Source organism: Xenopus laevis, chromosome 2L, assembly GCF_017654675.1.
Source record: "Xenopus laevis strain J_2021 chromosome 2L, Xenopus_laevis_v10.1, whole genome shotgun sequence".
Classification (NCBI taxonomy): domain Eukaryota; kingdom Metazoa; phylum Chordata; class Amphibia; order Anura; family Pipidae; genus Xenopus; species Xenopus laevis.
The window spans coordinates 164,385,838-164,487,083 of record NC_054373.1 but is presented as its reverse complement, the minus strand read 5'-3'; the positions used below and the strand labels follow the sequence as shown (position 1 = coordinate 164,487,083).

At 41.2% G+C, this 101,246-nt stretch overlaps 1 protein-coding gene across 3 annotated transcripts; it reads left to right on the top strand.

The window, feature by feature from the left end:
* The first annotated feature begins 7,451 nt into the window (after nucleotides 1-7,451).
* Nucleotides 7,452-66,390, top strand: pan3.L (poly(A) specific ribonuclease subunit PAN3 L homeolog). 3 transcript variants are annotated; one of them, XM_018247705.2, is made up of 18 exons: nucleotides 7,452-8,185; nucleotides 21,725-21,846; nucleotides 23,901-23,967; nucleotides 24,791-24,861; nucleotides 26,485-26,635; nucleotides 31,136-31,383; nucleotides 32,370-32,474; nucleotides 42,996-43,053; nucleotides 43,186-43,344; nucleotides 44,869-44,985; nucleotides 46,113-46,214; nucleotides 49,785-49,950; nucleotides 50,814-50,901; nucleotides 53,023-53,162; nucleotides 55,961-56,090; nucleotides 62,622-62,686; nucleotides 63,390-63,528; nucleotides 64,362-66,390. In XM_018247705.2, the coding sequence occupies exons 1-18, from the start codon at nucleotides 7,891-7,893 to the stop codon at nucleotides 64,500-64,502; spliced, it is 2,364 nt and encodes a 787-aa protein (XP_018103194.1). In that variant the 5' UTR covers nucleotides 7,452-7,890; the 3' UTR covers nucleotides 64,503-66,390. The 3 variants fall into 3 exon arrangements, with proteins under 3 accessions (XP_018103194.1, XP_018103193.1, XP_041438593.1); XM_018247704.2 differs by having other exon boundaries at nucleotides 23,898-23,967; XM_041582659.1 differs by lacking the exon at nucleotides 7,452-8,185 and adding an exon at nucleotides 16,755-16,923 and having other exon boundaries at nucleotides 23,898-23,967.
* The last annotated feature ends 34,856 nt before the right edge of the window (nucleotides 66,391-101,246 follow it).

Sequence of the window (101,246 nt, the reverse complement as noted above, 5' to 3'; positions counted from 1 at the left end):
CTCATTTAAAAATCTCAGCTGTCAATCAAATATTGTCTGCCCCTCCTCTATGCCTTAGGCATAGAGGCGGGGCAAACAATTACTTTCACTTTCCATTCAGCACTTCGTAGATATCACTGCTCTACCCACATTCCCCCGTTCTCTTCACCGTTTAATTATGTAGCCAGGGCACGGGGATGGACATCGGGTCCCTCATTCTGGTGCACAAACAAGATTCTGAGATGATACAAGGCTTGCCTTAATAACAGTGTCCACAAAATGGCTCCTGCCTGCTTGTTATAATTATGAATTCCAAGACTGAAGGAAACAAGATTCAAATAATATACAGTATATATTGTAATTAACTTTCATTTTGCTTGACTTATGAGATAAAATAGGATTTTGAATATTTTTTTTTGGATGATGGGTCCCCTTTAAGCATCCTTGGGTGAATTATGAAGAGTGCTTTCGGTCATTGTCCTGCTAGAAGACAGAGACCCAGCTTTCTGACATTAGGATCCATAATAAACTCCAAAGTCCCTTGGCAATCTTCTGATACCATACTAATACTCTTTGTAACCTTCATTTCTTTCACAACAAAGAAACGTGCTGTGACAAATATTTTTTGGCGGTTCTGTCAGCACAATTCACACAATCCTTACCAACCAGTGATCAATAGTTGTCTTGCATCCATTTCAAGGAAGACTTGGCTTCAGACTTCTTGTCAAAATTGTGTACTGTAAGAATACTTACCGAGCCAGTCCCTCTGCCTGCCTTTGTGCGGCGATTCTGACGTCATGGCGTTCCCATCTTGACGCAGGTTGTCCAACGCTGGAGAATTGGTGCCAAAGCTAAAGGTATTTAAACTCATTTCTATATTCAATCTGTGCCTGGTTATCATGTTTTTTTTCCTTGAAGCCTAGCCTATTCAACTACTGCTGATTGATGTGTATGCCCTCTGCTTGTTTAAGACTTCTGAATCTTCCCCACCTGTCCAGACTTTTGCCTGCCTTCCATTCCTGCTGGTTTTATGCTTGCCCTTGAAATTGGACTTGGTTTGACTACTCCTCTCGCTACTCCCTGCTACCTTGCTTCGGTTGAGCCTCACTGGCTTCTCTCTAGTCACGACTCCCTCTGTATCATCCTTGGGTGGGTTCTGTGTAGTGTGAGCCGCTTGTGGGTCCTTTTTCATCCAGAAAAGATCCATCGCCTGAACAAACATTAAGGTCTCTGAAGATGGACTTGTAGCCTTGATACTGGCCATGCTTTCTTACAATGTTCTGCCTCCTCTCATCGGAGTTATCAGCTTTTCTTTATTTTCTCCATGTTTAGTGTGGTGCCCACAGATATTTCTGCAGTTGAATGCATGCTTCTTTTACTACAGGCACTTGCAACTCACCAAAGTGAGCTTACTTACAATTTAAAGTAGAATCACTTGTTTAAAGGGGTTGTTCACCTTTTAGTATAAATGAATAGAAAGATGAGTAATAAAAAGTATCAATAACAATCGGTATCCTTACAGAACATTTGTTTTTAGTTGGGGTCAGTGACCCCCATTCGAAAGCTGGAAAGAGCCAGAAGAAGGAGGCTAATAATTATAAAAACCTATACAAAATAAATTACGAAATTCAATTGAAAAGTGGATTAGAATTAGTCATTCTATAACATACTAAAAGTTAACTTAAATCTGAACCACCCCGTTAAGGTAAATTCCACTGACCGATTTATTGGCACCTATCGATGGAACTATTTATATGAACTACATATAGCGTAACATCAGATTGGTTTACTGAATTATAGGGGTGTCTCCTACATGAACATCAGTGGGATGGCAAGTTATTAAAAAAACATATAGAAATAAATAATGACGACCAATTGAAAAGTGGGTTAGAATTAGCCATTCTATAATGTACTAAAGTTAACTTAAAGGCGAACCACCCCATTAATATCCAAATATTTCTTTGAAAAGTACAAACATACAACAAAGTGGAATGATCCATGCACATTCCCTGGTCCCCCCGTTTCATTAGTAATTTAGTATCTAAGTGTAAAGACTTAGGTAGCTGGGATCAGCTTTCTGGGGGTAAAGCAGCCCACGGCACAATCAGAATTCATAAGGGGGCTGTTTCTTTCTGGCAGTTTATTTTCACTTGCAGCAAAACAACATAAACAATTAAAAATAAAATCATTGCCACTTAATGAGCTTCTAACTAATACAGGTCAGTTTTCCTCAATACCAGGAGAAGGCCTACCGCCTGTCTCCCCAAAACAAAGAACATACAGGAATATACAAAATCCCAAACCTTTTGGTGATTTCAATCCCTCTCACACAGGCAGCTTTCCTGTGTATTTTTTCAGGCAGGAACTCTCCACAGCCTCTCAAGAGGCTTGAGCTGCCTCTTTAATTAACCACCTGAAATACCTCAGTACAACTCAAAACACCCGGGCTGGACTAGCAGTCCCGGAACCACTCTGTTAGGAACCTGGGGCATAAATAAGCTCCATCCTGGACTTTCCCAGGTATCCTAGTAGTGACCTCACCACATAAAGCAAGCACATTATTTTCAAAAACAGGGTTTTTTATAGTAACACAGCCACCACACCAAATCAAGGTCCTTCAAAATGAATTCATTGAATTCTGTACAGTTTTAGATTTCTCTGTGGAATGAGGTAGGATTTTGCACTTTTTGTGTAGTGTTCCATTGCAACCAAAAAAAAAATATACCATAGCATCGTTATGTCAACAGTTTGCTGGCAGAATTATTTGAAAAAAGTGCCAATATTTTGGTCACCACTGTGTGACCAGTGAGAAAAAAAAATATTATAATTGTAAATATCAGTTTTGTTTTTATTCAGCTTTACAATAATTTTCAGGTGGGAGTGTGATCTTTGGTAGGAAGTGTCCCGATTATACCAGAAATTGTCAAACCTATACTTTGTGGAATGAATCAATAATAAACACTTTGTTAACCGAGTTATCATTTCCAGTATTGAGCTTTTACAGTCAACCACAGCACAAAAAGAGTCTTCTGCATCTGCTCTAGGATATTGTTTACAAAATGTTTTAGTCTGGGCCCTTGCTTGAGCCTCATGGAATGTAATAACGTATGAGATAACAGCTCCTACTCACCAGCCTGCCAGTCATCTGAGCAGACAGAGATATACATTGCATATATCAGTGTACTATATAAAGATAGGTAATAGAAAGCAATGACGTTTAGAGGTATAGAGGAAAGGCTTACCACTTTCCATATGGGGTCGGGTGCTCAAGCTCCAAGCCGTCAGCAGGGGGAGAAAATATATACAAAACCTAAAAAAAGAGAGCTGGCACATTCCGTCACCCCAAAAAAAAATAACTAAATTAAGTGAAGTCCAGGAGTCCCAAAGTCGTTGTGAAGTAGTAGTATTTTTTTGGGGTGACGGAATGTGCCAGCTCTGTTTTTTTAGGTTTTGCATATATCAGTGTGCCACATACTTCCACTACATTTCTCACTAAATATTTCCAATGTTCTTTAAATCACTGCCTAAATTAACAGTAACTGTACCCCACAAACACGATCTGATTTTGCATAAATCCGTGCCTCTGTATGGACATCTTAAAGGGATTCTGTCGTGATTTTTATGGTGTAGTTTTTATTTCTAAATACATTGCACATACTCTACAACATAAAATGTAATTCCTGAATAATCAATTATGTTTAGTTAGCTGTATATTGGTGTGTGGGCAGCCATCTCAGGTCATTGTGCCTGATCCTGTGCTTTCAGAAATAACCAGCACTTCATCATGGAACTGCATTCAGTTAAGCTATTGTTTCTCCTACTCAATGTAACTGAATGAGTTGCAGTGGGACTTGGATTTTTACTACTGAATGCAATTCTCATTTGTACCAAGGAGCTCTTGGTGGGTTTGGAAAGGTGATATCACTCACACTTGCAGTACAGCAATAAAGAGTGACTGAAATTTATCAGCGCAAAAGTTACATTCATTTCCAAATGGATGGGTAACTCAGTTATGCTGAAAGACTCCATGCTTCATTGGAATGCAAGGGCCATAGGCATTGGGGCTGCTACAACAGATTGGTGAAATTTAAGGACAAGGAAAGCCATCTAAACATGATATATTTCCTGCAACCACTCCTCTGCAATACTGATTCCTCATACCTAACAGGAAAAGTAATGCAGCAGGTTTGTCAGTCATATTGGGCCACTAGCCTTGCTTTCATTCTCACCTTCCTGGAGCATGCACAGTTGATATCAGGACCAGATCGTCTTGCATCGTGCATTTTTTTGGCTACCAAAGAGCTCAGGAAAAGACCAACATGGCAGCCAACAACCCCACTGTGTTTATAAGGGATGATATATTGCAAATCTAAGCATACTAAACTTAAACCTTAGCAACTCTAGATTTAAAAAAGTGATTTCCTGATTATTTCATAGGGCTAGGAATTACTGCAGCATCAACTAACAAAGATAAAGTATTGGGGGTTGAGTAGTGTTGCCACCTGGGCGGTATTTTACCGGCCTGGCAGGTAAAAATGATGGCTGATCCCAATGTTATTAATAGGGAAAAAAGATAAATATATAGGAAGGCCGGTATTTTTTTCAAGAAAAGGTGGCAAACCTTGGGTTGAGAGGGCATAAGTGAAACACAAGGGGGCTCATATACCAACACTGGGCAAATTTGCCCATGGGCAGTAACCCATGGCAACCAATCAGAATGCTGCATTCATTGTTCTACTTGCATCTGGTTTCAAAAAGCTAATCACGGATTGGTTGCTATAGGTAACTGCCCATGGGCAAATTTGCCCAGTGTTGATAAATGAGCCTCACTGTGCCTTGTGGCCAAAAAAAACATGCACTTTTACTCAATTTAGCAAATGAACCCACTTTTTTTCCTGTATAATTCAGCACAATTATAGTTACCACTTGCTGAATTACTGTAAATGCAGCTGTACAGCAAATAAAATGGATTTCATACAATATATATTTGCCGTGCCATCAGAGTAGCTATGTCCGCATACAACTTCTTCCAGGAGAATGGCGACACACGGCGTATGTGGCAGGGCATCCAGGCTATCGCAAACTACAGGTCAACACCATCTGCCTGTGACAGTGACGCCTCCGTTGGAGTTGCGCTGAATGACTTTTATGCACAGTTTGAAGCACAGAACAACACAGGAATGAGGAACACCATCACTCTGCCTAGTGACCAGGCACTGCATCTGACGGTGGCTGACGTAAGGATAAGGGATGGGCGATTTTTTTCGCCTTTTTTTCGCTGCAGAAATTACATAGACTTTATTAGGCATCGGCGACATTCCGCCGGCGGAAACGGGTCAAATTAGCCCATCCCTAGTAAGGATGACTCTGGAAAGAGGAAGGCTGCAGGACCAGACAATATCCCTGGCAGAGTGCTAAGAGAATGTGCAGATCAGCTGGCAGATGTTTTCACTGACATCTTTAACATCTCCCTGATCACCTCCACTGTCCCAGAGTGCTTCATATACACCACTATTGTCCCTGTGCGAAGAAGTCGGCAGTGTCCTGCCTCAACGACTACCATCCGGTGGCTGTCACCCCCATCATCATGAAGTGTTTTGAGAAGCTTGTCAAGTAACACATCATAACCCTGCTGCCACCAGCACTCGACCCCCTACAGTTCTCATACCGTCAAAATCACTCAACAGACGATGCAATAGCTACCACCCTCCATCTGACCCTCTCTCATCTGGACAAAAAAAGACACCTACGTTTGAATGCTGTTCATAGACTTCAGTTCAATATTCAACACTATCATTCCTCATCTGACCAAATTCCTTGGTGCCCACTTGGCGGAGAACCTCACCTGGTCCCACAACACCAGCTACTTAGCCAGGAAAGCCCAACAGCGCCTCTACTTCCTGCACAAGCTGAGGAAATCCCATGTCCCACCATCCATGCTCAAAACCTTCTACAGAGGGACTATCGAGAGCATCCTGAGCAGCTGTATCACTGTCTGGGCTGGGAACTGCACTGTCATGGAGCACAAGACCCTATAGAGGATAGTGAAGACAGCAGAGAAGATCATAGGTGTATTTCTTCCTTCCATCACGAACATTTACACCACTCGCTGCATCTATAAAGCCACCAGCATTGTGGCTGATCCAACGCAACCCTCACACTCACTGTTCACACTCCTGCCATCTGGAAAAAGGTACCAAAGCATTAGGGCCCTCACTACCAGACTGTGTAACCGTTTCTTCCCCAAGCCATAAGGCCCCTGAATACTCAGGGACCCAACAGATCTCTCTCACACACACACATTCCCTCTGACCATTGGATACAATGGTTCTATATGAGCACATCTGTACTTTATCATGTTCTTACTACTATCATATCACAATCATACACCCATCATGTCTGATGTTAAGCATTATTTACTTAACATATTACATCTGCTGAGTGTGCACTTGTCCTGTCCCTGCACTATGCTGGCCTGTCTTGCAGGACTTGCATATTTTTGCACTTGCAATTTTTGCCTGTTGTCCGGTACTTCTATGTTGTGTGTAGCACCATGGTCCTAGAGGAACGTTGTTTTGTTTCACTGTGTACTGTACAAACGTGTATGGATGAAATCACAATAAACTCACTCTTGACCTGTTATCCCACAGTCACACTCCCTTCCCAGAGACTATTATCCACTGTTACTATAGGCACCATCTCTCCCTACTATACCTGATATCCCACAGTCACACTCCCTTCCCAGAGACTATTATCCACTGTTACTATAGACACCATCTCTCCCTACTATACCTGCTATCCCACAGTCACACTCCCTTCCCAGAGACTATTATCCCACTGTTACTATAGGCACCATCTCTCCCTACTATACCTGCTATCCCACAGTCACACTCCCTTCCCAGAGACTATTATCCCACTGTTACTATAGGCACAATCTCTCCCTACTATACCTGCTATCCCACAGTCACACTCCTTTCCCAGAGACTATTATCCTACTGTTACTATAGGCACCATCTCTCCCTACTATACCTGCTATCCCACAGTCACACTCCCTTCCCAGAGACTATTATCCCACTGTTACTATAGACACAATCTCTCCCTACTATACCTGCTATCCCACAGTCACACTCCTTTCCCAGAGACTATTATCCTACTGTTACTATAGGCACCATCTCTCCCTACTATACCTGCTATCCCACAGTCACTCTCCCTTCCCAGAGACTATTATCCCACTGTTACTATAGACACCATCTCTCCCTACTATACCTGCTATCCCACAGTCACACTCCCTTCCCAGAGACTATTATCCACTGTTACTATAGGCACCATCTCTCCCTACTATAGCTGCTATCCCACAGTCACACTCCCTTCCCACTATCATCACACTCTCACAATGCTATGTAATTGAGATTAGTTTGCCTTATTCGCTGCACAAGTATAAGTAGAGTGTTACTAGGTCTATGTGGGTGTGAGGCCTAGAGCAGCAGCCTGTGTACAGCTGGGCATCCTGACTTCGCTCTCACTTCCTTGCAATGGTTCGCCGTCAGTGAGTCGTACAGCGAACTCCCATGATGCCTCAGGTTGCGCATGTGCAGAAAGGTGGCAGCTCAGGAAGAGGAAAATAGAAAAAGAGCAGAGGGAGAGAGAGGAAAATAAGAAAGGGAAAGCGCTCGGGAGAGAGGTGGTGGGCTCGGCGCTTGTATAGATACAGGAGCGGCCGGTTAATGAGGGAGAGGGAGTAGCGGTGGGGCTGCTTGTTGTTACTTTATTACTAGGCCCAAGCGCTCCGCATAGGCCCAAGCTCGGGGGTTTCCTCTCCCTGACACCCAGGAACCCACTGTGAGTCCTATCAGCTCCCTCTCACCCCTCCATGGTGGCGCCGGGTAGCGGGGGTGGAGCAGTAGGGCGGCCATGAACAGCGGACTCACCCAGTCCCCATCCCCGGCAGTGGCGGCAGCAGCAGGTCCCGCGGGGATTCCCGGGGCCAAACTCAAGTTCTGCCGCTACTTCGCCAAGGACAGGACGTGCTTCTACGGGGACGAGTGTCAGTTCCTACACGATGAACAACTCGGGGGGATCCACGGTAACGGCAACTCCCCGCTAAGCCTTCCCGCCGGGGGCCCAGTCGCTGTCTACCCGCAGCCCGTCACCCCTGTGGGGAATAAGAAGATGGATCTGGCGGGACTGGAAGCTCAGCGCTTGGCCAGTAAGTATGGACACTGGGAGTTGTAGTTCTGTAGCAGCGCCTGCTTTAAATATCTGTATCTTTTCTACTTGCTGAACTTCAACAGACAACATTCTACTGAAGAGCTTTGCCTGAGAACATTGAAAGGAGTGTGAGAAGCGCGTTCCATGGCCTCCCTGTCCATTAGGAGGAGGTGGAAAGTTGTAGTTCAGCTACAGCAGCTGCAACAAGTGTTCTGGGAATAGAGTGTGTTGTTTTAGGAAACTAAGTATCCAACTTCACTCTGAAACTCACACAGACAATCCCACTACTGCAGGACGTCCCAAACATGTGGGATACACCACCCCCCCCCGCAACAAAAGGTAACTAGAACTAGGGGGAGATTTGGAAGCAATTTATATTTACTCTGCTAAATCAGGGGTCCCCAACAGCTGGGCCGTGGACACTCCCGCACTGGGGCGCCGATCCCAGTGACCAAAAACGAGGCGCGCCAAATTGGACGCCGGAGCATCCAAATTTTCTGCTGACCTCCGCCGACCCCACCCCCCAGTCATCCCCCCCAAAAAAAAACATTTTTGGCCCCGGTCCAAAAAAGTTTGGGGACCCCTGTGGTAGATGCAGTAAATTGGGCAGCCCTGTCACTCAAAGCACCATAAAATTGCAGCCTTGGGCAGGGCCACACTAAAGAAACGTTGGGGACCCATGCAAGTTATTTATTTGCCCCCCGAATGGTGTAAACAGATGTTACTGGGCCCCACAGCAAATTCAATTTGGGGCCCAAAACATTGGTAATTTGACCTATTATACCAAGGTGTATGAAAGTTGCTAATTAATTTTGGCTTTGCTGGGCCCCTTGGACTTATGGGCCCCTTGGACTCGTGGGCCCACCTGCTTCCTCTGTAGTAATGCCCCCCCATGAACACGTGTGCAGTGCTAACATTCAATGGCCTTGCCCCTTGTATGATACACAAATGATCAACTAGCAGGTAGGCTGGCTTTGCTGGGACAAAAGGGGTTGAACTTGTTGGATGGTTTTTTTCCATCCATAGTTGTTATGATACAAACCGACCAATCATTTTCCTGAAAAGCAGGGGTGTAGCTAGAGAGGAAAAATATCCTGCAAGTGCTGGGGGGCCCAGGAGGGAATGATAAGCAGCTGCAGTATACGTTCATGGGAATCTGTTGTGTAACTACAGAGGAAGCAGACCCTGCGGCTGCAGAGGGCCCAGGAGGTATAGGGGCCCCATGAGGCCCTAATTAATGATCATTTTAATATATATTGGTAAAACAGGACAACCTCTCAAATTATTTTGCTGTAGGGCCCAGTAACATCTAATTATGCCACTGATGGGAAATATATAGTTCCCAGAGTTTCCGGGGGGCCCAATGATCTTGTTGTGGTGCCCACTAACTAGCCATCCCACTGTTGTAGGAGACACTCCAATCATTCAGTAAATAGTTCCCAATATAAACAGCTGATGTTTCTCTATAATATGTAGTAGGGATGCACCGAATCCAGGATTCGGCCTTTTTCAGCGGGATTCGGCCGAATCCTTCTGCCTGGCCGAACCAAATCCGAATACTAATTTGCATATGCAAATTAGGAATGGAAGTCACGTGACTTTTTGTCCCAAAACAAGGAAGTAAATGTTTCCCCTTCCCGCCCATAATTTGCATATGCAAATTCTGTTCGGTATTCAGCCGAATCTTTCTCAAAGGATTCAGGGGTTCGGTCGAATCCAAAATAGTGGATTCGGTGCATCCATAAATAGATATAAATAGTTCCGTTTATTAATGTGCCAGTAAGTCGGTCAATGGAACTTAACCTTAAAGGGGAAATTTTTTTTCCCCATGGCAGTATCCCTTTAATGGGGTGGTTCACATTTAAGTTAACTTTTAGTATTTTATAGACTGGCCAATTGTAGCCCACTTTAAATCGGTGTTCATTATTTGTTATATAGGTTATTTCATAATTAGACTCCTTCTTTTGATGCTTTTCAGCTTTTGAATGGGGGTCACTGACCCCATCTATAAAACAAATGCTCTGTAAGGCTACAAACGTACTGTTATTGCTACTTTTTAATTACTCCTCCTTCTATACAGGCCCTCTCCTATTCATATTCCATTCTCATGTTCAAATACGTACATGGTTACTAGGATAACTTGGATCCTAGCAACCAGATCGCTGAAATTGCAAACTGGAGAGCTGCTGAATAAAACGCTAAATAACTCAAAAACCACAAATAATAAAAAAAGAAAAACAATTGTGAATTGTCTTAGAAAATCAATTTCTACATCATACTAAAAGTTAATCCAGAAGGTGAACAGCACCTATAAGTTCTTTAAACAGTTGTTGGTCAGTGGAGTTTGCCCCTATTCTTTGCATTGCTATTGCTTGACACACAAATTACGCAAGTTTCTAGGCAAGTCACAGAAGTTTTTGCAGACCTTACATACATTTTAACATAACTTTATAGGTATCTTTTACTATACAATTGATCCCCCCCCCTTTTGGATCAATATTTCACTGGTCCCAGGACAACAGTCCCACCCCCCTCATAGTAGCCCAGGCCTGGGGTGCTTTTGCAAAAATAAAAACTTATATGAGCTTTATCTTAAGGAAATCTGAAACCTTCTTAATGCAGGTATGGGACCTGTTATCCAGAATGCTCAACACCTGGGGTTTTCTGGATAATGGATCTTTCTGTAATTTGGATCTTCCTACCTTAAAGGAGAGACAACCCCTTGATTAAAAAAAACCCCTAACCTACATTGGAGACATGCAATAGATCAACGGCACACCTGTAAATTCACTCTCACTGCACTGGTGGTGCTGGCCTTCTGTAGACCGGGCAAGGTTCCTTAGCAACAGCAAACATGGTTTAATGGAACTGCACGCACATGATTATTTGCAGTTTCCCAACTGCAAATAATCGTGTGTGTGGTTCCGTTAAACCATCATTGTTGTCTATTCCGTAGTTTGGAGCTTTCTGGATAACGGGTTTCCGAATAATGGGTCCCATATACCTGTAATATAAAATTGATAGTGCAGGTATGGGATTCATTATCCAGAAACCCTATATCTAGAAAGTTTAGAATTACAGGAAAGGCTGCCTCCCATAGACCTCATTTAATCCAAATTTTAAAAAATATTTCCTTTTTCCTGTAATAATAAAACAGGTCCTTGTACTTGATCCAAACTAAGATTTAATTAATCCTTATTGGAAGCAAAACCAGCCTATTGGTTTTATTTAATTTTTACATGATTTTCTAGTAGACTTAAAGGGGACCCGTCACCCAAAAAAATTATTTCAAATCCTATTTTATCATGTTAGTCAAGCAAAATGAACTTTAATTACACTGAATAAATTATTTGAATCTTGTTTCCTTCCGTCTGGGAATTCATAATTATAACAAGCAGGCAGGAGCCATTTTGTGGACACTGTTATTAAGACAAGCCTTGTATCATCTCAGAATCTTGTTTGTGCACCAGAATGGGGGACCTGATGTCCATCCCCATGCCCTGGCTACACAATTAAATGGTTAAGAGAATTGGGGAATATGGGGAGAGCAGTGACATCTAGGAAGTGCTGAATGGAAAGTGAAAGTAATTGCTGGGCCGCCTCTATACTCTAAGGAATAGAGGAGGGACAGGCAATATTTGATTGACAGCTGAGATTTTTAAATCCATTTACAACAGCTATGAATGCTTTAATAAAAAAAAGAATTTGGATTTCATGTTTAATTTGAAAAGGACTTTTAGTATTTAAGGTATGAAGATCCAAAGTATGGATAGATCTGTTATCCAGAAAACCCCAGGTCCCGAGCATTCTGGAAAATAGGTCCCATACCTTTAATATAGTGAGGATGCAAGTTATACAGTATCCATCAGATGAAACTGTTCCTGTGGTTACACTTACTTATAAATATTGTTTGCATTTGTAATGGATTTGTAGTGTTACTTTGTAGGGTTATGTCTCAACATTCACAAATTCTCCTTGCTTTTTTGTTTCAGTAGTGTTCATGCAGAGAACAGACACCTGTAATAATGATATCCCCTGCGTTGCTTTAGCCTGCTATGGTGTTAGGTTGCAGTATTAAAGGACACACCTGTTGGAACTGGTGCAGAACAATGGGCGAGTATAGTAATGGTGGGATGTTGCCGTAATGGTTTTGCACCCTGTTCCAAAATTAGGATGTGACTGCAAATTTATGAGTGGACCTTATGAAGGATGGGGCTTTATGTAGGGAAAATAAAAATCTGGGGGAAGGTGTAGTGAAGTAAATTGGCCACATTCAGAATGAAGGGGACGTCTGTCAGGAACTGCTCAACTTCACTAATATTACTGCTCTTATTCAGGGGTTGTTCAAATTATCTTTTATTGTGATGTAGAGTGATATTCTGAGACCATTAGCAATTGGTTTTTATTTGTGGTTTTTGAGTTATTTGCCTTTTAATTCAGCGGCTCTCCAGTTTGCAATTTCAACAGTGTGGTTGCTAGTCTCCAGATTCCCTAGCAACCGTGCACTGAATTGAATGAGACTGGAATAGGTGAGGGACTGAATAGAAAGAGGAGTAATAAAAAGTAGCAATAAAAAAAAAATCAGTAGCTTTCCAGAGTTTTTTTTTTTTTGTTTTTTTTTAAGCTGGGGTCAGTGACCTCCCATTTAGAAGCTGGAAATAGTCTGAAGGAGGCAAATCATTTATATAACAAATAATGAATACCAAGTGAAAAGTTGCTTATACTGTGATTGGCAATTCTATGACATACTAAAAGTTAACTTAAAGGTGAGCCAGCTCTTTAAAGGGAACATATCACCCTTTTCCCTGGTTACAGGAATGAGTTCCCCACCCTCTCTCAGTATAATGTAAACTCAAACTCATCTTCCTTTGGGATGCGATGGGTTCTCTCCGCTTTTGAAATCAAGCCTCAATTTTACATCCCCCGATTTAAAATTTTCCCTCATTTTGCAAAGTTGTTTTTGTGGTCCCACCTACCGGTATATATTATCCATAACACATTTCCCTGATATTAAATTTTCCTATATTTTACACCATTCTTTTCTGAACCTCTGAAAAATGTAAAATGGGGGTTCTACTGTAATGTGTCCACCATTCACTATGGAAAGCAGAGTTAATTCAGTATTTATGCACCTTTTCTACACAATCCCAACTGAATGAGCTCATGTCAAAAAGGGGAATTGAGTTCTGTTTAAAGGAGACATTTTATTTAAAAAATGAGAATGAACCAGTGCATTATAATCTTTTTAGATGTATAAGAATAGTGCTTAAAAAAAACTAGTGTTCAGGCTGATTTATTGAATATTTCTGCAAAAACCCCTAATAATCCCTCTCTTCACTTCCACTTCTGCTCCCTGAATTCCCAGGCTGTGCAGGGGAGTCAGCAGCTCTCAGCTCACTGTACTGTAGGACAGGAACCAATCAGCAGCTAGCAGGACCTGATAGGGAACTGAAGTCTGCCTGTGCTTGTGTGCCTGCAGGGCTGTGATTGGCTGTCTACCTCCTACTGTGCTTCTGGCAGGGACCATTAGGACACACCCACCCCTCATTTGAAACACAGGCAGAACATCTATAGGGAGCTCCAATAAAGATACTGGTCTTTAAAGATAATATTCATTTTTAGCACCATGTAAAAGCAACACCATAAATTACTACTGCCTACAAAATTATGTTTTTTTCATTTATCTTTAGGGATGCACCGAATCCAGGATTCGGTTCGGAAGTCGACCTTTCTCAGCAGGATTCGGCCGAATCCTTCTGCCTGGCTGAACCAAATCCGAATCTTAATTTGCATATACAAATTGGGGGCGGAGAGGGAAATCGCGTGACTTTTTGTCACAAAACAAGGAAAAAATGTTTTCCTCTTTCCTCTCAGCCATGCCCCCACCCCCCCTCCGTACATGATTTTCCGCCTGGATATCAGCGGTGCGCAAGCTGCTCGGTGGCCCTGAGGGGGTGTGGGCCCTGGCCCAATCGCACCCCCTGCTCCCCTGGTAATTCTGCCACTGGCTCTTTCAAAGAATGGATTTCAGTGCAGAAGAAGTAGCACTATTAACTGATACGTTTTGAAAATAACATGTTTTCCCATGGCAGTGTGCCTTTAAGAGCTACCAGAGTTCGCTTTTGTTGTTACATTAGTTAATTTGCTTCCCTGCTTTAGAGATCTACAGCTGGCAACTCCTTTAATTGGGGTTTTGTCGCAGTGTTCACCCACATGATCAGCCTCTAGTTCTGGGAAACTGTAGGGAATACAGGAGGGTTGATTGGAGTCCGCATTGTTGTCTGTGAATCTTGTGTACATTTTGGAATCCCTATTAAATGTGACCTGATTTGTAGCCGTATAGATTGCCTGGTTGAGCTGGTTATAAAAACTATGATGATGCCTTTAACCTATTTAAAGCTGTAACAAGAGCGTATATAAGATAAAGTCTAATTGTTGTTGTATGTAATTACATTTGCTCCGTGTGTGTGTATATAATTAAGCATGTGAATTGGCACAGATACCAGTTCATTTCTCTTGGATTACTTGGCATGGATATGGAAGGGAAATATTATAAAGCTTATACTTGGCTAGCCAGTCTCATTTGCAGATAACGTATGGCAATGGTTATTGTACTTTTTGTCCAGCGATTTATAAAAACATTGGTCCTCAAATGTTCCAGCAAATACATTTTTACCATTTTTACCACTAAATCTCACTTTAACCTTACAAGCTGAACTTGCAAAAGTCTTCTCCAAATCTTTCCATGCTGGCCTTCAGACCCTCTAAGTTACTTGCTGTGCCCATCTAGGAGGCGGAAGGTTTGATAAATCGGACTAATTCAATGGTTTGCAAATGTAGAGCTAAAACCCCCTCTGAGTCTGCACTGGGCCCCTGTATAGTACAGTAGAACCCCCATTTTACGTTTTTCAGAGGATCAGAAAAAATTGTGTAAAATCTAGGAAATGTAATATGCATAATTTATAGGTGGCACCACAAAACAACAATGTAAAATGAGGGGAAACTTGAAATCGGGATGTAAAATTGAGGTTCCACTGTATTATAAAGGTGCACAGTGCATTCAAGTGTCCGTTGGTGAAGGCACTTTTTTTTAGGGATGCACCGAATCCAGGATTCGGTTCTGCATTCGGCCAGGATCCTGCCTTTTTTTACCAGTATTTGGATTCGGGCGAATCCTTCTGCCTGGCTGAACCGAATCTTAATTTGCATATGTAAATTAGGGGCGTGACTTTGCCACAAAACCTTAATCATTGCAGTGTTAATGTTACACTATGGGGGGGGGCGAGTGCAAGACTCTCTGTCAGTCACATACACAACCTGAAGCAATAAGTGATTGGTGCAGGACTGTATAAGGGGCAGACTAATTGGAATTGACCATTTACAGGCAGAATCATTGCAAAATATACATCTGGTTAGTATTTTAAACCTCTTTATTTCACAAATAATAACATTCATGGGGGGGGAGCAGTTTTTGGGAACATCAGAACAAAATCTTGATGTGAAATCCGGGAAAACATTACTTAAAGGAGAAGGAAATTCCCTGGGCGCAAAAACCCTCCCCCTCCCCTGTGTTGCCCCCCCTCCCTCCTGGCCTACCTGTCCCACCGGGCAAATGCCCCTAACTTGTTACTCACCCCTCTGCACAGGTCCTGTCCATGGAGCTCACAGGCGCCATCTTCTCCCAAGCGGTCTTGTTCCTGGATTAATCTGCATTTTCTGGCGCATGCGCAGTAGGAGCATTTACCGGTACGGATCTACTGCGCATGCGCCGAAGTGTCACGAAGTGAAATCGGAAAACTTAGTGACTTTTGGCGCATGCGCAGTAAATCCATACCGGTTAATGCTCCTACTGCGCATGCGCCAAAAACGCCGATCAAAGCAGGAAGAAGACCGCTTGGGAGAAGATGACGCCTGTGAGCTCCATGGACAGGACCTGTGCAGAGGGGTGAGTAACAAGTTAGGGGCATTTGCCCGGTGGGACAGGTAGGCCAGGAGGGAGGGGGGGGCAACACAGGGGAGGGGGGAGGGTTTTTGCGCCCAGGGAATTTCCTTCTCCTTTAAGTAATGTTTTCCCGGATTTCACATCAAGATTTTGTTCTGATGTTCCCAAAAACTGCTCCCCCCCCATGAATGTTATTATTTGTGAAATAAAGAGGTTTAAAATACTAACCAGATGTATATTTTGCAATGATTCTGCCTGTAAATGGTCAATTCCAATTAGTCTGCCCCTTATACAGTCCTGCACCAATCACTTATTGCTTCAGGTTGTGTATGTGACTGACAGAGAGTCTTGCACTCGCCCCCCCCCCATAGTGTAACATTAACACTGCAATGATTAACCCTTGTTATTAACACAGTAAATATTGTATCTCAAAGTAAAACGGACTCCTGTGCTTCTATCCTTTCAGTACTTGAAGAAAAAATCACTTTAAAACATTTCCCTCATTTTCACATTTTCTCGGATTTTACATATTTTTTTCCTGGTCCCCTGAAAAAACGTAAAATGGGGGTTCTACTGTATAACCAAGGCTCATGGCCATGTCTTATAGGCAGAAGATACAGAACAAAAGCACGAAAAGGGGAAGCTTTATACCAGCACTGGATAATCCCAGAATTATGACCTGGACTTGTGTGAAATATCAATGTAGGAGTCCAGCCAGATGAGCTTTAGCAATGGTAACTCATGAAGAACATGAGACAGTATAGCGGGAGTTTTGCCTGCGTGAGTGAGATATGGTAAGTAGGACAGGGGTGTAAGCACTGTGCAGAGCACGTGACTGATTAGGAAGGTGAATAGAAAAAAGGAGCGCTCTTTCTTGCAGTGCAACATGTAATGTGATCATTTGCACATTTTCATACGTTTTTGGAAATTGGGTAGCAAGAGATTTAAATCCAAAGCTTTTCTTTAAAATTCTCTGGGCCCTGGGAGCAGCCATATGGTTTTCCAGCTCTCCCCGTGGTGTCTATCTAGTTAACATGAGCTGATAAGTAGCTGAAGTTTGCAAAAAAGAGTTTCTACAAGGTTAGGAATTGCTGGCATGCCAATGGAAAACTTATGTTTTGTTACTTTGCTGTTATCATTATGTTTTTCTCAATGTTTGTCCCACATTATCAGTTTTTTTTATTTAAGCGAAATAATTTTTTTAGTGTAGTGTTTTTTTATGTTGATTTTCCTGTCCAATGCATGTTTGCTTTTACTGTGTGAGACTTGATGACTCCTTTTGAGCATAGTTGCCTGTAGAGGTTTGTTTGGCACTTGTACAACCCGACAGACTAGTTTTGTAGGCCGCATAAAGGCAGATTCCAGTCTGCAGCTCTCCGAAAGAGGCCTGAGTAAATTCAGGTATTGTGTGGGCTCCCTGGCATAAAAATCCAGGTGACCTGTGATGCTCAGTCAATGGTTCACTCAATCCGTATAGGAGGGTTACTTATCAAAGGTCAAGTTTTTTTTAAGGTCGCCTGCCGACTAACATCCAAGGGGTGGGAGAGCAACATGTTGCTCACGAGCTACTGATTAGGGATCACTGCGGTTAGGTAACCAGAGGTTATCTGTGCATTGAAATCTCCAACCAAAAACCTAAAGGGGAAGGAAACCTAGTCGGCGCAAACCCCCCACCCCCCCTCCCGTTTGTTGCCCACCCTCCTTCCTCCCCCTTTGGCCTACCCGTCCCGCTGGGCAAATGCCCCTAACTTGTTACTTACCCTTCTGCGCAGGTCCAGTCCAGGGAGTTCACCGACGACATCTTCTTCCACACGATCTTCTTCCTGCTGTGAACGGCATTTTGGCGCATGCGCAGTAGGAACATTTCACCGGTACGGATCTACTGCGCATGCGCCAAAAGTCACGCGCATGCGCAGTAGATCGTACCGGCGAAATGATCCTACTGCGCATGCGCCGTTCAAAGCAGGAAGAAGATCGGGTAGGCCAGGGGGGAGAAGGGAGGGTGGGCAACAAACGGGAGGGGGGGTGGGGGGTTTGCGCCGACTAGGTTTCCTTCCCCTTTAAATCAAACAAGTGCAAGGCTGTTTCTCAAAAGGTTAGTTAGAACGCACTTGACTCTTGGGGAACATGGTGAGTACAAAAGTCTCCTCTTGGGCACATGGTTGCATTTGGCCAAAGCTCACTTCCAATAAGTCTTCATGAACCTGAATGGCTCAGCCTTATTACTCAATGTTTGGCCAGTTTAGGTTTATTTGTTTATATATGTGTGGGGGATAATCTTCATTTTGCAGATCAATAGAACTTTGCTTATCTTCTGTTTAGTATTTTGATGTGTAAGTGCATAGAATTCAGAAGAGCGGAGCACTCAAAGATGGTATCACTAATGACTTGTCAATTCCTCTTTAATATATTTGCTAAGGCTGTTTGTTTAGAGAGCATGCATTTCTCATTGAAGCGGCTTTATACTAATAAGCTTGGCAATAAGACTGGGAAACTATGAAACTTATTTAGACGCTTATGGTGGTCAAGCACAAGCTACATGGCCAGATATTGCCCTTAAACATGATTGACAAGACATTAGAAGACTGGGGGGGGGGATTATTTATAAAAGGTCAAGTTGTTTTTCCACAAAAAAAGTTTTCAAGAGTATTTTTTTGAGTCAAAAATCTATTTTTTCGGGTTAAAAACTCGAATTTTAGAAAAAGCACAAAACATAATCTACAACATTTTTAACCTGCTAAATCGGCAGTTTATTGGCCCGTGTGTGGTCATCCGACGTGCGCCCCTGATCTATACCTGGTCAAAAGTCGGCCAGATGTTGATCGGGCAGGGTAAAAAATCCTGCGATCCGTCCGCCCTCCATTCTGATCCAATCGTTGGGCCCTAGGGCCCACGATCGGTTCAGCCCTATATCGCCCACCTCAATCCAACATCGCCAAACCTTTAGGCATAGACCACTCCAGTCCTGAGTAATCAATGCCACACCTGCATTGTATTCCAAAAGTAGAGAATTGTTTGTCCATGGGATGATGTGGCGAAGTAGGTGAATTTCACCAACTTGGAATCTAGTAAAAGGTGTGACTGCCTCTTCCAGTTGTTCTGCATATGGACCTTGTTTCTTAAAGGGGTGGTTCAACTTTAAGTAACCTTTCAGTATATTTCTGTTATAGAATAGCTAAATCTAATAAATTGTTCAATTGGTCTTCATTTTTTATACTTTTTATAAATTATTTGCCTTCTTCAGCTGGCTCTTTCCAGCTTTCAAATATGGATCTCAAACCCAAATGCTCATATTCCAGTCTCTTATTCAAATCAGTGCATGGTTGCTAGGGTAATTTGAATCCTAGCAACGCGGATGCAGAAATTGCAAACTGAAGAGTTGCTGAATAAAAAGCTAAATCGCTCAAAAACCACAAATGACAGAAAATGAAATCAATTGCAAATTGTCGGATTATCACTCTCTACATCAGTGATCCCCAACCAGTAGCTTGTGAACAACTTGTTGCTAACCAACCCCTTGGGTGTTGCTCTGTGTCCTCAAATCTGGTGCTTATTTTTGAATTCCAAGCTTGGAATCAAGTTTTAATTGCATAAAAACTAAGTATAGTGCTAAGTAGAGCCTCCTGTAGGCCAGGGGTCCCCAAACTTTTTTTTGGTAGCCCCTATGTGGACTGGTAGCCTACAGGAGGCTATGCTTGGCATTATACTTTGAAGCAAGTTTTAATTGCATAAAAACTATGCCTGGAATTAAAACCTAAGACTCTGGTTTGAGGGCCTTGAAAGCAACATCCAAGGGGTTAGAGAGCAACATGTTGCTCACAAGCTACTGGTTGGGGATCACTGCTGTAGGCTATCGGTCCACATAGGGACTACCAAATAGCCAATCACAGCCCTTATTTGGCACACCAAGGGACTTTTTCATGCTTGTGTTGCTCCCCAACTCTTTTTACATTTGAATGTGGCTCACAGTTAAAAAAAAACTGTGCCCCTGCTCTACATCTTATTAAAAGTTAATTTAAAGGTGAACAACCCCTTTAATGTATAGCCAGTTAAGTTTAATAAGTTCAGAAATGTGCAGCTTATAGTATTCATTTTGCATAGAAACTCTGCTTTATCTTCTGTTCACATATTGATCTATAAATGCATGGAATGCAAAAGAGCAGCGTACTCCAGAGATGGTATCACTAGTGACTTGTCACTTCCTCTTTAGTATTCGGCTTGTTTACTAAGTCTGTGTTTCTCCTTTAAGCTGCTTTACACTAATAGGCTTGGTAATAAGCAGTGGGAAACAAACTATTTTATCTGAAATTATAATTAAGTCTCTTAAATTGCCCAATCTTGATTGCCTGTTTGACCATTAGCACGAAAGGGCAGACTGCACAAGTTGAGAGAGTTGACCATTATGGAAGGGAGGTTGGTACAAACCCTTGCCAGTGCTTCACAACCAGATGGAGGAGATGTCGGTAGAGGTTTTGCGCTCAAACAGGTCATGAGGCAACGGTCTTCTTCCTAGGGGCCCTGTATGCCCCGATGGTAGAGCAGAAAGTCCAACATTGTCCAAACGTTGTTTAAGGAATCCTATTCATTATCTTTTGTCTGCTAGTTGCAGAGGATTAATAAACAGGGAGCAGCTATTGGGCCAAAAGCATTACAGAACCAAGTCCTAGGAAATCCCACTGGCTTTTTTGTTCCACTGAAGCAAATTGCGTGGATCCTTAAATGGGTGGTTCACCTTAACATTCAGGGCACACGCTCAGATTCGGGGAGTCATCCGGTGACAAATCTCCTCTTCTTCTGGGCAACTATTTTTCCCGAACTGCCTCCTGCCGGCTAGAATGTAATTCGCCGGTGGGACGGTACTCTGAGCACTTCGTTTTTTGAAGTTGCCCGAAGTTTCCTCGTGAGGTTACGTCTCACGACTTCGGAAACTAAGCGTTCAAAGTTGCATTCCGCCTTCAATTTGCATTCTAGCCGACAGGAGGCAGTTCGAGGAGATTTATCACCGGGCGACTAATCTCCTGAATCTGAGCGTGTGCCCTGACCCTTTAGTTAACTTTTTTCAATTGGTATTCAATGTTTATTTTTTTTAATTATTTGCTTTCTTCTTCAAATGGAGTCACTGACCCCTACCTAAAAACAAATGTTCTGTAAGGCTATACATTTATTGTTATTGCTACTTTTTATTTCTCATTTCTATTCAGGCCTCTTCTATTAACATTCCTGTTTATTTAAATCAATGCATAGTGTCTAGGCTAATTTCGACCGTAGCAACACGATTGAATTGCAAACTGGAGAGTTGCTGAATATAATGCTAAATAACTCAAAAACCACAGATAATAAAAAATGAAAACCAATTGCAAATTGTCTCAGAATACTAAATGTTAACTCAAGGTGAACAACCCCTTTAATAAGTATCAACTTACCCTCCATTAAACACAAATGTTGTCTGATAATCTCGATTTTAGAGTTAATTTTTAAAATTCATTTTTTGTAAAACATTTTCGCTGCACTGTACTTTCAAGTCACCAGTTTTATTCAATTCCCATGCTAATAAATTGGTTTTGATTTACTGACTTTTTTTTCTGCCTTTTTCAGTTCCTGGTTTAGATGGCGGTGCTATTCCAGACACCAGTCTAACAGATTCCTACTTCAGCACCAGCTTTATTGGTCTTAATGGATTCGGAAGTCCTGGTGAAGCTAACTACCCAAGAATGCAGGTAAAGTAGTGGCTTATGTAAATGTCCCCACTCCTACGTTTATACATATTCTAGCTATTTAACCATTTGGGTTTCATGAAATATACAGAGGGGTAAGTATAAAGTTTGTGACATTTCTCCAGGGGGCAGCTAGGCTGGGGGGGTAGGGGAGTCTACGTGGGGTGAGGGTTAGGGGATTTTTTAGTAAACGGTTCAATTCTCCTTTAAACGACATACAAACCCCCTCCACAAAAATGTAATCTGTGAACAGCCTCTTTGAAACCTATGGATAACTGGCACTCTGGTTGTTAAAAGGTTAACAGTAAGGCTGCAGCATCCCCTTAATCACTTAGAAATCCATCTCCTCCTCTAACCCACTCGGCCCCTCCATCAGGAATTTGCTTTGACTGTTGGCTCATGAGCATGCTCAGTTCTTCTCCAGTAAACACACCCTCCAGTCTAACAGCCAATGAAGAGATGGCATTGCTGGTTCCCATAGAACTCTAGCTGTCTGATCCTATTTTTCTCCTAACCACCTCTCCTGAGCTCAGCTTAACCATTACAGTGCTCAACCCCAGCAGAATTCTTTTTATAAATCTATGTTGTGCCTGTGTTAACCTGCATTCTACATTGCATGAACTTTACAGCATACATGTCTCAATGTTACTGACGATTTGTCAGAGGGAAAATGGCCTAAAAAGTACTACCTAAAAGTAAACACTAATTCACTGAGGAGAAAGAGGAGCCATTGGCATTGGTTAGTTGGAGGCCAGATCAACTTCCAATATCTGTAGACGTGTGGATACTTTTAAAAGAAAGGCCTTGGCGATCAAGGCTTTGCTGTGTTGGGACAGATATAGGATCTGTTTTCTGGAAACCAATTACTCAGAAATCTCCGAATTATGGAAAGACCATCTCCCTTAGATTTCCATTTTATCCAAATTATCCAACTTTTTCTCTGTAATAATAAAACAGTGCCTTATAATTGATCCAAACTAGGGTATCATTAATCCTTAATGGAAGCAAAACCAGCTTATTGGGTTTATTTAATGTTTATATGATTTTCTAGTAGACTTAAGGCATGGAGATCCAAATTACAGAAAGATCCGTTATTTCGGAAATCCCTTGGTCCAGAGCATTTTGGATAAGAGCTCCCATACCTGTACACTTTCAGATTGACAATTCTTAAATATGACTGCTGGTCCTTGCTATTGATTCCTTTTTATAAAGTGCTAAAACATAAGCAAAATGGAATGCTCAAATATTCTAACACGGGTTGGGTTTTTCCAGATATTGCCACTCTTACAATTTACAAATAACTTCAAAACTGTAGAAGTTTGCTAAGAATTATATTTTTAAGCAATAATAACCTGAGTAAGCAGATGGCTCCTCTTTACTGTATGTATTGGGGTGCTCTTTCATTGTATGTGAATGTGTTGTTGTTTGGGGACTAGAATTGTCTTGCTCAGGACTTTACATAAGAGACATCATTAAATAACTTAAAGGAATAGTTCAGTGTGAAAATAGAAACTGGGTAAATAGATAGGCTTTGCAAAATAAATGTTTCTAATATAGTTAGCCGAAAATGTAATGTATAAATGCTGGAGTGACTGGATATCGAACAGAACACTACCTGCTTTTCAGCTGTCTAACTCTAAGTTAGTCAGCGACTTTAAGGGGGGCAACATGGGACATAATTGTTTAGTGTGTTTGCAATTGATCTTTAGCATGCAGCTCAGATGCAAAAGCAAACGGTTATGACCGCTTTGCCTCCCTCTCAAGTCACTGATTGGTTACTGCCTGGTAACCAATCACTGTAAACCAAGAGAGCTGCAAATCAGGAAGTAGTGTTCTGGCTATTATGTAAGACATCCACTCACTCCAGCATTTGTACATTACATTTTTGGCTAACTATATTCGAAACATTTTTTATTTTGCACAGCCTATCTGTTTACCCAGTTTTTATACTGAACAATTCCTTTAAATGCTTTAATTTTTCTTCTGCTAGAACATTGCTAATGGCTATATTTGCTCTGAAGTCAGAACTTTTTTACAGTGTTTTTTTTTTTTAGCAGAGAATGACTAACAGCAGCAGCTCCCCCAGCCTCCTCAATGACGGTGCTAAGCCATATGCAACACATGGTAAGAAGAATACTTCTGCTCATCCTAAAGATATATTGGATCATAAGCAATCACAGCTACATTGTTTAAATATCATTAATATTTTTGTTTGACTTTGACATTGTGAATCTACTTCTTAAGAAACTGTACTGTATAGTGATAAAGGTATTTTGCTTTATTGGAGTAACTGGCATGTTACTTGTAGGTATGCACCGAATTCACTTTTTTGGATTCGGCCGAATCCTTTGCAAAAGATTCGGCCGAATACCGAACCGAATCCGAACCCTAATTTGCATATGCAAATTAGGGGTGGGAAGGGGGAAACATTTTTTACTTCCTTGTTTTGTGACAAAAAGTCACATGATTTCCCTACCCACCCCTAATTTACATATGCAAATTAGGATTCGGATTCAGTTCGGCCGAATCCCGAACCGAATCCTGGATTCGGTGCATCCTAGTTACTTGTCCTTTAAGATGGCCTTTTTGCTGACTGTATTTATTACACTTAATTGCAGCCACTTAAAGTGCAAAATTAATGGTTTATGACTGGCCTACTGAGAAACCACATACATATTTAACTCTGTTAACCTTTCAGCTGATAATATTACAGTATGATATTTAATATGAAACACAGCATTTATTTTAGATTTACTGCTCCTTTAATGCCGCTGCTGTGGAACTTACAGTCTGGGCCTGCTCATGCAATTAAACTCTGTGTGACTGCAGCCGGCGATTGTTTAAAATATTGCAAAGCTTTTCGCACAGAGCCGTGTGAAACTGCCCTTTTTGCTTCAGTCCTTAAAATTCTTTTGGATCTTAAAAGCACGAGTTTGCTCTTTTACAGACCCTTTAGGTTCGCCAGCCTCGGCAATGTTTAACGATTTTGGTGGTCTCACTATGTCTCACCGGCGAAAGGTATGTATTCTTCCATGTTAATAACCTGTATGGTTTGATCTTAACTCTTACCTGTCATCGCTGAGACTACATTAGGGTACCCAGATGGAGTGTGGGGATTTTCAAATAATCCAAATTTTTTTAAAATGATCTCCTTTTGCTCTGTAATAATAAAACAGTACATTGTACTTGTTTCAAACCAAGATGTAATTAATCATTATTGGAAGCAATACCTGCTTATTGGGTTTATTTAAAGTTTACATGATTTTCTAGTAGACTTAATGTATGAAGATCCGAATTACGGAAAGATCCGGTATCCGGAAAAACCCAGGTCCCGAGCATTCTGGATAACTGTTTCCATAACTGTACCTCTGCAGCAGTGCTCTGCAGTGTTGGTGTGAACTGACAGGAGCCAGTAAGCCTGGTTCTGTAAGAAACCGGCAGAGAATCCCACAGAGCCAGTAAATATAAATAAATGTTTACACTACAATGCAAAATGGAGATTGAGTATTCTAATCAAATCCAGAAATAATTGCTTATGAACTCTTTATTCTTTTTGTTACCTTAAAGGAGAATTTAACCCTTTAATAAAAAAAAACCCATACCCCCCCCACAACAGGTAGACCCCCAACCTAATTGCCCCCCCCCCCCCCGGGGAAATGCCCCGTACTTTATACTTACCCCTCGGCGCAGATTCAGGCATCAAGAGTTCCACGCAGCCATCTTCTGGGTCTTCGGTAAGCTGACTTGGAGATCGGCATGATGGCACATGCGCAGTTGGAGCAATTTGCCGGTTTGCGACAACAGCGCATGTGCCGAAACTCGCTAAAATTGCCGAAGCGCAGGGAGAAGACACAAAGACCCTGAAAATGGCTGTGTGGAACTCCAATGCCTGAATCTGCGCCAAGGGGGTAAGTATAAAGGGGGCAGTTAAGCTGGAGGGAGGGTGGGTCTACGTGGGGTGGGGGATACAGGTTTTTTATTAAAGGGTTTAATTTTTTAAAGCAGAACTAAACCCTAAACATTAAAATGGAAATGCCATTCTAGATATTGAACCAGCCTAAGGGCAGAGACACAAGCTGCAATTCGAGGAGATTAGTCGCCTGGCGCAGAGCATGTGCAGTGAATCAGCAGAAAAGAAGATGGGAAGCTACTGGGGCATCTTTGGAAACACAGATCTTCACTGCTAAAGGGCTGTGGTTGCCTTGGGCTGGTACAGAAGCCCAGAACTTAATGTTCCACATTTCTGAACTTCTTCTTTAGTTACCACTTAGTTCGCCAATGCTTCACTGGATTGCTGTGGATAGCTTGGTGACTCGAGGAGAAATCAAGAACCTGTTGAGTGGTTTCTAGAGAGCTTTGGTGATGTAGTGGATGATGAGGCACCTGCACATTACTCATGGAAGGGCATAGCTAATTATATGTGGCTTTTATTTGCTCTGTTCTTGTTGAAAGCATCTAGCTAACCACATTAGATCTTTGAGCTGGTACACATTTTCCTGGTCCCTGACGCTAGATTTGTGTGAATGGAAAAGTGTTCAATTTTGGATAAGGTTTTTGCCTTTAAAAAAAAAAAAAAAACTCTTAAAATTCAAGTTTATATGCACCATGTAGGTCACTGATTTTCAAATGTTTCCATTGTAGACTCCTAATCCAACTGCAAGTGAGTTCATTCCAAAGGGTGGTTCAACTTCAAGGTTAAGTAACATGTCCCAGTCCAGCATGTCTGCCTTTTCCCAAGCGCTGTTCTCACATCCATCCATGGGAGGTCCTACTGGAGCTGGCCTTGCTCCAGGTAAGCATGTTGTCTCTTGAATATTGTTTTTTTTTATTTATTTTTATGTATTTTTAATGTTCCTTCTCATATTTTTGATCTGTAAAAGAGCATTATGTAATTCCCGTTAATCACAATTAAAAAAAAAAAAAAAAAAAAAAAGATTTTGCAGTCCACACTCTCAAAATGTATATTTTTGCACAGTGCAATTCCCTCACTGCAATCACAGTCACATAGATAAGTCTAGGAAACATTAGCCTTGCTTATAAGAAGATGTGCCTGTCCTAAGAAACAGGAGAACAGAACAATAATACATGTGAGGATAGTGGAAACACAAATGGGACAAGGAAAAAAGCAACAGAATATTAAACAGCAGAACAAAAAGTAGCCAAAAGGTGTAACGTAAAAGTCGGGAGAAGAATTAAAGTAAATACAGTTTGAGAAATCGGAATGCTTTAAAGAAAGGACAGTATTAGAAAACGTGATGGTAAGAATATACAGTGAATAAAAGAATCAAAAAGCAAAAGCAGTGTTCTCTCCGAGCTGTTTTGGCCAAGCCAATCGCCTTCCAGTTTTCTCCTGCCGCCTGGATCCTCTCAGTCCTCTACATTGTGCTCCAATCAGAAAGTTTACTGCTGAAGCAAGTAGTCCTATTGGTATATGTAAAGAAAAACAGTTATTGTGGTGTGGGCGGGTTGGGGAGGCACATTTATTTTCTGGTGAGAGCGCTGGTAAATAGCTGTTAAACACTCTGGGCAAATTTACTAAAGGTTGAAATTAGAGCTCACCACAGAAAAACTCACTTTCTATTCATTCCTATGGAAACTTGAAGCTTACCACTGGATAAATACGCTTCTAAAAATCGCATAGAATGAATAGAAAGAGGGTGCGATTTTTGCGTTTTTCTGTGGTGAGCGCTAATCCGACATTTATATCTGGCCCTAGATGTGACTGAAAATAATTTGCAATTTAAAACACTGATCATAACAGGCAATTCTAGCCTTGCTTATGAAGGCTTCGTTTATTGCTGAATATTTCTTCCTTCCTTGCATTTATCTGATGGATCAAGGGCCCCTTGTCCTAAATAAACAGCGCATATTTTGACCATATTTTTTAATGCAAATACGCGCACAAGTAAAAGTACTTAAACATGGTAATGTTAAACATGATATTTTACATTTTTGTTACGGGACACCAAAGAAACACAACCATTTTAACAAACCGGACATACAGTTCAAAGTAAATGTTTTGATACTTCTTTGACAAATTTAATTATTTTAGTAAATTTTGTAAGTGAAAATGATTAAACCGCCATTGCAGGAATAAGTGTAAGTGCAAATATTAATGCATTGTTCTCCCCTTTAGCCTAATAAATGCTTTCTTCTGCATATGGGTGGCCTGTGGGCATTCACGTGTGCACCCATTACTTGCATGTCTTTCTTGAGACACAGGAATAGGAGCGTCTGGGTGCTAGGTGCACCAGCAAAGGTGCAACCAGCAAAGTGAATGGCATCCAGAAGGGTGTAGTTGAGCACTGCATTTTCTTGGGGGGTACTTTCCACGCACACCATGATTCTGGTTAATTTCCTAGTTGCAATGAACTGTTTATGGGTAGGGAGGGAATGGAAGGAAGGATAAATATCCAGTATATTCCTTGGGGTATGTAGTAAGGTACACTTACCAAAAGTAACAGGGGGTCCAGGTGCTGAAGCCCCAGACCTTCAGCTTGGGGAGGCAATTTGGCAATGATATATTTATCCAAAGAAGTAGTTCAGGCGGCACTCCGGATAAATATAAAGAGGCTTATTGTATCATGGGTAACAATATCGCCTTACGCGTTTCGGGAAAGCATTCCCTTAATCAAGGAGTGCCACCTGAACTACTTCTTTGGATCTATGACGGTTAAAATTTTAAAAAAATAAGTTTCTTTTTCTCTGTAATAATAAAACAGGGCCATGTACTTGATCCCAACTAAGATATAATTAGTTCTTATTGGAGGCAAAACAATCCTATTGGCTTTATTAAATATTTCAATCATTTTTAGTAGACTTGTGACATGGAGATTCAAACTAGACAGACCCTTGTCTGGGAAAATCCTAGGTCCAGAGCATTCTGGATAACGGGTCCCATACCTGTATTACATTTTATTTTGGGTATTCCGGAAACTGATACTAATTTTTTTACCACTTTGGGGTCTTTTTGGGGGGTGGGCATAAATATTGAATGCTGAACTGGATATCCAGAATGGTCGGGACCTTAGGTTTTACCGATAACTGATCTTTCCATAATTTGGATCTTCATACCTTAAGTCTACTAGAAAATCATGTAAGCATTAAATAAACCCAATAGGCTTCCAATAAGGATTAATTATATTTTAGCTGGGATTAAGTACAAGGTACTGTTTTATTATTACAGAGGAAAAGGAAACTATTTTACACAAATAATCCACATTTTTAAAAATGGAGTCTATGGGAGCCATAACATAATTCAGAGCTTTCTGGATAACAGGTTTCCGGATCTCATACCTGTATTTGGCTTTTCAACTCCATTAAACTATGCCTGTTAGAGACTGCAGCTTTGGCAGGTGCTTTTCAAGCTAAAAGTGGTTTGGAACATTTTCTATTTTTACACCCTGTAGGGTAATGCTCAATGCAAATCTGCTGCCTTTCTCTGTTTGCAGAAGCCTTACCTGGCTGAAGGCACGTGTCTAAGACATTCAGCGCCACATTACCGATACACTTTCAATTCTTAAAATAACACCGTAGACACCGTAGAACATCTTGTTTTGGACTTTTCTGTTTCTCCGTCCTTTACCTAAGTGCATCACTTCTGCTTTTGCAGCTCCCCATATCGTTAAGAAAATGAAAAACAGTATAAGAAGTGAAAGTTTGGGTTCTCTCTGAGTCAGACTGAACATTAAAGGAACATCTATGCTCCGTGTAAACCCCATTAATTGCACGGAACATTTGTCATGTCTCTGAGGCCAGCAATAATATTGCCTCTTTTTTCCTACCCAGTATGTGCTTCAGTAGGGAGTAAAGTAGCCTTAAAGGAGAACTAAACCCTAAAAATGAATATGGTTAAAAATTCCATATTTTACATATCGAACTGATTGTACCAGCTTAAAGTTTCATCTTCTCAATAGCAGCAATGATCCAGAACTTCAAACTTGTCACAGAGGGTCACTATCTATGAAAGTTTCACTCACATGCTCAGTGGTCTCTGAGCAGCTGTTGAGAAGCTAAGCTTAGGGGTCGTCGCAAATTATCCAGCAGAAAATGAGGTTGGCCTGTAATATAAGCTTATGCTACAGTGCTGATTGCACTGGTTTCTGTGCTGCCATGTAGTAATTATCTGTATTAATTACTTATCGGCCTTATATTGTGACATTTCTATTCTATGTGTACTGTATATTGTGAGTGGGCAGAACATTCGACCTTTGAGAAATAACCCCCATATTGCTCCATATGACCATTTTAAGGGAAAGAAATGCAACATAAGCATGTTTGTTTTAACATGACAAATATATTTTGAAATGCTGATGACTATACCTGCAACCACAGATGGTATAGATCAAAGTCCCCAGGGAGCTGCTGTAAACACAGCTTGTTACAAGATGTACTTTCTTTTCCTTTATCTGTTCCGATGGGTTGTTTTTGTTAAATGTTTTCAATTTCACTTGTATCATGGGATGGTCTGTGTGTGTGTGTAGAACCAAGCCCTTATACCCTAAACTCTTGAGTATAGAACATTGTCATACTGTCCTTCTTTGTGCTCCGATGGGTTTCAGTTCGCCAGAGAGAGGGATACACATACGTAAGTGCCATATTTTCTAATAACTTCGTAAGAAAAGAGTGCGAGAGGAACATGCATTGGTGGTAGTGGCACTCCAAAACATTCCTTTTTTTTAAAGGAACAGTTCAGTGTAAAAATAAAAACTGGGTAAATAGGCTGTGCAAAATAAAAGGTATTTCTAATATCATTCATTAGCCAAAAATGTAATATATAAAGGCTGGAGTGACTGGAGGTCGAACAGAACACTACTTGCTGCTTTTCAGCTCTCTAACTCTGACTTGGTCAGTGACTATAAGGGGGGGCCACATGGGACATAACTGTTCAGTGAGTTTGCAATTGATCCTTCGCATTCAGCTCAGATTTAAAAGCAAACAGATATGACCCATGTCCTCCCCCCCTCAAGTCACTGATTGGTTACTGCCTTGTAACCAATCAGTGGAAACCAAGAGAGCTGAAAAGCAGGAAGTAGTGTTCTGGCTATTATGTTCGACATCCAGTCACGGTACATAGAAGGATCACCGGCACACAGGAGTTTAGTTAAGCAGGGCAAGCCCTTGCAATTTTATTGAATGCAGTGCAACGTTTCGGGGCACGCTCCTTTGTCAAGCATCCAGTCACTCCAGCCTTAGTTTATACATTACATATTTGGCTAACTAACTATATTAGAAACATTTTCTATTTTTCACAGCCTATCTATTTACCTGTATCATCTTTTTATTGTTTCAGGCATGTCACTGTCCGCTGGATCTTCTCCACTACATTCCCCTAAAATCACACCCCACACCTCTCCTTCTCCTCGAAGGAGGAGCCATACGCCGAACCCTGCAAACTACATGGTGCCTACCAGTGCCTCGACCCCTGTCACAAATTCTGTCTCCCAGCCACCAGCAGCAGGAGAGATCATTCAGAAAGCAACTGTGGGTGGGACAACCTATTTCTACACAGATACTACTCCAGCTCCACTCACAGGAATGGTAAGTGGTTCAAACGCCTCTCCATGAGCACGAAATGAATGTCAACTGTGCTGACAAAGCATTATGCATGGCTGGTTAGAGAGTTACAGTTATCATAATAAAATACTAAGAAATAACTTCATGTTGTGCTAATATAATTTATAATAGTGTTGTTTGGCAAAAGAATACTTTTACTTTATAATACGTGTAACTATTTGTTTCTTTAAGAATATAAAGCAGCATTGCTTTCTGGCAGGATTCTAAATATGCACTCAGGATTCGTGCCAGTGTTTCACAAGTCTAAGAGAAAGACTGATAACATTTTATGTGAAAGGATTATTATTATTATTATTAAAGGAGAAGGAAAGGTTAAAACTAACTAAGATTTATTAGAAAGGTCTATATAAATACACCAGTAAACCCTCAAAGTAATACTGCTCCGAGTCCTCTTTCAAAAGAAACACAGCATTTCCTTCCTTCTATTGTGTACACAAGGGCTTCTGTATCAAACTGTTTATCATCTTAAACCTCCAGGGCTAGGGCTTGAGCATGCACAGTTTGCTCCCTTTTCCCCCTCCCTGCTGTAATCTGAGCCCAGAGCTATGAGTGAGCAGGGAGAGACTCGGGCAGGAAGTGACATCACACCAAGCTAATATGGCAGCTGCAAACAGAGAGAGCTTCTAGAGCTGTTTACTCATGTATGGTAAAGCATTCTGCAGAATAAATATAGTGTTATAGCTTGCACTATTGTGGCTAATCTATTGGCAATAATCTGCCTCTGTAGCTTTCCTTCTCCTTTAAGTCACTATTGACTGGGGAGGTCAGTCATTGACCTAGTCTAAACATCATGCATCTGCACAAGGCACTTTGGAAAACCTGTAGCAGGTGATTGGCACTGAGATGCCCCAAAGCACATAATGTGCACTTCTTAGAGAATCATTTTCTAATAGTCTGTTTATAGGCCAAAGGAAACCAAAATGATTCAATGTTTTTCATTCTCTCCGCAGGTTTTTCCAAACTATCATATTTACCCTCCAACTGCACCACATATTGCTTACATGCAACCAAAAGCAAATGCACCTTCCTTCTTTATGGCAGATGAGCTGAGGCAGGTGAGGAAATCGGCAGTAAAAAAAAAAAAGCAAAATGAACTTTCAGTAGGAGAGAGGAGAGCACTCTGACGCAGATTAACTGCTTGTGATTAATATTTATTTAAGATGCTATACACAACATGTTTCGGGCTGTAATCGCCCTTTCTCAAGTGGCGATTAGAGAAAGGGCGATTACAGCCCGAAACATGTTGTGTATAGCATCTTAAATAAATATTAATCACAAGCAGTTAATCTGCGTCAGAGTGCTCTCCTCTCTCCTACTGAAAGTTCAATTGTTTGGGATGTTCGGTACATCTGTTCGGGAGGACTGATGCATTCATTCATCGGGTGCTAATTGGCAGAGCGCGGATTCCCTACTTCCACTAACAAAAAAAGCAAAATGTAAAAAGAAATTGGTGGAGAATACTGATGTTGTGCCCTTCTCTGTTCAGTGATTGTCTATTATCACTTATGCATGGATATCATATGCCTTTAAAGGATGACCGTGTTTATAAAATCTCTAAATCAGAGGTTTTTGGATTTCAGAACTCCATTTGACACTGATGTTGAAATAGACACTTCACTCCTTATTACCACATAAATGTTTCTTATGCAGTTCAATAGAACAATGGTTAACCTGCCATATAGATCCTAGAGAGAACCAAAATAAACTTTAGCATAAGTTTCACCCTTATTGACCTTCAGGCTTGGCCCAGATATTCAGTGGTTGGTTAGTAACAACATATAAATGTGCTACTTTTGCCTTTATGTACAGGTACTAAAATGAGGAAATTGGGGGGGAAAGGTCAAAGAACCTTTTCTGTAGCTTGATGAAAAATTCTCCTTGTTGATGTGACTCACAAGGATGTGATTCAATACAAAAGTCTAAAAAAAAAAGAGACCACCCTTTTCTTTTTGGGATACACAATAAAAACAGTAGAACCCCCAACTTTTTTCAGGGGACCAGAAAAAATGGTGTAAAATCCATGAAAATGTAAAATCAGGGAAATGTATTATGCATAATATATAGGTGGGACCACAAAATGTAAAATGAGGGGAAACTTAAAATCGGGGGATGTAAAATTGAGGTTCCACTGTAGTCACTCCCACTGTTCCTTTCCACAGTTCATATAACAAACGATGCATTTAATGAATCAACTTTTTAAAATTAAAAAAAATAGTGTGATAAAGTGCAAGTGCTCAAGCTGATTATAAATAATTAGAGACTTAGGTGCCTAACATATATATATATATATATCTATCTATCTATCTATCTATCTATCTATAGATATAGATATAGATATAGATATAGATTAGATATAGATATCTATCTATATCTATATCTATCTATATCTATCTATATCTATATCTATCTATCTCCATCTCCATCTCCATCTCCATCTTCCATCTCCATCTCCATCTCCATCTCCATCTCCATCTCCATCTCCATCTCCATTCTCCATCTCCATCTCCATCTCCATCTCCATCTCCATCTCCATCTCCTCTCCATCTCCATCTCCATCTCCATCTCCATCTCCATCTCCATCTCCATTCTCCATCTCCATCTCCATCTTCCATCTCCATCTCCATCTCCATCTCCCATCTCCATCTCCATCCTCCATCTCCATCTCCATCCTCCATCTCCATCTCCCATCTCCATCTCCTAATCTCCATCTCCATCTCCATCTCCATCTCGCATCTCCATCTCCATCTCCATGCTCCATCTCCATCTCCATCTCATCTCCATCTCCATCCTCCATCTCCATCTCCATCTCCATCTCCAATCTCCATCCTTCCTCTCCATTCTCCATCTCCATCTCCATCTCGCATCTCCATCTCCATCTCCATCTCCATCTCCATCTCTTCTCCATCTCATGCTCCATCTCCATCTCCATCTCCATCTCCCATCTCCATCTCCAATCTCCATCTCCCCTTGATATCATCCATCTCCATCTCCATTCTCCATCTCCATCTCCATCTCCATCTCATCTCCTCCTCATCTCCATCTCCATCTCCATCTCCATCTCCATCTCCATCTCCATCTCCATCTCCATCCCTCGCATCTCCATCTCCATCTCCATCTCCATCTCCATCCTCCATCGTCCATCTCCAGTCTCCATCTCCATCTCCTCTCATTCTCCTCTCCATCTCCATCTCCATCCCATCTCATCTCCATCTCCATCTCCATCTCCATCTCCATCTCCATCTCCATCTCATCTCCATCTCCATCTCCATCTCCATCTCCATCTCCATCTCCATCTCCATCTCCATCTCCATCTCCATCTCCATCTCCATCTCCATCTCCAATCTCCATCTCCATCTCCATGCTCCATCTCCATTCTCCATCTCCAATCTCCATCTCCATCTCCATCTCCATCTCCATCGCCATCCCATCTCCATCTCCATCTCCATTCCCATCTCCCATCTCCATCTCCATCTCCATTTCTCCATCTCCATCTCCATCTCCATCTCCATCTCCATCTCCATCTCCATCTCCATCTCCATCGCCAATCTCCAATCTCCATCTCCATCTCCATCTCCATCTCCATTCTCCATCTCCATCTCCATCCTCCCATCTCCATCTCCACTCCATCTCCATCTCCATCCCATTCTCCATCTCCATCTCCACTCCATCTCCATTCTCCATCTCCATCTCCATCTCCATCTCTCCATCTCCATCTCCATCTCCATCTCCATCTCCATCTCCATCTCCATCTCCATTCCATCTCCATCTCCATCTCCTCTCCATCTCCATCTCCATCTCCATCTCCATCTCCATCTCCATCTCCATCTCCATTCCATTCCCATCTCCATCTCCATCTCCATCTCCATCTCCATCTCATCTCCATCTCATCTCCACATCTGCCATCTCCATCTCCCATCTCCATCTCCATCTCCATCTCCATCTCCATCTCCATCTCATCTCCATCTCCATCTCCATCTCCATCTCCATCTCCATCTCCATCTCCATCTCCATCTCCATCTCCATCTCCATCTCCCCTCATCTCCATCTCCATCTCCATCTCCATCTCCATCTCCATCTCCACTCCATCTCCATCTCCAATCCCATCTCCATCTCCATCTCCATCTCCATCTCCATCTCCATCTCCATCTCCATCTCCATCTCCATCTCCATTCTCCATCTCCATTCTCCATCTACCATCTCCATCCATCTCCATCTCCATCTCCATCTCCATTCTTCCATCGTCCATCTCCATCTCCATCTCCATCTCCATCTCATCTCCATTCTCCATCTCCATTCTCATCTCCAGTCCCATCTTCCATCTCCATCTCCATCTCCATCTTCCATCTCCATCTCCATCTCCATCGTCCATCTCCATCTCCATACTCCATTCTCCATCTCCATCTCCAAATCTCCATCTCCATCATCCATCTCCATCTCCATCTCCATTCTCCATCTCATCTCCCATCTCCATCTCCATCTCCAATCTCCATCTCATCTCCATCTCCACTCCATTCTCCATCTCCATCTCCATCTCCATCTCATCTCCATCTCCAATCTCCATCTCCATCCCATCTCATCTCATCTCATCTCCATCATCCATCTCCATCTCCCATCTCCACTCCGATCTCCACCATCTCCATCTCCATCTCCATCTCCATCTCCATCTCCATCTCCATCTCCATCTCCATCTCCATCTCCATCTCCATCTCCATCTCCATCTCCATCTCCATCTCCATCTCCATCTCCATCTCCATCTCCATCTCCATCTCCATCTCCCATCTCCATCTCCATCTCCATCTCCATCTCCATCTCCATCTCCATCTCCATCTCCATCTCCATCTCCATCTCCATCTCATCTCCATCTCCATCTCCATCTCCATCTCCATCTCCATCTCCATCTCCATCTCCATCTCCATCTCCATCTCCATCTCCCATCTCCATCTCCATCTCCATCTCCATCTCCAATCTCCGATCTGCCATCTCCATCTCCAATTCTTCCATCTCCATCTCATTTTCTTCCATCTCATCTCCATCTCCATCTCCATCTCTCCATCTCCATCTCCATCTCCATTCTCATCTCCATCTCCATCTCCATCTCCATCTCCATCTCCATCTCCATCTCCATCTCCATCTCCCATCTCCATCTCCATCTCCATCCTCCATCTCCATCTTCATCTCCATCTCCATCTCCATCTCCATCTCCATCTCCATCTTCCAATCTCCATCTCCATCTCCATCCCATTCTCCATCTCCATCTCCATCTCCATTCTCATTCTCCATCTCCATCTCCATCTCCATCTCCACTCCATCTCCATGCTCCATCTCCATCTCCAGTCCCATCTCCATCTCCCATCTCCATCTCCATCTCCCATTCTACCATCTCCATCTCCATCTCCATCTCCACTCCATCTCCATCTCCATCTCCATCTGCCATCTCCATCTCCATCTCCATCTCCATTTCCATCTCCATCTCCATCTCCATCTCCACTCCATCTCCTTCGTCCATCTCCATCTCCCATCTCCATCTCCATCTCCATCTCCTCTCCATCTCCATCTCCATTCTTGCCATCTCTCATCTTCCATCTCCATTCCATCTCCATCTCTCCATCTCCATCTCCATTCTCCATCTCCATCTCCATCTCCATCTCCCATCTCCCATCTCCATCTCCATCTCCATCTCCATCTCCTCTCCATCTCCAATCCTCCATCTCCATCTTCATCTCCATCTCCATCCCATCATCCATCTTCCATTCTCCATCTCCATCTCCATCTCCATCTCCATCTCCATCTCCATTCTCCATCTCCAGTCTCCATCTCCAATCTCCATTCTCCATCTCCATCTCCATTCTCCATCTCCATCTCCATCTCCATTCATCCCTCCATTCTCCATCTCCATCTCCATCTCCATCTCCATCTCCATTCTCCATTCTCCATTCTCCATCTCCACTTCCATCTCCATCTCCATCTCCATCCTCCATCTCCATCTCCATCTCCATTCTCCATCTCCATCTCCATCTCCATCTCCATCTCCATCCTCCATCTCCATCTCCCATCTCCATCTCCATCGTCCATCTCCAATCTCCATCTCCATCTCCATCTCCATCTCCATCTCCCATCTCCATCTCCATCTCCAACTCCATCTCCATCATCATCTCCATTCTCCATCTCCATCTCCATCTCCATCTCCATCTCCATCTCCATTCTCCATCTCCATCTCCATCTCCATCTCCATCTCCATCCCATCTCCATCTCCATCTCCAATCTCCTTCTCCATCTCCATCTCCTCTCCATCTCCATCTCCATCTCCATCTCCATCTCCATCTATCTCCATCTCCATCTCCATCTCCATCTCCATCTCCATCTCCATCTTCCATCTCATCTCCATCTCCATCTCCATCTCCATCTCCACTCCATCTCCATCTCAATCTCCATCTCCATTTCGCCATCTCATCTCCATTCTTCCATCTCCCTCATCCATCTCCATTCTCCATCTCCAATCTCCATCTCCATCTCCATCTCCCATCTCCATCTCCAATCTCCATCTCCATCTCCATCTCCATACTCCATCTCCATCTCCATCTCCCATCTCCATCTCCCATCTCCATCTCCATCTCCATCTCCCATTCTCCATTCTCCATCTCCATTCTCCCATCTCCATCTCCATCTCCATTCTCCATCTCCATCTCCATCTCCATTCTCCCATCTCCATCTCCATCTCCACTCCATCTCCATCTCCATCTCCATCTCCATCTCCATCTCATCTCCATCTCCATCTCCATCTCCATCTCCATCTCCATCCTCCATCTCCATCTCCATCTCCATCGTCCATCTCCATCTCCATCTAAACATCTCCATCTCCATCTCCATCTCCATTCTCCATCTCCATCTCCATTCTTCCATCTCCAATCTCCATCTTCCATCTCCATCTCCATTCTTCCATCTTCCATCTCCATTCTCCATCCCATCTCCAGTCTCCATCTCCATCTCCATCTCCAATCTCCATCTCATCTCCATCTCCATTCCATTCTCCATCTCCATCTACATCATCCATCCTCATCTCCATCTTCCATCTCCATCTCCATCTCCAATCTCCATCTCCATCTCCATCTCCATCTCCATCTCCACTCCATCTCCATCTCCATCTCCATCTCCATCTCATCTCCATCTCCATCTCCATTCCCATCTCCATCTCCATCTCCATTCTCCATCTCCAATCTCCATCTCCATCTCCATTCTCCATTCCCATCTCCATCTCCATCTCCATCTCCAATCTCCATCTCCATCTCCATGCTCCATCTCCATCTTCCATCTCCATCTCCATCTCCAGTCTCCATCTCCATCTCCATCTCCATCTCATCTCCATCTACCATCTCCATTCTCCATCTCCAATCTCCATCTCCATCTCCATCTCCACTCCATCTCCATCTCCATCTCCATCTCCATCTCTCTCCACTCCATCTCCATCTCCATCTCCATCGTCTCCATCTCCATCTCCATACTCCCGATCTCCATCTCCATCTCCATCTCCCATCATCCATCATCCATCTCCATCTCCATCTCCATCTCCATCTCCATCTCCATCTCCATCTCCATCTATCCATCTCCATTGCCATCTCCATCTCCATTCCATCTCCATCTCCATCTCCATCTCCATCTCCATCTCCATCTCCATCTCCATCTCCATCCATTCTCCATCTCCATCTCCATTCTCCATCTCCATCTCCATCTCCATCTCCATCTCCATCTCCATCTCCATCTCCATCTCCATCTCCATCTCCATCTCCATCTCATCTCATCTCCATCTCCATCTCCATCTCCATCTCCATCTCCATCTCCATCTCCATCTCCATCTCCATCTCCATCTCCATCTCCATCTCCATCTCCATCTCCATCTCCATCTCCATCTCCATCTCCATCTCCATCTCCATCTCCATCTCCATCTCCATCTCCATCTCCATCTCCATCTCCATCTCCATCTCCATCTCCATCTCCATCTCCATCTCCATCTCCATCTCCATCTCCATCTCCATCTCCATCTCCATCTCCATCTCCATCTCCATCTCCATCTCCATCTCCATCTCCATCTCCATCTCCATCTCCATCTCCATCTCCATCTCCATCTCCATTCTCCATCTCCATCTCCATCTCCATCTCCATCTCCATCTCCATCTCCATCTCCATCTCCATCTCCATCTCCATCTCCATTCTCCACTCTCCATCTCCATCTCCATCTCCATCTCCATCTCCATCTCTCCATCTCCATCTCCATCTCCATCTCCATCTCCATCTCCATCTCCATCTCCAATCTCCATCTCCATCTCCATCTCCATTTCCATCTCCATCTCCATCTCCATCTCCATCTCCATCTCCATCTCCATCTCCATCTCCATCTCCCATCTCCATCCATCTCCATCTCCATCTCCATTCTCCATCTCCATCTCCATCTCCATTCCATCTCCATATCTCCATCTCATCTCCATCTCCATCTCCATCTCCATCTCCATCTCCATCTCCATCTCCATCTCCATCTCCATCTCCATCTCCATCTCCATCTCCATCTCCATCTCCATCTCCATCTCCATCTCCATCTCCATCTCCATCTCCATCTCCATCTCCATTCTCCATCTCCATCGCCATCTCCATCTCCATCTCCATCTCCATCTCCATCTCCATCTCCATCTCCATTCCATCTCCATCTCATCTCCATCTCCCATCTCCACTCCATCTCCATCTCCATCTCCATCTCCATCTCCATCTCCATCTCCATCTCCATCTCCATCTCCATCTCCATCTCCATCTCCATCTCCATCTCATCTCCATCTCCATCTCCATCTCCATCTCCATCTCCAGCTCCATCCCATCTCCATCTCCATCTCCATCTCCATCTCCATCTCCATCTCCATCTCCATCTCCATCTCCATCTCCATCTCCATCTCCATCTCCATCTCATCTCCATTCTCCATCTCCATCTCCATCTCCATCTCCATCTCCTCCATCTCCATCTCCATCTCCATCTCCATCTCCATCTCCATCTCCATCTCCATCTCCATCTCCATCTCCATCTCCATCTCCATCTCCATCTCCATCTCCATCTCCATCTCCATCTCCATCTCCTCTCCATCTCCATCTCCATCTCCATCTCCATCTCCATCTCCATCTCCATCTCCATCTCCACTCCATCCATCTCCTCTCCATCTCCATCTCCATCTCCATCTCCATCTCATCTCCATCTCCATCTCCATCTCCATCTCCATCTCCATTCTCCATCTCACTCCATCTCCATCTCCATCTCATCTCCATTCTCCATCTCCATCTCCATCTCCTATCTCCATCTCCATCTCCATTCCATCTCCATCTCCATCTACCATCTCCATCTCCATCTCCATTCTCCCATCTCATCTCCATCTCCATCTCCATCTCCATCTCCATCTCATCTCCATCTCCATCTCCATCCATCTCCATCTCCAGTCTCCATCTCCATCTCCATCTCCATCTCCATCTCCATCTCCCTCTCCATCTCCATCTCCATCTCCATCTCCATCTCCATCTCCATCTCTCTCCATCTCCATCTCCATCTCCATCTCCATCTCCAATTCCTCTCCATCTCTCCATCTCCATCTCCATCTCCATCTCCATCTCCATCTCCCATCCCATCTCCATCTCCATCTCCATCTCCATCTCCATCTCCATCTTCCATCTCCATCTCCATCTCCATCTCCATCTCCATCTCCATCTCCATCTCCATCTCCATCTTCCATCTCCATCTCCATCTCCATCTCCATCATCCATCTCCATCTCCATCTCTCCATCTCCATCTCCATTCTCCACTCCATCTCCATCTCCATCTCCATCTCCATCTCCATCTCCATCTCCATCTCCATCTCCATCTCCATCTCCATCTCCATCTCCATCTCATCCATTCTCCATCTCCATCTCCATCTCCATCTCCATCTCCATCTCCATCTCCATCTCCATCTCCATCCTCCATCTCCATCTCCATCTCCATCTCCATCTCCATCTTCCATCTCCATCTCCATCTCCATCTCCATCTCCATCTCCATCTCCATCTCCATCTCCATCTCCATCTCCATCTCCATCTCCATTCTCCATCTCCATCTCCATCTCCATCTCTCCATCTCCAATCTCCATCTCTCCATCTCCATCTCCATCTCTCCATCTCCATCTCCATCTCCATCTCCATTCTCCATCTCCAATCTCCATCTCCATCTCCATCTCCATCTCCATCTCCATCTCCATCTCCATCTCCATCTCCATCTCCATCTCCATCTCCATCTCCATCTCCATCTCCATCTCCATCTCCATCTCCATCTCCATCTCCATCTCCATCTCCATCTCCCTACACAAATGATTTATAATCTGAACTGTGGGGAGGAAGAGTGGAAAGTATTTTATGGTTTAACCCCAAAAGAATAGGGTTTTCAACCTTTTTTTATTTTCAGTATATACGTTTTTATGTACAGTTATATGATCCGTTATCCTGAAACCCATTATGCAGAAAGCTCCAAATTCGGGAAGGTATTCTCCCGTAGAGTCAAATAATTCAATTTTTTTTCTAAATAGTTTCCTTTTTCTCTATAATAATATAACCATACCTTGTACCCATCTAAGATATAATTAATCCTTATTGGTGGCAATATATATGTATGAATGTATGTGTGTGTGTGTGTGTGTGTGTGTGTGTGTGTGTGTGTAGTATTAAAGGGGCAGTATTGCATTACATTTATTTGATACATTTCTCAGCAGCAACTTTTGAATATACCAACTATTATATCAATTCTAACTGCTGCCTTTAATGAAACTCCAGCATTCAAGGGGGACTCCACAAAAACATAACTTGAGCTTTTTGAAAAGTAAACATAATTTCCTGCTACTTTGAATATACATCAATTAAAAAGATTTGCAGACCTTTCATGATTTCTAATGGTTTCTGACAGTTCCCTAAGCCTAGCCCCCTGCTCTTCTGCTGATCTGTCTGACTACTTTGCTGAGCTGGCTGACTACTGTTACTTTGTATCAACAGCCATCTGTCCTCAGCCTGCATCCTCCAAACCCCACAATTCCCTTCACATGTGATTTCGATAAGGAACAGAACATCATCAGTGCAATGCATTGTGGGTTATGTAGTTCTTGCATGCTGTCTGTAAGCTGTGGAGAAGTTGTTACAATTTGTAACATCAGTGTTTTAGTCCCTCCTTCCCTGCCAGGATTTCAAATGATAAACAGCTGGATTGTAGAATAGAAAATTGCATTTATTTGTACTTTTTGAAGAAACCGGTAACTATGAAGTATATTTTAGGGGTTTCTGTGTTATCACATTTTGGTTAAGAAACGTATCAACTAAATGTATCTGTTTAAAACCGTTGGGAGTCGGCGACCCCCCCTCCCAGAGCTGCTTTAGAAAGAAAAGGTGAAAAATGAAACTCCTCTACCTGAAGATAAGTTTGCAGGAGAATGTGATTTACATGTAGCTCCCATTTAGGTGTATTAAGTCTTGCACCAGAGATAAATGTATATTGTACGTGTATTCTGATTGTTGCTTTTATACTTTATTATAGGAATTAATAAATAGGCATTTAATAACAATGGCTCAAATCGATCAAGCTGATATGCCAGGTAAGTGATTATAAAAGAACGGAGAGAGGTTGCACAATATCTTTACAGGATCATTTTATCCTTTTACGTATCAATTCCCTTGTACCCCCTCTGTGAGCCTATTCTTGAACGGTGTTGCATGTGTCCCTGTAGGAGTACCTGCAGAAGTTGACAGCTACCATAGCCTCTTTCCACTGGAACCACTGCCTTCTCCCAATCGGATTAAAACAAGCAACTTTGGATATATCACGTCATGCTACAAGGCTGTAAACAGCAAAGATGATTTGCCGTACTGTCTGCGCAGGATTCATGGTAAAAACTGAAAACATTCTCACTATATTTCTATACTGTCACTGCACATCTGTGCCTGGATTCCTCCTGCAATGGGATTTCCTGTGCAAAGTGATTTTGATACTACAGTCAGTGATGTCGTTATACCAGGGTGTTCACATACAGACATCACTTGGGTTTAGATAACTCTGTGATGGTCCTGTTATAATTGTAACCTCTGTATGAAGACAGATATATTTAGTAGGAATCAGAATTAGCATCAGAATTTAATAATCAGCCCTGTAGCATCAGCTTATATTACAGGCCAACCTCATTTTCTGCTGGATAATTAGTGACGACCCCTAAGCTTAGCTTCTCAACAGCTGCTCAGAGCCCACTGAGCATGTGAGTGTCACAGACACTTTCCAAGATGGTGACCCCCTGTGACAAGTTTGAAGTCCTGGATCATTGCTGCTATTGACAAGCTGAAACTTTAGGCTGGTGCAATATGTTCAGTATATAAAATATGGCTTTTTTAGCCATATTCATTTTTAGGGTTTACTTCTCCTTTAAAAGGGATCACGTGAGTGTAACAGACATTTATCAAAATCCAAGATGGGGAGACTCCTGTAACAACTTTAAAGTCCTGGATCATTACTACTATAGAGATGCTGAACTTTAAAGTGGTGGTTTACATTTAGTATGTTATACAATGGTATATTCTAAGCAACTTTTTTTTATAGTTTTTCTTTCCAGCTTTCAAATTGTGGTCACTGACCCCATCTAAAAACAAATGCTCTGTAAGGCTACAAATGTATTGTTATTGCTACTTTTTATTACTCCTCTTTCTATTCAGGCCTCTCCTATTCATATTCAAGTCTCTTATTCAAATCAATGCATGGTTGCTAGGGTAATTTGGATCCTAGCAACCAGAATACTGAAATGGCAAACCGAAGAGCTGCTAAATAACTAGAAAACCACAAATAAAAAATGAAAACCAATTGCAAATTGTCTCAGAATATCACTCTCTACATCATACTAAAAGTTAACTAGGTGAACAACCCCTTTAAGGCAGGTTCAATAAGTCCAGTATATAAAATATAGCATTTCTAGCCATAGTCATTTTCAAGGTTTAGTTCTCCTTTACGTTCATTATTCATCCCCAGATAGTTGATTACCTCCTCTGGAACCTAAGGTTATTTTCTTAGTTGCCATTATTACACAAATTCTTCTAACTGAACATTCGAGGAAATGTTCTGCCTCAACTGTTTCACAATCAGGATTTATTAGCTGACGAAATATACCTAAATATTATCCTGATTGTGAAACGGCTGTGGCCAAGTATTTCTGTGAATGTTTCTTAGAAAGAAAAAAAACTTTTTAAATATGTTAATTCACATGCAAGTTAAACAATGCAGCCCCCAGTGTGTTTTCTACACAGTTCAGTGTTAATTATATTTTTAAATATTCCTCTAAGAATAAAACACATTCTAAAACACCTGATTGGTAGTTGAAGTATTAGTGCACAAATGATCTAACTGCTGTCTTGCTTTTGTCCATGCGCAGGGTTTCGCCTTGTAAACACCAAGTGCATGTCTTTGGTTGATACCTGGAAAAAAATTCAGCACTCGAATATTGTCACCTTGCGAGAAATGTTTACCACCAAAGCTTTTGGAGAACATTGTAAGTCACTTATAGCAATGGCATTTTATTCCTAGTTAAACTTGGCTTTTTCTTTGTATTTTGGTATACTTAGATACTTTTACAGGTATGGGACCTGTTATCCAGAATGCTTGGGACCTGGGGGTTTCCAGATAACAGATCTTTCCGTAGTATGAATCTTTATACATTAAGGGGGTGATTTATCAAAAATCAAAAAAAAAAAAAAAATCCAAACGAATTAGAATCCTCAATTCGATCTTATTTATCATCGAAAATACTCAATAAAAACTGTTCGGGAAAAAAACTCCTAAAATCTGGGTTTTTTTTATTGTTTTATTCCCAAAACACTCACATTTTTTGTGAAATTGTTCGGAAACCCGCAATATTTTTCAGATTTTTGGCCAAAAATCGGCACAGACCATTATAGCTTTCAATTTAAAATAGGACCTTTGCCATTGACTTCTACAGGACACCGACAGCTTGAAAATTAGGGATGCACCGAATCCAAGATATGTTTTTTTTGGGGATTTGGGCAGGATTCGGCCTTTTTCAGCAGGATTTTGATTCGGCCGAATCTTTGTGCCTAACCAAACCGAATCCTAATTTGCATATGTAAATTAGGGGCGGGTAGGGAAATCATGTGATTTATCACAAAAGAAGAATTTTTTCACTTTTTCCTTTCCTGACACTGATTTGCATATGCAAATTAGGATTTGGGTTCGGTATTCGGACGAATCTTTCACCGGGGACTCGGCCGTATCCCAAATAGTGGATTCGGTGCATCCCTATTGTATTTTTTGGATTCAGACTTTTAGCAGCATTTGGATTTTAATAAATAACCCCCTACTACAAAAAAACATTAAATAAATCCAATAGATTTTTGCTTCCGATAAGGATTAATTATATCTTCGTTGGGATCAAGTACAAGCTACTGTTTTATTATTACAGAGGAAAGGAAAATAATTTTTAAAAATATGGATTATTTGTATAAAGTGGAGTCTGAGGGAGACGCTTTTCCATCATTCGAGTGAGCGAGTGAAAGTGATTATACAGTCATATGAAATTGTTCACTTTTTGGGTAACTGTATTAATAATTCTTTACCCATTACCCAAACTACTTCTGTGTTTTTTTGTTTTTTTATTTGCAGCCCTTGTGTTTGCATATGATTTTCATTCTGGAAGTGAAACGATGATGAGCAGGCATTTTAACGACCCAAGTGCAGATGCATATTTCACAAAACGAAAATGGGGTAAGAATGTTTAGAACGATTGGCTCTCCATGTCTCCAGTAGCAAAGTAAATTGCATGTATTTAAATGTTTATGCCTTTCCTTTACAGTACAGGTATGGGACCCAGGGTTTTCTGGATAAGGGATCTTTCCGTATTTTGAATCTTCATACCTTAAGTCTACAAGAAAATCATGTAAACATTAAATAAACCCAATAGGCTGGTTTTGCTTCCAATAAGGATTAATTATATTTTAGTTGGGATCAAGTACAAGATACTGTTTTATTATTACAGAGAAAAGGGAGATCATTTTTCAAAGTTTGGATAAAATGGAGTCTATGGGAGCCATTCTGTAATTCAGAATTTTCTGGATAATGGGTTTCTGTATAACAGATCTCATATCTGTATTTGGCATAGTCTCATTGTTTTCCCGGCATAGTACTGGAGCCACCTGACCAGTACCCTGATCAGCATTAGGGTATAATCCCATCCCTTGAGCAGTGTTAGGGTATAATCCCACCCCTGAGCAGTGTTAGGGTATAATCCCACCCCTGAGCAGTGTTAGGGTATAATCCCACCCCTTGAGCAGTGTTAGGGTATAATCCCACCCCTGAGCAGTGTTAGGGTATAATCCCACCCCTGAGCAGTGTTAGGGTATAATCCCACCCCTGAGCAGTGTTAGGGTATAATCCCACCCCTGAGCAGTATTAGGGTATAATCCCACCCCTGAGCAGTGTTAGGGTATAATCCCACCCCTGAGCAGTGTTAGGGTATAATCCCACCCTTGAGCAGTGTGAGGGTATAATCCCACCCCCTGAGCAGTGTGAGGGTATAATCCCACCCCCTGAGCAGTGTTTTAAAACATTTTTTCCGAGACACCAATGGTGTATTAGCGTGCTTCCATAACCCAGCAATTACTTTTTTTTCAAATAAAAACCTGCTGTCAGTTAGGGAGAAGCTTGTGGTCGCTGTGCGGTTCCATCACACATCTCCCTGCTGCGACTTTGTGGGCGCCTGTTTCACTGTATCCTGGCAGAGCCATTCACATCCAGACTTTTAAGGGATGTGGTTTTAATCTTTTTTTGACACACACTTTTACTCCAGTTAATTTATGGTACATCTGGGGCTTAAAGGATCTTTTATTTCTTTATATATTTACCTAAAATATTTATTTCAAAGCAGTTAATGCTTTTTCTGAACATTAAAATTTTGTTCTCCAAAGTACAGTGATGCTAATGCAGATGATCTGGGTAGATTTATTGCTGGCTTACACTACTCTGGTGCTGAGTAGGGTTGTTGAATGTGCTCATAGGACACAATGGTACATTTAAGGGGCAGATTTATTAAGGGTCAAATTGAAAATTTAAATTTTTAAGTTTATTTATGGTCAAAACTGTCAAATTTGTCTAAGGAGTTATTCAAATTCGATTTGAGTTTTTTAAATAAATTTAGATTTTCGAGATTTATCATACTCTGGCCCTTTTAAGAACTCGAATTCGACTATTCGCCACCTAAAACCTGCCAAATTGCTGTCTCTCAGTGGGAATGATCCAGGGATTAATTTTGAGTTGTTTGCAGCCTTCCTGACATTCAAGTTTTTTTTTTTTTTAGTGAAAAAAAAACTCGAATCGAGTTTTTAAATTCGATTCTAGTTGTAAAAATTCGATTTTTTTTTTTTTTTTTTATATATGAATTTCAATTGGTCAAATTTCAAGTTCATGGGAGTTTTAAAAAAATTTACATAAATTTGAAATTCGACCCTTGATAAATGTGCCTCTAAATATCAAGCTTTAAATTCTCTTTATTTAGTAATTTTGTCCTAAATTATGTGTAACACCTAAAAATTAAGTCATCTATCATCCAAAAAATTTGTTTCCACCAGGGTCAAATGAAATCCCCTTTCTGGTATGCGGAAACTTTACGAGTGTTAAGCCACCCACACCATCAGGGAGCTGCCATTGTGGATGACCATGTTAGGGTACACACATGCGCAAACTTAACTGAGATTGGTGGACAAATCCACTGCTCCAATGTTGTGTTTAACATTGAAATCACTTTGGAACACTAATTGGTGTTACTGTGCCTTTAGGGTTGTGACACACGGGCAGATTCGGGGAGATTTAGTTGCCTGGCGACTAATCGCCTCTTCTGGGTGACAATCTCCCCGAACTTCTTTCGCGTCTTCCCGTCCGCTATAATGAAAAGTCGCCTAAAGCACTAAAGCACACGCTGCGCTTCCTTTTCCGAAGTTGCCTCACATGGAAACTTCGGGAAACGAAGCGCCGTGTGTGCTTTAGCGCAGGCGACTTTTCATTATAGCGAACGGGAAGACACGCAAAGGCAGTTCGAGGAGATTGTCGTCCAGAAGAAGAGGCGATTAGTCGCCAGGCGACTAAATCTCCCCGAATCTGCCTGTCGTCACAAGCCATAACTTGCCTTGTGTGTGTGTCCATTTTACAAGTAGCATTTAAAGACCCTTGTGAAAACAGCTGATGGGGAAAGATGTGGAATCCATTTAGACCGATACCGTTGAACTGGAGTGTTTTTTACCTAACCCCAGAGCCACCTTTTTTGTCCTGTGTTGATAATGTTTATCCTATTTTGAAATTTAGTAACATTTATTGTTCATATATCTAAAGCTGAGCATTGCTCATTTGGCAAGATCACCAAACAAACAGTTCTGCACCTGATCTGACCACCAATGACCTAGGGTAAAATTGGGAAAATCCAATCCAATCTGGCCCACCATTCAGTAATTGGATCATAATTTGGGTCTAGGGAGAACAGCACCACATTAGCACAATGATGCAGTTTAGGGTTGGGGCACAGGGGGAGATTTGCCGCCCGCGATTTTTAAAAAACGTGTCTCCGAGACAAGGCGATCGTCTTTGTGCAAGCGAAGGTTTCTAGCTACTTTTGTTCCGGAGCAATTTGTATCCCATAGTGCGTCTCACTACTTTCTACTTTCTCGCTACCACACAGGAAAACTACCGTGTACTATGTTTGTTTTCGCTCACGGTTTTGTACATACTCGTATGTATAAATGATATATTTTCTCACACACGTGAAGGAGAGTGTTTTCTCTGCATCTTTCCTCGAGCGTTTGGTAAAAGAATGGTGTTCCCGCGGCACGACCTTTGCCATCGTCCTTACGTAACTGCATCATTGCGCACGCGTTAGAATTTGCATACTATCGCGGCTACTAATCTGTGTGCGTGCGCTTGTAGGAGATTCCAGTACTTCTCCATGTACATGCTATTTCTAACAAATCGCTCCAAAAAGGTTCTCCGTGCGTTTTGGAACTACAGGCGATTCCAAATCTCGTTTTGTGCATAATGACTGGCGAGTTGCATGTAGAGACTTGTCGCCAGAACTCGCTTTTAAAAATCGCGGGATGACAAATCTCCCCGTGTGCCGCTACCCTTAATCTAATGTGTTTTTAAAACCAGCTGGATAGATACCGAATTCTCAGCCATTGTCAGGCAGCCCATTGGGAGGGACCACAGACACAGGCCAATATGCTTCCCCCTAACCTGGAGATGCAGAATTGGTAGCTTTTATTACAATGTTTTTTTAATTTTTTTTTGCTCCAGGGCAGCACGATGGTCCATTACCTCGACAACATGCCGGTCTGCTTCCTGAATCCCTCATTTGGGCTTATATTGTCCAGCTGAGTTCCGCCTTGAGAACAATCCATACAGCTGGCTTGGCGTGCCGCGTTATGGATCCAACAAAAATTCTTATTACCGGCAAAACAAGGTAAGGAGAGGGGGCTCTACTCAAGCAGGCAGGAGCCATTTTGTGTACGCTGTTATTAAGCAAGTCTTGCATCAGCTCAGAATCTTGTTTGTGCACCAGAATGGGGGACCTGATGTCCATCCCCATGCCCTGGCTACACAATTAAATGGTGAAGAGAACAGGGGAATGTGTAGAGAGCAGTGACATCTAGGAAGTGCTGAATGGAAAGTGAATGGAAAGTAATTGCCTGTTCCGCCCCTATGATTAAGGCATAGAGGAGGGACAGACAATATCTGATTGACAGCTGAGATGCTTAAATGAGCTTACAACAGCTATGAATGCTTTAATAAAAAAAAGAATTTGGATTTCATGTTTAATTTGAAAAGGATTTTTATGTCTGGGTGACAGATCCTCTTTAAAGGAACAGTAACGCTAAAAAATGATGAAGGGATGCCCCCAGGGAGGGCAGATGAGCTGCTGCCCAGGGAGATAATGGGTCGGAAAGGGGCTTTAGGCTGCCAGGATCTCACCTATGTAACTGGCCTCAAGCCTGTGGGCTCCGGATTCATAACTTCCAGTTTTGGCAGAAGTCGGGTTAGGGAGAAGATGCGGAGTGCAGAGCTGCAGAGTGAGTCGCCATATTGCCGTTCTCCAGTAGACAGGAAGCAGTGTTTTCTAACAGTATTTTTTTTTTATAAAGCTTGCTATGAATACACTTTATTCAGGGTTGATCTATTATTAGTGTAGGTAGAATGGATTTTTTAATAAAAATTTTTTTAGCGTTACTGTTCCTTTAAATCCTTTGCTTTGGATATTGGGATGTAAATAGTTTCCGTATCCTTTGGTAAGTTAATGTTATAGTTTTCTTTTTTTAAATGTTACAGGCTGCGTGTCAACTGTGTTGGAATATTTGACGTCTTGAATTATGATGGAAGTCAGAATAATCCTGTGGCTTTAATGCCTCAATACCAGGTGAGATAACAGAAGAGTTTCTCGCAAATAGAATAATAGATATAAATATATGTAGGTGGCTATAACTGCTATTTATATAGCAAGATGATTTCCCAGTTCCCCTCCCGCTTACACTTGCATAAAATGATTGCAATGTTTTGTCTCGTGCTCCACATATGTTATGTCTACTGTTCCCACTCTGTCATCAGATACATCAGAACTCAATGGCGGTTTTTTTTTTTTTATTCCCAGGAAGCACTATTTTTTTTTCTTCTTCTTCCCAGCATGGATGCTTTAAATAATTGTACATGAAAATACATAAGCTCAAAGCTCAGGGAATCTTCCTTGTTTTTGCAAACTAGGAAGTGTTGGCTTCCAGGTGGTAAAACTGTGAGAAGAATATAACATCCTGAGCTTCTGCTCTATATGCCTCAACTCTTTCTCGATAACTATCGCCATATTACACCTAGATATATGCTCATGTATAAGCCTAGTTTGAAATATTATACCCCAGGTTTGTTCTCTTTTATGGCAATTGCAATATAGAAGCCCACAGCCTTCATTTCAAGCCCCTATAAAGACCTGTGCCTTGATATTAACTCACACCTGCCTGTTTATCATCTATCAGGTTCATTAAAGGGAAGCCTATAACTGTACAGCTGCTCAGTGTATTTTTTTGTGGACTTTTGCGCTTGACAGAAGCTTAATTTATTGACGCAGCAAGTGTCTACAGAGGCTTTCCTGCTCAGTTCTATCACTTAAGGGGGTTGTTCACCTTTTAGTATGATGTAGAGAGTGGTATTCTGAGACTATTTGCAATTGGTCTTCATTTTTTTTTTGTGTTTTTTGCATTATTTAGCTTTTTATTCAGCAGCTCTCCGGTTTGCAGTTTTGCTGGGGTCTGAATGACCCTAGCAACCATGCATTGATTTGAATAAGAGCCTGGAATATGAATAGGAGAGGCCTGAATAGAAAGAGGAGTAATCTAAAAGTAGCAATAACCGCAAGAAATTCTATGATTCTATGTCTATTGGAATAACTTGTTAAACTCAATAAAAATCTTTCATATAAAAAATAAAAAGTAGCAATAACAATAAATGTGTAGCCTTACAGAGAATTTGTTTTTAGATGGCTCCCATTTGAAAGCTGGAAAAAGTCAGAAGAAGGCAAATAAACTATAAAAGATAGAAAATGAAGACCAATTGAAAAGTTGCTTAGAATTGGCCATTCTGTAACCTACTAAAAGGTGAACCACCCCTTTAATGTTAACGAGGCAATAGAACAGAGCACAGAAGTGTCCAATGGCTCTTCCAGCATCAGTAACTTAAACTTTTGCTATTCAGTCACCCCACAATCTGGTGAGAAAGGTAGAAGGTGCTCTTGTTAATATCTTAAAAAAAAAAAGAAAAAAAAAGAGAGAAGTAAATGCAAAAGTCTTCAGAAAAGCTCAGGACAATATTATATTGCCTTCTTGTTAGGGATGCACCGAATTTGCATATGCAGGGGTGGGAAGGGGAAAACATTCTTATGTCTTTGATTTAGAAATTAGGATTCGAATTGGCCGGCCAGAAGGGTTCGGTGAATCCTGCTGAAAAAGGCAGAATCCTGGCCAAATCCCAAACCGAATCCTGGATTCACTGCATCCCTACTTGCAGTATTTATATCTTGAAGTATGTTATATAAAGTATTGTAGAGTTTCTGAAGCAAACACACCAGTTGTACCAGTGCAGGGCAACAGTAGGTTATATTGTCATTCCTTTAAAACACTTTCGTTTATTAGTGTTACTTTTCCTTTAAATGAAAAAAGGCCTTATCTATGTATAAACATGCAATATCGAGACTTCTTCAGAAGAGGATAGCAAATGTATTTTTCTGCTTTGTTTACTAATAGAAAATATCGGCTCTTCTCCAGCCAAGACTCTAGTTCCCATAATGCAATGCATGCATTCTTGCAACATGCATGGCATTGGGGGAATCAAACCTTGGCTGGAGGAGACCTGACTTCTGATACACAATGTTGTGGTTGCATTAAAATGGTTCATGTTTACTGGACCATTATCATTTCCAAAAAAAAAAATGGCACCTTTAAATCTTATAATTATTCTGTTGCCTGCAAGTCATTTTCTTTTGTTTTCCCTCCAGCAAGCGGACCTGATCTCATTAGGGAAGGTCGTATTGGCTTTGGCTTGCAACTCTCTGGCAGGAATCCAGCGAGAGAATCTGCAGAAAGCGATGGAACTTGTCACCATCAACTACTCCTCTGACTTAAAGAATCTTATTCTGTAAGCTTTATGGGTCTGTTTGTTTTTTTTTTTTTTGTTTTTTTGTTCCTGCCACCATTATAACTTCATGTAATCTTTTCCTCTGATATCTATGCAATCGTTTACAGTAAAGATAATCCTTTTTATTGGCAACAGAGCTTACAACATGTGGGTTTATAGTATATAGACATACGCTATGGTTTCCACAATGAAAAGGGTCTCCCATGGATGGACGTATTTTCTAGGCTCCATCTCCATGTTTGTTGTCCATCTCCTGGAAGGCATCCCACCCAAATATCCAATGTGGGTCCCCCCTTCACAGCATGGCCTGTGGGAGGTGCTTACAACTATGGATGCACCGAATCCACTATTTTGTATTCGGCAGAATCCGGATTTGCATATGCAAATTAGTGGTGGGAAGGGGAAAACATTTTTTACCGTATATACTCGAGTATAAGCCGACCCGAGTATAAACCAAGGTACTTAATTTTACCTACAAAAACTGGAAAAACTTATTGACTCGAGTATAAGCCTAGGGTTAGAAATGCATTTTAGGACATTTTCAGCAGAACACACGCTCCTGCGTGGGCTCTGCTAGGGAAGAAATAGCCTCTTACTCACTGATCCGAAGAGACTGCAGTAACACCTCCGTGCTGCCCACACTTACTGTTTTAATCTCCCCCCTCATGACTTGGTCCTCCCTCTTTAGCCCTCACTTCTCACTCACACTCACGCAGAAGTGTGTGTTCTGCTGAAGACCTAAAATGCTTTCTTCAAGTATTGGTGTATAGATATACTCCGCGCTTTGTGTTGTTGGAATCGGTATGGCAGCACCCACTTAAATCATGGGGCCCACTAGTCCCTGGGGATAAATATAATATATAGAGTGGCGGTACGCTCTTGCGCTTGTTTATATCTGCAAAAAGAAAAAATGTGCTATCATGTAATACAGTTGGTATCAGTCGGATGGTTGATACAATTTGCTCTACTCACATTCAATTAGAAAGGTAGCGTTCGTATAAGTATGTATACTGGGGATCTCCTCTGTAGTTGTGCAGAGTATGCAGCTGTACGATCGTTCTGTGCAACTATTGGGTCCTGAAGTTTCTGTGCATTTAGCGTGTGGAGGCAATGGGGATCTCCTCCGTGGTTGTTCCTAATGGAAAAAACTGTGCATAGTGAAATACAGACAGGGTCTTCAGCCGGCCCGCACTGGGCTTGTACATACAGGATATGCAGCTTTACGATCGCTCTATACAGATAAATCTCGGGTGTGCAGATTTATGATCGCTTTGTACAGCTGATTGTACAAAACTGCTCTCACGGAACCAATTAAAACAAGGTTCCCCAAAGTTCAAACGGCAGCGTATGGAATTTAAGTAATCAGAGACTGAAAGTGCGGGGAAAGAAACTCCACGAGGCAGACAACCCCTTCCCTGTAAAGAACGAGCAGCAGCCTTCATAAGCTGAACATACTAAGCCACAGAAACTGCAGGACCCGGGATTCAGCTGTACAAAGTGATCATAAATCTGCATACCCGAGATTTATCTGTATAGAGCAATCGTAAAGCTGCAGTGCGGGCCGGCTGAACTGTATTTCACTATGCACAGTTTTTTCCATTAGGAACAAACACGGAGGAGATCCCCATTGCCTCCACACGCTAAATGCACAGAAACTTCAGGACCCGATAGTTGCAGAGCGATCGTACAGCTGCATACTCTGCACAACTACAGACTAGATCCCCAGTATACATACATATACGAACGCTACCTTTCTAATTAAATGTGAGTAGAGCCAATTGTATCAACCATACAACGGTATTACATGATATCAGATTTTTTCTTTTTGCATGACTCGAGTATAAGCCGAGGTAGACTTTTTCAGCACATTTTGGGTGCTGAAAAACTCGGCTTATACTCGAGTATATACGGTACTTCCTTGTTTTGACAAAAAGTCACTCGATTTCCCTCCCCGATTGGGGTTCGGCCGGGCAGAAGGAATCGGCCGAATCCTGCTGAAAGGCTGAATCCTGGATTTAGTGCATCTCTACTTACAGCATCTGTTTGTCGCCAGAACAAGGAACCGCATATGTACAAACTACATTAGGAGGTACAATGAAACAGTCCAGAAGACTGTACACTCACATTCACCATTCTCTTCAATTAGGATTTTTGCATTCAGTAAGAACATTTTCATAAGAATGGACTTTAACTTGCTCCAATGAAGCCTGGAGATTGAGTTTAGGCATAATTGGCTTCAAAGGGAGCATTGCTTTGATTCCAGGGCTCAGGAGAGGCATGTCATTCAGTGCCCAGTGCATCTACTGAACCCATTGAGATCAGCAAACTAATAGGCATTAGACTAATAGCTCAAGGCATTATACACATTGGCATAGACTGTTTAGGGGTCTCCAAAAATTAGTAGATCTGTATCCTCTGAGGGTTGCACTTAGAACAAGGCAGAAAGCACTAAATGGGGTATAAACCCCAAAAAAATACATTTAATATCTATTCTTATTCAATGCGGTGAACGCAGATACACAGTAAATACACCTGTTACATACCTGCTTGACTATTCCAGGGAAAATTTAAATTCAGTATCTTACGTAAGCTCCAGTGAGCCCTTGGGTCTGTTTCATCTTCCGCATGAACGGGATTCCATACAGCTGGCACTATATAGCTCATTTTTCTACACAAATAGAAGTGGAAGCCATCACCTCTTGCGTCCAAGCATCAAGCAGCGATTTCAAACAACCCCTGATTATAAATATCTTTCCTTTGCCAAATAACTAATGATATAATCCATATTGAATCCACAGGTACTTGCTGACCGAACAGAACAGGATGCGCAGCGTCAATGACATCATGCCAATGATCGGTGCTAGATTTTATACACAGTTGGATGCTGCTCAGATGCGCAATGATGTCATAGAAGAGGACCTTGCAAAGGTAAATCTGTGTAGTAATGCTTTTCGGCTTAATGATCCATTATCCAGAAAGCTCCGAATTATGGGCAGGCCGTCTCCCGTAGACTCCATTTTATCCAAATAATCCAAAGTTTTCTCATAGTCAGCTTGGGGGACACAGGGACCATGGGTATAGCTAGTACCACTAGGAGGCAGGACACAACCCTAAAACAGAACTGACTCCTCCTTCACTGGCTATACCCCCAGTAGGCGGAGCTTAAGTCAGTTTGAGTTGTGTCCTCAGGAGGTTAGGACGTTTTTTATTTTCTGCTAATACTTCTCAGTCAGCTAAGCTGACACCAGGGGCAATGCGGACCCTTTACACTGAGTAAAGGCTCTAATGTCATCCCCCAACGTGGGAGCCTGTCTCCGGGGTCACATTGTGCTCTGGCACAGACCACCCAGCTCTACTGATGTCTCCCTTTCCTTGCAGGAGGAGCAAGCTGGCCGGCAGACAAAGAGAGTGCTTGGATGCCTTGGGCTGGAGGTAAGTCTGAATCCTCAGCCCCTATCCCTCCTTTACCAGGCTTGGCGCCTGGCTCTTCCCTTCATTCCCCCTCAAGCCTACTTGGATTGGGATTTATTCCCTTAGGGCCAGGGGGCGCTCAGGCAGTGCGCACTATTGGCGCTACACTTCTGCACATTCCCTCAGCGGGTACTGTAGCGCCGCCATTAATGATTCGTGCGCTGTTGGTGAGCGGGGTTTTTTCCTTGCGCTGCGCGCACGCGCGCATGCGCAACTCGGCCTCTGACGCCATACGCGTCCACTCCCCTCGGTGCGTGCCGCCATCTTGCAGCACAGGAGCGCACTGTGGGATTCGCGCGCTTCTTTTCTCTGCGACACAAGGGCTGCACGCAGGGGCACGGGGACCTTCAGTACTCTCTGCACTACCCGACCAGGCTACTCCTCCTTCCCTGCCTATATCTCGCAGGTTAGCGTGTAGCTCACAGACATTGGGGGTGAGTAAGTTTTTCCTGTATTTAAACTTCCTCTACCACTTCCTAGCCATCATAATGTCTGAGGGGCCAAGTGAGGGCCTTTTTACCAGGGCAGCACCCTCTGCTTCTATTACTTATTTGGCCTGTGCCAAATGCTGCAAACGTTTGCCACGGGGGCACAAAGACCCCTTATGTTCTAAATGCAAGCCTCAGGTTACTGAACCCTCAGTACCTACTCCACCTCAGGGGAATCAGTCTCAGCAAGGAGACTCTCCAGCTTCCAGCAGACATGCTTCCCCAATCAGAGGGCATACTACTCCAGAATGGGCCTCCCAATTGGCCACAGGAATTCCAAAATTGGCTCAGTCACTGGACAGGCTACTTTCCCGTCTAGATAACCCTAGGCATAGACCTTCCAAACGCAGAGCTCCTTCTCCGTCTGATGAAGAGAGCGATTCTCCTCCCAGACACCAGTCTCCTTTTCCTCCAGACTCTGAGGATGAAGACCGCTCTGATGGGGAACTTTCGGTTGGTTCCGGCCATGATGCAGAGGAATCACACAAATTTTCATCAGAATCCGTGGATTCCTTGATTTCCGCTGTATTGGAAACTCTTAATCTCCAAGAAACGGAGGCTACAGCCGAATCCTCAAAGGCTCTTTTTAAACGACACAGTAAAACATCACCTGTTTTTCCTTCTCATTCTCAGCTTGACCAGCTTATTCAACACGAATGGGACAAACCCGAGAGACGCTTCCAGGCAAACCGGCGTTTCCTTAAGCAATATCCTTTTCCGGCTGATATCACTGACAAGTGGTCATCTCCGCCATCAGTTGATGCCCCCGTGTCTCGACTTTCCAAAAATACAGCACTGCCAGTCCCTGACGCTTCATCCTTCAAGGACTCCATGGACAAGAAATTAGAGAGCTTACTACGTTCTGTTTTCTCTGCTTCTGGCTCAGCCCTTCGGCCAGTCATTGCCATGGCGTGGGTCAGCAGGGCCATACAATCCTGGTCCGATACTCTCATTACCTCTATAGCAGACGGAGCCCCACGTCACGAGCTGTCTCAATTAGCCTCACAGATCAAAGAAGCGAACGACTACTTATGCGAAGCCTCACTGGACGCAACGCAAGTCATCAGCAGGTCATCAGCTCTTGCTGTTGCAGCTCGCAGATCCCTTTGGATGAAGTTATGGTCCGCCGACCTTTCCTCCAAAAAGTCTCTTACCTCCATCCCCTTCAAGGGCAAGCTTCTCTTCGGACCCGACCTCGATAAGATCATTAGCCAAGCTACCGGAGGTAAGAGCACTCTGCTACCACAACCAAAGGCTCGTCCCACCTTTCGTAGAGGAAAGTTTTTTCGTGTCCCCCAATCCAAGGGATCGAGATCTTCTCCTCCACGAACATCATTCACAAATAGAGGTCGGTTTGGGAACAAGCAAAGATCTTCCTGGCAAAACCGGAAGCACACCTCTAAGTCTACTGACAAGTCTACCTCAGCATGACGCCATCTCCCTAAGTACAACGGCAGTGGGGGGGAGGTTACGACTTTTTTCAGAAACATGGTCTGCAATCACTCAAGATTCATGGATTCAAGAGGTCGTCACCAGTGGTTACCACCTAGAATTTTCGTCTCCTCCCCCTCCACGGTTTTTCATGTCACGACTCCCGCAGGAGCCAAACAAAAGATCAGCCTTCCAGAATGTGATTACCAGTCTTCTTCTCGCAGAAGTTATTATTCCTGTACCTCCTGCGGAGAGATTCATGGGATACTACTCCAATCTCTTTGTTGTCCCCAAAAAGGACGGATCCGTTCGGCCTATCCTAGACTTAAAGGAGCTCAACAAATTTATCCGTCCTCGCAAGTTCAAGATGGAATCCCTGCGGTCTGTCATCGCAGCGATGTCACCAGGCCAATTCCTCATGTCTCTCGACATAAAGGACGCTTACCTACACGTCCCCATTTTCCCTCCGCATCAGAAATTCTTGCGGTTTGCCTTCAAAAATCGTCACTTCCAATTCACGAGTCTGCCCTTCGGCCTCACCTCGGCTCCCCGAGTCTTCACCAAAATTATGGCGGCAGCCACGGCAGAGCTTCGCAGCACTGGGATAAACATCACTCCCTACCTGGACGACCTGCTAATCAAGGCACCTTCGCTTCAAGAGGCTCAACAATCTCTTCGGACCTCCATCATCAAGCTACAGGACCTGGGCTGGGTTCTAAACCTCACCAAGTCTTCTCTAGTACCCAGCCACTCCATGATTTTTCTGGGTATGACGTTCGACACTCAATCACAAACGATATCTCTTCCAATGGAGAAAGTAGTCTGTCTGCAGCAGTTGGTGACGACACTACTTCAAAAGCCACGTCACACAGCGAGATTCTGCATGAAGGTTCTGGGAGTCATGGTATCCTCGATCGAAGCAGTGCCATTTGCTCAATTCCACCTCAGGGAACTTCAGTGGAACATTCTCTCCTCCTGGAAACGAAAATCCCTTCTACAGGAGATTCAACTTTCTCAGCTGACGAGATCCTCTCTCCTCTGGTGGTTACAGACCCCACATCTCACCAAGGGGAAACGTCTAGGGGACCCGTGCTGGCGAATTCTGACAACGGATGCGAGTCTCTTTGGCTGGGGAGCAGTTCTCGAGGGCCAGTCTGCCCAGGGACAGTGGTTGCAATCCGAACGCCGGTTGCAGATCAACCTGCTCGAGATTCGGGCCATACGGCTGGGTCTCCTCCACTGGCAACACATCCTCAAGGGTCAAGCGGTGAAGGTTCAGTCCGACAACTCCACAGCGGTGGCCTACATCAACCACCAAGGCGGTACAAGAAGCAGGGGAGCGCTCAACGAGATAAAGCTTATCTTTCGGTGGGCCGAAGCTCAACAAGTTCACTTGTCGGCCATCTACATCCCGGGGTTGCTGAATTGGGAAGCGGATTTTCTCAGCCGTCAGTCCCTGGACCCGGGCGAGTGGTCCCTAAACGACGACATCTTCCAGGAGTTAACGCTAAAGTGGGGCGTCCCAGAAGTAGACCTCATGGCAACCAGGCACAACAGGAAGGTTCCACAGTTCCTGGCTCGCTACAGAGATCCCCTGGCTCACGACGTCGATGCCATAACGGCTCCCTGGCCCTTTCGGCTGGCGTACGCCTTTCCACCTCTGCCACTCATTCCCAGAACCATCAGAAGGCTTCAAAGAGAAAGGACCACCCTCATTCTGATTGCTCCACGGTGGCCCAGACGGGCTTGGTTCTCAGATCTCCTCAACCTATCCGTGGCAGAACCATGGACCTTACCGTCAATTCCAGACCTTCTCACCCAGGGACCGATCCGGCACCCACACCTAAGCAACCTCTCCTTAACGGCATGGCTCTTGAGACCAAGATCCTAACCCAAAAGGGTTTTTCTATAGCGGTTGCACGCACTATGTGTGCAGCACGGAAACCGATATCAGCCAAGGCGTACTATAGAGTTTGGTCCACCTACCGCCAGTGGTGCTCTAAATCCAAGGTGACGTTCCGGACCTTATCCATACCGCACATCCTGGAGTTCCTGCAAGACGGTCTCTCCATGGGCCTGTCCTTAGGGTCTCTGAAGTCCCAGATCTCTGCCCTTTCGGTTCTCTTCCAGAAACGGCTCGCTCTACTTCCAGACGTCAAGACGTTCATGCAGGGAGTGGCGCATGTAGCTCCGCCAGTTCGCACACCAGTTCCTGTGTGGGATCTTACCTTGGTTTTACGTGCTCTTCAACTGCCTCCATTCGAACCACTAGCTTCTGTGCCTCTCCAGTGGCTCACCTGGAAGGTCGTTTTTCTGCTAGCTATCGCCTCTGCGAGACGTGTCTCTGAACTCAGTGCACTCTCCTGTCGAGCTCCTTACCTCATCTTCCATCACGACAGGGCTGTTCTTCGCACTATTCCTTCCTTCCTACCGAAGGTCGTCTCGGAATTTCACCTTAACCAGGAAATTGTTGTGCCATCATTTTGTCCTGCTCCTGCAAACCCTAAGGAACAAGCCTTGCACTCCCTTGATCCGGTGAGAGCCCTGAAGTTTTATCTGCATAGGGTTCGGGACTTCCGCAAGTGTGATGCGCTGTTGGTGATTCCATCGGGTCCTCGCCAGGGTACTCCGGCTACCAAGCAGAACATTTCCAGGTGGATCAAACAAGCTATCCAAAGAGCTTATACAGCGAAGGGGAAGGATCCCCCACACAGAGTCACGGCTCATTCCACCAGGGGTGTGAGTACTTCCTGGGCGTTCCGTAACCAGGTTTCGGCTGAACAGCTGTGCAAGGCAGCTACATGGACTTCAGTCCATTCATTTTCCAAATTTTACCACTTTGATACCTTTGCGGCATCTGACACTCGCTTCGGCAGACGGGTGCTGCAGGCTGCGGTGGTGTCTTCCTAGGCCTCTTGTCCCACCCGGCTCTGGGGACAGCTTTGGTACGTCCCATGGTCCCTGTGTCCCCCAAGCTGACTATGAGAAAAGGAGATTTTGTTACTTACCGTTAAATCTTTTTCTCTTCAGTCACTTGGGGGACACAGGGCTTCCCTCCCTGGACTGAGGCCTTCACTTCTGTCAGACATTTTATGGTTATTAAGTGTTATGGTTGTTTCTTACTCTAAGTTTTATTACTCCTGTTAACTTTGGTACAAACTGACTTAAGCTCCGCCTACTGGGGGTATAGCCAGTGAAGGAGGAGTCAGTTCTGTTTTAGGGTTGTGTCCTGCCTCCTAGTGGTACTAGCTATACCCATGGTCCCTGTGTCCCCCAAGTGACTGAAGAGAAAAAGATTTAACGGTAAGTAACAAAATCTCCTTTTCTCTTTAATAATAAAACAGTACCTTGTTCTTGATCCAAACTAAGTTCTAATTAATCCTTATTGGAAGCAAAACCAGACTATTGGGTTTATTTAATGTTTATGATTTTTCCAGTAGCCCTAAGGTATGAAGGTCCAAATTACAGAAAGATCCATTATCTGGAAAACCCCAGGTCCTGAGCATTCTGGATAACCGGTCCCATACCTGTAATAAGGAAAAACAAAATTTATTAAACTGCAAATTACAAACTGACCAACAAGGCAAACAATACATTTTCAGCCTATTTAGATATTGGGGCTCATTTATAAACTTTGCGTAGGGCAAAATGATTCGCACAGTGATATTTGCCCTGTGCAAGGTTATATTTGTAAAGCTGGATAAGAGTGGTGTACTTAATGTGCAAACATGTTTGTTCACACTGCGAATGTCCATAAAAGCTTTTTAAATATGGCAAAAAAATGCACATTGCGAATACTCTGCGTTTGAGTTACCCCACAACTTTGCTGGTGGAGAAAATATTTGCAAACCAGTTTTGCAAATTTAAGTTACTGTCAACGCTATTTTTGCGCACAACAACCTCGCACGATGGGCGCCCTCACGCAAACACCTGTCTCATTTGTGAAAATCTATTCACCTTGAGAATAGATTGAGTTTTGTTTACATCATATTACAATTTAAAGCAGATTTTGCTGAACATAAACCTCAGTGGAAATAAAAACCTGTTGTGTGTGTTTATTGTGTTGCAGGAAGTACAGAATGGAAGGTTGTTCAGACTTCTGGCAAAACTGGGAACAATTAATGAAAGACCAGAGTAAGAAATAAGTTTGCTGTCAGGACCTTGACTTGTATCTCAGTTGCACTGATTGTACCTTTCTGTTGGCTATAATTTATTTTTTTTAAGCTTCAAAAACAAAACTGTCTAGGACAGGGCCACACAGCTGCTAAATCATGACAAAATTACAATTGTGAACAAAGCACAGTCGACAAAACATCACAGCAGTCATCCTGTGACGATTTGGTTTGATAAATGGCATAATCTATCCTTTATAAGTGGGTTTTTGCCTCTTCGGCAGACCTGCAAGACCCCTCGCTGGCAGATCAATTAATGCTTATTTAGCTTCTTCCACTGGCTTTAGCTTCCTCCCTTCTCCTTTGCTTTAGGTTACCAATTGAGCAGATCTTTGTGTGATTTGGCAATCCACAGTCTTGGCCAAATCAGAATGACCTGCACATTAGGCCCCCATTCCATGAATCCTATCCTGATACAGACCTATGTTGGCCTGTCAGGAGAGCTACTCGCCCACCGGGAGTGCATATTTGACAAATTTTCAGTCTGAAATCGTTGGGTCTGTTGTTGGGAGGCCCTCATACACAGCATGAGTCAGCTGCTTTTATCACCCCATGTATTTCAGACTTATACTTATGTCCCAAAGATTAAAAAAACTAAATATAAGTAGAACTACATGCATTTGGCATTATTTGCAAATATTTAATGCTTTTGTCATCCTCATTAGGTTTCAGAAAGACCCATCCTGGTCAGAAACAGGGGACAGATACTTACTCAAGCTCTTTAGGGATCATCTTTTCCATCAGATGACAGAAGCCGGAACTCCATGGATCGACCTCAGTCATATTGTGTCTTGTCTTAACAAGGTAATGAAAGTGATGTAAAATGTACAGTTAATCTTCCAAAAACCATAATTTCCTTGGACTCATATTGATTTTGGAGATGTACAGTTAGACAAATACAAGAGTCCTCTGCACTCAACCCATTATCAATATGTTTTAAGAAATTTTCTGCATACAGCTACTAAAAAATGCCTTACCCTTTAAACAAAACAGGGATTGTTTGTCCATATATTGCAATATATTTAAGCTGGCCCACTACGTCAGTCATCCCATATCTGGCCAGTCCTACTCTCAATTTTCATCTGATTCATTAAGAATTCTATTGCTTCATTATACATTTTACAAAGGGACTAAGTTTTACCTGCAACTTACTTGCTGCTTTCAAAGTACAACTCCCAAACTTGGCTGCCCTTTTATTAGACACCAGTGGGGTCACCTGACTATAGCTGGGAAGATGTACAGCTGTGATGTGTGGGCCTGGATCTGCCGACTTCCACTTGATTCTTGGGTCATTGGCGGGTTCAGGTTGAGCTCTTCCTTTCTTAATGTGCCGGTTTCTGCCTCTGGCAGCCTCTATCTAAAGGGATGTGCCTGCCTTGCCCCCTTTTGTGACATCAGCAATGGGCGGCTCTATGAATAGTGCAGTCGTATAAAGTCTGATAGGGTTCGAGTTGGGAGGACTCGGGTGCAAATCCATTTTTTTCCGACCCACACATCGCTGCCGTACAGTCATTTTAGCTGCAGTTGTATCCTGCTTTGTCATCGTCAAGATGGATTTCAACACAAAAATTATTTCTGTGTTTTACCTCTGATCTGTTGGTAATTTTTACCTTTTCCCCCTCCCTCCTGGTTTTCAGTTAGATGCTGGCGTACCAGAAAAAATCAGCCTCATTTCCAGGGACGAGAAGAGTGCCCTTGTGGTGACTTACAGTGATCTCAAACGCTGCTTTGAAAATACGTTTCAGGAACTGGTTGCGGCCGCGAACGGGCAGTTGTAGTATTTGCTGAGGAGCATGCGGAGCATTGCCGAGGAACTCAACCAATAGCAAATTGCACTACAGCTGGTTTGTCGCTGTCGTCATCTCATTTTCACCACTGGGAATCAAAACCGGAGATGAGCAGAGCTGCTTGCACTTCAGTCAGGTACACTGTTACTTGAAAGGAAGAATGTTTCGTTTATCCTAGAGCTATGGCTGCCAACGGAGGCTTTATCTGTGAAGAATTTTATTTTATATAACGGAGCGTCATCGGGTGAATGATGCTCCTGCTTTTATTTTTCCACTTGCATATGCACTAATTTTAATTTTAAGACTTTCTGACCTTTTGAAGGTGCTTTCTTCTTTTCTTTTTTTTTTTTTTTTCTTTTTTTAAACTCCTCCTTCCTCCGCCATGTATAAACATTTAACCAAGGACACTGTTTTGCCATGAAGGAAGACGACAATATTTCTATCTCGTGCCCCCAGTGGTGTATAAGGACCAGGCAGAGGAGCGACTTCACATAAACTGCTGTTTTATAGACTTTTTTTTTTTTCAGTGTAGAAATGATGTATGTATAAGGTCTTTCCCAGCCCCCACTGGCCTTCAATTGCTACCAAATGGATTGTGAGGATATAGGAATAACTTAAAGGCGCACACACACGTGAACTATTCTGGTGCCAGGCTGTTGCTCGTACTCATTACCCGACTTCGGCTCTTTAAGGATATGCATTTAAACTTCGGTTTCTGTATAAAGACAAACACAGCCAGCGCCCTATTGCAGTCTCTGTACGTAGGATCTCCTGTTTGCCTGGCACATGACATTTTTGTTTCCTCTTTTCCTTAAAAGACACGTGTTCCATTCTCTCCGAACCACAGCTTTATAATGAACCATACACTGGATACTGAGACACTGATACTTATACTCCAGGACACATCGATTCCCTGCACTGAGAGCGTGTGCAATTCCTAAAAGCGATTGGCTTTGCCTCGTACAGTACAATAACCCACCGTTCCTACCGTGTTTGTAGCCCTCTCAACTATCCGTTTTGTTTAAAAAAACAATATATTTTTGTCTCCTTGCTAAAAAGTATAGACCTTGTAGCTGTGAATCGACACAAAGTATTCACCAAATTTCTTGCAGAATAACCGAATATTTTTTATTGCTTCTTAGAGGCTTCATTTCTAAAGCGTTTTTGTTCTTTCGGGTGGGGTTGGGCTCTTTTGAGTATTCGTAGCGTAAAATATTGATGCTCAGCGTCAGGAACGACCGACAGAGTATTGCGGCTGAAATAAACGACACTTTGTTCAGATTAGGAAAAAAAAAGCTTTACTAGAACTCTCACCTGTGCATACGGGAGAACCATGAACATGCTTCACGCCATTGTAGGAGAACGCACATTCGTTTTGTAATCGCCATTAAATGAGACGCGAGAGTGCAGCCTTACGAGGATAGCGTACCGTTTGCCACATCATCATTATATAAATATATCTTTTTTTTTTTTTTTTTATGTACAAGAAATCCCGCCTTTGGGGAGATAAACGAGCAGGAACAGTCTTTTATCATTAGCCTAAGCAAGATCACGAGAAGCAGCTGGGTTTTTTTTATATGTTTTTGGAAGAAAAAAAAGAAAACCTTATGGGTGTTTTTTTTTTGTATAAAAGAAGTTCTTGTATTCTAGAAAAGAGATGCTTAATTTATAAGCGGACTGCATTTACACTTTTCTGGGTTTTGTTCCTTGTCGGGTCTACTCTGCTGCAAGGACCTGAGGCGGGCTCATAGCTTACAGGCCTTTCCAGCACCGCGTATTATAAAGGGGATCATACATGTCCATTTTGGTGTTTGTATGTACTTATACATATATACCGATTGGGTTTATCTTTCCCTTTTATTTATATTTTTCTTTTTGGGACCAATATTTTAGAAGAAAGCAAAATGGCAGGCTTTCAACCAGCATAACCAATCTTGGCATTTAATTAAAAAACAAAGAAAACCTAATAAAATACTGCTGCCAGGCTAATTTGCTTTGATCCAAACCCTAATCTCAGGATTAAAACAAGAGTGATTTTATATGGGTATGTTTGGTGATACAGTTCATGCATGCACTTTTATGTTCCAGTCCGAATCAGACGCCAAACGCGCAGCTTCACGCCAATCCCAGCCGCTCAGCTACAGTTTTTTAATTCCACAAACGAGATTTAGACCCATCGAGTAGTAATAAACTGCTGCAAATCATGGCGTCCTGCAACGGTGGATAGAATGGGGTGCCTCCCCCTCCCCCGACAAGATAAAAAGCACAGGAAGAAACGACGTTCAAAAAATGTTGAAGCAAAAAATCTTGGTGTTTCTTTTAAATTTTTGTACATGTTTTAAATTTTATTTGCTCTTTGTGTAAATATTATGGCTACTCCCCCCATTGCATCTTGCATTATCCACTTCCTTTATAAAGTACCTTTGTTTCTTTTTTTCTTTTTTTTTTTTCTATTGTCATGATCCCCAAAAGTTACCCATCATTTTTTTTTTGTTTTCACATGTACAGCAGTATTTTTTAATAAAGGTTAAAATAAATCGGTGTGATAGTGTTTCCATTCACCTAAAAAGTCTCAAACTGCTAAAAATAGAAAACAAATGGAAATTGCACAAGTGCTCAGAGGAGCCCCCCGAGTTACTGTATATTGATTGATTTTTGGGGCTTTGATCCCATTTAAGATTTGCTTTTTACTGCAACCAAGGACCCTCACTCTACATCCCCAGATAACTAATCTTTTCACCACCAAATAATTGACCGTACACTATTAGGGTCAGGCCACACGGGCAGATTTGGGGAGATTAGTCGCTGGCGACAAATCTCCTCTTCTTCGTGGCGACATCTCCCCGAACTGCCTTCCCCTTGGCTGGAATGTATATGGCTGACGGGATTTCACTTGGATCGATTCGTTTTCCGAAGTTTCCTTGTAAGGCGATTTCGGAAAACGAATCGATCTGACTGCCATCCCGCCGGCGATTTAAATTTTAGCTGGCGGGGAGGCAGTTTGGAGAGAATAGTCGCCCTGAAGAAGAGGAGATTTGTCTTCGGGCGACTAATCTCCCGTTTTTTTTTTGTTTTTTTTTTAATTAGTTGCCAAAAACTATTGCTCTGAGAGGATACAGTTATTCTTTTGATGCAAATCTCTTCTCTTTATATTCATCCCTCTCGAACCACTGCCTGGTTACTAGGTCAATGAGACTATAGAAACCAGCCAGCTGCTGAAATGCCAAACTAGAAAGCTGCTGAAGAAAAAGCTAAATAACTGAAAAACCATAAAAAAGGAAGACCGATTGCAAAATGTCTTGAGAATATCAATGTCTACCTCATACTAAGTCAGTTAAAGGTGCATAACCACTTTAAAGGGTTTGTTCACCTTTGAGAGAACTATTAGTATGATGTAGAGCAGGGATCCCCAACCTTTTCAACCCGTGAGCAATATTGAGAAGTAAAAGGAGTTGGGGAGCAACACTAGCATGAAAAATATTCTTGGGCTGCCATATAAGTGTTGTGATTGGTCATTTGGTAGCCCCTCTGTGGATTGTCAACCCACATTGAGGCTCTATTTGGCAGTACATCTGGTTTTTATACAACCAAAACTTGCCTCCAAGCCTGGAATTCATAAATAATCACCTGCTTTGAGGCCACTGGGAGTAACATCCAAGGGGTTGGAGAGCAACATGTTGCTCACGAGCTACTGGTTGGGGATCACTGATGTAGAGAGTGATATTCTGAGACAATTTGCAATTGGTTTTCATTTTTTATTATTTGTGGTTTTTGAGTTTTTTTGCTTTTTATTCAGCAGCTCTCCAGTTTGCCATTTAAACATTTAGGGTCCAAATTCCCCTAGCCACCATGCATTGATTTGACTAAGAGACTGGAATTTGAATAGGAGAGGCCTTGCATAATAAAAAGCATCAATAACAATAAATGTTTAGTCTTACAGAGCATTGGCTTTTTAGGTGGGGTCAGCGACGCCCTTTTGAAAGCTGGGAAGTGTCAGAAGAAAAAGGTAAATAATTATAAAACTATATAAAAAAAAAATTCATGAAAACCAATGTAAAAGTTGCTTAGAATTAGCCATTCTAAAACATACTAAAAGTTTACTTGAAGGTGAACCACCCCTTTTAAATTAACTCCGAGGAGGAGGTACTGTAGTAGGTGGGAAAAAACCAAACAATTATCCCATAGCACATTATAGTTTAGCAGCATCACTATACACTCAGCAAGACTATGAGCAGTTAATGGGGTATTACAGCCACGTGAATTGTTCCACGTTCCCCCTTCCTAATGTAACCTTTTGCTCTGCACGCTTTCCCTTTACACTATGGTTAGAAATGCTTCTCTGTTTATATCAGCCTGGTTAGCCCTTAGGCAAACTGTTCCAGACATTCACAGAGATTTGCAAATTCCCTAGTGTTGTTGTTAATAGAGACCCTCTTCATCTTCAATTTAAACTTGTTATAACCTCCCTCATTGACATCGCTGGTGGATGAGTTTCAACTTTCGGTTAACTTTTAGTATACAGTATTTTAGAATGGCTCATTCTAAGCAAATTTTCAATTGGTCTTTTTTTTTTTTTATAGTTTTTGAATTATTTTGCTTCTTCTTCTGACGCTTTCCAGCTTTCAAATGGGGGTCACTGACCCTGTCTCAAACACAAATGTTCGGTATAAGGCTACAAATGTATCGTTATTGTTACTTTTGAATTCTCTTTCTTTTCAGGCCTCTCCTGTTCATATTCCAGTCTCTTATTTAAACCAGTGTAACCAGATTGCTGAAATGGCAAATACTGAATAGCATCATACTAAACGTTAAAGGTGAACAATAGTTAGGTGGGTGACTTAGAGAAATACAATTTATGGGTACAGAGAATGGAAAATAAGCAAGTTCATGGGCTACTAGCCTTTCCATACAAAATATAGCACAAGGTAAATGTAGAAGCTCTTCATGTGTTTGTACAGGGACCTATTATCCAGAATGCTGGTGACTTGTTCCAAATAAGGGATTTTTCCGTAATTCGAATCTTAATACTAGAAAATCAACTGAACATAATTAATGTTATTGAGGCAAAACAAGACTATCTAGTTTATTTAATGTCTTAGTTGGGATCAAGTACAAGGTACAGGTATGGGACCTGGGGTTTCCAGATACCGAATATTTCTGTAATTTGGATCTTCATGCCTTAAGTCTACTAGAAACTCATGTAACCATTAAATCCAATAGGCTGGTTTTGCTTCCAATAAGGATTAATTATATATTAGTTGGGATCAAGTAAAAGCTACTGTTTTATTATTACAGAGAAAAAGGAAATCACTTTTCTAAATTTGGACAAAATGGAGTCTATGGCCTTTCTGTAATTTGTAGCTTTCTGGATCTTCTTCAGGGCGACTAATCTCCTTGAACTGCCTCCCACCGGCTAGAATGTAAATTGCCGGGGGGGTGGCACTTGGAACGATTCGTTTTCCGAAGTTGCCTCATAAGGAAACTTCGGGCAAAATGAAGCGTTCAGAGTGCCATCCCGCCGGCGATTACCATTCTAGCCGGAGGAAGGCAGTTCAGGGAGTTTAGTCGCCCCGAAGAAGAGGAGATTTTTAGATGGGCGACTAATCTCTCTAAATCTGAGCTTGTGCCCTGACCCTTAGAGATATATCTGGAATTGATGCAGCAGACCTGAGTGATAGAACACAGACACACAAGTCTGATAATGAGGATCTTTTTAATGACTGACCTGGAAGTTGCAGTTTTGTCATGTTTTTGACCTCAAGGGAGAAAAAAGCCATAGTTTGGTACAAGCAAAAGTCCCTTAAATCCCCTGAATGTGGTATAACAACAGAAGAGGAACATATGACCACAGCCTGATGTATCCATGAGTGAAAGTGTTGGGTACTTACGGGTTTTCTCTCTGCAAGCCACACAGCGTGGGAAACATTTATGAATTCTCCACCCTTCGTTCTGCTACAAGGCAACCATTTTAATATGTCCAGAGGAAGCAGACCCTGCAGGTGCAGGGGGGCCCAGGAGAAATAGGGGCCCCATGAGGCCCAAATAAAGAGCACTTTCAACATATTGGTAAAACGGGACAACCTCTGGATATGTTGGAGGCCCTAAAATGAATTTGCTGTGGGGCCCAGTAACATCTAGTTACACCACTGAGAGGAAAGTTAGGTTTAAGAGTGAATGTCAAAATGTTTACATTAGCAGCTGTTGAGAAGCTGAGTTTAGGGGTCATTGCAAATTATCAAGCAGAAAATAAGGGTGGCCTGTCATTGAAGATTATTATTAAATTCTGATGTAATTGTGTTGGTTTCTGAGCTGATATGTACCAATAATCTGAATTATTTACTAATCAGCCTTATATTGTGGCATTTAAATTATATACAGTAAATTGTGAGTGGGTCCCTAAGCTCAGTAAGTGACAGCAGCACAGAGCATGTGCAGTGAATCAGCAGAAAAGAAGATGGGGAGCTACTGGGGCATCTTTGGAGACACAGATCTTTACTGCTAAACGGGCTGGGGTTGCCTTGGGCTGGTAGAGAAGCCTAAAACTTAGGTGGTTATTTATCAAAGGTCAAGTTTTAGAGGTTTGTGAGGTTTTTTTTATACCGTGAATGAACTCATAACTCAAATGTTTTCTGATTTTAGAAAAAGCTTGAATAGAAAAAACTCGAATCAGTGGATTCAAGGTGAACGACCCGAAAACTCAAATTTACAGAGTTTTCCGTGAGAAGAAGCTCTAATTAATTGTGTTTTCGCACAAAACCCTCCATTAGATATAACATTGTCAAATAATTCAAGGGACCTCTGCCATTGACCTCTTCATGACCTCCGCAGGTTTAAGATGGAGGATTTTTGGATTCAAGCTATTTCCAACTTGGGGATATAATAAAGGGCTGATTTATCGAAGGTCGAATGTTAGAGGGTTTTTTTTTTACCTCAAATGACCATGAAACTAGAATAGTATCTTATTTAAGGAAAATCTCGAATGTCTTAAACTCGATCGAATATTACCGACCCAGAAGCTCTAACCGAAATCGAATTGAATTTGACTAAACTCGAATCCAGTTTTTTTATCTGGAAAACGTCCGAATGTCAGGAAGGCTGTTAACATCTTCAAATGGGACACTGGACCTCTGCCACTGACTTCTATATCAATTCGGCAGGTTTTAGGTGGTGAATAGTCGAATTTGAGTTGTTCCCAGGGTCAAGCTATGATAAATTTCTAATTCGAGTTTGGATTATTCCCAACTCAAATTTTTGAGTTTTGACCAAAAAATCCAACTCGAAAATTCGAATTCAAGCATTAATAAATCTGCCCCTAAATCCCGAAAAATTCAGGTTTCTTTTAACTAGAAAATTCAAGTTTTTGCTGCCCTTGAAAAACTGAAATTTTTTGGGAAAACACAACTCGACCTTTGATAAATCTGCCCTTTAATGTACAATATTTCTGCATGCTTCTCTAGTTGTATGGCAAAGTGGTGGATGGCCAACAAGCAGGTTATTGATAGGGCTGATGCAGTCCTCACTCATCTTGTTTTTAAATCTTCCAGATATAGGGAGAGCGAGCTGTTAGTCTGCACCCGTATATTGTCCATCTAGCTGCCATCTTGTTCTGGATGGAGTGAGAATGCCAGCAGCTGAAACCAACCCTGTCTGGCAAGTTTAACATTGCCAAGAAAAATCAAACCATCATATTACAATGAAAATAAGCAGATATTGTATTAAAGAAAACACAACCCAATTCCCAAGCAGTTTTCTAAGTATAAATATTGGGCAGTGCCCTAAAGCTGATGTAATAAAACTGTTAATGGCCAATACGGGGCCTCTGTTATCTGCTGGTCAGCAGCTAAAGATCTATTGGTAGACCATGATCCTATACCTGTACATATCCCCTCATTTCTACAGTGAAAATGACAGATGTTTTACAAATCTTTTCCATTTTGTATGTTCTTTAAGACACACAACCCAATGCCCATTGAGTACAATGGATTTAAGAAAATATGTTTCCATCAGGCGTCTAATGAATAGCACCACATGAATCCAACGGAGAAAGAACCTTCCTGCCTCAGCATGAAGCCTTCATTAGAAGCTTTTCTCAGGACTTTATAGCACTTCCGATCCCACACTTAAATACGGCAGAGCAGGTTGAGCAGAAACGATCTGTGTTTAACAAGTTTGCGATGCATTCTTTGCTATCCAGACAAGAGCCTTGTGATATCACATCTGCTGAGTATGTAGATGTCTGGCATCTTTCTTCCAAGGAAGGGCCTCACGCTGTCCTCTCCGAAAATAACTTGCGGTTCCAAAGCCTAAAAATAGAGAAGGAAATGGATCATTGAAGCGAAGGAATGTCTTGAGTTTGGTTCTGTAGGTGTCCTTGGGCTGCGTTAGTGGTACAGTCTATCAAATGACCATAAAGGAAGGGTCAAAAACATCTTTGCGCTGAAAGCATCTAGTCAATGGGCTTTCTATGAAGAGAGTTGATCAGACAATTTGAAACACATCTTTACCCCCTTTCCTGCATTCAACTTTCTGTTCTCCTATTCATATTTTTTCTTCCCTTCTCTATCCACCTCCCATGTCTTTCTGACTTTACCTTTATGTTTCATCTCTTCCCTTCATCTACTTTTCATCCATTTTCCTCTACCCCTAATCTTTACTGATCTGTCAGGGCCATTCCCATTCTATGTTCTTTCTTTTCTTTTTTTGCACTCTGTCCTGTATTCAACTTTCTGTTCTGTTCTCCTATTCATATTTTTATATATTCATATTTTTTCTTCCCTTCTCTATCCACCTCCATGTCTTTCTGACTTTACCTTTATGTTTCATCTCTTCCCTCCATCTACTTTTCATCCATTTTCATCTTCCCCTAAACTTTACTGATCTGTCAGGGCCATTCCCATTCTATGTTCTTTCTTCTCTTTTTTTTGCACTCTGTCCTGTATTCATCTTTCTGTTCCTCCCCTTTAACCATCTTATGTTTACTTCATTTTCTGCTGTTTTCCTTCCATTCTCTATTCATCTTTCTTCTCTGTTCCTTCCTCTTCTGTCCTTGGGAGGGACATATACTGCTGCATTGCTTTGTGCCTATAATAATTGCTTTGGAAAAAAAAGAACTAGACTTCCACCACAGTGAAATGTAGGAAATTATTTTAAATGTCAAACCTTCATATTCCCCTGCAGTTCCTCTTTTTGGAGCACCACAAAGCTCTTGCCTACCTCCTCTTCGCTATCTGTGCCTCCTTCCCTGGTTAATTATAGGTTATGGGTTTCACTACTGTGACCCTCTGATAATGATGAAACCAGACTTCCTCTAATTACTTCTTATATTGCTTTTAGCACATTATTGTCAGATCCTCTTCGTTGGACGATTATTGTCATCATTTAGATGAGTATCACGGTCCAAATACACAAGCCCTGCAAAAAAAAAAAAACAGCTTGATGTCTGATCCTGCATCTGGAACTATCCGCTATAGATCTAATAATGGGGTGTTTGATTTTTTTAATGGACTTCAGAGAAAGGTGGTCCAAACATTTGTTTCCATCACCCTCCAAGGACACTTTTTCAACTAGTTTCAGCCTACCTTTACTACTACTACTACCTGCTTTATACTTGCCTAGGGCACACCTGCAGCTACACCTGTACTGGTACCAAACACGGTCTATACTGGCGCTTGCTTGTGGATACTAAGCTCCAAACCTCCGCTTGTATTTATGTACAGCACCATAGTGGGCATTTAGGAATCTTCAGAATAAAGAGTTTTAAACCACCATATTGTTTGCAATTTGCCTATATGTTGTGTTGTTTTGGGGTTTTTATTTAGTGACTTTAACTTCCCATTCAGTGGCGTAACCAGATGTTGCTGGGCCCCACAGCAAATTAATTTTAGGGCCCCCAACATATCCAGTGTTTGTCCTTTTTTTACCAATATATGTTCAAATTGCTCATCAATGAGAGCCTCATGGGGCCCCCTGTACCTCCTGGGCCCCCCTGCAGTCGCAGGGTCTGCTTCCTCTGTAGTTACGCCCCTGTTCCCATTGATTCAGGTCATGGCAGAGGGGGGGTCACGGAAATAATATAGTTTGTACAAGACAACGGTCCTTCTTTTCCAGTTGATAACAACCAAGTCTGATATTTATTTTTTAAGGACTTTTAAGAGCTTTCACCTCTACCCTCAAACAGTTTTACAGATGTGCCAGTCCTAAATACTGCATTAGAATGTTTCCTGCTCAGGAAGTAAAGGTGAAATCATTGAGTTGCCAAGTTGCAGCCCTCTTGTTGAGTCTAGTTTCTTAGTTGCTACTTCCCAAGTCTAGGTCTCTTGTACATGAAACTATGCTCCAGCATGGGTACCTTTTCCCAATGCATAAAACTTTTTTCAGAGATTTCTGCACTGTGGATGCTTCTTCCTTGATATTAGCGCAAGGGCAGCACGGTGCTCCGCAGCAGTAGCCGGTGAGCAACCAGAATCACTGGGGGTATCTAACAACTTGGCACCCTGATTTTACCTTTTCTCATTTAACAGCTTTAAGTCATTTTGGATATATATGTACATTTAAGGAAACTGAAGGCATTTTTTCTAACATAAAATTGTTGTTGAATTAAAGAAAAAAGATTTTTTCAGTGCACTAAAACTCAAAGGGCAGAATTTCAGTTTAGGATAAGTTATTCATTGTAATGAGAATTAGCCATGGTCTGGACACGTTTGCAATGCACTGCACTATATATATCTGTGCGTTTAATAAGGGCTGTTGGGATGGCATGTTCAACATTACTGGCAGTAAGCTATGGGGCGATATGTGCCCTTTTACTATTCTTCTTCCAGTTATTTTACGTCATAATTTCTCCTTAAGGGATACTGTCATGGGAAAAAACATTTTTTTCAAAATGAATCGGTTAATAGTGCTTCTCCAGCAGAATTCTGCGCTGAAATCCATTTCTCAAAAGAGCAAACAGATTTTTTTATATTCAATTTTGAAATCTGACATGGGGCTAGACATATTGTCATTTTCCCAGCTGCCCCATGTCATGTGACTTGTGCTCTGATAAACTTCAATCACTCTTTACTGCTGTACTGCAAGTTGGAGTGATTTCACCCCCTCCCTTCCCCCCCCCCCCCCAGCAGCCAAACAAAAGAACAATGGGAAGGTAACCAGATAACAGCTCCCTTACACAAGATAAAAGCTGCCTGGTAGATCTAAGAACAACACTCAATAGTAAAAACCCATGTCCCACTGAGACACATTCAGTTACATTGAGAAGGAAAAACAGCAGCCTGCCAGAAAGCATTTCTCTCCTAAAGTGCAGGCACAAGTCACATGACCTGGGGCAGCTGGGAAATCGACAAAATGTCTAGCCCCATATCATATTTCAAAATTGAATATAAAAAAATCTGTTTGCTCTTTTGAGAAATGGATTTCAGTGCCGAATTCTGCTGGAGTAGCACTATTAACTGATGTGTTTTGAAAAAAAACATGTTTTCCGATGACAGTATCCCTTTAGTTGGAGATATGTTTAGGGAATTCACCAATGCCATCTAGTGGTTACATTTTGGAATGAGTGTTCTCAGGAATGTGTGCAATAAATGTCTTTACCACAACAATGTGTAGATGTCAGTCTGTTGAGATGTCTGACCTGCAACCTTCCTGCTGTTTTTGAGCTGCAGCACTCAACCTGCCATGATAGCCAAAAGTTGTCAGATGCCAGGAGCTGTATTTCGGCAACTGGTAACTAATCACTCAACAGTCCAACGGCAACGTGCCCATTGTAAAGTCTCTGTGTTCCTTCTCTTCTCTAGTGGTTACGTTGTGGGACTTACTTATAGTAACACAGACACGTGACTGACTATGTTGTTAAACAATGAAACCCATAACATATTATTCTGTTTAAAGAGCAAGTAACCCTACAACTAAATAGGAGCTTGTTTTATTATCATTTTTAAATTAAGCATTGGGGCCCTTCAGCATGATCCACCTCTTCTTCTTCAACTAGTGTGCTGTATCACCCCACAGTGCAGGTTACTTAAGGCATTTTTGACCCATAAATTATAACACATATATATTTATAAGGCAAGAGCCTTAAAACTAATTAAAATGTTTAAAAATGATTTAATTTTTCTCTGTAATAATAAAACAGTAGCTTGTACTTTGATCCCAACTAAGATATAAAGAATCCTTATTGGAAGCAAAACCAGCCTATTGGGTTTATTTAATGTTTACATGATTTTCTTGTAGACTTAAATTATAAGGAAAGCTACGGAGGCATTTTATTGCCAATAGATTAGCCGCAATAGTGCAAGCTAGAATGCTATATTTATTCTGTAGAATGTTTAACCATACCTGAGTAAAAAGCTCTAGAAGCTCTCTGTTTGTTTAGGATAGGAGCTGCAGTATTAATGTGGTGTGACATCACTTCCTGCCTGAGTCTCTCCCTGCTCTGGGCTCAGATTACAGTAGAGAAGGGAGGGGGAAGAGGAGCAAACTGAGCATGCTCATGCCCAGGGCAATGAGGTTTAAGCTGAAGGCAGGAAGTCTGATACAGAAGCCCATGTGTACACAATAGAAGGAAAGAAATGCAGTGTTTCTTTTGACAGGGGACTCAGAGCAGCACTATTTTGGGGGGTTTACTGGTATATTTAGATGGACCTTTCTGACAAGGCTTACTTAGTTTTAACCTTTCCTTCTCCTTTAAGGTAGGAAGATCCAAATTACAGAAAGAACCCTCTTCTGGAAAACCCCAGGTCCCAAGCATTCCGTATAACAGGTTCCATACCTGTATACTGCAGTACTTGATATCATTGGTCCTTTAAGTTACACAAATCCAGTGGGGCTGATGGTTCTAAAGGGTCCAAATGGTAGGGATGATGGTCTCTGGGCCTCCCTTCATTTGTAAGAGATAGTTCATCTTCCTTAAGGGGGTGTGAAATATTTATGGGCTTCACAACTCGCACCAATTGCTTCCCAAGAACACACAGACACACACACCCGTCTTGGAACTCCCAAATGTATCCATTAACTGTTATACTGTGAATTACTAGGAATAGCATACAAGCCCATGGCACCACATAGGCACCGATTACCCCAACTCTGGGCCAGTAAGATGGTTTGGTCCAATGGTCTGATTTTGAGGATGGGTAGACCCTTGCCAAGCAGCCTAGAAGGTAAATGGAGGTTCAATTTGTGCAAACTTTGGTTGGCTCAGCAGGAAGATGTGCTGAGTTACTTCGATAAATTACTCCCTTTAGAGTAAGAGGCAAAATATATTAGCAACTAATAGTAAAATAGGCAATGTATGAAAGAGCCAGAAGACAAAGTCCAAGTACAGGCCAAAGGTCCAACCAGGGAAGCCAACCAGGAAAACAAAGACCAGAACAGACAACAGGGCACACTCTGGACTGAAACTCATGATACTGGAATGATAAAGGAAGAGGCAAGATCCAGCATAAAGGTTAATGCTAAAGCAACTGGCTGTAACAAGGAATTGACTTGTAAACGCTTTTGATTGGCTGCTTACAGGCAGTTTTTCTAAACAAGGTCACTTGCCCTTTAATTGGGAACATTCCAAGAGAGCAGTTTTCTAACGAATTCCCACTAAATAAAATTACTTTGGCACAGTGGTCTGGGTATCGAATTGTATTTTATTGCTTTGATACCAGAGGGAGTTTGTTCTGTTAATAATGTCCATATAAATTACTTTTATGTGTGTCTGTAAGTTTTATGGGCAGAATCATATTCACTATCGATTACTTAATTTCCCTTTGAAACCATAAAGTTTGAGATTAGAATTTAATTGTGGGAACTGACTGTTGTTCTAGTCAAGATACCCAGTATATGTTCTCCCCATGTTTTCAGGCTTTAACATGTAATTGAAAAGGGGAATCCCGAAAGTTTACTGATGAGTCAGTTATTACTAAAGGGGAGTCTTTTTGTGTTGATGAGTCAATTTTTTTGTTCTGAATTTTTAGATGGGAAATTAATAGCAGGATATGGCGGAATTTGTTAAAATGTAATGGGTGCTTTGGATTTCCATTTTATTGGGTAGATGTCTTGACCTTTTCTGTTCCGGCAGTGGTGCAATTTTTGTGGGTTTTCTTTTTGGAATTTTCTATCCCTTCACGTAATATTCAGTTTACAGATACTTTATTTCAGTAGTTGTTTTTTTTAACTGTTTTAAAATGATTTTCTATTTTTCTGTAATAATAATATCTTTGTACCTGATGGTAAATAAGGTGCATGAATCCATATTGGTGGCATATTGGGTGTATTTCATGTCTGAATGATTTTTGTAGCAGACTTAAGGTATGGAGATCCAAATTGAAGTAAAACCCCAGATCCCAAGCCTTCTAGATAATAAATCCTATACCTGTAACATAGTAACAGGTTGAAAAAAAGACACACTTCATCCATTAAGTTCAACCTTTTTGTATAAGGGAAACCTGCCTAACCACTGGCTGATCCATCTGAAGCCTCCCCAGTTTGTCTCAAAGGGTCAAATTCCTTCCTGACTCCAAGGGCAATTGGACCAGTTCCTGGAAGAGCTTTGTGCTTACAATTCATTTTGGTAACGTTATATTATCTCCCTTGATAAGATGGCATCCAACCCTTTCTTGAAGCTAGCTAATGTATCTACCAGTAGAACTGATTCAGGGAGGGAATTCCACAACTTCACGGCTCTCCCTGTAACAAACCTAAACATCAAGACGGAACTTCCTTTCTTCTAATAGGAATGGATGCCCTTGTGTCTGCTGGAAGGACCTATTGGTGAATAAAGCATCAGATAGTTCATTATTAGTGATGAGCGAATCTGTCCCAAAAAGTTGCAAAACGCAGATTGAGAAATGCGGAATTTCGCTGCAAATCCATGGCTGGCGAAAAAATTTGTTCATCGCTATTCATTTTATGATTATATATTTAATATATTTAAACATATTTCTCCAGCTTGGAGATAGTGTACAACCCATCATCTGCTGCTAACTCACCCAATGCTGAAGCTGTTTCTTCCTATATTGACTTTAAAATGAGGAATTCCTCTTTATTAGGTTCCTTTAAAAGTAAGATGATTTTTTTTATTTTTACATAATGTTCATGATTCTTAGATCTCCTCTTGCAGGCACTTTCATGCAAAAATAAGAGTGTGCAATATCCAGCAATTACAAAAGCAAACTTGATTAATGACATGGACTCTCGCAAGTTCTTCATTATTCTAAATATTTGCAATAAGGCCACATTGTTCCTAGATATAATGATGTTCCTCCTGCCAAATGGGCTGCCTTCTCTCTAATAAATCAGTCGCACAGTCAAAATGCGTTTCCTCATTCCTTGCCAGTGGTTTCCTGGATCCAATCAATGGCATATTTTGCTTCTGTTCAAACATCTATTTAATATTTCATATGGGAAATTTGTTAGAAGGAGAAGGAAGGTTCAGCAAGGGATTACAGAGGGCACTTCCTGCATTCCTAAAAGGCAACCAAGATTCTGTACACTGCTTAAAGGAGAATGATCATGTCTTCTGACTACTAGATGGTATATTTTATCATAATAACTTAATTATCACCATCTGTTTTCCTCCATGATAGAGGCAATGAGGCAATGTCCATTTGTAGTTTAGAAAATATGATGAAGGAGCAATATAATATTATCTGCTATATCGTTATTGTCCATGAGAGCATGGAGGGTGATTTTTTTGTGTTTGAGGAAGCTAATTAAATTATTAATTACATAAATTTTTTATTTTATTTTCTAGATGGATTCCTTAATAGTAAACCAGTGCCAATTCCATGTATAATAACCCAGAACACATGCCATGAAAACTCATAGGTTTCGACATTGAGGTTTCTTTTTTTTTTTTTTAAAAAGCAGCACATTGTGATGGTCTTATTCTCTATAATACTCACCCAGAGGGAGTGTTGTTTATCAAAAATCAAATTGGTCGATTTTAGAATTTTTTTTTCATCTCGAACAAAATCAAAATGTGATCAAACATGAACGCTTAATTATTAAAAAGTTATAATGTTAAAACTCAATCGGATAAACCCATAAAAAAAATTAAATACATGTAATGTCTCAAAAAAATTCAAACATTTTAATAAGCCGAATTAAAAATTTGCTTAAAATTTGTTTAGGACAGCTTCCAGGCTTACAACTTGCAAACTTCTAGATTAGAAAATCTTGAATCAAAGCATAGCTTAAAATTTGCCTAAAACAGCTTCCAACTCGTAAGCTTTTAGATGGCGAATTTTTATATTCAAGTTTTTTTAATTTAGTAAATAATGAACATGCAAATTTTTTAAACCATAATTCTAATTCACTAATTTCGCTCACTATGACATGAGTTTTAATGGAAAAAATAATTGAATTGCAGTAACAATTTGAATTCAAACTTTGATAAATCAGACCCTTAGATTTAGGGGGTTATTTACTAAAATCCTAATGCAGAAAATCTGAAAGATTTGTGGTTTTTTTGTATAAAATCTGAATTTTAAAAAAACACAAATTTTTCAGAATTTATTATACCCCGAGGATGGAAAAAGTCAGAATCCAAAAATCAACTTCCAGATCCAAGATAAGACCTGTCAGTGTAGATTTCCTTCAAAGCATGGGTAGATATTAAAAGAGGTACCTATCCATGACGACACCACTGTAAAAGTCTCATCTGCTCTCCTAATTTTTCTGGGTGACCAATCAAGTTTTCAGAGACTGAGACCAGACTTTCTCAAACTGTGATGTACACTTGCACATCTGATAAGTCTCAAATAGACTCTACAGCTTTAATCTCCGCTACTGCAAACTCCTTACTGGATATTAGGAGAAGATTCACAGTAAACATATCTTCATCCAGTTAGAAATGTAGTGGTCGATAATATTAATGAAACTTCATGCAGTCCTCCCCAACTCCATAACATCTTCATGTCCCTTCTCTTCTCTGCTTCCTTACAATCTTTTGAAGGTATTCTCAGCTACTGTTAAATCCATAAACAAAATAAGACATGGAAGAAGCTTACCCTGACTCTCCTACCATCCCCTGCCCATGGTGAAGTAGTACGCCTATCCAAATCCTTCAGCCAGGGCTGGACTGAGAGTCAAAACAGGCCTTGGCATTTCGGGTACACAGAGGCCCAATCAGCCCACACAGAGGCCCAAACAGACCCACCAGCCCACTAAATACTGATTTTCTATGGCACCTTATGGCATTTGCCAGAATCCACAGATTGCCAGTCCGGGCCTGCCCTCAGCCTCATATAGTGGAGCTCAATCTATCCACCCATTAAACCAGAGATCCCAACTTATTGAACCCGTGAGCAACATTCAGAAGTAAAAGGAGTTGGGGAGCAACAAAAGCATTAAAAATGTTCTTGGGGTGCCAAATAAGTGCTTTGATTGTCAATTTGGTAGCCCCTATGTGGATTGTCAACCTACATTGAGACTCTGTTTTATGCAACCAAAACTTGCCTCCAAGCCTGGAATTCAAAAATAAGCTCCTCCTTTGAGGCCACTGGGAGCAACATCCAAGGGGCTGGAGAGCAACATGTTGCTCACGAGCTACTGGTTGGGGATCACTGCATTAAACTATAGGCATTTATTGAATGAACCTTCCCAACTCTCTGTTACCACCATTGGTAAAGCTCAACAGTCCCAGACCCAAAGTCATTACCGCAAATCCACTGAGTGATTAACTCAATGAATATGCTCTGCTTACGTTTTCTTGGAAATATTAAACAGACCCCATGGAAATTGTTGGGAAACCAACGAACATTAAAAAGTCGCCACTTAACCATTTAATTGTCTGATGGGAAATGAATACATGGCTTGTTAGTCGGCACAGCCCAAAGTGGCTTCCCATCTGAGTCACAATTCCTGATTAAGAATCTTGTACGTTTCCCTAAGACTATTTTAAACTGATAAGTGAGGTAGAAGTAGAACTTTGGCAGGCTGTAATAATTATAGTACAGTATATATGGGCAAGGATAAATCCAAATATGCCAACATATAAATATTCCAGACACTATCCTTTCCCAATGGAAAAGTTCTGCCCAGGTACACAGTCCAAACAGGTCAGCACATTACAGTATTCCCTTGGTTAGGTGACAAGAGTGACATGATTAAGCCTGAAATCATAAGTGATAATGTCACAAAGTACAAAATATAAGGGTAATTTTGAGAGGTTATGTTTGTACTACGCATATACCGGCAATAATAGACCCCCATTAGAGAAGGATACTAGAAGTCCCTGAGGAGTTCCTTGACCACACAGAGGCACCAGCCGTAGGATGAGAACTTTCATGCAGGTCATGCAAACAAGGCAACATATGAAAGCTCTTCTTGGCTGGATCTTCGTATATCCAGGGTCAGTGACAACAGAGTATTGATTCAGGGCTGGTACAGTAAGTTCATGTGTAAGCTTTAGTTCTCTTCTCCTTTAAGCTGTGGTTATTATTCACTTATACTTTTGATTTTTAAGATGTTTTATCAAGTTTTATTGGTTTCCCATATGGCAAATGATTAGAGATCATCGGATTTTCCTGACCAGTGTTTCGAGAAACGTTGTCGGTAAGTCATGGGCGTCAGGAGAAATGCGTGACTCGGCTACCAGTAATTCTGAGTGCGGTAATGTTAGCCCAAGAGTTTTATTTATTAAACGTAAGGGTTCTTGAGAAAGGTGAGTGAGGACATTTTTCCTTTGGTCTCCACCCTCTAGGGCAGCGCTGTCCAACTTCTGTGATATCGAAGGCTGGAATTTTTGGAGGGCCGTTAATGGAAGCCAGCGTTTACCACTCTCTGTTTTTAAACAACACCCACTTTAAACCATACTCATGTTACCACGAGAACTTTTAAGACCAGTTTTAAGAGTTTAATAAATAAAAAACTCAGCCACGTTCTTTTCATTCCTATGGGTTTTTTAGTACCCTATTTATGTAATAATGAGTTGTAACTTTCACCCATTAATAAATACAATTCTAAAAACCCCATAGGAATGAATAGAACGTGGGTGAGTTTTTATATATTAAACTCTTAAAACTGGTCTTAAAAGTTCTCGTGGTAACATGAGTATGGTTTAAAGTGGGTGTTGTTTAAAAACAGAGAGTGGTAAACGCTGGCTTCCATTAAACTCTAAGATCACATGGATACATGTGAGTACAGGGCTTTAGGGGTGTGAACAATAGAGGTGTAACAGGTGTGAACAATGAAGGGGGATTACAGGTGTGAACATAGGATTTTACAGTCTGAAATTGAGGTGCAAACAATGCAGGGGCCAATTAATCTCAGTACTAATACCTTTAATGTCTACAAATGTAAGCAGTCCCAGCAGGCAGATTTGAGGGGCCACACAAGGGGGCCATAGAGGAAGGATGTGGCCCAGGGGCCGCCAGTTGGACGCCACTGTTCTGTAACCTGACAGTATACAGATACAGTATATCTGAGTATATTGTATATCGATAGGTCATCTTTGCATGATAAATGTCCTGTATCCATGAACTGTGACTCAAAGCATTCACTTACACCAGTTGGACAGCTGCACATTGAGTGGAGGGTTTCCCAGCTTTTCAGAGCATTTCTCTGCATCCCATCTTCTGCAAGGAAGAGGAGTTACATATCAATTTTACAAAGACAAACAATTTGGCAGCTCCAGGATTAAAAGCAAAGATGAATAGAGGGAAAATTCTGGTCACGTGATAAGCTACTAACTCAGTCGTTACTTTCATGAAAGATAAATCCATTTTATAAACAGCCTATGCTTCTGTTTAAAGGAACACTATAAAATATTAAAAATAAAAGCTAAATAGACCTTGATAACAGTTTTATGAAGAACTTGACTTCCACAGCATGTTATTAAAAACAATTTCCATTTTGGATCATTGGGATTCCCTGAAACAAAAAGAAACAGAGCCCAACCTGGGAAATACCAACTCGATTGTCCATCCCAAGACAAGACACAGGTTTTCAAAAGCAAGAGGTAGTAGCTAAGCTAACAAATGGCATAAACCCACCACTTGCAGGCCACATACGTTTTAAATACATATTGTTAGAGGGAATGTAAAGGCAAAAAAATAAAATCCCATTATTACTTTCTTTAATGAAAAAGAAACCTATCTCCAATATACTTCAATTAAAAAATGTGTTCCGTTTTTATAAAAAACCTGACTGTATGCAGTGAAATTCTCCCTTCATTTACTGCTGTGGATAGGAATTGTCAGATGGTCCCTAACTGCTGAGCAGGGAAACAATCATACTTATGAACAGCAGGGGGAGCCCCTTGCCTTACTTCCCAGCCATGCAGAACTCAAGCAGCTTTGTTTATGACGATCCCTAAGCAGCCCAGACCACACTGAGCATGTGCACAGTCTTAGTCTTGCAAAGATGTTTAACAAAGTTACAAGATGGTGACCCCCTGTGGCCAACTTTGAAAGCATAAATTATTTGTTTGATTAGGCTTGTGGTGCAGTAAGTTCATGTTTATGTTTAAATACAAAATACAGCATTTCTAGCCTTATTCTATTGTAGACTTTACATGCCCTTTAAGTTTAAACAGTTATAATAGTGCTCAACTTTTATAAAAAAAAACCATGACATTATTCAGGCCTAAAAAGCCCACTCACTGGCAGAGAAGATTGGCAAATGTGCGAAGCAAATACTACAGATCTGATTCGATGGACTTTGTCTTTTTTCAACCCAATTTAACTATGTAACTATGTAACTATGTAAAATAATGACATCTTAAATGTACAACATCATCTTTGAATATCCATAGGAAATCCATAAGACATTCAACGGAAATATATAGAAAATTCATAGGAAATTCACAGAAAATTCATAGGAAGGGCACCTCCATTTGGTTTTCAATAGATTTTCAGGGGAAACAAAACTTATTATAACACTGCAAAAAATATGTCATATGCAAAGCTCTAGAGCAGGGGTCCCCAACCTTTTGAACCCGTGAGCAACATTCAGAAGTAAAAGGAGATTGGGAGCAACACAAGCATAAAAAAATTCTCAGGTGCCAAATAAGTGCTGTGATTGGCCATTTGGTAGCCCCTATGTGGATTGTCAACCTACATTGAGGCTCTGTTTGGCAGTACACCTGGTTTTTATACAACCAAAACTTGTCTCCAAGCCTGGAATTCAAAAATAAGCGCCTGCTTTGAGGCCACTGGGAGCAACATCCAAGGGGTTGGAGAGCAACATGTTGCTCACGAGCTACTGGTTGGGGATCACTGCTCTAGAGGGTAGTTATTTCTCTGCCAAAACGTTCTAAGATGCGGAGAATAACGGGCTGTTTTTACTCAGGATGGAAAGGCTAGTAGTACAGGTGCTCCGACGGATGAGTCAAAACCTGTCGATAAAGGGAAGGGCTGTGAGTGATTTCTCTGTCCAGGAAGTGCAGAAGAGGCTTGGGCAGTTATTGGGAGAATCATGAAAACTGTATAAAATGTTCCTAGATTACTTTGCCCTAATATCAGCTGAGGCAAAGATCAGGTTCCCTATATAAGCAGACTGTCAGTGAACTAGAGGAATAAACTTTAAATTGTTGCTGTGTATGTTACGTGCAATTGAAAGTTATTTTGTGAAAATAAAACACAGGTAAAAACCTGCTTGAAGTTATCGTAGGTTAAGGGTAATATCACTTCTGCCATTTGAATGTATTTCCATAATATATATATATACTGTATATATATATATATATATATATACATACACACACACACAGTAAAGCACAAAACAAGGAAGCAGAGGGAATAAAAATATATAGCACCATGCTTGTTCCTTCTTGGGATAAGGAGAGAAAATGCAAATGACAAAGTTCAAACACTGTTTTCTGTCTTATTTGTACAGCTCCAATTTAATGGAGGGATCAAAACGATTTCCCACGCAGAGAAAAAGAAGCTCTGCCACAGATGACATAATGGGAACCAAGGAGAGGATGAATGGACTCCGAAATAGTGGACACAGCGAGGGCCGGAGTCATGGGTGGCCATACATGACTCTGAGAGTCGGATCAAAAGCGAAGAGTTTATTAAACTTCCTACCCAGGAATTCAGCATTAACCACACTGTACTCATTTCAACAGAAAAATAATGACAGCATTATTTACAATAAAATATTTTAAGGCTAACGTATATAGTCCTCTGGCATAGCTATTATCTTAAGAAGTCCCTATAAAACAAAAATCCCCTGTTGTTATAAGCCATAAAAATAACACATTGTTATATCTCTTGTCGAGTACAGAGAGATACTTTTTTTTTCAGAAGGGAAATAGACCAGCAGACAGTTTCCTTCCTGACATATTCCTAAATCAATTACATTTTTTTTCAGATCTTTTATGTTAGACATTTGATTTCTGTGTTTGATAAGCCGTTCTGCTGCAGTTCACACCCACATGACAACTTCAAAATCAAGACAGTCTATAAACAGTGGGTTTAATAAAGCCAGATATCAAACATTGTTTGTTCTACAGTGCCAGCTTCGATAATTGCAGGTTAAATGTCACTTACCTTGACGAGTAGGAAGTCATTTTAATGAGGCAATGTCCTTTTGTGCCCTGATTTCCTGACTTCTCTCTCAGGCTCAGCATAGAAAACCAATTCTCAGATGCATCACTTTGTTTGCCGGCAGTACAACGGTATTGTGGCAATCAGTGTCGGACTGGGACACCAGGGGCCCACCAAAAACCCTTAGACCAGGGGCCCACCCAAAAACCTTTAGACCAGGGGCCCACTCTAATTATTATTTTCTTCCTTTCCTTACTCAACCTCTATTTTCTTTACATACTATAACCTATTATTCCATCTATTTAGCCTCTTTGTTTTCATAGAAATAGGGAATGGCCATGAAATAAGCCAAATGTTTAGCAGCACAAGGGCCCACTGACACCTTGGCCCACCGGGAGTTTTCCTGGTATCCCGGTGGGCCAGTCCGACACTGGTGGCAATGGCTGCTACAAGTACCGCTTTATAAAAGTTGATTGAGTTGATGACGCAACCATATTTGAATATTTATTTCACTTTTTGAAATCACCCGGTCATTGTCCTTCTCATTTGCTGTCTGACTAGTACATGTTAAATACTAGTGAATTATAACAAACAAGGGAAAGTTGTGCTCACCACTAATTTTTAAAACCATTAGGCGGGGGTGCAATCAGGCTGTGACCACAAAATACATATAGTCAAACACAAGAGTCCTCTGCACTCAACCCATTATCAATATATTAAGGACTTTAAAACATTTTGTGCATACTGCTACTGAAAAATGCCTTACCCTTTAAACAAAACAAGGATTGTTTGTCCATATATTGCAATATATTTAAGATGGCCAAGCCAGTCATCCCCGGTGCAGACAGTCCTACACTCAACTTTCATCTGATGGGTAAGGCATTTTAGTAGCTTAAGGCACAAAATGTTTCAATGTCCTTAATATATTGATAATGGGTTGAGTGCAGAGGACTCTTGTATTTGTCTATATACTAGTGATGTGGGGGCAGGAAAAACCCAATCTGCACCTGCCATTATCCCACAAAGCCTTAACCCACACCCAACCCTAACCTGCAGAATGTTGCAATTGTAGGACCCACACCCAACCCGTACCCATGTCATCCCCATCTGTATGCTACTTCTGTGCACACCTTTGTTCCAAGACTGGGAATCTTCAGGACAAGTGGAGGAGTATACTTCCCCAGTCTGACCCATGCCCAATGGTTGGCCAAATTTCAACTCAAAACTGCCCAACTGGTGGTCACTCATGGGTCGCTACAGGTTTCAAGTCAAACCACACATCACTAATACACATCACTAATAATCTCTATTTCTAACGGCCTGCTGCAGCATTCGCCTTGTTTCTCTATCTGTCTTATTATGAGGATTTCCCAAGCTACAAGCTATGGTTCTTCACATTTCTCCATTCATTATGATATGAGCTGTTTTCCTTCCCAACAAGGGTCAAATGCCCATGGAGACACCAACAAGTTCAAGTCCTAGAACAACTACTAGTTAATATAAGAAAGCCGCATAGAATAAAAAAAGTATTGACTCAAAGGGGCACATTTACTATGGGTCGAATATCGAGGGTTAATTAACCCTCGATATTCGACCATCGAAGTAAAATCCTTCGACTTTGAATATCGAAGTCGAAGGATTTACCGCATTTCTTTTGATTGAAATTACTTCAATCTGAAACTACTTAGAAAGCCTACGGGGAAGGTCCCCATAAGCTAACATTGGCGCTCGGTAGGTTTTAGGTAGCGAAGTAGATGGTCAAAGTTTTATTTAAAGAGACAGTACTTCGACTATAGAATGGTCGAATAGGCGAACGATTTTTAGTTCGAATTGTTCGATTCGAAGTCAAAGACGTAGTCGAAGGTCGAAATTCGAAGTATTTTTCATTCTAATCCTTCACTCGAGCTAAGTAAATGTGCCCCAAAATGTTGGTGCCGTTGAGCTCACAATATCAACATGCCCTCGTTTCTTCTGATTAAGTTTAAAGAACTCATTGTTTCCCTGATATATGTCATTTCTTAAAAACTTTAAAGCAATAAAGACACCTGGGGGCGCATTTACTTAGCTCGAGTGAATGAATAGAAGAAAAAATACTTCGAATTTCAAACTTTTTTTTGGCTACTTCGAACATCGAATTGGCTACTTCGACCTTCGACTATGACTTCGACTTCGAATCGAACGTTTTGAACTAAAAATCGTTCGACTATTCGACCATTCGATAGTCAAAGTACTTTCTCTTTAAAAAAAACTTCGACTACATACTTCGCCACTTTAAACCTACCGAGCACCAATGTTAGCCTATGGGGACCTTCCCCATAAAGTTTCTCAGCAATTTCTGATCAAAGGAAAATCGTTGATCGATGAATTAAAATCCTTCGAATCATTAGATTTTTCCTCGAAGTATTTGCAGTAAATCCTTTTACTTCGATGGTCGAATATCGAGGGTTAATTAACCCTCGATATTCGACCCTTAGTAAATGTGCCCCTTAATGTTAAAAAAAACAATTAAACATGAAATAAGCCCAATAGGATTGTTTTGTCTCCAATATGGGTTCATGGAAATACAAGGAAGTGTTTTATTATTAGGGAGAAAAAGGAAATTGTTTTAAAAATATTTAATTATTTGCTTAAAATGGGAGAATCCCTTCCTATTCAGCCCATGAATTTTTAATATGAATACAATTGTATTTTTTTTGGGGGGGGGTTGCTTTGTTTCGCAACATTTTAGCCAGATTTGCTGTATATTGGTCCATTCTTGGTAACATAGTTTATGGATATTATCCCACTAAATTCTGAAATCTAAGTAAGAGTAAATTTTATGTTGACATGCAATGGCCTCAAAAACAAAACCTGGATTCTCCTGAAGATTAAACTCTCTTAGTACCCAAATGATTTACTGTTAAAGGCTGTTGAAAGAGATTTCAACTGTAAGGGTGTTTCTACAGAAGATGATATCCCAATATTTAACTGAGTTATGTGAACGAGCAGTTAAGTTTAGTTTAATGAAATCCTCGAGGCATGTAGTAGCTTTGGGCATCTGTCCAGATAATGTTGGCAGTTCCATCCATCCAGGCCTTCATGACACTCTCCCATGATGACATCGCTGTGCTATTTTTTAAAATAAATATTTTGTCATTTTAAATATAGTCCTTTAAAAAAAATCTTCCAAATATATTTCCCATTTCTTAAAAAGACGAGGTGATCTAATTTAAGTGCTTTGTTTGGGGATAGTTTTGTGAAATGTCAAGCTCTTTTGCACAACTGCCCCAGGCTTTGTTGAAAGTACAACTTTTTGGAGAATATTTGTGCAACATTTTACAGAAGAAAACAAAAACAGACTATAATAGTCCATTAGGTATGACTTCGGGGCCGATTCACAAAGGGTCGAATATCGAGGGTTAATTAACCCTCGATATTCGACTGGGAATTAAAATCCTTCGACTTCGAATATCGAAGTCGAAGGATTTTAGCGCAAATAGTGCGATCGAACGATCGAAGGATTATTCCTTTCGATCGAACGATAAAATCCTTCAAATCGAACGATTCGAAGGATTTTAATCCAACGATCGAAGGATTATCCTTCGATCAAAAAAAGTTATCCAAGCCTATGGGGACCTTCCCCATAGGCGAACATTGAGTTCGGTAGCTTTTAGATGGCGAACTAGGGGGTCGAAGTTTTTTCTTAAAGAGACAGTACTTCGACTATCGAATGGTCGAATGGTCGAAAGATTTTTAGTACGAATAGTTCGATTCGAAGTCGTAGTCGTAGGTCGTAGTAGCCCATTCGATGGTCGAAGTAGCCCAAAAAACACTTCGAAATTCGCATCGTTCAATTCGAAGGATTTAATCGAGGGTTCAATCGAACGAATAGCAGTAAATCCTTCGACTTCGATATTTGAAGTCGAAGGATTTAACTTCGATAGTCGAATATCGAGGGTTAATTAACCCTCGATATTCAACCAAAAGTAAATGCGCCCCGAAGTAATTCAATTCAAGTCGAATTTCAAAGTATTTTCGAAATTCGACCCTTGATAAATCTGCCCCAACATGTAGGCCATTTTTTAACTTTGCAATAACTTTATTTATCCACCATATTTTATAGAACTTTACATCCACATTTTTCTAGCACATGATGAATCATTTAAAAAGAGCCTATCTCTCCATCATACCCACCCTTAACATTTTACCCCCGCTGGGATTCACTGTCTTCAACTTCTAATGAAAATTTCTACTCCTAATGAAAATCCTGTGTTCGCAAATGGACTTATTTTTACCAGTTCTATTAAAATTCCTGAGATGCCTCGAGCGAACGACAGTCCCTTTTTTTGCCCGTGATTCTCATAAGTGAATCCGTGTTGCAAACGTTTTACGTTTTCAGACGTGACCAGATGCACTCACTGACAATTTTTCCTGTCCAAAAATAAAGCAGAGCAGCCGTGTGAGTCAGAATATGGCGATCTGTTTAACTGCACCGTTTGTTATTCTTGTCTCGGGGGAACCAAGTATTTGGTTTTATTTAGAAGCGCAGCGAGTTCATCCATAAAATGTTGACTTCATGCGGTGAACTCTTTCAACTGAGAATTAGTGACATGAAGGGGCTGATTCACATAGGGGCTGATTCACTAAATTCGAGTGAAGGATTCGAAGTAAAAAAACTTTGAATTTGGAAGGTTTTTTTGGGCTACTTCGACCATCGAATGGGCTACTTCGACCTTCGATTACGACTACGACTTCGAATCGAAGGATTCGAACTACAAATCGTTCGACTATTCGACCATTCGATAGTTGAAGTACTGTCTCTTTAAAAAAAACTTCGACCCCCTAGTTCGCCATCTAAAAGCTACCGAAGTCAATGTTAGCCTATGGGGGAGGTCCTCATAGGCTTTCCTACGTTTTTTTGATCGAAGGATATTCCTTCGACCGTTGGATTAAAATCCTTCGAATCGTTCGATTCGAAGGATTTGATTGTTCGATCGAATTTTCTGCGCTAAATCCTTCGACTTCGATATTCGATCAAAAAAAGTTAGCCAAGCCTATGGGGACCTTCCCCATAGGCCAGGGGTCCCCAACCTTTTTTACCTTTTTTACTTTTTTTGAGCCACATTCAAATGTAAAAAGAGTTGGGGAGCAACACAAGCATGAAAAAGTCCCTTGGGTGCCAAATAAGGGCTGTGATTGGCTATTTGTTATCCCCTATGTGGACTGGCAGCCTACAGGAGGCTCTACTTGGCGCTATACTTTGTTTATATGCAATTAAAACTCGCTTCCAAGCCTGAAATTCAAAAATAATGGCCTACTTTGAGGCCACCGAGAGCAACATCCCAAAGGGTTGGAGAGCAACGTGTTGCTCACGAGCTACTGGTTGGGGATCACTGCCATAGGCTAACATTGACTTCGGTAGCTTTTAGATGGCGAACTAGGGGGTCAAAGTTTTTACTTAAAGAGAAAGTATTTCGACTATCGAATGGTCGATTAGTCGAACGATTTTTACTTCGAATCCTTCGATTCTAAGTTGTAGTCGAAGGTCGAAGTAGCCCATTCGATGGTCGAAGTAGCCCAAAAAAAACTTTTTTTACTTCGAATCCTTCACTCGAAGTTAGTGAATCGGCCCCGAAGTTCAAAACAGCACAATACTCCTTATGATCTAAAGCTCTGTTGGGGAACAACACAAAAAAAAAAGGTAAAGTCGAACAATATAGGTAAATGTCTATCTTTCTTTGAAATCGGACAACTTCCACATTATTGATTGTTTCCCTACATTTTAAGTCGCCACTAAAATGGCACCAGGAGGAAAGGCCATTGTTTACTCCTTTCCACTTGACAAAGACTATTCCCATGTGAACGGCAAGCGCAGCCGTGGGACCTCATTCCAGAACACTAAGGAGAGGAAATCGGCTGGTGGGTTCTCAACTAGACCCCGGTGTCATATTGTATCCTTGTTGTTTGTTTTTTTTTTCTATTTTGGTCGAGGATATCGTTTTTTTTTTTTTTACTTGATCAATTGTATCAATGTGTGAGAGCCATTTCTAGAGCAGAAGTTGGAATGTGCGAGTGGCATTGTATGAAGAATAATGGAAAATCAATTCAAAGACGGCAACAAAACAGGAAACCGCAGAGATCGTGAGATAATAAAAATTCAAATTTAATCTTTTGAAAAACAAATCCATATTATAACACCAATAAACATGTCGGCAGACAACGTGTAAAAAATAGTTATAAAATGCTAATACAATTCTCAATATTAATTCAGATTCCAAAATACATTATGTACAAATATATATATATATATATTATAACTCATCCCTTAAGCTATATTGAAATAAGAAGGCCCTGAATTAATATATTTGTATTTTTTTCCTCTTATATAACAATGTTAATAAACAATGTTTACATTTATCACTCCATAAATATTTTTTTTCTGTAAAAAAAAAAAAATTTGAATTTAAATAAGTTACACTTTTCCTTGAGCGTATGTGGAATGAATAATAACAGCTGCAGTCATTTATTACATGGAAGGTATCTTCCAATTCACAGTTCACACTTTTTTGGGTTATTAACATCTATCAGAATTGCTTCTAGAAATGTTTATAATGTATTTTTTTTTTTTTTTAAAGTCGAATGCGTATTTTATTACAAAATTCAAAGATCCTATTGTGAATTTACAAATAATATATAAAAGTATTCATTTTGAAACAATATAAATGACTTACACGAATATGGGTATTGTGTATAGAAAATATAGTCTGTGGCTTTATACAATTCTTTATTGCATAACATACAATTTGGGGTAATTTATCAACACTGAGCAAATTTGCCCATGGGCAGTAACCCATGTCAACCAATCAGATTGCTGCATTCATTGTACTGCTTGCAGCTGGCTTTAAAAAGCTAATCACTCATTGGTTGCTATAGGTAACTGCCCATGGGCAAATTTGCCCAGTGTTGATAAATGAGCCCCAAATGGACCCCCATTATCAGTTTCTACAGATCCTACTACATACCCTGTCAACAAATGAAAGACAATATGACAGTTAAATTATGAATCATTAATATCTAGGGATATACCAAGGGGTATATTTATCAAAGGGTGAAGTTAAAGATCCAACAGTCCTCTAGAGTTATATTCTGCCACTCTCCGTTCATTTCTATGGGATTTTGAAAGGCGTATTTATCAAAGGATGAACTTTCACTTTCACCCATTGATAAATACTCTTTTAAAAATCCCATAGAAATGAATGGAGAGTGGAAAAATTTCCCTCTAGAGTGGCGATCTCTAACTTTACTCTTTGATAAATATACCCCACTATCCTTTATTTTTGGGATTTGGTCAAATACTGTATCAAATTTGGCAAATTTTGAGAAAAACATAAAAAATAAGCAATCAATTGTGTGTTTACTTCAGTTGACCAGACCTTATTTATTAACAAGACATTAAGGGGCAGATTTACTAAGCTCGAGTGAATTTTCGAAGTCAAAAAAGTTTGAATTTCGAAGTAATTTTTTGGATACTTCGACCATCGAATAGGATACTACGACTTCGAATTTACTTCGATTCGAAGTAAAAATCATTTGAATATTCGACCATTCGATAATCAAAGTACTGTCTCTTTAAAAAAAACTTCAACTTCATACTTCGCCAAATTAGTCTTTGCACATCGAATAGAAATCCTTCTATCGATCACTAAAAATCGATCAAATCGTTCTATTCGATCGAATACACTAAAAATCCTTCGACTTCGATATTCGAAGTCGAAGGATTTCAATTCGAGGGTCGAATTTCGATTTTTTTTAATTTCGAAATTCGACCCTTGGTAAATCTGCCCCTAAAGGTTTAGATTTGGTTCAGCTGAAGACGTGGAGGCCTATTTATCAACAGTCTTATTTTAGTGGTTTTAGAGGTTTTTGAAACCACAACCAAACTCACTTTCTCTAAAACCACGAATGTCATAAAATTTATTAAAAGATCCAAATTTAACAAGAATGCATGAAAACAGCTCTGAACGATATGAAAATAAAAAATAGGAATACTTCTAAAACCTCTAAAAATTTCATTATGAAGATTTTCATTCATCCAGGTCATGGATGAATATCTTAGAACTACTTATACTAGACATCTAAAAATTTGTGTTTTTCCAGACAAACCCTGATGAAAAAAATGAGAAAACCCTCTAAATCTCCTAATTGATTAAAAACAGTTCAATAGGATCAGCGCAGCTCCCATTGACTTCTATAGAACAACTCGACAAATTTTACCTTGCAAATTTTTGTATTAGAGTTTTTAGTGGTTTTTACACTTAATACGTCTTTTATGAAAAATAGGAAAACTGCAAATCTTCAGAGATTCATGGAAAAATAGAAATAAAAATAGAAATAAAATAATGTTTTTGTAAATCAACCACTTAAGATTTGTCTGAATCTAAACCTTTATCCGGGATTTGGTGCGTTGCCTATTGGTAACTTGTGTACAATACTATACTAATAGATTTACAACTGAGACTTCTGAATAGCGCAAGGGGGAGATATGGGTTGATGGGTGATAGCTGGCCCCTGGGTTCATGAAATTCCCAGTTTTTGCTCTTGGTAAGGCACAAATGAATCCCCCCTTTGACCAAATGGTTTCATCAAAGTGGTGTAAACAATCAACAGACACAAGTATCTCCACTGATAAATGCATCAGTTACAGAAACACCCTCCTGATGGACAGGCATTTAGTAAATCTGATACTACGTTTTAGCACATTTGCCCCAGATTTTTGAATGCCACAAACAGGGACCAGAATAGAAATAGAAGCCGTGCGTGTGCCATTAACCAATATAAATAATGGTCTGACCAGTGACATCTGTGACACAACACTCTCTTATAAAGATATTAGCCATAAAGCATTCTGTCCGAGAGAAAGATAGCCACAACTGTTATAGGGAATCCTTTCCAGTAATGAAACACAAACTTGCAATTGGTTTTAGCTACAAATACAAAGATGTTGATGACAGTGTCCTTATAATACTCAATAACAGAGAATGTATATATATATATTTATCTACAATATTTGCTATACTGTCAAACAACATGTGCATTTGAATAAAACGTGTTTCCCTTTAAACAAAACTAGAAAAGGCAAAATACTGTGTTGAGTCCCCTCTCAGAGCTCCATTCCTTAGTTAGGGTCCCGTTAGCTCATAGCAACGTTACATATATAGGGAAACATTAATGGATCAGCCATAGTTTCAAGAATATATTAGACAGCAGATATGTTTTCAAACCTTACATGACATTAAAGTTAAGCTCCCAGGTGTAGCTAGGAGAGCAAAATAGGCTCCCAAATCTCACCCTAACTGGCCTTCATGCTAAGCCCCCCACTATTACTCAACCAGACCCCGAAAGGGGTACAGTCCTACAGTTTGGTAACCACCGTATTACAATAATGTACTTTGGAAACATTGATGTTAAAATACAAACACCAGTGCAATTGCCAATGGCAGCCAATCAGATTTTCATTTTCTTGTAGTAGATTGCTATTGGTCTCAATTAGCAAATGATTGCTACAAGTGGTAGGGTTAGTACTGAAGCTCACTGTATGCCAACCCATAACATAAGATATATAAAGGTCTAAGGAACAAATATGCAAATGCTCATTCTTCACATTGATCTACGTATGCTAAGCACATCATTGGACTTTTTGTAAAAGCAGAAATAGTTTAATACTTTTTCTGGATTGGCTGGCTAAAAGTGAGATATACACGTCTAGTTCTTTTATGGCTCTGTTATTTTCTACATATGCTTGAAAAAGTCAGAAAGGATATAAGTCATGTTCATTTGAGACATTACGGGGCGATTCACTAACTGCGAGTGAAGGATTCGAAGTTAAAAAACGTTGAATTTCGAAAAAAAATTTTGGGCTACTTCGACCATCGAATAGGCTACTTCGACCTTCGACTACGACTTCGAATCGAAGGATTCGAAGTAAAAATCGTGCGACTATTCGATTGTCGAAGTACTGTCTCTTTAAAAAAAACTTCGACCCCCTAGTTCGCCATCTAAAAGCTACCGAAGTCAATGTTAGCCTATGGGGAAGGTCCACATAGGCTTGGCTAACTTCTTTTGATCGAAGGATATTCCTTCGATCGTTGGATTTAAATCCTTCGAATCGTTTGATTCGAAGGATTTAATCGTTCGATCGAAGGAATTATCCTTCGATCGTTCGATCGAACTATCTGTGCTAAATCCTTCGACTTCGATATTCGAAGTCGAAGGATTTTAGTTCCTAGTCGAATATCGAGGGTTAATTAACCCTCGATATTCGACCCTTAGTGAATCGGCCCCTAAACCTCTAGCACTCATGGTATAACATAAAAAAGCTTTATCAGTGTCTTAACAGGGACCCAAAACAAACATGTATACGTTCAAAAAATGATGTTCTCAACTCATGCCGCGTGTTTTAGAATTGGTATGTAAATGTAGTTTATTTTAATAAACCGGGAACACGTTATTAAGTCATGGACCCCCCCACCCTCTCGTCTGGGTGTTGTGTAGAATTCCATTTTGTACACTGCTTCTGCTTTCTGTCAATCCTTTTCTTCCTGTCCCGTTTCCACAGTTATTCTATTTAAAGAACTGTTTGTTTTGGATCAGAGCCCTAACTAAATCAATCTAAAAACAAGCTCTGAATGGGGTATTTATAGATCGCCATCAGTTTGTTATAAATGGTTTAAAAGACTTAGATATTAGAGGCCAAGCATAGGAAACATGGATCAGAAGAAGAAGACATGATTACATATCACACTTACACTAAGGGGGTTATTCATTAAAATCCGAATTTATCTCATTATTTTCTGAAGTATAATCCGACCAAATCCACACAGGTTATTTCCCCTTATTTATATCAATACATTTTCCAGAAAAACTCAAGTTCGGGAAAGAACTCTAAAAAATCGTGGAAAATTCGGATCATACAAACGTTTCGGATTTTCCGCCCGAAAACTATGATTTTTTGCCCGAAAACCATGAAATCTTCGGATTATTGCACAAAACCCAGTGCAGATCAGAATATCTTCGGGACTTCTTCCACTGACTTTTATACAACCTCGGCAGGTCTGAGATGCCGGATTTTCGGATTCAGACTTTTTCCATCCTCGTAGTATAATAAATCCCGAAAAATGTTAGGTTTTTTTTCACTACAAATTCGGATTTTATAGTCAAAAAGTAAATAAACCCCTTAGTGACTTTAATATAAGCTACCACTGGAATTGGTGTGCCGAGATCATGGAACTAAATGTATAGTGAGGGGCTGATTCATTAAGGGTCGAATATCAAGGGTTAATTAACCCTCGATATTCGACTAGGAATTGAAATCCTTCAACTTCGAATATCGAAGTCGAAGGATTTAGCGCAAATGCTACGATCGTACGATCAAAGGATTATTCCTTCGATCGAACGATTAAATCCTTCGAATTGAACGATTCGAAGGATTTAAATCCAACGATCGAAGGAATATCCTTCGATCAAAAAAACTTAGGCAAGCCTATGGGGACCTTCCCCATAGGCTAACATTGACTTCGGTAGCTTTTAGCTGCCGAAGTAGGGGGTCGAAGTTTTTTTTAAAGAGACAGTACTTCGACTATCCAATGGTCGAATAGTCGAACGATTTCGATTCAAAGTCGTAGTCGTAGTCGAAGGTCGAAGTAGCCCATTCGATGGTCGAAGTAGCCCAAAAAATACTTTGAAATTCGAAGTTTTTTTACTTCGAATCCTTCACTCGAATTTAGTGAATCGGCCCCTAAGTATTCTGCTATTGCTTCATACACAGGCAACAATGACATTTTGGCACGTCTGATTCATAATTAAACATTTTGGTTGCAAGTATTCATCAGTTCAATTATATAAGTCCTTTAATGACTTGTTTAGAAAAGGGGTTCTACAGCACACAGTATCCATTCCTACAGGTAATGTTTTTGCCAATTGAATCATTGATCAAAGCGAACTGAGTTTTATTAAATATGCATTTGAAATGTACATCTCAGCGGCATATACAAATAATAATATAGATTAGGTATTTATCGACAGACAGAGATATGGACTGTAGTTGTTTAAATGAGACTATGTACATTAATAACACAATTAAATAAGTCTTACTCAGACATAAACACACTTAGGGGGTTATTTATCAAGGTCGGAATTTATCTCTGTATTTCTAATATCCAACTTCAAGCAACTCCGAATTCCTGAATGGACCTTATTTATGAAGAAAAAAGTCAGAAAAAATAGGGTTGGGCAAACTCTGAAAACTTTGGAGCTTTTCCCGAAAACTCTGAGTTTTCCGCAAAAACTATGGTTTTTTCATTGTTTTTGGAGTTTTTGCTCCTAATCCCCGAAATCATCGGATATCAGTATGAACATCAGCGCAGACACTGGGACCTTCCCCATTGACTTATACAGGACTCCGAGAGCTTTTAGATGCCGGGGTTTCGGATTCTGAGTTTTAAGAGAATTGGACTTTAATAAATCTTGAATAATTCGTCTTTTTTTTCCGGATATTCGGAGCTTAATAAATAACCCCTATATTGTTATCAGTTATCTTTTTTTTTATCCAGCTGCCAGTTTGCACAAACAAGTGCACAAACTCTCATGCAAAGACATGCACACAATCACACACAATCACACACACAATCACACACACACACAATCACACACAATCACACACACAATCACACACAATCACACACACAATCACACACACACACAATCACACACACAATCACACACACAATCACACACACAATCACACACACACACAATCACACACACAATCACACACACACACAATCACACACACAATCACACACACACACAATCACACACACAATCATACACACACAGATAAACACTTATATTAGGCCTTTCTTAAAGCCACAGTTTCCAATTTAAATCAGAGCTGAGGCTGGCTTGACTACATTTTACATGAATACAAAAGTTATTGCATCCTATTGACTTCCAATGACATTGCTTTTTTAAAGAAGCACCACGACGCTGCCTGATGACCCCCTGTGTTTTTAAGTACTAAAAAAGGCTTAAGCATTAAGCAAATAATTTATTTCATGACATTTATGATATGGATCAGTTTACATATTAAATAACATTTGACAGTATCATTGTGACTGGTTTTTCATCTCTTGCTGGGGCTAAAATGCGAACAGAAACTGTAGCCGATAACTTTTATAAAGTAGTTCCATAAGAAAAATATATAAGGGCACTTAAATTCCAATCATTGTTCCGGTTTATGTTACACCTATTCCTTTAAACAGGAATTTCTCAGTTCAGGGTAATGTCTATAATGTATTTACATAAAGAGGCAATAAACAGCTATGCTTGACCTAAGCCAAAGTATACTCTATTGTTTCCTAGTCATCTGTTTTTATAGGGTAGTAGGGTTTCCCGAATCATTTCTGCTTCTTATTAATTTGAGATCCTTTATATATTGCACTGCTATTGGGTCATTCTTCTGCCTAAAACTTTAGATATCACCTGCCACATGTCATGATCTGGTGTCACTGGGACATGGTGAAGCGAAAGGGGCTGGTGGTTGTTGTTGTTTTTACTTGAGATATCTGCTGTTTACTCTGAGAAAAACCTACATCACACCAACAGTAAGAAGCCAAACCAAATCTGCAAGAGTAGGAAGTGCATAAAAGGCTGTTACCCTCCACCTTCACCACTTAGACTCAATGTCAACCTCAAGCCACCCAACTTGTAAATCACAGGTTTCAGGTCACCAGCTTTAATCTACATGTTTTTGAAGACTCTCATTCATTCAGGTCATGGTATATCTGTAGAAATAAGTCAAGTGAACTGACGTTTCACCAGTCATCCAACTTGCTTTCTCAATTCAGAATGAAGGATTCAATTGGGATTGAATTCTGAATTGAGAAATCCAGTCGGATTCAAGAAAAACACAGCAAGTCCAGTTGATTTGACTTATTTCTACAGATGGCTTTAAATTTCAGTTATTAGACATTTAGCTTCTGTTAGGATACATTTAACCTTTAAGTTATATCATCAACATAAAGGATGGACTTTAATTTCTTTCTTTACACTAGCGTGTAAAAGAAACGGATCCGCACACACACCGATTAGTGCAGTCAGGGATTATCCCCTTTTATTCAGCCACCAAACATCAACGTTTCGAGGGGGAAACACCCACCCTTCATCAGGATGAAGGTGGGTGTTTCCCCCCCGAAACGTTGATGTTTGGTGGCTGAATAAA

Excerpts from the sequence above, each read along its gene's own strand:
- pan3.L (XM_018247704.2), top strand. The coding sequence starts at position 7,891 with ATGAACAGCGGACTCACCCAGTCCCCATCCCCGGCAGTGGCGGCAGCA. Across the intron at positions 21,847-23,897 it reads CTAACTACCCAAGAATGCAG|CAGAGAATGACTAACAGCAG; the intron begins GTAAAGTAGTGG and ends TTTTTTTTTTAG. Across the intron at positions 63,529-64,361 it reads TTGTGTCTTGTCTTAACAAG|TTAGATGCTGGCGTACCAGA; the intron begins GTAATGAAAGTG and ends CCTGGTTTTCAG.